Source organism: Clarias gariepinus, chromosome 16, assembly GCF_024256425.1.
Source record: "Clarias gariepinus isolate MV-2021 ecotype Netherlands chromosome 16, CGAR_prim_01v2, whole genome shotgun sequence".
In the NCBI taxonomy this organism is placed as follows: domain Eukaryota; kingdom Metazoa; phylum Chordata; class Actinopteri; order Siluriformes; family Clariidae; genus Clarias; species Clarias gariepinus.
In genome coordinates this window covers 10,749,489-10,865,619 of record NC_071115.1, presented here as the reverse complement: position 1 = coordinate 10,865,619, position 116,131 = coordinate 10,749,489, and the positions used below count along the sequence as shown (strand labels likewise).

General features: G+C 37.1%; 2 protein-coding genes across 2 annotated transcripts; both read right to left on the bottom strand.

Moving 5' to 3' along the window:
* Positions 1–1,790: 1,790 nt before the first annotated feature.
* fam171a2a (family with sequence similarity 171 member A2a) lies at positions 1,791–47,770 on the bottom strand. Its single transcript, XM_053515161.1, has 8 exons — positions 47,410–47,770; positions 32,571–32,798; positions 26,477–26,569; positions 14,707–14,865; positions 10,969–11,148; positions 6,480–6,593; positions 6,088–6,214; positions 1,791–5,518 (listed from the first exon to the last, which is right to left on the bottom strand). Exons 1-8 carry the CDS (start codon positions 47,498–47,500, stop codon positions 4,033–4,035), a joined length of 2,478 nt encoding a protein of 825 aa, XP_053371136.1. The 5' UTR covers positions 47,501–47,770; the 3' UTR covers positions 1,791–4,032.
* A 1,577-nt stretch (positions 47,771–49,347) lies between these two features.
* On the bottom strand, positions 49,348–72,504 carry itga2b (integrin, alpha 2b). Its single transcript, XM_053514717.1, has 30 exons — positions 72,272–72,504; positions 70,713–70,834; positions 67,043–67,140; positions 66,572–66,737; positions 66,319–66,368; positions 66,071–66,116; positions 65,734–65,850; positions 63,818–63,862; positions 63,654–63,697; positions 63,478–63,543; positions 62,304–62,356; positions 61,937–62,148; positions 61,025–61,204; positions 60,434–60,479; positions 60,047–60,148; positions 59,078–59,133; positions 58,570–58,721; positions 55,304–55,408; positions 55,136–55,203; positions 54,898–55,045; positions 54,031–54,123; positions 53,841–53,920; positions 53,597–53,677; positions 53,246–53,351; positions 51,983–52,135; positions 51,601–51,738; positions 50,329–50,442; positions 49,947–50,048; positions 49,691–49,813; positions 49,348–49,555 (listed from the first exon to the last, which is right to left on the bottom strand). The coding sequence occupies exons 1-30, from the start codon at positions 72,439–72,441 to the stop codon at positions 49,442–49,444; spliced, it is 3,150 nt and encodes a 1,049-aa protein (XP_053370692.1). The 5' UTR covers positions 72,442–72,504; the 3' UTR covers positions 49,348–49,441.
* Positions 72,505–116,131: the final 43,627 nt, after the last annotated feature.

Here is a 116,131-nt window from a genome sequence, read left to right as displayed (position 1 = left end):
CTCACTGGCCTGGGCATGCCTCAGGATCCCCCAGTCAGAATTGGTTGTGGTGGCCAGGGAATGGAAAGTTTGGGGTACCCTGTTGGAACTGCTACCTTCCATGACCTGATTTCAGATAAGTGTTTGAAGATGAATGGCTATATTTAATTACCAATTAAAAAGTTATCTGTAGAGTTGCTCATGTATATTAACAGGAAACATACAGAGATTGAAGGACACTTTTAGAAATAACAAAAATCTAATTTGTACCATTTACTATTTAAGGAAAATATTTCAGGACCAGACCCAGGAAGCACATTTGTCCACTATAATCCACTGCTGCACTAACACATTCATCCAATTGTTTCATTAGTGCTTGGACGCCATCAAGGTAGAAAGCTTTCATGATCGGACTGACGATTGTACATCTGACCACCCAGGAACTTCTTTAATGGCCTAAACATGTAGAAATAGCTTGGAGCGAGGTCAGTATGTACGCTTGATGTGGCAATAATTCCCAATTGACTTCCTGTAATGTGCAAGTGGTGTTCGTAAATGATTGTGTGTACAGTTGTCATGTATGGAGAAGAGGCAGGATGCAAGTGCAGATAGTGGTTTATTAATGTGGACCTTGAACACATTAAAACAAATCAAACATGAGGTATAAATATGGCTAGATGACTATATGGATGTGGCTAGAAACTAGGACAAATGCTAATGACAAACAAAACAAGCACTATACAGTATATAGACAAGTTAATCAACAAGATTTGAGTGAATGACATTATGATGATGTGGATGTTGTAGTGTGTGCTAGAACATAGAGTCAGAAATAAGCAATATCATGATAACAGTTTCCACAGACAGATTTGTCTCTTCGACAAGTAGGTTGTTGATTTTCGAGGAGCAGTTGAATGTTCATGGGAACAACTGCAGTGGGCTTCGTGTTACCTCAGCCAAGCTCGTCATTTATGGACATTCTTTTTACAATGCTTGCACCATTCAAATGTTTTACTGCAGCTACAAGTCTCATCGCTATACTGTAAAGACCGTAATGTTAATGTATGTATTGTAAATATTAATCATTTTTACGCATCCATATATGAGAAATTTCACCACAAGTCCCGGCTTGACTTGAACACGCCTCCTATTACATACCTTACCGGCCATATTATGTTATTTTTGGTAATGGCTGGAAAAAATATGGACTTTTTAACAAAAAAATCAGGGAAATGTGACTAAAACATGATTTCAGTACATCTTTTCGTTTCAAAAACATACTTACAGCACATTTACCGCGTTCCTCAGATACTGTTATCCAGAGAAGCTTCCAGAAGTGCAATAAAATCAGTACAGCAGTAAAAAACAAACACCTTATTCTACAAACATGCCGGGATTTAAAGCTAAATTATAAGGCTAAAAGACATGTGAAAGTATTTTTAAAATGAACCTACACTTGGGTGACTACAGTAGATATTAAGATTTGAGTGTTGATTTTTGGCTGGCTTTGGCATATTAAAATAGTTTTTTTTTTCCCTTGTAAATGTAAATGATATTGTAAAGTCTTAAAACTTTGTAATAAAATTCATAAAGATAAATTCTAATGAAATAACCAGTTACAGATTTATGTGTAGACAAATTATCAAAAATTACAGATAAAAAAATCTCTGTAAAGCTGGAGATACTGTACATCTTTATCACGTTTCTCCATAAGTACAAAAAACAAAAGGCCATAAATATGTTCAGTGTCCTACTAAAGGATGCAATTTTTTATACCAGTTATTGATCAGAAATAAACCAAAAGTATAATATAAAATATTTTCAGGCTGGTTTATTGAACACAGGATATGCCTTGCTGAAGCAAAAACAATGACAGTGCAGAAGTCTTGCCTTATTTGTATGCGGAAAACTGGCCTTGTATGCCAGATTGTCATTGAGTCTGGTACAGAAAGGCACTTTAAAGGCAGCAAGAAAGAGTGTGTTACAGGACGGCCGACATTATGCTAGTACATCATTAGTTCTTCATTTAGTATGAACTTTGGCATGCTGTACATAGCATTTACTGATTTATATGTTACAAATAGTGATGTTTAAAAACAAACAAACAAAAAAAAATTAAAATGGTTTATCATCATAACTTCAATTATTTGAAACATGTAAAAGATTAGTACATCTTGCATGTAAGTACTGTATAATGCCATGACCAGGAAACAGACAAAATAACACAAGGTCAAAGTAAAATTCTATGTTTACTAGTGTGCCTTTAAACAAGTGGTTCACAAAGTTTTGTAAGCACGCTTCACTGAGCAATACTTAAATATGTTAAAATAATACCTGATAACCGTCCTCAAAATTAATTTATTTATCACCTTTCTAAATTCAATAACTCAAAAAACACTTCTTGACAAATAAAGAAACCTTGTTGTGCAGTACATGTGTCTTCTGGTGCCAAGTGCAAGAACTACAGCCAGGAACAAGCTGGTATACAGTTGATTTAGAAAAACTTTACACCATACCAGGAAGGGAATTTTAAGGGGAAAAGAAGAGGTACATAATTAAAATGACTTTTATGCTATGCTTTTAGACTTTATCCTGCTATATCAACTTTGTGAATAAATGTTACATATCCACTGCAAGAATAAACTGCATTTAAATTATAATAATTTACCAGGTTGTTGTGGATATGTAGTCAATTGCCTGTGTGTGTGTGTGTGTGTGTGTCCTGCCTGGAGCTTTCTAGAAAACCCCCAGCTAATTAGTTAAAATGACTATGGAGACATTTTATACATTTGAGGAAAAATGTAAAAGTCTGCCAACTAAACTGGATACCAAGGTTCCATCTAGCATGATTGATTTTGATTTGTCCCTTCGTGGAACTGTAACAATATGTGTATACATTTTATTATAACATGGCTCTTTCTGTTTGTTGTCAGTATTTCTCTGGCGTTATTCGAATTTGGTTATGGCCAATGAAAGGTTAACCCTCTGGTTGGCCAAATACAACATGTTTTTTCGCAGTTACTTCCATAAAGTTCAGCTTTATTTAACTTTTTATTCAACCAAACCATCCTTTTGCCATACAGTACCAATATAGCAGCGCCATTGGCCAAAATTGACTAAATGCATTGTGACAATGCTACAAGTTGGCAGATATTGTCAAAATAATAATGAGACCATTTTAGGGAGCTAAAATTGTTAATCATTCAAAGAAATTGTGAAACTTTTTTTTTTCTATGAGGCTCAGAAAAATTTGTTGAATTGGATATCATAGAATATCACAATCAGCGAAGCTGCAAAAATTGAAAGCCTTCCAGAATGGTGAAAATGATTAGGAAAAATTCTAAAGGGGCAAATTAATATGAACCCAGCAATGTTCTACTCCCTTTTGTGATGTTTGCTTCAGACACAGATACACACATCTCTATTCCATTGCCAAATATGTAAATCCAAACTTTCTTGAAAGCCTGAATAATAAAGAAAAAAAAAAACAAACAGACATTTTAAAATTTAGTTCATATGTTTTTAAACATTTTTAGGGCATTCATACTCTTAAGAAATTCTTTAGAGCCAATTAATTACAGTATGTCTCAAAGTCAGTTAAAAAATGGCTCATAGTCATTCCCAAAACAATGGCGAAGTCTCTGGTACAAAGAAGATACAGGGTAATGACATTTAGAATTACCTACAGCAAATTATTCCAAGAAATTAACTAGACTTAAAAAATACATAATCTGGTTTAGTGGTGTTCACATCCTAGAAAATACTCTACCTGCAGGACACCCAAAAAAATATGAGCCTTAAGTACTAGCTGGCAAGTAGAGGCGAGCCACTATTATAATCATATTGTCTCTACTCTTGGTGATCCACCTCTGTCTACTTCTTCTATAATCTGCTTCATAGAAAATTACCTGCTTGTTTTTGTCCTCAAGTGGGTCAGGAGATTCACATTAAGGTACCATGACAATCTCTGAATCCAATGTTATGTTACTCTACTTTTAGATGTGGCCTACAGGGAACCCAACCAAGTCCATGACAATTCTACGCTTATAAGAACTACTTGACATTAAACACCATGAGCGGTCTCTCTTCCCGCTTCTGCCACGGGCTCTTCTTATTTTCACCTTCATCATCCTTGTCATCTCCATCATTGTCATCATCATACAGGCTGATCTCCAAATCTCTGTGGTCTTCTGGGATACTGCTGTGGGCACTGTAGCCTTGGCTGCGTCCTTTACGTGGAAAAGTTCCACACCGAGACTCTGGAGTGTCATCAAGTAGTGGTGCCATGGAGCCATCCTCTGGTGAGCAGGGGGTTGTGCGGGTCTCACTGCTGGTGCTGGGGTTTGTAGTGTTAATGACTGGGAGCTTAGAGTAAACTTTGCCGTGAGCCTTTCGCTCACCTGCTTCCTTTGCCTTTCTTTCCTCTTTGCTTTTTCTCTGTGAAGACCTTCCTGAGTTTCCAGGGTATGTCTCTGCATGGTGTTCCTGCGGTATCCGTAGAGGCTCGTTGCCAAGCTCGATGTAGGAATGTCGGACAAGTGAATTGGCACGACCATCAAGGGATACAAACCAGGCCAAAGGATGAGGCTTTACACCCAGTTCTAGAAGCTTCTTCTCAGTGAGAGCCTTCAGTTCTCCATTCATCTGTGTCATGCCGGACTCGTTGAACAACACTGGGATGTGGACTGGGCCAGAGGAGGCATCCGAACTCCAGTTCTGATCCTGTGACTCCTCTCCATGCTGTCTGGCTTTTTCTGTTTCATTTTGCAGCTTGGCTTCCTGCTGCTGCTGACTCTGCTGGTGAGGCAATGACATGCTCACCTGAATGGCCTCCATATCATGCTGCAGCTGCTGTTGCCTTTCCACAGCTTGTTCCACAGATGACAAATCTGTGGACAGGCGCACGTAATGTGCCGGGATGACTAAGGTGGGAACAACACTGTGGTACATGCTGTCCTTCATTTGCTCCATAGAGTGGCATAAGATCAGCTGGCCAGGCTGTCCATTCATGGAGACAGGTCTTGTCAAGTTATCCACAGCCTGAGAAGTGGAGTACTCTGGGGGCTTGCTGTCTCGTCTTTGCTCCTGGTAGTGACCAGCAAATGGGAGCAACCGTAGGGGAGATGAAGGATCAGATGTATAACCTTGGTTGTCCTTTGCATTATAGGTATGACGATGGTTCCTACGATCATCAGAATCATCTGTTGAACTATAACTCCTGCCATGGTCATCGTGCAGAAGCAGGTTGTTGGTATTAGTGGAACAGGTGACATGTAGTGGAAAGCTCTCGCCTTGCTTGCTGTTACCTTTAGGATGGCGATGCTTGCCCCTGAAAAAGTCTTCCCGTGAGCTGTGCAAATCCCTTGTAGAGGACAGGTCTGATTTCACACCATCTCCAGTGGAGGAAGCTGTCTCCAACCGTCCACCACTGATGAGGTTAAGGTGAGAGGTGGATGTGCCCTGGTCCCTTCTGGAGCTCTCCAGAGTAGACGATATATACATTTTATGGCGATGTTGCCTGGGCTTTAGACATCTCCTCCTGACAAATAAGATGAACATAAGACTAAATACTACTGAATTTGAATGGACAAAATACATCAAAGTACACAAAGTACACTACATGGCTAAAAGTATGTGGACACTTGACTATCACACCTATATTTTCTTGTTGCACATTCCATTCTAAAACTCTGCCCTCCTCCCGATGTTTCTAATAGCCCTTACTATTGGCAAGGAACATGGCTGTGGTGGGTTATGCCAAACTATAAGGCTTCATACACAGTCAATAGTCTAATTCACCCTGAAGGTGTACTTATAAATGCAAGTATGCATCTAGTTTCTAGCCAATCATTTGCTTCCATCCTTGAGGCAACAGATTGGGGACGTTCAGAAATTTGACAGTCAGTTGTCTGCATATTTTTGCCCTCATGTTGTACAGTATAGAGAAAAGGTTGAACTAGTATTACTGCATTCACTACAGTCCCACAGCTAAGCTTCTGTACAGGTGGCATCACAGCTAGGTAAAGACCACCCCTAGTAAAAAGAGCCATTAATCTGTTTGGTTTTGTGGTTCAATCTGTTCAGTATGGACAGCTGGAGCCCAGATACCTGCAGTAGTACAGCAACAAGCAGAGCAAGATAAGAACCAGTAGGGCCATAAAACCCAGAATTGTCAGAAGGAAGATGGTATGGTAAGTAGTGATGTCTCTCAGGCCAGAGTTGTTCAGCACTGCCCCTGGAACAGAAATATAGAAAAACTATAAGCGTGTTTAACTTTAGATTAAAGATATTAGGATATAATAGCATGACTCTCCTCTTCAGCTTAGTGGGAATCTCAAGGTTACTGACTTACTGTACTGACTGCCATATAAATATTATAGGCTAATTTATCAAATGCTGGCAGCATTCCACGAAAACTCACATTTTATACTTTTAAAACGAAACAAAGAAGGGCTTTGGCTGCTAGTGTATTTCAATGCCGGGGGCAAAGCAGAACTCACCTCCTGCTGATGGAAAGGCTGCAAGCCAGTATCCTAAATGTGAAGCCACAAAACTCCACGTCACATGAGACCCATCCTTTTTAATGTAGCCTGCACCACTTCTTATCCACAGACCTGTAGGGTAACCACAGATGGATAAACACAGTGAGATCCCATACAGAAGTCCAAACCAAAGACTGAACAAGCCATCTAGTTAGTCAGTCAGTCAGTCAGTCACTCATTGTCTCTACCGCTTAATCCTGTATTCAGGGTTGGGGAGACTTAGGGCACGAGGCAGGGTACACCCTGGACAGGGTGCCAATCCATCGCAGGGCACACACATACACACACTCACTCACACACTACAGGCAATTTTAAGAACACCAATTAGCCTAACCTGCATGTCTTTGGACTGTGGGAGGAAACCGGAAAACCCGGGGGAAACCCACCAAGCACAGGGAGAACATGCAAACTCCATGCACTCCATGAGGTGCAAGGCGACAGTGCTACACCACCATGTCGCCTTTACCTAGTTACTATGTGACTATAAAGGTATTAAGTGCCACAGTACAGTATGTGAAGGTAATTTAAATAATTACATTAATTTAGGATTTTAGCCTTTTTAAAATGGTGTCAGTCTTTGTGGAGGCTTTTCTGACGCAAGGAAAGAAGGGGGCACTTACTGTATAATTATTTCTTTTTGATTTAGTGCTCAACTTTTACCACTGCAGGGTTCATCTGGATTTACCCTATTCCCCATAGGTCCTAACCACTGCAGACAATGCCAGTCCTAAGCCCTGTTAGAAAATGTGAGGGGAAAACCTGTGCCAGATCTTACGACCCCTATGATAAAAGTGACAAAGCCCAAGACATTAAAAAGTGTGATGCAATTAAAATAATTACCAATAGGTGCAAAGATGCTAATGATCCCTAAATAATCATTACAATTTCAAACAAAACACCACTACATTTCTGTAGAACCATTTTTAGCATTCAGACAGAAATCTAAATTCCAAACAAGGCTAAATTTCAACATGTGACAATGGAAACATTGCTTGCTCTTTTTATTCAAGGACACTATTTACCCTACACACACACACACACACACACACTCTCTCTCTCCACTCTGTTAACCTGACAAAACGGCATAATATATCGATCACTCTAATATCTGGCTGTATACACTATATAAATACGCATATTCATCTAAGCAGTTTGTATTGTTAGCATTCAGCTAGCATGTGCATCATGAACAGAATTATAACTATATTAGCTAACTTTTGTTAAAATGTTTTTAATTAAATGTTATATAATTAAAGGTATTTCTTCTAAGAATTAGACAAAGATTTCACATTTTCCTTGATTCTTTGGTGAGAAAAGCACCAATTTATTTATCAGGACAAACTAAAATCTGTTCTTTTGTAAAATGTTTTTGTACTTTTACTCGAGCTAATTTAAAGCATACAAGACAGTACAGGAAATGTAGCATTTTAGTGACAAAACCCAAATAAGGTAAACTAATAAAGACATTACAGTTTTTTTTCCGGGTTCTTTCTCAATACACAATGCTAAATCAATCATTTTAAAATCTCTGGTAGCATTCAAAGCTACATTCAAAGCTAAACTGTCATTGTATAAAACTCCCTTTAAGCAGGGCCAAGTTCTTAGCTAGGCACATTTATTTTCTTGTCATAGTTATTTAAATCCATCTAATTTTCAAACTACATGCTGTGCATGAAATTATACAGGGAATGCTCAAATCCATAGAGGCAGATTTACAGATCCAATATAGCTGTCATGTCTGAGTTTGTCCACTAGGGTGAGATGTATGTCCTTAAATCATGCAATCCTTAGTGAGTCCCTGAAATTGGGGGCTTTCCCAGAACAGGTCATGCAACCAGCCTTCCTCACACTAGAGGCTAAGCTCTTCACTGTCTGTAAAACAAATAGGCTTCAAAGGAAGACTGTTCTCTTAAACTCATGCTTATACACACACCCACATCACATGTCTGCGGCGATCCATTTATTCATGTTTTTTTTTCTTTCTTCTAAATTCCAGTACATTCTGCCCACCCACACATGCTGCATATTCATATCCATTCTTCCCCAGCTTGCTTTACTAAGCTGTTGCTTAACAGCCAGATGGACTGAGATCTCCATTTTACATGATGTGTGATCTAATCCAGTGTAATCTATCTTATAATCAAGGTTCTGAAAAGTCAAAGCTGTTTATAGATGTAGAATATTGCTGCTTCTATTGTTCTATATTTCTTCATACATTCTTCAAATATTTTCTATATTGTGTATTTTTGTTGTACAGTTATTTATTTTTTCTTTTTTAACTTTAGTATTTATATTTAATTTTATTCTTTTCTAGTTTTATTTACCCTATATTTTAATTTTCATATTTATTTCCTATTACTATTCATAGTCTTCTATTTTAGGTCACGAGCAGTTGTCTAAGCATTTCACTGCATATCGTACTGTGTATGACTGTGTATGTGACAAATAAAATTTAAATTTAAAATTTATAGGAAAGCAAGTTAAATTATATTTAACTAACAACTAAGACAAAAATTTATTCCTCGAGTTATGTTATAGAAAATATACAGGAACTTGATGAGCAGCCCATGGTTGTTCTTTTCCAGCAAAAAATTCCTTTTACAAAAAATCTTGACTATACGGGAAAGACACTTTTTTGCCGTAAATTTTAAGACTATTACTGTACTGTACCCCCCCCCCCCCCATTATTCTAGAACAACAGTGGAGACTCCAAAAAATATGATAACATTCATGGAATTAAATTATAAAGTAACAACAACATCAGTTGTTACTTTAAGACATGGAGGTCAGCCTTGGGTCTTGCAAGGACAAAATTGTCAAGTCAACCACCCATTTATACTGACTCTTATGAAGACCATCCCAGGAAATCAAGACCAAGTTAATTTATAGTTACCAGCCTCAAAAGTCACCAAGGTTAAGGCTGTGACCTTAGGTTTAAGCTGGTATGAAGGTTTTACAGAGCATAAGTACAGTATCTGACACATCTCAATATCAACTATTCAAAGAAGTTTATTGCATATTTTGGATGTCTTCATAATTTTTTTACATTGTAGAACGAAATAAAAATTTGAAAAGACCTTTGCATTAGCAGGTGCATCCAAACTTTTGACAGTTTTGGGACAAAACTCCCTGTGAAAATAAAGACGAAGAAAATGCAAAGAGAAGTGCACTGTAAGCATGCCAACTTAATCTGGTGTTCACAAAAGGAATCGGGGAGACCTGACTCTTCAAATAAGTTATTTGCATCCATGTAAGGAGCCTGACTCATAAGGATAGCTAAGTGAGTTAACATTAGATTACAGCTGGTTTGTCCAGGTTACCACTACATGCAAAACAAACCTTATCGTTAAATACATGTTTAATCGGTTACGTTCTTAATGACAATTAATCAACTAACGATTAATCATTAACATCTCTACTAAATAGATGTTAAACACAGCCCTAGCCAATATGTCTCTACTCTGCTTCCTAGCACACATCAGGTACAGTAGCTACTGTAAATTATGAAGGCTTTCCTGAATGACTCTTGCACATGTGCTTTTCAGAAGTTTTATTTTTTAATATTCTTCCTTAATTCTTTAGTTGTTTAGGAAGAATTTATTCCATATAAATGTATTGTTTTTTTTTTAACGTAAGAAATTCATTTATAAAAATACAACCAGATGAATCTGGTTTGGTGAAAATGCTGTGTGTACTATGTCTCAAAATACTGTACGTTCCCCCAGCAACCAGCACAAACTGTGCAGTCCTTGTCCTCTGTGCTTTAGAAGCATGCCTGCTCCAAGGTTGCAAATGGCCGTTTTACTCTCTCTCTCTCTCTCTCTCTCACTCTCTCTCTCTCTCTCTCTCTCTCTCGCTCGCTTTCTCACTCTCTCTGTCTGTGATTTTCTCTCTCAACCCTGTTGTGTAACAGTCCCTGTGAAGTAGCATTGCCACCAGGACCTTAGATCTTCTAACCTCAAGCAGCTGCTGCAGACGAATTCTTTATTTTACTGAAGCACACTAAACCAGACACGTTCCCATGGTGACTGTAGTGTGTGTGTTTATCATCAAGGTAAGGGTAAATTATAGGGGTAAAAATAAAGATTTTGATAATATTGAGGTTGATAAGGAACACTTGGGGTGATGCCGACATGATGGCGGTATAATGCTGGCTGACAAGTTTAGTAAGAAAGCACTGACACTGACGACTCCTTCTATAAATGATGAAAAAAACTTTTCTTAAATTTTTTTTTTACTATATTAGCAATTATACATCTACAATAAATATGGATTATAGATTACAATATGACTATAGATTACTCTCACTACTGTGAGATCTATGTAATATCATTAAAATACAACGTTCTAGTCTCTCCACATTGGTCCAAAAACTGATGTGATGTCAAGTGTGTATCCTAATTTCAGCTGTAATTATAAAAACATAGGCTGTCACCTCAGTGCTTACCTGTTCTGTCCTCAAACCTCCAGATGGGGACACTGGTGGCAGATGTGAGTGGTGAATCTGAGGGAAGAGGGACGGAAACAAGGATAGGTTCTGAGACCTGCATCTCGGTGCCATTGGGTCCAGTGAGTGTGGCGCAAACTGCAGCCACTGCGGTCAGCTCTACCCAGCTACTGTTCAAGCCTGAGGGGAGACAGACAGATAGAGAAAGAGAAATGAAGTCTAGGTCCTCTAGAAGTAACCCTCACTTTGTTTAACCACACTGCCTCAGTATGGTTTTTCTCCATATTTATTTATAAGAAATTAACAGTATTTTTTGGGAAGACAAATCTGACAGTCCATGTTACAGTAAGTTTCTATAATAGTGGCTCTGACAGTAGTTTCTGCTATAATTATGTAAATTTATTTTTTATTTCCATAGTAAGAGCTTAAGCATAGAGACTTTACAGTGGGACTTTATAGGGAGGTTACATAAGTCTAACTTTGCTATGTGTTACAAATGATAATTAATACTCAACCAGTTTCAATGCATGGTACAGTATGGTCAGAGCTCGCACTGTCTCTGTATTAACAAATCATTCACCCTGTGGACTTGAACCGTTTGTGTTTTTGCATTGCAAATGAATTGTGAAGAGTGCCATAAATTCTGAAGTTCATTGTAAATACACTGCCAGGCCAAAAAAAATCCACATACTAATATTTTATTGGTGTGCTTTAAGCTTTGATTATGGAGCACTTTCACCACGGCGCTATTTCATAAACCTTATGTCGCAACATTTATTTCCACCCAGTTAATTTTTGGCCAAGATATTATATTTATGACAGGAGGGTCAAACCCCTTTATAAAGTCTTCTCATTTTGTCGCCACATATCATTGCTGAGTCTAGACCTGACCAACTGAAGCAACCCCATATCACAACACTGCCTCCAGAGGCTTGTACAGTGGCCACTATGAATGATGCATAAATCGCTTTATTCGTTTCTTGTTCTACCATCACTCGAATCTGGACTCGTCAGACCACATGGCCTTTTTCCATTGCTCCAAAGTCTTATCTTTAGCAAATTAAAGCCTTTTTTTCTGATTAGCCCTCACTAACAAGTGGTTTTCTAAACACCACACAGCAGTTTAGTTCCAATCCTGTGAGTTCTCATCATACAGTATTGTGCATGAGAAAAGCCTATTAAGCATATGTACTGGTAATTTTTTATGATTCAACCAAGCATCTCCAAAACACATGTTATCTCCAAACATGGTCATAAACCTTTTTTTTTGTCCAAAAACACTTCTTGATAGCTCACCACTACTGAATGTATGTATGGACGCACGGACGGACAGATGGACAGGCAGACAGACAGACAGACAGACAGACAGACAGACAGACAGATAGATAGATAGATAGATAGATAGATTCCCTTTGGGAAAAGAAAAATATTAAAACCACGTGAAAATTCGAAAATCATAATGAGAAAATGGTAAAGTAAAAAAATAAAATAAATCCTATGATACACTAGATCAAATTAAAGGCTTTTAAGTATTTGCTCATTTAAATCCCACAGTCTGCATTTTTCTCGATCAGACAGTGCCTAGCCTAACTAAACTTAATTCAGCCTGTGGCTTTAACCAGAGAGAATGAAGCAGTGAAAAAAGAAAAACATGTCCGCATGTGGAGACACAACAAAGAACATAGTGTAACCTAACATTAAGTGTTTATACTAAGACGGGCTGGCTTATGCTGGAACATTGGCACTAAAGGTGGGGGAGAAGACAGATGACTCTGTAAATGCAAAGCACTGGACACAAAAATACCCAAGGGGTTTGGACAGTGTGCATAATGCATGACCAAATAAAGGGGTAGATTTTCCAGCAATGCAGAGACTGGGAGGGGGGTGTGTGTTTCATGTACAGTATAATGTAGTAATCTACTGTTCACCACAGATTTTTGATATTTGATACTTCTACCAATTTAGACCAATTTAACATTGACTGAAACCAGGACAGTAGTTATACAGTATCGTCATCATTTTTTGGTCTATAATTTTATGGTCCTCATTTATACTTTGTTATTGTTAAAGTTGTCGTGTTTATTGTTATTTGACGCTTAGCTATAAGTACTGTATATTTCTTCTAGGCTCAGCATTGCCTATTCTGTTTGTTAGCTGTCATGAATAGAAAAATCTTAGGAATAAAGACATTTTAGGAATGAAGGCAGAGATAGCAATGTAACATATTTAGTTACAAATTAGGATCAGATTTAGGCCCGATTATACTTGCCTTTCACTATGCAGGGCTCCAGATGACGACTGATATGGTCACCGATGTGCCTAATGTCTTTATTTTCCGACTACTTACAGACCGTCACTTGTGGTGACCTTCCCCCACAAAACATTTACCCATCTTTAATCCTGTTATAGACTCTCTCCTCTGCTGCGTCTGCCTTCTCAGCACAAGGGTACAGGAGCGAGACAGCTCCTGTGTCATCAAACCGTCCAACTGCCATGTGCTTGAGAACATTTGATAAGTGCTCTTGTGATTCTGTCACTCTCGCTCCTGTACTCTCATGCTCTGTTTACGGTAATTAAACTTGGATGCAAGCGCTGACAGTTGGTGAAGTAAATTGCAAAACAACAGAATTATAATTTTATTTTAATAATATTTAGAAATATCTTTTTTCTCCTTTTTTATCCTCAGTATCATACACTTCTAACAGTTCTAACACTGTTTTCTCCCAATATGGTTAGTTTTTGAAATTTTAAAAAGCCATTCTTTAAGTCTTTAAACCTGCTAAAAGCGCAATTTTTATTACCAGTTATCTGGATTTTTAAATCTACCCAGGGCTTTCGATTTAAGACAATCATCATGAAAACAATGAACCAAAAGTTTCAAAGAGCTCATCGCTTGGTTTAACACTGCTGTGCATGAAATCACTAACGGTACTGTTCGAGTTTGGAATCCAGATGGTACGGAGTGTTTGGGCTCTGACTTGACATCTAGTGTATGCTTTATTTAATCTCCCTTTATTTTATGTAAATAAAAAAAATGCAAGCCATTATATGAATAATGCTGCGTAAATTGCCACTGCTTTGACATACAGTACTGTATGCATGTAAGATCCTGCAGAAAGTAAACCAGGCTTTACACTGCTCAAAGGTTTTCAATACAGTTACGTGAAGAAACTAAGTACTAGATGTAATATGATTTAGATGCAAAGCTCCAGAGGGGTTTGATAAATTAACCTACACAAAAAGAATGAGAAACACTATCGTGAGGTGAAATCTAATCTTATATTTATGTTACGCACTAACTGTGAAACAATAAAACCAGGATACTAATATAGTTTAAATTGATTGTAGATTTTATTTCACATTAATAAAGTCAATACATTTTCTGTTTACCTGTCCAGAGCACCACATCAAATTGGGAATAAAATTGAGACGAGTGCACCAGTCGAATGAGGCGCAGCTTGTAATGCATGTCAGTTAATATTAAGTGCAAATTACCTACACGGCTGCCAATCATTCCTGATTCGAATGTTGCTCTCTAGGTATATTTTTTTAAACGATGACCCAGTGTACCAGCATACTCGTATAATAAAATGACTGACACCGTAAACAAAATGCATAAGGTCATCAGCTCTGTTGTGATTAGAAATAAAAAGTTATTCAATTTGATTTAAAAAAGTTGGACTGAATTACAGTATGTGGATTATGTGAAGGTATTACTTTCAATATTTGTGAAATCACCTGTGCTGTTGTTCTCCAGGCCAAAGGGATAAGGGAATCCACCGAGCTCATACTGGCTCCTACTGGAGGTGAGCATGGCTGAGAGAGTGACTTGGGAGGCGTTGACTGTGGATCGAATGGTTTTTCTTTGGAGCTGTACCCATGGATATCTTCTGGAACCTACAAAACAATACAAAAAAAAAAAAAAAAAGCATATCAGACATGTTATATTTTATTTGTATTCCTTCAACACTATTCTGTGTGACTGGGGCAACCGGGGGCGATTCTTGTCTTTTTAGAGAGAGAAAGAGAGATTTAAGAGTATAGTGATTTTGATATGCTTTACTATAAAGCTACTTTAGGAAGACATAAAACAAAATGAATATCCCACAATACCCCTGTGTCTGAAGAATTTGAGATGCCTGTTTTGATTAGCGTTGAGATAGCTGGTCACTGATAGGTTCAGACAGGCCGATCCACTGTTACAAGATACCACCCTCTCTGTCCCTCTCTTTTTTATAAAATTCTTTTCTGTCCAGCCATGCACACAAATCTCTGCTCCAGTCCTACTGCATTCCTTAGACATCAACTACAGTTAAAATTGTACCTAATCCAATAATAAATGTGTGAAATCTTTTTGAGTCATGCTGCATGCATTTCTAATTTTTGTGCAAAACTCCCTACTGTGTGAAGACCTGCTCACCCTAAAACTTAAAGGCCAGTTTTAATTTTGCTAAAAAGCTATTTAGCATAACACACAGTACTGTGCAAAGGTCTTAAGCCACCACCTTCTTTAAAAATTTCAAATAATATTCAAAAACTTTAATCGACATAATCTTGGCTATGCCAAACTTTTTTTTTCTGTTAATACTGTCCTTTTAAAGACATTATCTAGTGTATGCAGTCACATGACACCTCATCCAGTCTGTGACATTTTTTGTGAGGATATTTTCAGTATAAAGAACAAACAAACACAAAAACAAACAGTCAATTATCATAATCAAGGTATTATCAAGGTAATCCAAATATTCACTTGGTTATTATACTTATTTGAGGACATATCGCCAGGTATTATTCTAACCAGCTTTTACATCAATAGAGAAGTGGTGGCTCAGTTGGTTAAGGCTCTGGGTTACCAAGCAGAAGGTGTGGGTTCAAACTCTTAATCCAATTTGCTTGAGGGACGCCATCTAACATCTGCCTTCTACTGTACATGGGAGTTGCGAAAAACTTATTTAATTATGCTGTAAGGTACACGGGACAAATCATCTTAATCTTAATATGGTATGACCACAGTTATTCTTCAACACAGCCTGAACTTTTGTAGGCAAGCTTTCTTGTACAGTAATTCCTTAGTATTTGTAGTGGTCGCCTTCAGGAATAGATCTCCAGGTTTCCTGAAGAACATTCCGCAGCTCTTTTTTGGACGTTGCCTGTCTTTTTATTCTGTTCTCCATCAACGTGATTCCATACTGCTTCAATAATGTTGAGATCCAGGCTTTGCTGAGGCCAATCCATGATTGAAAGTATTCCATCATGTATTTTCGTCTGTTGAGGAATGCTTTAACTGCATTGTCAGTGTGTGTGTGTGTGTGTGTGTTGGGGTGGGGGGTGGTGGGATACTGTACTTGCACAGTACTGTTAATATATACATACATTCATTAAATTTCTATACAGTTTATCGTGTGTACAGAGTCGTGGGGCTTGGAGCCTATCCCAGAAGACATAGGGCACAAGGCGTGGTCCACCCTAAACAGGGTGCCAACCCATAGCAGGGCACAAACACACACACACACACACAAAACGGACACTAGTTTTTGTGATCACCAGTTAACCTAATCTGCTTGTTTGTGGATCGAGGGAGGAAACCGGAGGTCCTGGAAGAAACCCACCAAAGCACATGGAGAACATGTAAACTCCACACACATGTGCGCAGACCCGAGGCGGGAATCATGATACATGCTGTTTATCTTAGAAATTCCGGTCTGATATATTACCCACTCCTACTTTCAGTATGGCCAATCAAACTCTTTGTTATTTATAATCAGTATTGTTATTCAGGGTTTAAAATTCACGATTGAACGTCCTGTTCTGAAGAATGACATGAAACGCCACACCTCTCAAATGGATGCATTTTTCCTTGGTACCTAACACTAGGTACCCAAAATAAGCTGACAGATTTAACTCTTAACAATCAAAACAGTCACTGTTTTGTCTTTACATCTATCCACATACCTCACTATGCACTTTCATTTCAATCAACTTTGCACAAATGGAATCTAATAACTGTCTATGAACTGAGACATAACAACCAGGTCCAACAGCTGATTCAAGAAAAAGGTGTCAAATTTCATTAGGCTATTAAAAAACCCTGAAAAGAATTCAGGTCTCTATCACTAATGTAATTATTCAACAGTGATTCACAGAAGGAAAACAGACTCGGTCACAGGTGGGTCGAGCCCAGGAAGGAAGCCACAGAAAAGTGTGATTATGCGAGGAAAGAACAAAAAAGTCTGTCTGTGACTGGTAGTCTGCCAAGCTGGCTAGGTTCCTAAAGAGCTTGACTATTTCGCGCACAGCAGCACAGAATCCACTTCTCACTGAGGAACCACGTGGCTTAATTCCAGAGCCAGGGATGTCTGCCGTCTAAAATGGCACAGATGCTCTGCTGGTTCCTTCCATATGGGTAAACACTAAACACTGCCACTTAATATGTCACAAAAATGACATCAAACACAGAATTATATCTAAACATTTTTTTAAAAAACATTCAGTTTTTACTCTTCTTGGAAGGCTGTCCACAAGGCTGTTTGGAGTGTTTCTCCGGGAATTCCTGCGCATTCATAATTCTTTAGAGCATTTATGAGGTCAGGCACTGATGTTGGATGAGAAGGCCTGGCTCACAATCTCCGTTCCAGTTCATCCCTAAGGTGCTCGATGGGGTTGATGTCAGGGCTCTGTGTTAGGGCCAGTCAAGTTCTTCTACACCGAACTCATCAAACCATGTCCACATAGACACAACTTATATAATCTGGTTAAAATTTATATACATTTTGGAATGGTCTAAGTAGTAGTATTCAAATTTAAGGTGTGTTTATTGACTCACAGCTTTAACGTATGCTCTGAGTAACATGCAAGAAAACAGTCCACCTTAAAAGTTGCTAGTAGCCTTTCAGCACCACAGCAAATATAGCTTTCTTGCTAACTAAGTTTATGTAATAAAAATAAAAAGGCAGCAAAACTTTTTTTTCATTTTTCGAAACATAATTTATTTAACTGCATAAGATATTTTCTTGCGGCCCTAATAACATGGCACTTTAGAACAATGATGTTAATGATAGCTGATTATATACAGTATGTAAACTTGTTACCATAAAACCAGTTTATACAAAGCCCTCGACACAAGCCAACACTTAACCGTACGCATGCACGCATACTGTACATGTCATAGGTGCGCTCCTGTACTTAGATTATAACACTACACCTCTGCTCATGAATACATTTGGACATCATTATTTAAAAATTCTTTATAAATATTGGTCAAAAGGTTTCTACTTTTGCAATTTTTTTATTTTGTCATCCATTCTCAAGTACCAGCTAATACACACGGTTTGCAAGGTACACCTCCATGTATTAGGCCTGAATAATTGTGTTATTTAACGAAGAAAAGAAGAGGATAATTCAATGAGTCTCCAGTGTTAGGGCATTGTCACACTCAGAGGTAAAGATGTTTCTTTAAGGTTTTCACTACTAGATAGCCTGCAGACAGATAATCTTGTTTTGGGAGTAGAGCTGTACGATTTAATCGATTATGCAATTCAAGCGATCCTTAGTTGGTTGATTCAATTACTGTAACTGAATCATTGGGTACGTTTTTTTTTAGCAGTTGCTTGCATTTTTTTGCAAATACTTATGTTTTGTGAAAGTATCGCTTCTTTTTCTTTTAAGGTTATGGGCGACTGGTGATACTTATTGGATGGGAGTGTGGAGCATATATATATATATATATTAGCGCGTTGCATGGGACATACCAATTAAAAAAAAATATTACACAATGGCATTTTAGGGCTTATAAAATACATTAAGTAGTTTTAAATACTACTATAATAAATATAGCTGCTTGAAACAAATCAGACAATAAAAATTTGTGCTACTGAATTAAATCAAAAACTTGAGTTGGAATCAAATCAAAGGTGTTGTTTTTTCAGTAAACAATTGCAACCACTTATTTGCTTTGGGGAAAAAATACAGACAAAACACTTTAAGGCAATTGATTATTTTCCTGTATCAGCGGGCCCTTTTATTTTTTATAATTACTTCATATGTCTGAGTCACGGTGGTGACAGTAAAGACAACAGCAACAAAATGTAACACCAACTGAAAGCAGCTTCTCTGATTGTTTGCCAATCTTATGCTTTACACTCCCATCCCTTAAGGTTACCCTGAAATCTCAACAATTATTATGTGATCTAAAAGTCTCTGACAGCATGGAAAAACAGTTAATATTCACCAACATGTCACCCCAGCCGTCCACATTCCCTGCCTCAGCTGTGCTAAACTCTGCCTGTGTGCCTATGCTCAACAATGCAGAAAACAAGCTGATTGGGGTTAAGGGGTTTCTCAGGGCCTAGTTCTCATGCCTCCGCTTTCTCAGCCATTGAACAGACCTAGTCTGTCTGCAACGACAGCAGTGCCATGTTGAGCTGGTCCTGGCAGGTCAGGGCACAATGCATCAAAAACATTTGCCCTGAACACTTTTAGTGCTTTATTATAGTTCGTTTTTTATCTTCTGAGATTTATTACATGTCTGTGGAAAATAATAGGAACAACTGTGAATAATTGAATAATTTTCAAGTGTGAGTCATTTTTTACTAGAAATTATAATGGCATGATGGAATGATGAAAAAAATAAAAACAGAAAAAGCCCTTTATGACAGTGCAATATCAGTCTCCCAAATGTTAATTAGTGCATGCCAGGAAATCACAGCACTCACATTAATCACAGAAGTGCACTCTGCTCAATACAACCAGCCAATTTGTCATCATTTCAATCATGACAATCATTATTAGCATTAACAGTGCCTCGGTAGCAGAAAAGAATGGTAAGGATCATTACTTGATGTACACTGCTGGTGTGGGAGCCATGCTGTTGGAGGAGATGGATGACTGGAAGTGCTCTGTGTTTAGTCTAATGCAGCTGAGGGACGCTCTCGAGGGAAAGGCCAGCTTTGGGTCAAAGGGGAATGGAAGCATCCCATCTGTTGTTCAAATGGCAGTACAATTGAGTGCATGTCCAAACCGTGAAATTAAGAGATTGAGAATGGAGGTGGACACAAGATTTATTTCCATGGTCGCAAAACAGTTGGATGAATTGGTAGGAGCCTTTGCTTGGATTCAAAGCTTTCGGAAAGTAAGTGATATCCAACCCAGAGGTGTTCTGTAAATTTACAAGGTCCTAGGCTTGTGTGAATTAAATGATTGGGTTAATTTGTGCATAACTTTGCAACATTGTTGAGTGACATTTTATGCAGGGTATTTTCTTATTTAACATTAACAGTAGACCAGTATATACTGTACTAACCATCATTTAACCACAGTCCTGAGCAAAAGTCTTGAACCACCCCTCATTGCTTCATATTTCCCTTCCAAAGACCCAGACTCTTTGTATATTTGTGTCTTTAGGAATAGTTCTCTCATTTTTAGTCCAGTCCCCGTACCTGCCCAGTTTCAGAGGAATGTTTTTTGCTTCTTAAGCTAAATATCGACCTATCGATCATTCAAGCATTAGAAAAAAAAAGATTCTACCCAGTAGTAAACAGATGCAGATGATCTGCTGAATGCTGAGTAGTCAGAACAGATGAGAGGGGAAATGAGAGCTGCTGTTATATTATATCTTTTGGTACATTGCATACTGTCGCAGATAAACATTTGTTCCCACTTCTTTGATTTAATCTACGTAATTTCATTTAATATAAAAAAACAAGGGGTGGCTCAAGACTTTTCATGAAAATAAAAAGTGCAGTTTTTTTAAAATGTTTTTTTTCAGTAGTATTAGCCGAAAACGTTTTAAAAGTACACTTTCTATTTTCATCCCAAGGAGAAGAAAAGGCAAAGACTTTTGACATAAGTAAGGACTTGTGCCCACAATGCATTTAAACACTTTTAGCAACAGCACAATAGTGAAAATGTCAGCCATGTGAACAACTTATTTATAAAAGGGTTATACCAAAATGTACAGTTTTTTTATATAGCATGGTTAAACAGTTGTTGTTCTCAGTCTTCCAGCTGCTCCCGTTGAGGGGTCGCCACAACAAACCAACTGATCCGCACAACAACTCGGCATGGGTTTTGCGCTGGGTGCCCTTCCTGTTGCAACCCTCCCATTTTATCTGGGTTTGGGACCGGCACTGCATCATGGGGTCTCTGGAATCGGCTGGGAATCGAACCCTGGGCCTTCCGCTTGGCAGCTGAGAGACCTACCACTGAGCCGCCAATGTGCAGCATGGTTGAACCAGGGACCACCCAGGTGCCAATTCAATTTGTTTCGAGATTCCAGTATAGATTTCAGTATAGACTGTCTGCAATATTAATAGCTCTTGCACAGGACACATGCTTATCTTTTATACATGCTGTCTGTGATAAGAAAACACTCTATTTCAAAATTATTTAAATACTATTCACCTAATATTAATTGAGTCTTTTTTAATGTATTTAATGTAGTTTCCAAGGAACAGGATATTCTTTTTTTGTGTCAAAGTCTTGGCTTACCCTGGTTAAGATAAACCATGCTTTTCTGTGCTAATGTGTGGGGCTGCTGCCAAGTTACCTCCATTGAATAAACCCTCCTGGAATTAAACCAAATGCACAAGTCAAAAGTTTTAGTGTCAGAAGGTCAGTGAGGGGGTTTATGTTCTTTCGGGGGTTTGTGTACCTTATCCCGGTGCATTGCACAGATCAGTGAGGCATATGCTTGGCATCTGACCAGGTTTAGCAAGCTGGATACCTTCAGTCTCTTTCACAATACTTTTATAAATGTCGTATCTCTTTATTTTTTCTGTTAGAATCATGCCTTATCTACCATCCTCCTTGCTATGGGTGAAGCAAAGCTACAGATACAGAAAAACGACTCTGGCTTGGTGTCAGATAGAGCCAGGTACAACCTGTTCCTTAATGCTGGATCTGAGAGAAAAGCCAGGTGGTTTCCCTTGAAGCAACAAGGAGTCAGGAGCATTTCACAGACATACCAATGTACTCATTCAAGAAGTAATGTAACACATTAATGGTCACATTACAAGGTAGTTACTTTAACCACAGTTTCCTTTTTTCATGAAACAGATCTGCAAGTATTTGCAGCTATAAGTGATTAGTGATATAAAATGATTGAATGTAGAACAAAGGTAATATTATGGATTCATGGATGCATAATTAATCCAACTGCTAGAACTAGAGATTTGTAAAAATGCATTATAGTTTCTAAGTTATTAATGTTCGTTTTGGAAACAACAACGTGTGGCTTTTCAGTACTGCTTAGCCAAAATTTATATTCTGATCAGGGAAGCCTGGAGCAAAGAGAAAGCGAGTACACAAGGGTAAGTTTGGCGACATTCACATTACCAGCCTGAAATTTGTCAAATCTGATTTTTCTACCATAATGTGAGACAGATCTGATTTTTCGGACTGGCTGGATGCACAAATTACTTTAGATGGTTTTAGATATCGGACCCGAGACATTTTCATATGTGGTCATAGATTGTGTCTCGATTGAGATCGGGCAAATCAGAATTCATGTGACTTTTTTGCCTCTAAACACGCACAGGGCGCTGACATTAATATGAACTGTCATGACATGCAAATCCAATTTGACCATAAAAAATATATATATATTTGTCCAGAGTGCCTAAGCTACTTATTTGCATAGTATATGAGTCAGGTAAGCTACAAGCTTGATCTGTATGTATGTACATTTAGACATAGCTTGTATGAGAACTGCATCTTACTGTTCTAATCACATCTGCAACCCGAACCAAAAAACAAAACTGCCACTCTCATTCAGCAGGCTAAAAGCCAGCTATTGTCTGTTTGCATCCACATCTTTTCTTGTATGACAGGGTCAGGTGTGTCTGTTATTAATAACCTACAATTATTACAAAAATAAAAAAAGAGCCAAAAATGTCACGAGTGCACGAGTTCAGGCTGTTCCAACATCGCAGAAGCCAACATCCGCCCCCACAGTGGAGATGTACTGCATTTTAACAGGCCTCTCTTCAGTCTCACTCGTCTCTCAACATACAGTTTTCTGTGCCAAAGTTGCCATGGAAATGGATTTCAATGTGAGAATAGTTAGAGCAGGCTCCAATCTCGCTCCATTCAATCTAAAATCTGGATCATCCAGGGAATTCCAGCACACAACCTATTACACTCTCGCCCTACAGCTGTATACATACAGTACACAAGGCAACTTACATCTCTCTCTATATAGAGAGATTTTTAGTGTCACAACCATGATTTAATCATGAAGACACTGCCTTTTTTAAACGAAGGAAATAGAACACTAATATTTAATTCAACTGCATTAAGCTTTTATTACAGCATGCAATGTAGTGGTGTGTTATGTGTGAAAATGATTCCGCATGCTCCCAAAACACATTGTCAGAGCCCTGCCATAATAAAAGGAAAAAAATGCATGGATGTGATAACCTGGGCGACGGCACATTTGCTTAGGGGTTAGCACTGTGGTCTTGCACCTCCAGGGCCCGGGTTTGATTCCCACCTCGGTGGGTTTCCTCGGGGTAGTCCGGTTTCCTCCCACAGTTCAAAGACATACAGATTAGGTTAAGTTGCCTGTAGAGTGTGAATAAGTGTGTGAGTGTGTGTATGTGCGATGGGTTGGCCAGGGTGTACCCTGCCTCATTCCCAAAGTCTCCTGGGATAGGCTTCAGGTCCCCGTATTTCTGTATGGGATACAGCAGTATAGACAATGAGTGAGTGAGTGAGTGAGTGGTGACCTGGTCATTCAGTACATTCAGGTCGTCGGCTGACTTCATTTTGCCACATAATGTTGCTGAGTCATCAAACCACATTACCTTTTCCATTGCTCCAAAGCACAAACAAACCGAAGTCCTTTTTACTCCAGTTAGTCTCAGTAACAAGTGTTTTTTTAGAGACACATAACTGTTTATTCCCAGTCGTGTGAGTTCTGGTCAGATTGTGTGTGTACTGGTAAATATGGCTGTGATTTCTACTGTTTTTTTTTTTTTTTTTACATTGCGACTTTTAATGTGATTTATTGCAGATTTTTACATTTGACAAAGAGATCTTAATACAATTCCAGTAATTTTAATGTTGTCATTTGTTAATATATGTCAATAATTTGACCCTTCTGAAATATACATTTTTTTGTCAATCAAAAATCTGGGGGAATCAATCATACTTACTATAGATGTGCTCCAGCAACATCACTTAACAAGCAAATGTCCAGAAATTTAACCATATCCAAACAGTACTTATTGAGCTTGCTAGTGTTCTGAGATACAGAGAAGCAAATACCGGTCTACCGCATATCAAGATGTATTCAAGGTGCCGTATAATCCTGACAAACACACTCACTTTTTTCCCTTTAGGAAAAAAAAAATTAGGACCATGCCTGTCTTGTGTTATTCCTCTGTCCTGCCTGGAAGTGAGGCTTAATTTCTGTCCCCGGAAAAAAAAAAGCAGCAAACAAAAGGCCTGTGTTCAAGAAATTATCCAGATCCATTACATCGCAATGCTAAGTAGAATTTCTCTTACGGTTACTTTCAAAATGATTTAATTAGCTATTACAAATGTAAAAAGACATTTAAACATTACGAATGGCATCTTTACAGCACTCCCTGACGGGCATTAGTCATTCCCAACCGGCAGACCCTCTTAAAAGAAGAGCGGCGAGCTGTCAGTCAGAATAAAGAGTGAGCACAGTGCTCTCTTTTAAACGAGTGCGTCTATAATCAATGAACAGCAGTCAGTGCAATCAGGCAAAACAGTCTCGATTATTCAGGCCACAGAGCTCCAGCAGCTATTCAGCAGCATATGGATAGAGGCTTGTTAAACAGATACGGATCTGACAAAAAGAGCTGTGTCAGGAGGAAGAGACAGAGGATGAGGTAACTGCAAGAAATATTTCACTTTCTTTGCAAAGTAATGACATCATTTTTGATAATGGGCTTATAACAAGCATTAATCTCATAAATCCAAGCTGTGATTGATAACTCTTATAATACTTAAATTTCAACATAAGAAGTGTATTTTCTGCCCTGCGATGTATTGGCACCCTGTGCAGGGTGTACAGTACCCCATCTCGTGCCCTAAGTGTCCTGGGATAGGCTCCAGGCCCCCCGCGACCCTGAATACAAAATAAAGCGGTATAGAAGATGAGTGAGTGAGTGAGTGAGTGAGTGAGTGAGTGAAATGTATTTTCTTGTTTCCTGCCTCGGGGTCTGTGTGCATGGAGTTTGCATGTCCTCCCCATGCGTGGTGAGTTTCCCAGAGACAAAAGACATGAAGATTAGGTAAGTCTCCTGAGATAGGCTCCTAGACCCCCTCCAACCCTGTATACAGGATTTTCCAAGGCATTACTGACCTCCTGCCTAATAAAAACACCACTGAAAAAAACCCAAGCATTATCGCACACCCATAATTCCCTCCATAACTCCATTCACCAAGCAGCAGCCTAGCCATGGGTTAAAACCATCAAAGCCACTCGGGCTGTTTTATTAGTGCGAAACCCACAGGAAAAAACGCCATTAGTCATTTTTTACACCCCACAACTGCATGCTAACCTATGCGAAACCTGAGGCAGTTTGATAATGAGTGTAAATTTAACAGAACATTCATTGCGCTTACAAGCCTGGAAAGGCTTTCCAGATTGGCTGATTCACACCACCTAATTGCACGCCTCAGTTTTTCCTGCATTCAGCCATGAGCGCTTCTGAAGATATAAGAGCCAAGTGTTCATTGCATCAAAGGGACTCATCAGCGATGCTCACACAGCGGCCGCATAAATTTTTAGAGAGCTCTCTGCTCGCTAATCGACTGGAAACGCTCAGTTCACTGCCTTTGCTGAGAATCTGCGGCACAACACGCCTTAATATTTACAGTGTTATCGTCACTAACCTCTTATTCCAGTAGGGAGACAACTGCTTAGGTGGACATCATTTTCTGTGCAGTACAGTATGTGTTCGCCTGATAAGCTTGTGACATTTGGGAGGCAGCATAGACTACATACTGTAAATGTCGAAGAGTTTGAGAAACTCATTGGAAAAAAAATCATGTGCATCAAAAAAAAAATAATCATCCCTTCCAAAAATGGCCCAAAAATCACCGAACAAAAAATTAAATAGACTTTGATGAGGTTTGTAAAGTGGACTTTGATCTGGGATTTTCTTCCCCCATCAAAAACAGGCAGCAGGGGTAGCTCTGTGGTTTAAGGTGTTGGACTGCTGATCAGCCCGATGCACCAGCCTGCCGCTGGTGAACATTTTACCCCCTCAGTGCTCAGATAAAATCGGACTTCGAGCTGGCAACCCAACCAGGTAAGCAACTGCCACAGAAACGATGGACATATATCCAAGAAGGGTAGAATCCGTCACCCGATGGCACGCAGACGGACCCTATCCCTACCCATCCCCCCCATCAAAAATGAAGCATTTCCACAGACACAAATGCCTTGTTGATGTAAGATTTCAAAGAGAATGGCAGTCCGGAATATTGAAACATCATAAGATAACAACACAACATCAGATAGGGTTTTACTCACCTGGAGAACCAAGTAGGAGCTGCACTACATCATCATAGAGAAGCAATGTAGCTGGTCTTTGGGGAAGCAAGTACAGGCTCACTGAAGCATACACTAGCAGAGACAAGGAACAAATGGTCAATATTATTATTTATATTTTTATTATTATTACTACAACAACGGGCGTTTAAGTCAAACTGGGACTTTGATTGTATAGAATAACACAACACATTGTTATAATCCCCTACTACATTAATAACACAATTATCCCATTGTTTCACTATGGCTTTCACCAGCAAGGTGGAAAGCTTTTCTCAGTATGCTGAAGCCATGATCAGACCTATGAAACGCTGGCCTCCCAGGAACTCCTTTAAAAGCCCAAGCATGTGGAAAAATGTCCTGCCAACAATTAATAAATTGTTGTAGGAAATTGATTAATGTTGCTGAGTTGCTTTGGTAATTTTAAGCAGTTTATTATATATAATGGCATTATCCAAAGCTGAGACGCGGGCGATTGATTCTTTTTACCCCAAAGCAGGCATTTTAGTTTTTCATGCAAATTGACAGGATACAGAGAATAAATACTGATTAGATAAAGCTTAGCTAAAACTCTATCAAAATGCTAGCGTGTCTGTAAAACCTCTGAGTAATCAGAGACAATGGAGCCATACAGGAAACACACTTATCTTTAAAGAGCTTATTGTTTAGCGTTACACAATACACAGGGAAACTCGATCTTACCCCTGAGCTTCTGTACATACAGCGACATGCCATGTTGCTTCACGACACCACTCGGCCATTTATTTCAACAGACCACTGCTTAGATCAGTGATGTCCATTAATGATGGAATTGAATTAAAATCTATATCTGGCCTCGCATTTGCTTGCCTCCATTTTCTTTGATTTAATAAGCTCCAGCTGAGTGTGAACAGCAATGATAATGATCTGCCGCAGCATAATGAGATTTAGTACTTAGAATAGTGATAGAAGCAAGATAAATAAATAAATAATGGAGCAAATCTCATTTCATATAATGGTATTTTTGTATTAATGGTGGATTTCTTAAGAGAAAAAAGTCTGATGAAAATGGTCGATTAGCCATATTAATAAAACCCAAAATATTGAGCTTAATATGCTGTAGGTTCCACTTGTGCTGCCAGGGACTCCGCAAGAGCTCCGCGGGTATGGTGTGGTGTCTGGAACCGGGATGTGAACGCCGGATACTTTAAAGGTTGAGGTTTCATCATGGATCAGGCGTTTTTGTCGTTTACTGGATTTCATGGGTGCTCAATCAGATCCAACATTTGGGGAGTCTGAAGGCCGGATCAACAACTGTGGATTATTTGCATGGTAGACCCCATACGTGGCAGGCTGTGGTGTACTGAGTGTCCTGGTGCCTTTCCATCGTGGCCGGCAATGACTTCTTTTTAGCAATTTGTACTACATTGACTTCTCTGTGGGATTGGACCAGACGGGTTAGCCTTAAACCCGTAAACGCCCCTTGGGTGCCCAAGATCCTCTTACCAGTTTACTGGTACATATATAATTCTTATTAAATTCACCTGTCGGCCGTGTTATTTGTGTGTAATATAAACCTAATGGTACCTAATTTAATAAAATTTAATAAAGCATGTGCTTGGTCAGTAGATTGTAAAAATGAAATGCCTCCAAAAAGTACATTTTAAGCACTTTTTTAATGAGCCTAGTGTTGAATAATTGTGAACTTATGTGGCAGGACATGGGTTATGGAGGCACACACACATACACACTCACATACAAACACACAGGGCACAGATGGTACTATCAGGAGGGCATATGTCATTTTTAATAACATGCTCAGTGGGTACATAGAGACAACAAGATTGTTATATAAATGCAGGAAAGCTGATCTGAGACTGGTTACGTCTGGACTGATATTTTGGAGACAAACTGAGTAAGCTGAGAGTTTTATAGGGACAGGGCACTTGTACAGTAGATGTGCGAAGACAAAGTTTCCTCAAAGACTGCCAGGAAGTGAAAATGGACCCATGACACACAGGGCCTCAATCTGAGGAGGAGAGAGATGCTATTGTTGAAACATGTCTTAAAGCTCTCAGGATCAGATCATGGCTGAACAGTGAGATCTGTGAGCAAAGCCTCGATTCTGAGCGTGACTCACTCCCTGGGTTTGCGTGGCAAGCACAGATTTGCGGCGGCAAACGGCAGGAGAACCTTCCAGACGTCAGGACACTGGGGCATTTCATGACTCCTCCTCTTCCTCTATTATTAATAAAAGGCTGAGAAGGAGGGCAGGTGGCAAACGTCTGAAAAGGCTGCCCTCCAAATAGCTGACTCACAGTCCCATTTTTTGACTTGGAGCAACACTGGCTCTCATTATTCTTCTTACCATGGAAACAGCGGCTTTAACTGCTAAATATTCTTCCAAATGATAATGCACTGTAATAAAGAAACAGCATTGCTATTCAATGAAACAATCAAGCAGACAGACACCAACATGTGGCCTGCAGATGAATAATAAAAAGTCTCCCCTCTAAAAACGGGACTGGCTTTGATTTAATTGTACAGCAAACGTCCCAGTCTTGAATTAACACGTTATGTTCCATTGTGTCTAGATGGATTTAAATACAGTTTGCCAAGTGGTGCAACAGAAGCATTTGGTTGATCATCTGGAGTTTGAATCCCAGTGATGCCTCAATCATTCATGGCTAACAGCTGGTAAGATGTATTGCGTTACTCGTTCTCTTTCTCTTATCATAGCCAAACTATCCAATCATGGGCATGTGAAAGAGGGTAGATAGCTTATATGTAATTCTGTTACACTGACTTGGGAAGCAGCTTGTCTTGTTTATTTCAACCTTCTTTCTTTCTAACTATCCTATGGTAAGGCAATTCGATGGCAATTAGCAGGTGCACGTACAGTACATTGGTACCTCGGCAAACGAATTTAATCCAAAATGCATTTTCCCATAGGAAAAAAAAAATGCAGATGATCCATTCCAGCCACCCAAAAATATTATCAATATTACCAATTTCCAACACTATAATCACGGATTGGATCCTGCTCAATTTCAGTGCTTAAGGTAAAAATTATTTTCAAAATCATATGTCGTGGGGACTGTACAGGGAAAAGGCCAACTGTATTGGCCAGCATGATATAACATTAAAGTTATTAAAATTGTTATGTCTTTTTTAGTTTAATTTTATTTATTTAATCCAAACTGACTGAAGCAGCTGATGATTATGGGACATAAAAATGTGTACTCTTTAAAATCCTTACCCTTATTATATAATTAATTTCCAGTGCAAATGTTAAAATATCTGGTTTATTAATTTTAATATATCAGTGTGTGAACCAATGATATCATGATACATGATACATGATACATGCATAAGACAGTGGAACACAGTCTTAATAATCAATTCTTAGAAGCACAGATGTTCAATTTAAAGATCATTAGACCACAAGAGGGGAATGATGTGCTCAGTTTGAGACACTAAAAGACTTTGCCAGATGTGCATCTATAAGAACTAATAAAAAAACTATAGGAAATCAGAAATAAGCAAGAATACAATGAGAAGAAGGTAGAAAAACATTGGCAATCACTTGCAAAAGAATGTCTTTAAATGAGCAAACACTTTAAGTAGACAATGTGATTTAAAAAAACAAAAACAAGAAGCAAGTGTGCAGGAAGTCAGCTGACTGAGCGTTGTTATGCCTGGGCCGGATTCAAATTGGAAGAGAAGTCTTGGCTCCTGGATTGGCAGTGCATCTGGATGTGCCATACAGACTAAGTATAAAAACAGCCTGAATGTTCTAAGGCAGTGGTTTTCAACTCTTGCCTTGGAGGAGTCTGTGATTTGAATATTTAAGGTGTGGGACTGCATTCCTTGAAAGCTGATTACGTCATAGCATCGCAACTATGGCTGTCCTATTTTGAAGACACCCTCTAATGCGGCCAACAAATGACACAGATTATTTACAGCCCAAAATATTTCAAGACTCTTTGTGACCTGAGGAAGAGGTCAGACTAGACTATGATGCGATCAGGACTAGAGGATATTACATAAATACAAACAAAAAAATTTCACTTTCTAAAAAAGGGTTATCATTGAAACAGCTTGGGAGCAAGTACCAAATCCTTCATAGACCAGACTGTCTCATTTGGTTTAGGGTCTACACACACAGTTCAAATAAATGAAAAGCCGATTTGTTAAATCAGAAGTGCTGGAAGCTGACCAAACACTAAAATGCGTCCTCCAGGACCATAGTTGAGAACCAGACGTCTAAGAGTTGATTTACTCATTGAAAATGTCAAAAGTTACATAGGTGTAGTGTTCAAGTTGGATACTGCTCCATTTTGCGCGTACTAACATCAGCAGATATTTATATAAATAATATATATCGGCATTACTAACCATAAAGTATCATCTAATCGAAGCGAATCATGAGGTTAGACCATTTTTCAGCAATATATTTACAGTAGGTGGGCATCTGTGAGTAGTCTCCATACAGTATATCACAGATGGGACAGAGTAGTAGTCACAGTTCCCCTCGAAAAAATCTTGTTCTTGTGTCCACCTGTGGTCATTAGGTCCATTTCATGCCATCGCTGTCTAACGCGGCACGACTTAAGTGGAAAATAGAGTTGGGAATGTGTGCAATTTTCCCACAGGGAAAACAGCCATAGTGGAAATGCATGTACATAGCAGCCGGGTTACACCAACACCGACTTGTAAGGGTGGCCTGCATTTGTTTTGCTGCAGCTAAAAGTGGAGTGTGTACAGCTAAATGGCCTCCAGCTGGTGGTGTAGACAGCTCTGAAGCCAAGCCTAATTTAGCTGCCTAAGAGGATATGAACACAGCATGGGTGGAATCAGGGCAGGATGGACATGTAGTAATGTTGACAACTCAACATGCCAGTATTCAAACAATGGCATGACATGTTTATATTGCACAGAATATTTACCGTAGGGTTGTTTCAATATACGGTAAAATGCCTTCCTCTATACCTAAATAAGTATTCCTAAATAGCTTTGGGCGATAAATTAAACTCACTTTAGCACCTTAATAAAATTGATATTGATGATATGCTTGGGACATTATTTCTCGATATGGATAAATCAGCCAATCAGTTTGCAGTTTTTGGTATGCACCATTGAATTTTGGTTTGTACAGATCCATTACACAAAGTACACATACCAATTGTAACTCAATTTCGAAATGAGCTCACTAAGAGATGTCATTGTCATTAATGATGCCAGAAAATTTAAAGCTGAGTTCCCCAAACATTTGAATCCAGTGATATACACCCAGAACATTAACAAGATATGATGCTTACACAACTGTCAGTCAAATTCTTCAGGAATAGTTTGAAGAGTATGACCAAGAGTTTAAGTTCTTGAAATTTCCAAGATCTCAATGGCGAATCCGAGCTATTCTGATGGCACAAGGGGGATCTACACACTTTTAGGCTGGTGGTTTTAATGTTAATGTTATGATCGGTATACAGTATAAAACCAAAATGTTGTCTTTCCAATGGAAACCAGTGTGAATAAAAAAAAAAGTGTGGACATCCAGACAGCCATTGAATGGAGTCCATGAGCTTAAACCTAGTGATTAGCAATCAACACAGCAGCTGGTATGGTTCAACAACATTGGAACAAGAGCACCGTTTAACAAGCCCATTTATGTACAAAGCTCAGATTCCATTAACTTGTGTGGGTTGTAGGTCTTAACTGGGAACTTGTAATGTCTAAACAGAAAGACATGGATACAGTAAGAGGTCATTCCAAGTGCATGCAGTACAATGGGTTCCTGAGCTATATTAAATTACACAATAATAAAACCCTGGTTCAGCTTAAGTGCCCCAAGGCCATCACGTGTAGATGATTCATGTAACAGAAGCATGGTTCTTACAGAGGAGCCTCACTGCATCATACTTAAGCTATAACCTGTTTTTAAGGGACTGTTTAGGTCTTTTCCTCACTTGTAAGTGAAATCATTCAGTACTAACAACTTTCTTTTAAATCGTTCTCTGGTTAAGTGATAGATGTTGGTAATGATAAGCTAAATTTGTAACCTGAAAAGAGTTTAACGAGAAGAGATGCCACTTACAGGGGATGCGGTTGGCATGCCAAGGTGCAGAGTTCGTAACAAATCCATGCTTGGAGGCTGAAACAATGACCCATGTTCCTGGGCGGTACATGAAGGTAACTGTGACAATGCCGTCCTCCCCGGTGAGGTCAGATGCCAAGATGGATTGGTTCCCATGCACCTGAACTGTAGCTTCTTTCAGAGGTGAAAGGTCGCTGTTGTCAAAGATCTGGACTTTAATCAATACTTCTGTGGGATGGAGAAAAAAATGGAAAACTATTAGTGCACTAAACATGATATACTGATTATATAACTTAAAATTGCAAAGGGTGTGTCATAGGCTACCGTATGTGCACCACACATGAACAGTATTAGCTGTGTGCTTCTGATATGTATTTCTAACTGCTAAACCACTACTACCAATTCCATCCATCATACCCACCCAGCAATTCAACCATCCACTGATCCACATTCATGCACAACCTTTTAAACAGTAGTCTACAGCTAAGCCACCACTATCCCATGCATTAACCCATTCATCCCCTGTCCACCCATCCCAATATTTGTTCACCCATAAATCAACCCATCAAACTATCCATATATCTTTCAGATACCCATCCATCCATGACCTATCCATCTATGCATGATCTATCTTCCCATGTACTGTATCCATCCATCCATCCATCCATCCATTCAACCACCTATTTATCAGTCCATCTATCCTTCCACCAAGCCACTTACTCATTCACACACTGTCCATTTATCCCCCTTTGTCCAGACCACCAATTCGTTTCAAAGGAGATGACTATTCATCCATGTACCAACATTTACATTTATTCACTTATCACAACCTACTACTAAGCCACAACTACATCTAACCATCCATCCATGCATCCATTTACCTACTCACTGTCCATCCATTCAGTTATCCATCCATCCATCCATCCGATATTACATACTGTACTCTGCCTGTCAATTTGCCTTGCATCAAACAAATTTGTAAGTGATATTGTGAACCACCCCAATAATAATATTATACATATTAACTATCATATTTTTTCCCTTCTAGTACACACATGGTACATATATCTACTATTTACAAATAAAAGGTAATCGTCATAGAATTTAGAAGCAGGTTAACTACCAGAGCATAATAGCAATCATGACATTTCTCAGTAGTGACGCTAATACACATCTCTCTTGCACCTCTCAAACATTTTCTCACTGCACAGAATATTTAAGAATCTGTCTCGAAGGGAACACAGTGTGTTTTTGCTAATCTGAAATTTTCTGAAGGCTTTTAAGTTTAAACAGTCCAAACTGGTGTCCCCGGAGTTGTGAAGCAGCAACAATACCATTCAGAGGTAGGAATATTTTGCCTCCAGGGGGGTAGCCAGATTTAACAGTTCTGCCTCAGAGAGAGACTTACCTAAATCCTCATACTCCCATCTGAATTACCTTTCGAATGGAAACAAAAAACAAGTCTCTACTGAAGTAGCATGCAGAGACACAAGTGCACCGATGTACATTCCCAATCAATAATGCAAATAAAGAAAATGTCAGTTTTTTTGGCAACAGAGTTAATATCGATTCTAAACCCAAAGTGAAAAAAATGAACTTAGCAGACATGCTGCTTGTATAAATCCAAATACAATACTTGTATAAAGAAAATACAAATGGTGCATGATCACTGCTGAAGATTTCGTTACCCCTGGCCATTCTGAAGAAGTTATTGATTTATACAGGCATGGATTTTAGGTCAAAATGCTTTTGTAAAAATAGTCTACAAGCATGTGTTAATACCCTGCACTGTATGATTCCAGAGACAAGGGCATGGTCTTTTTCCCTGTTACAAAAAACACAAATAAATAAATCATCTCTTAAGATCTACTTGTGGGCTTTAGTCAGAATTCTACCATCATACAAGATGATGTGTACACTGATTTTTGTTTTGCTTCCAGAGAAAGAGGAAGGATTTCAGGGGCCTCGGAATGTACCAGTATTCAAAGAATGTTCATTGTAATGCTGTTGTTCACAGCCAGAGTTTCCTGTATATAAATCCACTTCCCATCCCTACAAGAATCACTCACTGTCAGGGTATTCTCAAGAACTTTCTGTTGTCTGATCGGCTCGGTGTATCTCCTGTAATAGTACAAGCATGGTGGGCTGCCATCCCAACAGGACCCCCTGTTTTTTAAAATCTAATATTGTCCTGTAACAGTCAGAAGTTTAATAATGTAATTATTACTGTAATACCAAATAACGGCACTACGCTATTGGTGTGGTGGACTGGATACAGTAGAAGATGCTCAATGACGCTCTGATTACTCATGATGCCGCAACCTCAATGAACTTATTCTCATGAGTAATCAGTGGTGCATGGTACAGTATGATTGGTACATTCTACAGTTCATGTACAAAAAATAAATGGTGCGTCATGACTACACTGCACATGTATTTGTATGGCTCTCCTATTTTATTGAAATGCTTTTAAGCTACAGTAAGTCTTTTAAGTGACAAAAAATGATTTATAATGATATGTTGGTTGGCCACTTCTCTAACCGATCTGTAAAAATTAAGTGAATATTGATCGTTTCCAATCAGCAGCTATTCGATCGGGGCATGCCTATTAAATACTACTCTTACAAGAAAAACAAAACAAAATGAAATCAAAAGATACCAAAGCACACACATTTTCCATCTCATCCCAGCAACACTTTGGTAGTCATTCTTATTTCTGATGCGTCCATTATTCACCTCTTCATCAACCCATTAAAGCATCTACTGTATCCACACACAAGCTACCCATCCCATCATGCATCTATCCTATCTATTTAGCCATCTTTGTCTATCCATCTATGCTAATCTTCTCCCTCACTCATCCACCCATTCATCAGTCCGTCCATCCACCAAGCCACTTATTTAACCATTAAACCACCTACTGACCATCCATCCATTCAGGAAGCCCCTGTCCATTCATTCATCCACCCATCCGTCCATACCGCAACCCACTGTACATCCATTCATCCACCCATCCGTCCAAACAGCAACCCACTGTACATCCATTCATTCACTCAACCATCCATCCATCCACTCCATTCATCCATTTAACAACCCACTGTCCATCCACGCCATCCATCCAGCAATGCACTGTCCATCCACTCATACATCTACCCATCACATGCGCCCATAATCCATCTATCTATCCATCCAATCACCCATTGTCCATCTATCCATCCAACTTATTTTGGATGCTTCCAATCGACTGGTGTGATGTATCAAATCCCCTGAGAAAACTAACAATTAAACTCACTATTATATTAGGATGAAAGAAGCCAGACTTTTTAAATAGTCATAAAAGTTAAACCGATTCAACAGAAAACTTTCCTTTTTATGCCAAACTATCACACAACCTGTTAAGCAATGTCCATCTTAGCTCAAATGTCCTCCAAGTAAGCATGTAATGCATCTGTTACTGTTATTCCTCATGAAGCCTTTTTCTTTCCAGCAAATGTCTCTTCTTTGGGAGAGTCTGGAGGAGTGCATGGAGCAGATAAAACCCCCGACTGCCTTCTCGTGGCATTTTCGCTCCAGCTGGAAGCCATCAGCTCCAGTTCGGCAACACTCACTAATCCAGCTTTCACTAAGGACGTGAACTGCACTCAAGGAAGGGATTTTTGGGACCATCTTTTTACCACATGTGGAAAATAGAGCAGCACCTGGACATGATTTCAAAGAACTAAGCTTCAAATACAAGTCAGCAATTTACTCCAGTAAAAAGAATGATCAGAGTCTTACTGCTGGAGTCTTCCATGAAACTATACTAGAAGCCTATGCAGAATTCAGGTGGAACAAGTTTGGAATAAAACATTATTGTGGAAAAAAAAAAACAATCAAGTGGTTCAAAACAGAGTTCCAGAATGTTTCTTATTCCCCTCATACAACATCAATTTATGAATAAACTGATAAGCATCCAATACAACTTTTAATCCTTTTAGGCTCAGATTTCATCCTGTGGAACATCCAAGTAACAAGTTAATTTGATCCATAATATAAGCTATAAACTATCATCCAGCCACTCCTTTCTCTCAGCAGACCCTAGAAGACTTGACCTTTTGACCACATGACCTTCTTCCAAGTCCAATATTTATACTCCTTAGCAAACTGAAGCTGTGTTTCATTAAGTCTCACAGTCATCTTCCTGTCATATTGTGAAATTCAACTTTGTCAAGAGTGATTTGTTATTTTGTCTGACAACATTTCCTCATCAAAGTTGCATTTGATTATTTATTTTGTGGCATAGAATATCTTTACCTTTCGTGAAAAAATGCACAATCTAAAACACTTTTACACAAGTAATGTTCTTGGCCTACAGCTCTTAGGTCTGTTTATTATAATCATGATCACATAATGAAAATGTCTCATATACACTCTCTCACTCTTGCGATTCATTCAGAAGGTGCGGATTCGGGGTCACTGAGTGGAGAGATTTCCAGGCTTCATAAAAGGGTTTACATTTCCTCTGGGAGGAAATGAGTCCCACCAGCAGGTTGAGTCAGCATTGCCTGCCTCGAGGTTTAAGACATCTGCACAGCGCACCAGTAGGACATGGGAACACGGGGTGAAATGAGGCTGTGCCATTTTCTTACTGCTCATTCTTTCTACTTTTGGTTTGCATTAAATGGTCCATAGCCTATATTTGTAATTTAATAATTAATAAATGTCACCTAAATTAATTCTTTGAGTTCTTGTTCCTATATTACATGTAAGTGTCACAACCTTATATTTAACAATAATTAAATGACAAGGGTCCCATTATTTCTAGTCAGTCCCTGAGTTGACAAGAAACCACCACTTTTTGGTACACTCTGTATTTACTGAGATGGGCAGGTACATGGATTACTCAATAGTTAAGGCTTCTGATTGGTCGTTCATAAGTTTGAATCCCTAGGCTGTCCTTACTGAGCCCAACAAACTTTGGACTTGAACTTTCCAAGCAAGGTGAACATTTCTTAAAGACAATAATTACTGGTGATGAGACATGGATTCATCGTTACAAGCTTGAGATAAACTTCAGAGTATGGAACGGAGATCGCCGACCAAGAAAAAGTTCAAAAATCAACCATCACCTGGAAAATTGATGCTTGCACCTTTCTGGGATTCTCAAGGGCCAGTATTGGAACAATATTAGGAAAAGCATTCAACAGTCAACAGTGCTCGTTACAGTGAGATGCTTATTGAAGAACTGAACAGTAAACTTCGGAATAAACGCAGAGGACTGCGATCCAAGGGTGTTGTGATCTTGCATGACGATGCACATCTGCCCACACTGTCGACACTCTGCAAAAACTTCATTTAGAGGTGGTAAAGCATCCTCCCTATAGTCCTCATCTTGCGCCATTGGACAGCGGTGCATCCGTGGAACGCAGCTCAGCCTTTTTATATATTAGAAATATGAAAGCTTGTTGACAGATGGACAAAGCAAGGGTATAATGTTGAAAAATATTTTTTTTTATCTATTCTGAAAACTAATTTACATAAATTCTACAGCCAGAGTGCAGATAATTTTTGACTCATGCTTTTAATTCTAAACAAACTGTCCTTTTTTTCCTTTATTGATTTGATTTGAACATTTTCCCCAAATAGCAATCAAATAATCGCAAATATGCAGTAAATTAACTGTAAAATATACGACCAACTTTACCACATCTTAAAACAGCAAGAGGATGCAGCGCTGTTGTGTTTAGTGGATCACCCGTTTCTTTTAAACTACATATCTTTCAATTTCACACCCTTGTGCTGTGGCCTTATGTAGTCTCTGAACAAAACAAAAAAAGTGCTTGTGATTCATTTAATGCTCCCTGTGGCTGGGTTTTTTTCCACACACACACACACTCACACACACACACACACACACACACACACAAACACATCACAACTGTCACTGTTCTTAAAGAGACAGATTCCTCTTAGCAAGATCAAAAAGACATTCACATAGACATAGTAGTGATTATTTCAGAATGCTAGTATAATACTGTTTTTTTAAATGTTGTACTTTCACACTTTTCAGTATTTGTATACACTAGCCACTTTTTGAATGAATGATCACAATATCACAATGTGCAATTATTTAATCACAAAAAGCTACAATTTATGCAAAGGTAATATATGCAAAGTCATGAATTTGTGTAGAGTTTGTCAATAATTTAGGTTTTTTAAAAATATATAATTATAAAGTAATAAATATTGCCAAACTTCATCATGATTACTTGAAATAACTGCATTGTCATTTTTTTGAGCAAATTGCGCCCTTTAGCTAACCTCTGTGTCGGGCGCTCAGGTCAGCATCCCTGATTCGTTCTCTTGTTGGAGTTATTGTTTACATTTAGTGAAAACATAAAAAAATAAAAAAAAATAAAAGCTCAGAAGTAAAATGCCTCCAATAAATAAACAAAATATTAGGGACAGAAATCACGTGGGACCACCCAATACAATATCATCATGAGACGTACAGTAGGTGCCAATTCAATGTGTATTGTGATTCTGTAAATATCTGGTTTCTATAAAAATCAATCAATTCTAAACAAACATGGCCAAAACATGGTATTGGTGCTAAAGTGTCTCACCTAGACGAAAAAGTGCATTTTCAGAAAGGATCATATAACACCATTACTTAGTGCTCCTTATCTCACGATCCATGCTTCGTTTTTTATCACATAAAAAGAAACACATTTGCCAAAATTAAAAAGTCATTCCGATAAAAAACTTGGCCAATTTAGATTTCACATGAAAAGACACAAACCTGAAAAAGTATATAATTATTCTAAAATGCAAAATTTATATGAAGATATTGCAACATGAATTGCTTTTTATTGGGCAGATTGCAAAAAGCTATTTTAACTGAATAAGCTATAGTTTTATATGTTTTGTGCCCACATAACCTAAGGTGTGTGTCTAATTTGGAGCATTTAAACAAAACCACTGTACCTAATTTTGTAATTAACTTTGTACATAATGCTTTCATTTAAGCAACAATTTTCAAAGATTATATGATTTTTAATATCAATAACCAAAAGATATATGAATAATCTGCATTGTAAATTATTATTATTAATATTACAGTATAACACTGAAAAATGGCCATTTTTGGGACAGATGTAAAATCATCTTTTTAAAATATTACTGTACAAATCTGTGCCAGATCTCCAGCATTTAATTTGGATTATGTACATAACATATTTAAATCTGCAGGGCCCCATAGGAAGAAATTAAGCACTTTGTGACATGAAGTAGACTGAGAAAAAAACAAAAAAAAAAAACAAGGACCAGATATCTTATATGAAAATAAGCCCTTTGACTAATAAGTAACTTTTTAGTTGTGTACTCGGAGCAGATTTCTGTGGGTTTCTTTGCCCACATTATCTCACAAATGGAAATCATTTTGGTCAAACCAATGCACGGTAATTACGCTCATGACAGCACAGGATGCAGCAGTCAATTTTGACATATATGCATAATGCAGCTGAACTTACTGTAGTGATGTAAATAGGATTCCTCTTAATGTCAGAAGCAGTTGGGTAACCACGATGATCATTATCCCTCTTCTATTTCAAATTTCATGACATAACATGAAATAACACTTCCAGTGGTCACTTTATAACATACGGTTCGGTCCAACCTGTCATTCTGAGGTCTGTGTACATTGTGCCACGGTCAGTGGTATAGCCTTGTGGATGGATGGTTTATGGTCATGTTTTCCAGGCTGTTAGTGGTAAAACTCTGTCCCAGTTTACAGCAGTGCTGAAAATCACACTGAGCAGAAGGCCACCAACACATTTTCTGAACACAAGCTACCATACACCATAATATCCAACAAACATTTCAGTGTCACCATGGACACGGGGGAGGCAGTAGTTTTAGCTAGTTATTATTCATACTGTACATGCATGATAAAAACTGTTCAGTTTTCTACTGTAGATCATATTTTTACCCTCATGAAAAGGCCAAACTGTATGTAATCTTTTTAAATGGAAAAAAAAACACGTTCATTTCTTTCCTCTATAATTCCTGATGCTGGATGTGGGAATAACACTCTCTACCCCTATTTAGACTTAGAAATCACAATGCAGCTGTAACGTTTCTAAATTTAGAAACAAATATAAACACAGTACAGTACCTGTATGAAATTTGCCTCTGTGTACAAAGCATTTTCAGTGTATGACCCAGTCGAACCGAGCCGAATAGATCCCGTTCAAAACTTGTGTCAGTGAAAAGCCAAGCCAAGCGAGTTTACATATTTTTTGTTATTTAATTTTTTCTTTTTTTGTCTTTTCTTACATGCTAATATAGTATAGTGTTGAAATTTGGTGATATTGGAAATTTTTTTGAAATGAATGTATAAAATGTCTTAAGTCAGGTTTTTGGACACATGATGGGGACAGATTTAGTCAAGTGGATTGCTATGTATTGGTATTGTATATTCGTATCAATGGCTTATGAACAAATTGGACTTATGAACGTGCTCCTGAAACAGGACTTGTTCGTAAGTCGGAGACTACCTGTATCATACCGCAGCAATGTTTAATTTATAATTCTAAATAGTCAAAAGGTGTTGATTAATATTTGAAAACAGGAGTTCTAACAGTTGTCAAAAATCATAGGTTTTAATTAATGCACTACTTCTAATAGGATAGTTTCCATAGTAACAGCAAACTCATGGACAGTTTAATGCCTGATGTTGGACTTAATTGCTTCTCTTGGATTCGGAATCAATAGAGGAGACATGGGTGTCCTCTGACCACCTTTATGGATCAGCAAGGCACAATCAATGCCCAGAAGCAAATCTGATGGAGACATATAAAATCACCTCTTTATGCTGGTGGGAACTGAAACACACTAAATGGCTATGATGGACTTTTCCTAATGCACCAGAACATCAAGGCAAAACTCCCTCAGACAAGTTTATATGTGTCTATAAGTGTGTTATATGCAAGGTTAACCACAATTCCTTCATCCAGTGGATGCCAGTACCCTAATAATCCCTCCCTTTTGAAAAAAAAAAAAAAAGCCATTGTCTACCTATGAGTGATCTAAATTCAACAGAAATAAAAACCGAAACGTGTGCACTCCTAATGTGAACTCTGGGATGCTTAATTAAAATGAATTACAAAACTGTAATCGGAACAATGATTAAAAGACAAAAGACACAGTTGACCCGGCCCGAGGCACTGAAAGACAAGCTGAAATCCACAGCAGTCGGTTTGCATTAGTCCAAAATTGTCTTTTCCTGTGCGAGTTTTCGATTTAACACAAAACACAGAGGAGGCTACGACGAGTGTCAGCTCGATTAGGACGGTCATGTGCTTGCTGCGCAACAACAAAAAGCCAAGAATAACTCAGTTTCACGCTTTGGCAGATGACTCAGGCAGCATCTGCACACAACTACAAGATCATAGCAAAAAAAAAAAAAAAACACCTAAAATAACACACACACAAAAAAACACCTAACAAAGCTTTTATTCAGGCCACAGCTAAAGAATAAGATAAAACATTGGTCTTGATATTTTTACCTTATATTCCCTTGCTAGTGATAATAGACAGCACAGAGGGTACTGATGAGGTACAGTACCCTCATCCTCCCAAATGCTCCCAACTTTGTGGTAATAGTTTGGGGACGGCCCCTTCCTGTTCCAACATGACTGTGTATCAGTACTTCTGGCAAAATAGTGTATGTATGTATGTATAAATATATGTATCTATGTATGTATGACAATTACAGGTTTATAAACCACATGTATTTATGCATGTATGCATGAATTGAATGAATTTTTTATTTATACAAGTTTGCATCTTTGTAAAATATTGCTGTTCCTCCACGATCCTACAAGTGGTGCACACTGAACTATTCACATACTTCCAGACTCGCAATACAAATTGAATCAACAGCTAGGTATTGTAATAATATTAGATTGACTGGTCCCTGGTGATGGCCATCCCGAGAAAATAGGATGTGCTGTAACTAAGCTTAGAATAAAGTGTAAGCAGCAGTAACCAATAATTATGTAAGCTGACCTTCACTTTAATTGCCTAATAAAATGTCTAAGTACGCAATATTTGTTTTTACAAAGCACATTCATTTCCACAAAGCATCATTTCCTACATCCAGTTATAACATTAATTAGTTCAACATATGCAAAAATACTGAAACTTTTCTTTTTTAAAAAAAATCATATAAAAACCAGCCCTGGTTCGAATAAAACGACGAGCTTTTCTGCTGATTAATACTAAATTAATATAGTAAGGTTCCCTCACTACCCCTGCTCCACTCACAGCATGCTTCCTGGGCAAATTGCACAGGACATCATGTCATTAGTGCCGCAGAAGGCATGTACCCATGACTAAATATGCACCAGTTGGGCTCCTGGGAGCTGACATGACAACGCTTATCGGTAATTGGTTTGCACAAACTGCTGTCACACTAATGCAGCTAGAAATTGTGTGAATTCAAACCTTTCACCCGTGATTCAGACCATTAGGGCACTGCTGCTTTGTTCAATAAACCTCTTTATTTTTCTCCAAAGAATTAAAAAGGAAATTTTAAGAAAATAGCTAGACTTAAAGTTGACAAAGTATCGACTTTTAAATGGTGCAGGATTTTAATGACCACAGTAAAACATTAACATTATAAAAAAAGAGGTGGTGCGCTGAAATTATAATTCGTACCGAAAAAATGAAACCATAATTAGGGTTGGGTACCGAAACCGGTTGACAATATGATAAGTACTAAAATCAAATCAGAGTGTAAATTTCGTGTGTCTGACTTCAGTGTCACCGCACTTTATTTAGATCGACTTATCTTTGATTATAATCTTTTCAAAGCGCTACAAATGGCATGGCTGTGTGCCATCTTTTTATCTTTTTTTATCCGTCAAAAACATTTTTCTTCACATTTTTTGTTCAAGTTCAGTTCAAGCCAACAAAGTAACAATTACAGGTTTATAACATGAAAATAATGCAATGCCTGAAAAACTGAAAGGATTACAAAAGATTGGGCAATATATCTGAGGCTGAGAATCCAAAGTTCAGTATAAGCCGGTGGTTAGATCGCGAGCAAGCAAGTGAATCACAGAAGCATCGCCTGCTATAAGCTCATAGAGAGAGAAAATGAGAGCGGAGGCAGAGAAAAGGCTCACGGATCACATTAATATTCCCCTAATGTCCCCGCACAAGTACAGAGTTCCTGCAAAGAGTTTACACAAACAACTCTTAACAAACTTGGGAGCTAGCCCCTCGAAAAAAGATTCCCTAAACTAAGTGTTTAAAGATTACAGCAGCAAGCATGCTGGAAGCTTTTACTAGGATAAATATTAAATATTAGCCTTCTCATGATGAGTATTCATATGAAACATAACAGGATCAGCTTGGCAGCCCTGCTGATATTTAATCACAATTTAATATACTGTAATGGATATAATCATCCAAATTGTTTAAAACCACAATAATATTTGTAACATAATGTTTTAACACGTTACATTACTTAGTAAAAAAGTGAAATTTTGGAATGTAGTGCACACTTTCCAAAACAAAACCTTTTGGGTCCATGGGCGAAGCAAAATTTTCTATAACAGCAGCTCTGGCAGTAGTTCCAACATGAAGACTGGACAAAAAACAAAACAAAAAACTGTTGTTATTTCAGACGTATAGCTTGGATGTGTCTTTGGAAGTTCAACTTTAAAAAGACGCTGAATGCAAGTAAAGTGGCATTTAAATGGACCCTAATATTCCACCATCAATCAGAATAATAGTCTAATAGGAGAAGTGTTGGCTCAGACGGTTAAGGATCTAGGTTGTTGATTTGGGCATCAGAGCATCCAGTTTGAGCCCAATTGTTGGTGTGTTGCTACTCAGCCACTGCATGTAGTGCCAGTCTTAAGCCCAGTTATAATGGCAGGGTTGCATCAGGATGGGCATCTGGAGAAAAAACCTGTGCCAAGTGGCGTGCGGACCAGATGGTCTTGACTGAAGTAGCCAAAAAAACTCATAATAAGACAAAAATCATAATAAGTTAAACATTTAATCACACCAATCAGAACACCCTGAACTGATCTGGTCCAATCGGGAAGGAATTTCCAATCCTTTTATAATCCGTTCAACAGATAAAAATTAGCCACACTTGATCCAATCATTCCTCTCTCGTTGGAATAAATATATTCTTCCTGCAAAGCTCCCAGGAAGGAAATCTTGCTCCCATTCCTGATCGGTAAACACAGTGACGACAACTGTCTCCCACCTGACTTTTATCTGCTTGGTCTTTGGGCGAAGAAGGGCCATTGATTTATGAAGTGGGATTAATGAGCCAAACAAGAAGGCCTAACCCAACCTCAAAGTTGAAGAAAAATACTTTTTCTGATATTCCTGCCAGATTTAACACTTCACAGTGGGCAGGATCACTGCACATTAAAAACCTTACATTCTGATTAAATACTTTCAGAATATGAACACAAATCTAATCAGACCAGACTCTATGCAACATTTAAGATAAAATCTGTAATCAAAATGATTTCAAACAGTTTGAAAAAATATTGCTCCTGTAAACATAGCTAGTATTTATCAGAAACTGAATCGAACATGATAGACTGATGGACGTAATAAGAGGAGGGGGATGTTCAAGTCAAACCAGGACATGTGATGAATTTTTTTGTGAATGAAAGTATAAAACCGATTGACAATCATAAAAGACAACTTGATGATTGACAAGCACAGCTTGACGATGAGACTCTTAGCTGCAGTAAAACATTTAAATGGTGCAAATGTTTTAAAGAAGGCTGTACATCCATGAACAATGACCTCGGCTGAGGTGGCTCGTATCCCACTGCAGTCATTCCCATGAACACTGAGCAAGTGAAATGCCTGAGTCTTGAAAATCTACAGATAACTTGCAGAAAAGATATGTCCGTCTGTGGGAACTGTACAAACAATCTTTCACCAGCACGACTTGCAGATTTCTAGAGATGGGCTGGAAGTTGTTGTTGCATCCCTCGCAAATCCCTGACCTTGCTCCAAGTGATATCCACATGTTTGGGCCATTAAAGGAGTTCCTGGAAGGCCAGCGTTTTAGATGTAAAGCGGGCAGTCCTACAAAAAACTTTCTACCTTGATGGTATCCAAGCAGTAGTGAACACTGGGATGAGCGCATTAGTGTACCAGGGGATTATATACTGTAGAGAAATAAAAACAGTGTTTTCCTCCGCACAATCAAAAGTCCCAGTCATACTGTGTTTTAGGCAGATTGAAGTTAATTTAAAGATGTCTTTAAATTAATCCAGAGTCCAGTTCGTTATTGGAGCCTCAGGTAGACTGTAGGAAATTCCAGTCTTTAACATATTAATTGCTGAGAAGAATTAAACAGATTGAAAATAAATTAACCGATAAGGTTTGTTTTTGCATTATATTTCTCCGCTGCTCGCAACTTGTACACCTTGCGATGAAGCACATTCAGTTCATGCAGTTCACAGTATTGAACATTGTTTTTTTCAGTCTTTATTTATGAGGACTGTAATTATTCATTTGTCTTACATAACGTATTTGGTGGGATATTGCAGCTATAACGGTTTACAAAAAACTTAAACAGATTATATCATGATAAATTTATCGCACTTTGGTTGTGTTCTGTTCTGTATGTGACACCTTCCCAATCCAGCTATGGGAATGCCTGGAAGACATTTTGATAAAATAAAAGTGTTAATTAGCACTATGTATGGAAAATTTGGCCCACACTGTACAAGTTAGTGGTGACATCAATTATTGTGCCTAACTGGACATAACTGTGAAACAAGCATCATAAAGTAATTATTTTACTCATGCATCTTCTTAAACAGTTTCATAGTTATAACCATTGTTGTGTGTTATTTATTCGCTTACTCATTTTACTATACCGATTTATCCTATGCACAGGGGGCCTAGACTTAGGGCACTAGGCAGAGTACACGCGGGATGGGATGGCAATCCATCGCATGACACACAAACACAGGCTCATTCACACACTACAGGCAATTTGGGAACGCCACTTAGTCTAATCTGAATGTCTTTGGACTGTGCAAGGAAACCGACTTGTACCCGGAGGAAACCTGCCAAGCACGGGGAGAACATGCAAACTCCATGCAGACAGGGAATCAAGTCCGGAACCTGGTGCTGCAAGACAATAGTGCTAACCACTTTATTTATTGATATTTTCTGTATTGATATTTTTTACATAATACACACTACAAAAATGTTTCAGTGATTCACCGGCCACTGGGGCATCACAAGGAGCTCAACTAGCCTGAATGCAATCCTGTAATGCAAGTGTTTATGCGTTAATGCGTTCTAACTGAGTTAGTTGTGTTGCCTCAGTTAGAAAGTTACAAAGCAGAAGGTCATGTGCTCAAATCCCAACAAGGCCCTTAACCTTCAACTTGGTTGTATGCTGCATTAAAAAAGTATCCGATCTTAAAGTACATTGGTGTTAATACATTGTTTACTGTACATGTTGCAGTGCATGCTTGTGAAGTTCTTTGAAAGTAAAAGTTTAACTTCTAGATTTGTATACGGATCGAATCACTGCATCGTTACTGCTGATCCGAAAATGTGAGAAGCTCGGAAGGTGAACATAGTGAATGTAACTCCTGTTTACGTCCAAATCAGAAGAGAGAGAGAGAGCGAGAGAGAGAAAGAGAGAGAGAGAGCGATTTTGTGTATCCAACTTTCTCCCAAGTCCGATTCATTCCCGAGTTGATGTTCAGTTAAGATCAAACATGGCTCGCACACAAACCGCGCTATCAAACCCTAAAAAAAGCCCCCGAAGTGCCGCTCAGCAACTCACCAGCTGCCCCTCTGTGCGCTGCGGATCCCAGCCAAGCGCCGCACAACGCAAGAGAAAACACGAAAAATCGGGAAATCCGCGGCGGCGGCATTCTTACAGCAACATCACAGAAGTGCCCGAGGCAGCCAGTCGTCCATGTTTACCGCTCAGGATGAATCAGGGTACAGTGCTGATCCGGAGATGCCTCCTCGCTCTGCCCCTTCTCTTCTCCTCCCTTCCCTTCCTCGCGCCTCTATTGTCCTGTGCTGGGAGGGAGGATGTGTGCGCGCAGGCATGCACGGGGCAAGCGCGCTCCCCGTGGTGGTGAGAGGCCCGCGCGCGCCCTCTGCTGTTACAAGCTACAGTAGCGTAAGGTCTATGTTTTGATGATTAAAAAAAACTTTGAAATGGAACATTCGAGATGTAATTGAAGGGTAGACTCACTCACTCACTCACTCACTGTCTTCAAGTCTATCCCAGGAGACTTAGGGCACAAGATGGGGTACACTTTGAATGGGGTGCCAATCTATCACAGGGCACACTACAGGCAATTTGGGAACGCCAGTTATCTGCTTGTCTTTGGACTGAGGGAGGAAAATTCACCGAGCACAGTTCAAACATGCAACCTTCATGTAAACAGACCCGAGGTGGGCATCAAACCCAGACCCTGGAGGTGCACGGCGACAGTGCTAACCACGAAGCCACCATGCTCCCTGAAGTGTATAAGTGAAGTTTTTAAAACTGGTTTTAAACTTTTATAAAATGAGTTTTATAAAAGAATTTTAAGTGCATCAATTCAATACCCCCTGAACTATAAGGGACTTCCAATTCAAACCAGAACTTATGATAAAAGAATGAAGGTTTAAAACCAATTAAAACCAAAGCAAAAAAGGAAATTATACTGTAGACACTTCCCTTGTACAGACCTGATCTTTCCACATGCTTGAGGCATAAAGGGTGGCCAGCGTTTCAGTATCAATGATGATGACGTGAAGCAGATAGTCCGATCATGGCTCTGGTGTACTGAGAAATCTTTCTACCTTGATGGTATCCCAGCACTAGTGAAACACTGGGATAAGTGTCTTAGTGTAGCAGGGGATTATATAGAAAAACAAAGGTAGTTTTTATTCTCATAACTGTGCTCTGTTATTCTGCACAATTAAGTCTCAATTTGACTTTTGATTTGAACACCTCTCAGAGCTAGGAACTGTGACCCAGGAAGGAATATAACTATAACTGTAAGAATTTTAAAGCATACTGTTTCTTAGTTTAAAATTTGGAGGTCTCCTTGGTTTCAATAATGCACTTTTAATGTTTTAAGACCTGACAGTTAAGACCTAATTAGTTTAAACCTTTATTAATTTATTAATCTTATGATAAACTATTTTAACATAAAACCAATATTAATTATTTAGTTGCTAGAGTGAATTTCATATATTTTCTTTAAATAATGAAAATGTTGATTGCAGCTCTGGGTCAGCTGACAGGTTGTTTTAAGGATTATTATGTCTTTAAATATAAAGACGGAAAGTTTGTTTAATGTTGTATTATTTATTCGGCAATCTAAGAAGAATTACAGTTACTGTCCTAAAGTTGAACATTTTCCACTAACTGCACATCCTGATGTGTATCATACATTATACCACATCAGTTTTCCCACACTAACTAGTTTTGTCTGTAAACTAAATTGTTACAAACGCTGACAAGCTTCTCCTCACAGGCTACTTCTACAGTACATATCAACAATTGCATAACAGTTATTTATGTGGCATATCCACCATACAAGTCCATGTAAAAGCTGCTACTTAGAAACATTTAAGAATGAGAGCATTGATAACATTGATATAAATCTGTAATTTTTCTTTGCATCCAGGTCTACTGTCAGAGTTATAGAAAATGTATTAACATAATTAGAAAAATCACATTAAAGACTTTAACAACAATGTGGTAAATTAATAAAATCATTAAACACACAAGCTTTTGAATGGCAGGATACCCATTTACACAATAAAATGTACCATTTGATATATGCTTTGAATTTGCAGTAATCATTTTACGACTGGTCTAGCAAGACATCAGCATACTCTGACTGCTCTGCTTTCGGCTCATGAGCGGTATCATCACTGTCATTATCAGTTGGTGGGCGGTTGCGCTTGAAAAATCCCATCTGTAAAACAGATACATGCTTTTAAGACACTAACTTGAGCTGCTGGAATTTTGTAACCTTAAGAAGGGAAATGCCATTACTAGACGACATCAAAGCAATCGCAAGATGCCCTCTAGTGTTGATAGCATTATGTACCTTCCAGAAAATGAAGCTTAGCAAAGCCAGGAGTAGGAGGCCAGCAATTATGGACACCACAATCCACCACACTGGCACGTTTTCCGGCCCGTCAGGATTCCTCCACACCACAGAGGTGTTCGTCTAACACAGAGCACAGGTCTTTTTTTTATTTAGTCTTTTTAATATATATATATATATATATATAAATTCATCCAATGATCGGGAAGTCGGTTTGTTTTAACTGAAAATACAAGTAGGAACTTTAAATGCTTACTTCAGCTTGTCCACTAGGCAAGATGCTTGGCTGGATCTTGGACATCATGCTTACTACCTCATAACGTGCAGTAGACCAGAGGACATAGTTCACATAAGGCGACTAAAAAAAAGGGAAAAGGGGAAAGTTGAGCTTAATCAATAATCGATTTTCTGTATTTTAATAATAAAAATATATTATTTAATAATAATATAATAAAGTAAGGAAGCATTACATTAAACATTTGATTTGTAATACAGCTGATGCTATTATCAGAGCAGCATCAATCAATCAATCAATCAATCAATCAATCAATCAAACATCTTCTGACTCTAAAGAATTTATCTGCCCTAAATTGAAACTGAACCTGAAGATGACATGAAATTGCATGTCATTTTCTTACCTGTAAGAAATGAGAAACCGACAAGCGTGCTGTCACTCTCACTATGGCTCTGGCATTCCTTTGCAGTGCTGGAGCCTCACAGGTGAACACCACACATGTCTCAGTGGAGCAATTCTAAACAAAGACAAAAATACAACTTCTTAGTAGACATAAAAAAGGGGGAAAAAAATCACATTCACGATTAACGTTTATACGTTTAAGGTATACAGTTTTAACAGAATCGTCTTCATTATTATAATCATACAGGTAATCATACAAGTAATACATTAAAGATTTGATGACTCTTTGTCCTTAATTTCATAATTATATCCAATTTGCACCCATCAGCAAACTGTGCCTATTGTGAGGCTGCTTCCCAAGCAGGGGCTTTTGAGCTTTGGTCTTTGAGCGCTGATCAGCAGCACACCCAATTATCCCTTGAGATCAACATGGGATTTTGGCAAACAGGGGCTTGCACACAACATGTGGCCATGCCCAACAAGGGGCTTCTGTGCCACTTAGAACTTTAACCAGCAGGAAGCTCCACATTGGTCTTCACCCAGAAGCAGGTTTTGACCACAGATGGGACTTGAGCATGCAAGATGATCGTAAGCATGCAAAAATTCATCATGGAACTTTGCCCAATAGGAGGCATTTGCAGTTGCCCATAATGGGATCCTGCCAAACAAGAGCCTCCATCTCACAAGTCTTTTCCCAGAAGCAGGTGCTTGGAGCGCTGCCTGATTGTAAGCTTTACTCCACCCATGTGAGTTGACAAACCAGGGGTTTCTTTTCTACCAGGCTGTATGCTCACACAAGGGCTTTGCTTAGTAGGAGACTTTGACAATAATGTGTACCTATTGTGTACTTCTTCCACACTATATCCACTCTTTTGACATTAAACCAGTAGTTTTTTGTATTTAATTAGACTACTTATGAGCAACAGAAATATTTTTATATTATTTTTATATAATAGATTATAACCACTAAATATGATTTCAAAATTAAATACAGGCATCCACAAGTTTAATCCACAATGTTTTAAATGTTAGCCCCCTCTGATGGTCTGGATTCGTACTACAGTCAATTTTAAAACTCAGTAACTCAAAAGTTGTTAGACTTGCAAGCAGTTCAGGGTTAAGGTACCTGGTTTTCTAGATAATACTGACTTTCTGATTTTGTCATCTACTGTTCAATATTTAAATTCATGCTAAGTTCATGCACTTATCTGGAAAATATCTTAATCCACCCTTTAGTTCCCCATATGGATGATGAATACTTATAAGTCCGTACCACATGCACAGGTCCGCTGTGGTGCTGCTCAGGCTGCGCCTGTTCTTTCTGTTCATTCTGGCCCTCCTGCTCCACTTCCCGCTTGTTAAAATGGTGAACAGGCATCAGAGTAATATTATCGAACTCTGGTGTTGCAAGCTAAAAGACCAAGAAGAGGACAGACAGGTGTAAGCAACAGCGTTTCTGTGCAGATGTTACAGATGTTCTAGAATACAGGAAAACTAGAAACTGCTTTTCACTATGAATGACAGTCATATAATTGTAAGATCAACAAACTCTGACAATATCACTTAAGATATTCAAATAAGAACTCAAATGACAAAAATGTAAAACAGAAATCTATGATGAGTCATATAATATAGCCAGCAGGAGGCACTCTCACCCCAAATGGATCGATTTGCGAAGGGTCTGTGCTGCACGCCAGGAGCTCCTCTGAAGCATTCGCATACACATAGAGTATATAGGAGCCATTCTGCAGTATAGGGAACTGGATCTCCAGTTTAGCGTTGACTGTACTTGGCCCTTTATTACTTAACTGACAGCACAAAAATACTTATAAGACATATACTGTAGTATAGAGACAGATATCACACACTCATTCACACCCATTCAGTCCACCTTCTATTCGATTAAACAATAAGAGTAAACAATACACTGCCTGGCCAAATAAAATGCTGTTTTAAATTTAAACGAGCTAAAAATTAAGAGTGTTTAATTGAATAGTTAATTGCAGGGATTAATGCATCTTTTAACCAAATAATGCAGTGGGTAGTATCTCATTTCTTCCCGGAAGATAAAGCACATGGTCGTGAAAAAGACATTATGGTATTTGAGAAGGGTCAAATTATTGGCCTGCATCAAACAAAGAAAACAACTAATTTGATTAGTAAAATTACTGATTAGATTAATAATTAGCCAAGACATAAAAAAATATGCAGATTTGTGGGGAAAAAAAATCTTGACTTGACATCATTAAAAAATTGGACAGTAGAAATAACAGCTATGTTTAATAGTGAAGGTAAGAGCATTTCCACACACACAATGTGATAAGAACTCACATAATTAAACTAAGACTAAACTGTTGTGTGCCACAAGAAAGCCACTTCTCAAAATAAAAGCTGACATTGCATTTTTTTTAAATAACTTGGCAGTATTGAACCCAGAGAAAACCTAAAATATTCTTAAAATCATTACACAGACAATAGCTCATACTCATGATTGACACACAACTATGGTACACGATTGCTAATCATATACTATACTATATAGACAAATGTATTTGGCCAGATTTGATTAAGGTAGGTCAATCAATTTTATGTTATGGTCATGGACAATATTATGGTTCCAACTGTGTGGCAAATAAATGCAATTAATTCCAATAGAAACGCTCCACAATCTTGTGGACAACCTTCCAAGAAGAATAGAACCTGTTATAGCTACAAAAAAGGGGAACAACTCCATATTAAACTATATGTATTTGGATATAATGTTATTGCAAGTTTGGCCAAACACTTTTGTCCATATAGTGTACCTTATTTTATATGTTATGATTGTATGAAGTTCTTCGAGTTAAAAATTTACATGCATACAAGATTTAGCATGATAAGATTGACTGAAGTACTAAAAAGAAGAAACTTTGTGACACCTCATAAACATGTTCTACAATGGGGCCGAGATCATCCAAATTTACTGGAACAATCTTTGGTTCCCAGTTGGCAATTGGCAGGACGCACTCGGAAGGAGAGGAGGCTCTGCAATTAGGGTGAAAAATGACAATGCTTCATACTTAACTACATGCATTCATATGTCAGATTCTTAACGATTAATATTTTAATTAATTAATATTAACAATTAATAATAGCAATCACATTAATTAATGTACTTAAACATACGTAGAACAGCAATATTAGAAATACTTGTGACTATACCATATAAGAAAAAACAACATCAAGCCTTCTTACTTGATGAACAACATGTTTAAACTAAATTCACTCACCCCCGCATCTCCAGCAGAGCCACAGCCTGAACATTGATCCTCACTTCCACTGTATTGCTGTCTGGGTTCTGACTGTTCTTGCTAACCATTAATGAAGGCAAACAAGAACAAACATTTGGGCAACGCTGCTATAATCTTCAAAAGAAATTCATTAGCAACTTAACGTCATGATAACAGACTTCTGAGAAATATAATAATTAATATGAAAGATCTTCGAAGCTACACGGAAATAAAGGATGCTTGCCTTTTAATTTGTAAATGGAATAACGCATGGGTCTCGACCTCCTCTAGACCACCCATGCTGAAATACAGACCTGCCATAATCTAAAAAAATATTTCAAACGCAAAGGATTTCAAAGTATTCAAATGATTTAGGGGGGGAAAGGCATAGAAATACAGAATGTCTTAAGAATAATTCAGAACTCTGTTTTTACCTTCTGCTTAGCTTTCATTGGGTTGCCCAGTTCACACACCACAATGACAGTACCATTATCTTTTTTCGGACCACAAAGAAGAGGACTAAAGCCCTAAAATATAAACCAACATATCAGAATATAATTATACTTGCTTTTGTTTTTTATAAGCTTTTGGCATAAATAGACATTAACAGGTGATTGTGGAACATTTTGGCTTGACTTATTGTGTAACTGTAGCCACTTAATATATACTGGATATTTATAGAAAGAATATCAAATGATTTGTACGAGTCAGATGTAAGGGGTTTTCTGCAAGTATCAGTAAAATGATCACTTAAAGGGGGGGGTGTATTTTACAAAGAGGACGGTGGAATTGTAACCAACCCAGTAATCAAAATTGGCTAGTACAACCTCCCAAATACCATCATAATGATGAATTATACTGTTATAAAACATGATAAAGTAGTAAACTTTCTTGATTTAACGAAATTTGCTGAAAAATATTAACATTCCCTCTGCCCCTAAATGAGTCTTGGTTGCGTTCAACTCATCCTCCACATGCACCAACGCAGGTGCATACTGTATGCAATGAAAAGGGAATAGTAAAAGACCAAAGAAAAGTTTTTTTTTTTTTTGGTTGTTGTTTGGTCAGCAGAAATAAAGGAACAAGTGGCTGGGGTTTGGGTATTGGGTGGGAAAAAATTTGGTATGTCTCTTTCTCTTAAATTTAATATCCTCAGACAACCCTATACAGATAAAGATCTCAACCCACTCAATGTTGAACCTAAGCTTTAATATATCATTTTTATATAACTTTACTTTTTTTTCACTGATCATTGGTGTACATTAAGCATGCAAGTTTAGGGTGAAAGAAACCTCCCTCACCTCCTCATCACTTAATACACCCTGGTAGTGTGTTTGAGGTGGAAGACGGACATACAGTTCGGTCTCATATGCTCCTTCACCACGATTCTCAGCAGTGATGATCAGGAGAGCTGGGTTCTCATCACCAATCAGAAGAGGATCTGTGCGACTGTAGAATAACAGGAAAAAATTTACATCCATCAACATAAATTTTGTTTATTTTTTTTTTTAAATATAAAAAACAGGCTCTAATACTTACGCCATGGCTGAAAGAATCAATTCAGGGATGCAGATGTTATCATCACCGCAGTCAAGAACAATCTGTGTCTGCATGTAGTAAAAGGTAGTTATAACGTTTTGGCTTGTAACTAAAGCAAGAAAAAACAAGAAGGTTTCTCCGCTATTAGAGTTTATTCTTATTTCCCACCTGTTCGACTACAACATTTAGTCCATGTAACATTGCTTCATGGGGGTTGGCCAGGCTGTAGTTCAGTGAGATAAGGATGGGGCTCAGCTTGTCCTTGAACTCGGACTTAAGTTGTTGAAAGCATAGACACAAAAACAGATTTTATGCAAGTGTGAAATTATCAGGTTTAAGTAGTAAGGTTAGAAATGTATTCATTAGTTCAATATGAATGTATTATTAATTTACAAGACTTCTATTACATTTCCATTGTATACCAAATTTTTGTCTTATACCAAATACAATCAAACAATGACTTAAGGTATACAACAGGAAAGTTGATAGCCTATCTTCAGGAGTATACAACCTAGATGAGCCATCTAAGGATATTTCTGTTCTGACTTTTTAGGATACAGCATGTGACCTCTGGCAGTTGATACGTACCCTGTTTTTAGCAACAGTTGCCACACAGACATTATTACTGTGCACCTCAAACCTGTGTCCTTAGTACTTACCTATATCACTATGAGAATGTAACAGTCACAGGAAAGAAAATTTAATGTGTACATGAATATGTATAAATGTACAGTATGTATGCACTATATGTACTGTATGTATATACACTACTGTATATAGACAAAGGTATTTGGCCAAACCTGCAATGACATTGTATCCAAATATACTTATATATCATTAGAAGGCATGGGATTAGTTTCCATTGTTATGCTGATGATACCCAATTATACATCTCAACAAAACCAGATGAAATACCCAAGTTGTCTAGATTAACCGAGTGTGTCCAGGACATAAAAGATTGGATGACCAATAACTTTCTTTTACTAAATTCAGATAAGACAGAGATATTGCTCATCGGCCCAAAAACCAGCACACAACAGCTTTCACAATTCAGCCTGCGTTTAGAAGGATGTACTGTTACTACTAGCTCAACAGTAAAAGACCTGGGCGTAATATTAGACAGTAACTTGTCTTTTGAAAATCATATTTCCAATATCACAAAAACAGCCTTTTTCCATCTTAGAAATATTGCCAAACTTAGGAGTATCCTATCCGTATCTGATGCAGAAAAGCTAGTTCACGCATTCATGACCTCCAGACTGGACTATTGTAATGCATTACTAGGTGGTTGTCCTGCATCCTCAATAAACAAGCTACAGTTAGTCCAAAATGCAGCCGCCAGGGTTCTCACTAGATCCAGAAAATATGATCATATAACACCTATATTATCATCCCTGCACTGGCTACCTGTTCAATTTAGAATTAATTACAAAATAGTACTACTTACATACAAGGCTTTAAATGGTTTAGCTCCCTCATACCTAACCAGTCTTTTAATACGCTATAATCCACCATGTCCCTTAAGATCACAAAACTCCGGACTTCTGGTAATTCCCAGAATTTTTAAATCTACAAAAGGGGGCAGGGCATTTTCATATTTGGCTCCAAAGCTTTGGAATAGCCTTCCAGACACTGTTCGGGGAGCAGACACGGTTTCCCAATTCAAAAGTAGGCTCAAGACGCATCTCTTTAATCTGGCATACGCGTAACTCATCCCATAACCTCATACTCCAGTACACCTATCCTGAATGGCAACTACGCTAATTCTCTCCATCTGTTCTGTACTTTTCTACCCATCCCGAGGCATCTGGAGATTGTGCCAGCTTCAGTAGACAAAGGCCAACCCTGCGAGGTTTCTAAAGCATCTTGAGAAGGACCAGCTCCAGCTAGATTCTGCTTTATGATGGCTGGAGCTACACATCCTGCTCCTGTGCTTCCAGTGATCTGACCCCATCTGCCCTCTGCACCTACTGCTGAACTGAATCTACACAACTTCTGATATATTGAACTTTCACCTGCACAACACACTTGATGTTATTTCTATCGGTTATCACCCAGATGAGGATGGGTTCCCTGTTGAGTCTGGTTCCTCTCAAGGTTTCTTCCTATTGCCATCTCAGGGAGTTTTTCCTTGCCACTGTCGCCGTCACCCTTGGCTTGCTCATCAGAGACATTTCATTCATCATTCATTCATTTAATTATTATCTAGACACATTTTTCTCACACATACACACTTCCAAATATTTTCTTTCCTTTTCTTTTCTAAAAAAAAAAAAAATCTTTAATTTTTTTTTGTGAAGCTGCTTTGGGACAATGACCATTGTTAAAAGCGCTATATAAATAAAATTGAAATTGAAATTGAAAATATATACTCGTATACTTTGGTATGGAGTTGGTCCCCCTTTTTTGCAGCTATACCTGCATTCACTCTTCTTTTAAGGCTGTCCACAAGATTTTGGAGTGTTTCTGTGGAAATTCCTGCCCATTCATTCTACAGAGTGTTTATGTGGCCAGGGACTGATGTTGGACGAGAAGACCTGGCTCGCAATCTCCATTCCACTTCATCCCAAAGGTGCTTGATGGGGTTGATGTCAGGGCTCTGTGTTAGGGCCAGTCAAGTTTTTCCACACTAAACTCATCAAACCCTGTTTAAATAATCCTCTTCTTGCTTTGTGCACTGGCGCACAGTCATGTTGGAATAAAAAAAGGGCATTCCCCAAACTGCTGCTCCAAAGTTGAAAGCATAGCATTGTCCAAGATGTCTTGGTACTGTATGCTGGGGATAGCGGGCCTACAGTAATTGAAAAACCTGAATTCAATAATTAACAGGATTGGCTAATAACTTTTGTCCATATAGTGTATGTATATACTGTATTTATGTACAACATATTGTTAAAAAGGTCCTTTTAATTTTTCCATATTTTGTTATGTTCAACACTCATCTTAAAATAGATTAAAATCTTTTTTTCCATCTATTATTCTACACACAGTTATCCACAATAACAAAGTAAAACAGGTGTTTGGACTGCAAGATCACATTTACAGAAGCATTCAAATGCCTCGATATGACACTTGAAATTGAGCTCTGGTGCATCCTACTGTACTACTATCAATAATCCTTGAGATGCTTCTAAAGACATGGATAAGGATACAAGAAACTTTTTTTTTAACATTAACACTGCAGAAGAGCAAAGCAATTTTTAAATGAAAGAGATTTAGATCAACCAACATCCTTCCCAAACCCGGCCTCTTAGCCAAATTGGTCAGACAGGTTACCAATAAACCAAGGGTCACTATAAATGAGATCCTGAATTCCCTTGTGGAGCTGGGAGAGACTTACAAAAACTATCACTACAGCGCTCCACAAATTCTTTTTTACTGCAGCAAGATGTAGTCACTAGTTTATATAAAAGAACCAGGAACTGATAACATACCAGTAAGTATGCAGTGAAGTTTCTACAAGATTTTCCTATGTCTCTCCTAATAGTGAGCTGAAAGTTGCTGTATGGCTGCTGAGAGTCCAGAAGGAAGGTCCGTCTCGCCACATTTGGCTTCATTTTATCCAGCTGGAGCTCTGCATTCAACACTGGGAAAAGGGTATTTACAGTGAAATTTAATCGGACCTAAATGCAGTTGTGAAATGTATTTATTTAAATACCTTGTTTATAATTAAGCAAGGCTCGTCCAGGTAGAGCAAATTATATTTAAGTATTATAATGCTTCACAAAGAGCATTATTATTAAATCTGATACTATTATAAGCAGTACTACTGTAATACTGCTTTCAGTAAATATATTACAAATAAAAACATGAACATGAATATGATAAGCTTTATCAGGGCTGTAACTAGGCATGAACTAGTTCATTTCATCCCTAATGGTATTAAATGTTTTCAGGAAGCTGCCTTTACAGGCACAGTATCACACAAAATGACAGTCTTACCAATTTCCTCTAGTATTCTGTACCCAGATACACTAATGCACATCGTGATATTAAAGCTGAAAGAAAAAAAAGGAGACAAAATGACAGTGGGGAGGCTTACTTAATTAATTTCTATAACTTTTACTATGCAAATGTGCCTAACAAAAATCTCAGTTATATACAATTTTTATTTATTGTCAGATAAAGATGTATAGAGTGCATTGTCAAGGACAATCTTTAAATACAGGACAGTGCTCAGGCTTGGCATTAACGGAAAAATGTGCGAATGTTGTGAGCCTTCTACATCAATTTTAACAAACTTTATAATTGGGGTATCAACATTAATACATTAACGCATGTGATTAATCTAGAATTTCTATCACATTCCTTTTTTTTATTTTATTTTTTTACAAAAATGTATCATACAAAAAAGCTTGACCCCTTTGGCTTTCTATAATCTCAGCACGGTTCCCCTGGCTGAGAGTGATAATTTCAAGGTTTATATCTGAAAAAGATGACTGAGAAAACATAAGGGGTCCTGAACGGCAAGTTTCATTGTAAAACGCCTTTTACAAAAAAAGTAAAAGTACAAGAATACACTAAACAAAAGACTTGGGAGTGGTGGCTCAGATGGCTAAGGCTCTGCGTTATTGAATTCCGGATCTGAGGATCCAGGTTCGAACCCTGCCGTTGGTGGGTTCTACACCCCATACTGCTTAGCCACTGCATGCTGTGCTGGTCCAGTTTGAGAGATTTTAATTTAACATATCTAAATGTTTGAGATATTATAAAACTAAATAATCCGTTTCCTCTAACCAGTTTGTCATGCATTTCTTTATTCCAACATTGCACATTGCAAGTAAATCTGAGTATATTAAAATTGTGACTAATTAATGACTGTAACTATAAATAACTAGATTAAAAATGTTAATCTATTGACAGCACTACTGTACACAAATGCTCACTTAAGTATTATGTGTAAATCCTTACCAGGAGATGGGACTGTCATGCAGTTGACATAATTTTTCATCAGGCTGTAGAAAATCAGGTTGAAAGGAAAGCTGGGCTTTTGTCATCACTACAGCTTTTGATCTGGTAAAGAAAACACAAACACTTTCACTTTCTTTTTCAGACTATTTGATTCATTTATTTATATAGTAACCACTTGGTCCTGGTCAGGGTAATGGTGGTTTACACATGTTGAGGTGGTAATTCATGGACATCAAAAACAAACTCAAACGAAGCGTAAATGGACATGAAGAGAATGTGTACAGAATGTGATGACAGTTATTATTATGTGGTTAATTAATGCCTGTCCTTAAATAAACATAGTCTCAAAATTACAGCTTTTTTTTTTTAAAGCTATTTTCTCCTTACCTGTACACAGCAACCTTATCTGCTCCCCATGAACCAACAATAACATCTGTGGAGCAAAGAAAGCTAAAGTGAAAATCTTGAAAAAACATATAAATCTTAAAACAACAACAACAACAACAACAGATATCTGCTATCGCTAAGGGATAGCATTTTGGCAACAAAGACACCGTCGGTCAGAAAGCATTCTCGTGTCCATTGCCAGTTCAAAAGTCATTGCTGAGCATCATGGTCTACAAGTTGCTCAAACTGCTTTTAGTCTCTCCCATGAGACAGATGGAAACAAGGTGCATTCATGAAAGTTGCATTTACAGTATCTGTGATTTTGAACTTGTGCAACTTCTGAATCAGTTCACCTAAAGTGTAGTAGAAGAGGACCGAAGTGTAGTGACTGGTTCTATGTGTAATGCTCAAGCTTGATGCTTGAACAGCAATGGAAAATAAAACAAGGTGAAAAAAACTGGACAAGCTTAAGACAAAACTTTCCTTATGAAAGCATAACTAAAAGTATTACAGTAGCATGTAAAGTCCAGCCAAAAGAAGCAAATGTAGTTATGATTTCAAGTTGACTAGAGCAATAAAACGCTCAGAAACCTGGATATCCGTTGTTGTCAATGTCGGTGCCTCCTCTTATACTAAAACCGAATGTTGGTGTAGGAGACTGGAAGGGGCTCTTGATGACTTGGGCATACTGCGGGTTCAAACCATCACTCTGTCCCATATATATGAACACCAAACCCCCTTCACCAGAACCCGGTGCCCCGACAGCCACATCTGCAAATACAATTTCAGTTATCCAGTGATATAGAGCAAATCTTTTAGTTGTGACATCTTTAAAATAAATTTAACAATTTCATATGCACACTTATGGACAGTCTATATACAGTACTGGTGTTTTAATTTTTTTCCATCCAACTAGGAACATCTGTCGTCCAACTATGGACCGTAGAGGCCAAAGGTGACCATTGTATTTATTTCCATTTTTTTTACTGTAGTTTTTATCTTTTGATCATGTTACATTTGGTAGTTTTATCTAGTGTAAAGTTGCTGCATCCTTTTTTATTCTTGAGGATGAGGATGAGGAAAGCATGCAGTTTCTGAATTGCTCTTGCTGGTGGAACATCTGAACCCACTTGAAGCCGTAGTTACAGTACAAGTAAGTGAGAAATATTTGTTTGTTCAAGGAGTCTTGCTTGTCTAATCAACATGATAAAAATGCTTAAAGAGAAAAAATGAGCAGCAGGAATGCCAAATTTTAAAGGGCGTTTAAAGGCCATAGGATGTTTGTACAGAGTAAACCAATTTTTTTGCCTAAAATCTGCCCAATTAACCATTGTAATAAGTGAATCATGTAAAAAACACAAGCTTATAGGAGTCAGTGTGCTAAGTATGAGAGCCTCCCTATTTTATTTGTATTAAAATTAGTACTCCCCCACTCAGTGCTTTGGTCACAAGCCACTACTGTGCATGTTTCTTTGAGCTGCACAGTCGGCAGTAACTCCTTACCATTGTAGCCGTCATGGTTGATGTCTCCTAAAGGAGCAATAGTTAGGCCAAAACGTCCATAAGTGTGGGTGCCTGTTAAAGTCTGGTCAGGCTTTGGGGAAAAGCGATGGACTTCATTCTGCAGGTAAACGTACACTTGCCCGACCTCACGCAGCTTATGTGTAGACAAGTGCTCCATAAAGAGAGGAGCGCCGACCAAGATATCATCCCTCCTGAATTGACACAAGATTATGCAAGTACAGAAGGAATATTACTACCTGATGTCTAAATGATGTCTTTTTATTATCTTTAGAAATTAATACTATTTTATTGCTTATCATTAATTCATTATATACCAATAATTCCTGTGAATATAAATGCCACTTACCCATCACTGTTTATATCAGTCACAGCAACACTGTGGCCATAATAGGAAGCTACCTGTGGAGGACAAGCATACACAGTCACTCATTCTCTATACCACTTATCCGGTAAAGGATAACAAGAATCCTGGAGCCTATTTCAGGAAACTTGGGGCATTATGCAAGGTACAGTACAATCGATCGCAGGGCACACAAACACACGCACTTACAATGTGCATGTCTTTGGCCTGTGAGAGGAAACTGGACTTAGTCTACACAATCTTTAGATTTTGTAAATTATCAAATAATTATTTATTTTCCATTTCCCCACTGTATGTATATATTACATGTATATATTTTCTTTGTGTATATACTATTAATAAATGCATTCAATTATGTATTAAATAATATACAGGTAGTCCCCGACTTACAAATGAGTTCTGTTCCGGGAACATGTTCGTAAGTCTGATCTGTTTTTAAGTCCGACAAACTGTCTTATATGCCTTTGACACGAATACAATGTAAGCATGCCGATCACTTGACCAAACTTTCTGACCCCTCTTCCAACACTGCCATTATACGGCCATAAAAAAAAAAAAAAAAACATCTTCGTACATATTTAATCAATTATTATTATTACTCAATAGATTATTTACAAGTTATACACTTTTCAATGGTATGTTTTATAATGGTATCAGTTTTTGTTTTAATAAATATTCAATATTTAATGTCTGTAGTGTAAAATTCCCACAGTGACAGGCATCTGAGGTGTTTATGTTACCATGGTAACGCACAGAGGAGGTGATGTCTGTACTGGTGACTTTGGGGGACTTTCCAGGACAGCTTTCCAGGTTGGCCATTTTTTTATTATCGTTCTCCCGGACTGAATTATTGAAACCGGTGAGGCCAGCTCATTTCTCCCGCACCCTCACAGTCACACACACACAGTACAGTATACTGGAAATTTTATACATTCACTTGCACACTACAATATTGTATATAATTGTAAACATTAGCATATGGTGCACTGCGGTGTCTATTTTTGTACAATTGATTGAATTGGGAGTAGAACCATGGTCTGTTCGTATCTGCGGAAATTCGTGACTTTGTTGTTTGTAAGTCAGGAACTACCTGTACTTTAAATGTATACATTTAATATACATTAAAATTAATAATAATACAATGACATAAGATGCTTACTTGAGTGCCGGTTAGAGACATCATGAATTTAAGGTAGAATTTAGGAGCTCCATCATAGATTTTGACCTCCAAAAAATAAAGTTAGCATCATCATTGCAATGCACACAATTAGCCATTGTATTTATAAGAATTATTGGAAGAAAATAAGAAACCTGAACTAAGAGAAGTGTACATACAGAACCAACTGAGTTTAGGTCAAGTGGGAGGCTGGCTACAAAGTCTGGTGGCAAAACAAAACATTAGGAAACAACTTCTTGGATGTCATAGAAACTGCGAATGGACATGTAAGTGTGAAATAAGTGATGGTCTCCAAAGCACATTTTTTGATACTATTTCTTACCTGTGATTTTGTCAGCATTGAAATGACCTACTGCCACCGAGTACCCTGGAAAGTAATCAGAGGTACTGTTACATTTACTCTGTTACATTGATAAGTAACTTTTTGAAATAAAAAAAAGTACTTCCATGAGTAGCTTTACTACGCCATAATTTTTTACTTTCACTTGAGTAGATTAGTGAAGAAGAAATGCTACTTCGCTACATTTGGCTACACTCGACTCGTTACTTTTCTACCATTTATACTCCACATTAGATATTCCAATATGGGGCCAAAAATGATTTAGTCAGCCACCAATTGTGCAAGTTCTCCCACTTAAAAGGTGAGAGAGGCCTGTAATTTTCATCATAGGTATACTGTACAGTACCTCAACTACAGTATGAGAGACTGAATAAGAAAAAAAAATCCAGAAAATCACATTTTTAAAGAATTTTTTTGCAAATTATGATGAAAATTAATATTTGGTCAATAACAAAATTTCATCTCAGTACTTCGTTATATACCCTTTGTTGGCAATGATGGAGGTCAAATGTTTTCTGTAAGTCTTCACAAGGTTTTCACACACTGTTGCTGGTATTTTGGCCCATTCCTCCATGCAGATCTTCTCTAGAGCAGTGATGTTTCGGGCTGTCGCTGGGCAACACAGACTTTCAACTCCCTCCGAAGATTTTTTTATGGGGTTGAGATCTGGAGACTGGCTAGGCCACTCCAGGACCTTGAAATGCTTCTTACGAAGCCACTCATCATTGGTGGTGTGTTTCGGAATCTTTGTCATGCTGAAAGACCCAGCCACGTTTCATCTTCACGTGCTTCTTGTTCATCCTTGCTGATGAAAGGAGGTTTTCACGATACATGGCCCCATTCATTCTTTCCTTTACACGGATCAGTCGTCCTGGTCCCTTTGCAGAAAAACAGCCCCAAAGCATGATGTTTCCACCCCCATGCTTCACAGTAAGTACAGTATGGTGTTCTTTGGATGTAACTCAGTCTTCCTCCAAACACAAAGTTCTATTTTGGTTTCATCTGACCACATGACATTCTCCCAATCCTCTTCTGGATCATCCAAATGCTCTCTAGGAAACTTCAGATGGGCCTGGACATGTAATGGCTTAAGCAGGGGGACACGTCTGGCACTGCAGGATTTGAGTCTCTGGCGGCGCAGTGTGTTACTGATGGTAGCCTTTGATACTTTGGTCCCAGCTCTCTGCAGGTCATTCACTACAGTAGGTCCCCATGTGTGCTTCTGGGATTTTTGCTCACAGTTCTTGTAAAAATTTTGAGATCTTGCGTGGAGTCCCAGATTGAGGGAGATTATCAGTGGTCTTGTATGTCTTTCATTTTCTAATAATTGCTCCCACAGTTGATTTCTTCACATAAGCTGCTTACCAATTGCAGATTCAGTCTTCCCAGCCTGGTGCAGGTCTACAATTTTGTTTCTGGTATCCTTTAACAGCTCTTTGGTCTTGGCCATAGTGGAGTTTGGAGTGTGACTGTTTGAGGTTGTGGACAGGTGTCTTTTATCCTAATAACAGATGCCATTAATACAGGTAATGAGTGGAAGACAGAGGATCCTCCTAAAGAATAAGTTACAAGTCTGTGAGAGGCAGAAATCTTGCTTGTTTATAGGTGACCAAATACTTATTTTCCACCATAATTTGCAAAAAAAAATTCTTTAAAAATCAACCATAGTTGAGGTATACCTATGATGAAAATACATACATTTTTACTCTCATTTGAGTAATATTTTGGATGACTACTCTTTACTTCTCCTTGAGTAATATTATATTACAGCTACTCTTACTTAAGTACTATCTTTGACTACTCTACCCACCTCAGAAAATAATTAGGGAAACAAGTAAGTGCAGCCAAAGAAGAAAAAGAAAAAAAAACTAATGTAGCAAAAATGTTTGATGTCTTACCCAGATAAAGGTCATACTGGTTGTACATCTCACTGGATTGTGTCTCACTTTCAAGGCTTGGAATGTACGTCCTGCCAAGGGACATAATGTTTTGGAGAGATGCCGAAATGATCTGACCTGAAACACAATCTGGTTCTTATAGCACACAGTATCAATTGGTACGACTAGTAATTTTTTTTATTTATTCTGTCAATTCAAAAGTAGGAAGAATTTATGTTTATAGAGGCTACAATGGAGCTGGTACAACCAGCACAAATTAGTCTTTCACATTATCTGATATACATGTCTTTTTTTTCTTTCTTTTTTCTTTTTATAAAATGAAATAAAATGTTTTTACCTTGAAAGTAAAAGCCACCAGGAGCACCAAGAAGCACATTACCATCCTAAAGCAACAACAAACAGAAGGTAAACCTGTATTAAAATTTTGACTTTTACACTTTTAAAAAACCTTGAAACTTGAAAAGGATTAGAACTGTTCAACCAAGCTAAAGATTTCAAGGACCATGAAGCCATCACAGATTTATGAAATAATTAACATGCAATCTTCTTCTAGAAATTAAATGTATTCTTAAACGGGATTGGTACCTTAGTGATGTCCGAGCTAAATCCTGCTTCACAGTAGCGTCTGTCTTGAACTGAAAAAAGTGGAATAATTTAGTTTTTCTTGCAAATGCAGAACGGAGCATTTTGTATATCGTTTTGTTTTTGTTGTTACTGTTGCTTAATGTAATAATTGCTATGCACTTAAGGGATTGAGCTGTTATTATTTGGATCCATGGCATCAAAGGGGACAGAATGTTAACCCAGTAATACCAGTCTGATCTAAACATGTCCTTACCTCCTCTTTTACTTTGGTAATTATGCTCCACTTCAAAACCCCTACAGGGGGCGTAGTTTGCTATATTTCCAGTTAACATATCCAGTAACTGACAGTTTCCCACTGGCGTGTTCATGGCCTCATCTTTGTCCTGAATCACATTCCAGTGGAATAATGGAGCACAAGCCTGTTTGGAGGAAAAACACAATATTGATACTTTGTATGTTTTTCAGTGCATTTATATTATCTGAAATGTGAGTCATTTTATATTGGTAAATGTTTATTGTTAAATCTGGCTTCATTTTACAGAAAGCTACTTTATTTTTAGGATTTATTATTTAAAAAGCTGGTCTCTCACAGAAATAAAAATTAAATTAACTAAAATGTTTAGCATATTGATGCGCTAGCCTTGGGATAGGAAAATGTCATTAGGAGAAAATAAGAGAAAGTTTATTTTAAAAGGCAAATTAATGGCTACAATTTTTGACTCACCAAGACATAGCTATCATAGGTCCGTACTGTGGCTCCCAACCACTGGTTTGATTTATGGGCTTTAAGGATCATAATATCAAGTGTGATATTTACATCACCTGTAAAAAAATAAATCGTTAAACATTGCACAAAAACTAGTATTTTACAGTGTGCATTGCTTATCAGAAATGTTTCATGAACAGATTAAGACAAGTCTAAATTATGTACTGTATAAACTAAATAAAAAAAAGTTTGCATGGACAATACATAGGAAGGAATGTAGGAACATTATACACACATACAATGAGATATGGAATCGCTGTGTTTTTTTGTTTTTTTTTACTTAAATTTGATTATGGCCTCATGTAGCAATCGTTTTGTAAGATTCAGTGTAAATGAATAACACTAGATTTTTAGTTTAGGAAGCAATAGTTTCCTTTATACTGAGTGTATCCTGTATGTTGATAAATGCCAATTGCCTGTAAAATACCAGCCATCCCAACCAATAATGGACGAATTCAGACAATGCTATTTGGGTGCATCTTGGTCAGTTAGCTGTGCAGCTATAACCTGACTGACAGCAACCTCAAACCCAGTACAGTTGATTCTTATTACAACTAACCTATTTTCCAGTGAACACCGGGATACAACACACTGATCTCCTGAATTTCACCTATTTATTTTTTTGTTGAACATCAAGCATTATTTTGAAGCAATGTTGCTCTAATGTTTTTTTTTTTTTTTTTAGGGTGGGGCACAATTTTAAGAAAATAAAGGACCATCATGACCCAATTCATAGCAGGCTTTATTTGTAAATTATAAGAAAAGTTTATAAAGTATGTGCATAAAAATGTTACTGATAATTTTTATTTCCATTTACACACCACAAGGCAAAACTAGGTATTTCTGAGATGAGGTACATAGGACCAAATGCAACTTCCTATATCGGACCATAAAAAGTTTACTGCAGACAGAAATAGCAACAATGGCAACCCAAATAAAATCTCCTGCAATCCACCAATTGGTGTTTTAAAAGGAACAGAATACTGTGTTATACAGCTTCAGCATCAACTGGACCATTTAAGAGCTTCAGTATTTCTACCATAATGTCGAAATCAAATGTTGTATGAGTGCCACTGCACGACCAAACAAGGTTAAAGTGGAAACAAGTACTGAATTTCTGAAGTTCTGAATTTTCATAGGATTTTTTTTTTGTGGTTGTGTAATTGTGGAAGTTATCTTTTATTATCAGTTGAACAGTGAACAGAGAAGAAAATGCTGCTGATACAGATAATGCAGATTTCTATACAGTCTATCACAATTTTTTTTTAAATCCCTAGCCATGATTTTATGTATGTTCTTCCAGCAATCATCCACTTAAATAATTTACTATTTTTATATATTTATTTTTATAGTATATATATATATATTTTTTTTTTTTATAGTATATATTTTACATAAATCTTAATTGTTCATTTAAATAGATCTTGTGTTTCAGATTGACTCTTGAGAAGGGTGTTAGCTAAAACAAACCAAGATTGCAAATTATTATACAAGTTCCGGTAGGTTTGATGTAACAAGATTGGACATCGTTATGAACAACGTTAATTGCTGTTTGGCCATTAAATCAATATTGTTATCAATAATTGCCAGAAGTCACCATATGTTTGATGTGAAATCTCCATCATTGTGTCAGCACAAGAAGTTGCAGGATTTTTATGGCCAACAGCCACTATCAAACATGTGCTATCTTCTTTAATTAGTTTTAATATATGATTTGATCAATATTTGATCATAGTTTAATTTGCATTTTATTTAAGTCAAAATGTGTCCATGTACATATCAGGCTTGTTGGAAAAAGTATATTGTACCACTGATCCAATGAAGAACCTCAAGTTCCATGTTTTTTTTTTTTTTTTTTTTCCAGTTGCTCTCAGAAATAATGAAATGTTGTATTATTAAGTTTGGGAGGAAATATTCCTGCAAGGTTTAAAAGCAATAATGTGTTATTCTGACTTAAATACAACATTGGTTTGCCAACATTGTTCTGAATTACACACAACCACATACAAATGGTCATGCACTGTTACAGACAACTAAAATAGCCTGCTGTGATGCGCATGGGACATTCGCATCTGATCACCCCCACGAAACTAAATCCTATAGCTGAAACGACTAATGAAAGGCAAAAAAAAAAAATGTAACAATACATAATATATGTAACAGGATATAAGTAACTAAAGAACTTAAATCTGGAGCCAAATTGTAGTAAACTTAAATCAAAGTTAAATGTGAGTAAAATTAAAAAACAAAACATATCTACTGTACCCAAGTGATCAAGGACACCAAGTACATAAAAAATACACAGAATAGCTATTATTATTATTATTATTATTATTATTATTATTATTATTATTGTTATTGTTATTATTGTTATTATTCAAAGCAAAGCATCTCAGGCATTTTCTGCTACAAATTACTCAAGCCCATGCCATGTTACAAAAGAACAAGAAATGTTCTTGCAGGAAGTGAACTGCAACACACTAGGGAGTATACAGTGTAGTGCAGATTGAGACAAGATAGCAAAGATACAGTAGGTCATTTACTGGTCAATTAGAGCTGTCTCTAAATGTTGCACAGTATTAAAATATAAAATTACTAGATTTAACAAAAATGTTGTTTTCCTTATGTACAGTGCTTTGCAAAAGTATTCATGCCCTTGAGCTTTTCCTCATTTTTTTAAATATAAATGTATTTTATTGAGATTTTATGTGAAAGACCAACACAAAGTTCAATTCAAATAAATTCAATTAAATTTTATTTGTATAGTTCTTTTAACAATTGTCATTGTCGCAAAACAGCTTTACACAATTAAAAGAATTATTTAAATTGGTATGGAATGTAAATGTGTATGAATTAAAATGGTCAGATAGTCCCTGATGAGCAAGCCGAGGGCGACAGTGCCAAGGAAAAACTCCCTGAGATTGCAATAGGAAGAAATGTGGTAAATATTAAAGTGGTACATATTATATCTGATTAATGCTCTCCTTGGCCGACCTGCCAATTTAGGTGGACGGCCATGTATTGGTAGGTTTGCAGCTGATGTTGGATTAAACAGTGCTTAATGAGATGTTCGAAACGATTTGTTTCTAGGGCTTCATGATGCTGTTTGTTCACTAATGTTCTCTAATAAACCTCTTCGGGCTTTACAGAACAGTATATATACTGAAATTAAATTACACACAGGTGGACTCTATCTATAAATTAGGTGACTTCCAAGTACAATTGGTTCCACTGGATTTTAGTTAGGGGAATCAGAGTAATGGGGGATGAATACAAATGCACAACTTTCAGACTTTTATTTGTAAAAACATTTTTGAAAAACTTTTGTGCCACTTTGTTTTGGTCTGTCATATAAAATCCTGATAAAAAACCTTTACATTTGTGGTTGTAACAAAATGTCTAAACGTTTAAGGGGTACGAATACTTTTGCTCTGTATGTGATATAAAAAAAAACTATTTAAACAGTGTCATTTGAAGAGGAAAGTGCACAAAAACCTGTGTGATTTCTTTCACACAGCAATATAAAAGACTATGGAAGTTTTAAGAGGTTTTACAAGCCATAAAAAATAATATTATGAGCAAATATTTAAACAATGTTATTGTAATGTTAAAGAAAGCCAAAGATTACCTGTTTCATCGAACTTCAGTTTTTGACATGCTCGTTTAGTTGAATCCCAAGGACAGGAAAATACAGAGCCACCGCGTTCTGTCCCAACATCGTCTCTTGGTGCACCCACTATAACACTTACACTACAAACAAATCACATAAAGATGCAAAAGGGGACAAGGAATGACTTAGTTTGGAGATCTTTTTTGTGAATGTGTGGAGCCACAGTCTTATGCAAATAGGATAATAAGAATTATAATAAGAATTATATGGTCTTAAGCAAAAGTTTAGGCACCCCTTGATAAATAACAGATTTTGGTGATTTTTTTTAAATTGGAAAGATGTTACCCCGGCTCTCTTGGAAATGGATAGTTACTTTTTATGTCATAAATTGATCAAAGATAAAAATTTAAAACATTATTGTGGCACTGTGCAAAAGTTTGGGCACCCTACATGATCAGTACTTAGTATCCCCTCCTCTGGCAGATATCATAGCTTTTAAACGCTTTTTATAGCCAGCTAAAAATCTTTCAAATCATGTACTTGGGATTTTCTCTCATTCTTCCATGCAAAAGTCTTCTAGTTCTGCAATATTCTTTGGTCGTCTTGCCTGCACAGCTCTTTTAAGATCTACCCCAAATTTTCAATGATGTTCAAATCAGGGGACTGTGATGGCCATTCCAAAACCTTCAGCTTATGTCTCTTGAGGTATTCCATAGTGGATCGCCTTTGCTGATTGTGGCCAAAGAGTTCTTCATCAGTTCACAGCACTTGTTTCCTTCATCAGGCTTCTGTACTGTAGATGTTCTGTTGCATATTTCGGACATTGGATTTTATGATGGGGACACAGGTAGGGTTTTCTTCTGCTGACTCATCCATGAAGGTCTTGTCTGTGCAAGCATTGCTGCTAAATCTTCCTGCAGGTTTTTTGCAGTCAAATGGGGATTTTGATTTGTCTTTCTAACCAGCATTCGAGCAGTTCTCTCCAAGAGTTTTCTTGGTCTTCCAGATTTCATCTTGGCCTTCACAGTTTCCCTGAATGGCCATCTCTTAATTACATTTCTCACTGTGGAAACTGGAAGCTGACAATGCTGTGCTATCATCTTGTAGCATTCTCCTGCATTGTGGGCATCAATTCCTTTCATTTTCAGAGTCTTACACAGCTGCTTAGAGGAACCCATGGCTATTGAGTGTCCGCAAGTGTGTGCACAATTTAAAGAGTTAAAGTATTTGTAAATCTTTAAAGTTGACATTTAATAATGACAGTAGTTGCCATGCATCAGATCTAATGAGCTGAAACCTTGTAATAAGAATCTGAGACGCTGGAACTTTTAGAGTGCCCAAACTTTTGCACAGTGCCATAATAATGTTTTTTTTTCCAATTTCCAAGAGAGAATGTTAACATCTTTTCAATCAAAAAATCTGTTATTTATCAAGGAGTGCCTTAACTTTTGCACAAGACTGTATAATTACATTTTTATATCAATGGGTTTACATATATCATAAAAGTATATCATATAAGGTTACGATTTACAATAACAGCACAAGGAAGGCTGTATGCATTTTGACCATATACTTACTTTTGGTTCTGTGCTTGCAAAAAGTCCACAGAAAATCCAAAGTAACTTCCTTCTGGCCCAGAAAGTTCTACATAATTAGTCAAATCCAGGTTAAAGCTACAGCCCTGATGTAGGAAAACACTTGCTGTCAAAAATATAGCGAAGACAAAAAGATTCTTTAGTCTCTCCATTACAAATTCTCATTATAGGAGGATTGGGCTTAGGGGCTTCCTCAACGTGATATGTTCTGTATGTGCTTAAGTAATATACTGTACATGCTGCTTCATCACGATAAAGCTTTGTTGAACGCAATGATAAATATGTTTGTAATGTTCGGCAGTAAAACGGTTTCCTCTATGTGTCAATCTGTTTCCTGTAGTTAAAAAAAGGGCTAAGAAAAAAAAAAAGGCTTTATTAGGATGACTATGACCAGACTGAATACAATATTAAACTACATTTAAAAAAAAATTAATGATGACATAGAGACTAAGAGGGAGAGTAAATAGAAAAATATATATTATTGTGCACATTCGCTTATGTAGAAGCATTCAAGAACCTGGTGCAAATTAAGACTTTATTATAATGCACATCTTTTTCCATAATGTTAAATGCAGTAATTGTTGAATAACACCTACTGTATTTGTTGTAGGTTGCCATATCATTTTGTATACAGTGTTTAAATAAATACACTATATGTTCAAAGAATTGCATGACCATAGCACCCTTTTGTAAGCCCTCCACAACGTGCCACAAGATTGTATAAACACTATTGTTTGGAATATCTATGTACATTTTAATATTAGGATTATGTTTCAATGGAGTTAAACAGCCCAAACCTTTTCCAGTAGGCCATGAAGTCAAATCTTCCAACCATATCAAGACTGATGTTGAAAAACTTGTAGAAGGGACAAATTGGAACTCAGACTTCTGCACCTGACATCAGCACCTGATCTAACTAACGCTCTTGTACTGGACTAGTAGAATGCCTTCTTATTAGGGTAGCATACAGGGTGGGTGAAAAATTATCTAGGCAATATTTCATGACTATACAGCTATAACTAGAGCACCACTCCATGGTGCACCACCCCATTTTGCTCTTGCATGGTTAGAATAGCATTTTTCAGGATGTTGGCTGGGCTGAAATGAACCTCATGAATGATGATGACAATGATTTTAGCTATAATGGTTTATGACTACTATCACTCTAGGACTGAAATTGCCATTGTATGAAGTCTCCATCAGTCATCGGTTGGTAACCTAAACAAAGTGACCTTCATGTGAACTAATAATAATTTTGGATTATAGATTTGCACTTTTCATGCAGCACTTGTTTATAGAAAGGATTTATTTATGGGTGCACTTTCTCTATCATCACACAGACTATTATATCAGGCTACGTAACTAAGTCTTATCAGTTGAGGGCAAATAAGCTTAATCATGCTGATAACCAAATATGTCTACAGTACATTGCAAGCAAGATGCCAGAGATCATTAAACATCAGTACAGTGGAACAGGTTTCCACCAGAGCAATGAAATCTCAATTTAGTTCATGCTATAAAAATAAAAACCCTTAATGCCTACCATACAAGCCCAAAGGGTCAGTGTTAAGATCTGGGGTTGCTTCTGTTGGTCAGGTCTACTGTACGTTCACCAATCGTATGTGCCCCCCAAAAATGAGGTCAGTTGGCTATCTGAATGTACTTAATCAACATGATGACATCGGCGTATTTTAAGATGACAATGCAAGGATTCATCAGGTTCAAATTGTGAACAAGTGGCTAGCTCATGCAAACTCCACAGTGCAAGGTGCAAGGTGATAGTGTTAGCTACTATACTACCATTTTTTGCCAGGCAGTGTATATCAAAATATCTTAAGAATCAGCATGATGTGCTATTCTTCTACTTGTAAAATACAGTGGAAAGTTGAATATGGTCTTGCTTAGATAAGCAGTAGTAACTTACTCTACTAAGAGTTGCTGAGTATTAAGTTTCCAAAGATAGCCCATAATTACGCAATAAAGAAAAAAAAACATCCGATGATTAGTATTTCTACAGACTACATTAACTTATACTTTTGTTAGCAGATGGTAGGGTTAGAATTTAACACCAACAGCATGAATCCATGGACACAACCTGCCTTGTGTAAACAATCCAGGCTGGTGGAGGTTGTGTAATGGTGTGGGGAATGTGTTAATTCCAGTGCAATAACGCACCATGTCAAATGCGAAAAATCATCTTACTACAGTATGGTTTCATGCCTAAGACAATGAGTTCATTGTTCTTCAGTGGCCTTCCTGGACAACGAGTCTTAATCCATTAGACCACCTTTGGGATGTGGTTGAACGGGAGATGCACAGCATGGAAGTGCATGTGAAAAATCTGCAATGAATGTGTGATGCATTTTTGTCAACATGGACCAGAGACTCATATCTTGTGGAAATCATTCCATGAGGTATTGTTGCTGTTTTGAGACAAAAAAATATAATAGTGTTCCTAATAAAGTGTTCAGTCAGTGTATGTGAAATGAGCAAAATGACAGAAAATTTCTAGCTGTTGTTCTAGGACACAAAATGTATTTAAAGCTCAAACATCACCCCTCACTATGACAAGGTATACAACAGTGCGAGACAGTCCCAGTGTGCCTGGAGCAGAAAGCAGATTTTGATTGTGTGAGAGAAGGGATGCAGAGGACGAGCTAAAAAGTCACTGCCATGTTGAGTGAAAATGCCTTGAAGAGGTGTACTCCGGAGGAAATGAACGAGTATGTGAGTGCTGCTTAATCTTTCATCAAGAGACTTAGGAATCACTTTAATCTCTTCAGCTTACTTTTCCTGAACTTTCCTATTCATTTACTGAACTGCTCCATTTCTTTTTGCTCCCTTTAGGATCTTAGTCTTACTGGTGTAATGACAAGCTCATTCTTCCCCCAGGTTTTTGGATTAAAGGGTCTTCTTGAACTTTCTCTCTCTCTCTCTTTGGCAGGATCTCATTTCCTCTAGTAATTTGACAGTCTGCGGTTTTCATTTCTGACTTGTCACTATCTGTTATTTCTCTCACTCCATGTGTTCACCTGCTGTTGTTGGCTACTGGCACATGTCATTTTTCTTTTCTGATCCTTTGCTGTACTCTTTTTGCAATAATTCAACAATCGATTGGTTGTAAACAAAGCATCGTAAGAAATCTAAAAGCTTTCCTTTTTTCTTCTTTTTTCTTTTTTTTTTTTTACTTTAACATGTTTGTTGCTGGCTGCTCAGAAGATTATTGCCTATTTTGTATGATACAGTACCTGCATGCCTCTGACAGTAGTTTGGCTGCAAGACAAATGATGTTAAGATGGAATAAAATTGTATTTGTCACATACATAACCATAAAAAGCTATCATGTGGCAGTAGGGCCTTGCAAAACAAATCATGCAGATACAGGTCTCCAGGCCCTGAAGATTATGTTCCGTAATAAATCCAGGGAGGTTTGTGAGTAAAAGCCCCAGGATATCTATATCTATCTATCTATAGCTTTTTACCATAGTTGTATTTAAAGGTGAACTGAAGCTCTGAAATGTGTACAGTGCTGCATGATTTTATACACTGTGCTTCTGCCACACGATTGGATGATTACAGAACTGCATGGATACAGTATGAATGCCACTGTCACCTTGCCACCTCCAGGGTTGGGTATCAATTCCCGCCTCGGATTTGTGTGGATGGACTTTGGATGTGTTTACATACTGTACAGTACATCTCCCTGTAGGTTTCCTCCGGGTACTCCAGGTTTCACCCACACTCCAAAGACACACAGGTTTGACCTATTGGAGTTCCTGAATTACCCATAATGTGTGATGGACAATCGGACATCGAGCTGGAAACGCGACCCCTTAAGTAACCGTCAAAGAAATTACAGATATACAGTATCTCCAGGATGGGGGGGTATCCATTGCTTAATGTCTCTGATTGCATGTGAATGGACCAAAATACCAAATAAATAAATTAATACATAAAAAAGAACATGGAGGTGTAGTTCTGTTCCTAAAAGAAAAAATATACAGTGAGTATTCACTTTATTAGTGTCCACAGTGTATATAGGTCAATAGTACAATGCTAAAAAAATATAGAAAAGTACAACAATGAAGAATAATATTTACCAATACACAGGTTTGTTATAATGCACTCTTCATCAAATTAAATTTTTATCATTATTAATACGTTAAACTTTGTTTAATTCATAATATGTTTATGTAAAGTTTACAATATGCGCATTACACATCAGGCCTTGTATGAATAACAATAGGTTCTCCACCACCGGAAAGTCCCCAGGACTGTTTACTCACCAAGATAAGCTCTTTTTTTTCTTGTTAGTTTGAGTCTGGTTGGGGAGATAACTGTTTCTAACTGCTATAAGAAAATGGAAGCAACTGGTTTCACTTATGTTTCACAAAATTGAACATAACAAATCATGGATAAAAATATTGTCTAATATAACAGGCGTTCTAATCAAACCGGGACTTTTGATTGTACAGACTAACAGAACACCATTACGAGAGTAAAAACTATTTCCAAATAAAACAGGCTTTATTTTACATGGCTTTTACTGAATGCTTTTTTTTAAAAGTAAAAACTCATACTATAAAATCATACAGAAATAATATTACATATGTGTATAAAGGTCAAAACCTTTATTTTAGGTGAAGAGAAAGTTCTTGCTTTCACTAGCAGAACACATTTACAGTATGTAAGTAAAAACTTCCTTTATTCCTCAATATAATCCCCTGTTACACTGATGCATTTCACTAGTGCTTGAATACTATCAAGGTAAAAATGGTTTCTCAGTACTCCAGAGCCATAATCGGACTGCCTGCTTCATGTCTGGAACACTGGCCTCCCAGGAACTCGTTTAATAACCCAAACATAGAAATGGCTTGGAGCGAGGCCAGGACTGTACAGGGGACGTAGCAGTGACTCCCAGCCAAGCTCTTGTAATGGAGACGTGGACAAAGTGCATTTGAAGATCAGAACAAGCACTGTTCATGAATATTTGTGCAAACATGTACCAAAAACAGATGCATCCCAACTTTCAACTTTCAAGGATCAGATGTTCCACTCGCAGAATGTTCACGAAGAACTACTGCAGTGGGTTTAAAGCCACCTTGGTTGGTATCAGGCTCACAGACATACAGCCTTTGTTAAAATGTCTGTACCATTCAAATGTTTTACTGCAACAAAAAGTCCCAGCATCAATTAAGTCTTCTGTAAACTTGCATTTGCAAGAAATTTCATTACGTCACGGTTTGACTTGAACGTTTCTTAATATTATCACCACTTTATCCTGTATTCAGGGTCAAGGAAAGCCTGAAGCCTATCCCAGGAGACTTAGGGCACGAGGCAGGGTACACCCTAGACAGGGTGCCAAACCATCGCAGAGATCAGCAGTTTGTGCTTTCAGCTATAGAGGTCTTAAATGTGGCCACAAGAACACAAAGCAAGGCTGATAAACAAGAAAAGGACATTACAGACAAATTCAAAGCAAAAGAAATAAATACAAAGTAATGTGATGAGATCAGTTTTCTTGTAGACTCTTGTTTTGTGTCTGTTCTTGCTCTCTTGTTCCAAAAACCCAATTAGGATTTAGGCATCGAGTGGAATCGTGCCAAAAGTCTGGCACAATTGCTCTTTCTCAAACTGAGCTTGCTCCTATATAGTAAGAATGAAAAGGGCTCAAGGATTGTCAAACAGCTAATGTTTTAGAGTCTTAAACTGTGAAAGCCAAGATTGTCAGAAAAGATTGTCGAGAAAGTCATTTCCACCTGATTAAGGAAGCCTTGAAACATGATCAGGCTGAAAAAGGTCCTCACATAGATGAGTGGGTTTGCTACAAAATGGCCCTTTTTTACAGCACAATCTAGAGAATAATGGCGGTAACGGTCGTACAGTTAAGAGTCTGCAAGAAAATGTACATTATATGCTGATAGCAAGGTCACACGATAATGTAAGCCAGTGATGATTGGGAAGCTATTCTATTCTATTACCCCATTCTGCTATATGAGCCAGTAACGACAGGAGACGTTGACGAAGTTAATTTGAAGATTGAAGATTAGAACACACGGAGTGTGGGAATGGCAGTTCTGAAAAGAAGACTCATGTACTGTAAGTGAATATACTTCAAGAATCAAATGATATTGTATAGAAAATGCCAGAAATGTTCTTAATTTTAATCAAGTCAAACCTGTACAGTGGGGTGTCTTATTTTAACTGTTACACCTTATGAACTGTACCACAATAAACTTTATAACTATTGTTTTTAGCTGTGTTAACTGCATATTAATTTTATGTAGATCAGTTTTTATCCTTATACACCTGGATCTGTCATTTAGTCATAAATAACAACAGAAAACAGAAATAAATAACAACACATTATCACCATTGTTTAGCTGACATCATGGAAATCTATTTAGATATAGTTCATAATAATAGAACATACACTTTCAGTAATGTTGTTAAAAGTCTTTTGAAGGCATACAAAGTGTTTGTGTTCAACACATGCTAAACCTATCTACAGTAATATCAACTTCTCTTACGCCACACCAATGGGCCAATGTTGACCCAACATACAGTATGAACTGCCGTTGGACCAACGTTGGCTTGACACTGGAGCACTGACAAAAGGTTACCAAAATTTTGCAGACTTTGGGCCAACAGAGTAGTGCTATCCAAAATGCACATAATCATGCAGATACAGGTCAAGAGCTTCAGTTAATGTACCTTTAAATATCAGGATGAAACAGAAAAGTGTGTTCTCTGTGACCTTAACCATGATATGGTTGTTCATAAAAGATGGTCTAATTTACATAAATCTAATACTGAATTTCACACACAGAGAGCCAAATTTCCAAATATTAATCTGATAATGTCTAAATCTTTTTTTTTTTTGTCTTTCTCTTAGAACCAAATAATCCAATTTACCATATAACATTTTTCTTTTCTAGTCTGTAAAATAAAGCTAAAGGCCAGAAAGCACAATCCTTAAGACAAGAGCCACAGTGATGATCGAAAGTGATGACAGGTCAGTTTTTACACTTCAGCTCTCTGACCATCACTTCCTGTGAAGCACGATAATGAACTTTCAGATATTTGTCATTTGTTGACCTTGAGGGTTTTTCGCACTCTGGCTAAAATACTTAAAGCCTCAAAATCTGCTTGTTTAAAAAAAATACACAATACTGTTTGCAAATGGTCAGTGACTTAGCTGATACCATATGAATGATTTATTAAAATGTTACATCACAGCTACGTGTTATATACATTTCTTACTCCGACATATAAGAAAGATTTGTCATTATCAAAACAAAATATTTAGATTCACATATGCTGTTTCAATCAACATTCACAAGATGGCAATGTTGCAGCATTACACACACTCCACTGAAACAAGATAGAATAGAGAATATGCATGGCCATAAGCAAAAAAATAAAATCACGAAGAACGAACAGCTGCCAGCACTTGGAGCACTAAAACATGACACACATACCGGAGGAGGAATTCATCAACGGTTTCTTTTTAGATCTTGTGAACTTTCCAGGAGTGCACAATCAAGATGGTGAATGCAGTTTGTCTGTCTGAGCTCCAGAGCTTTAGACCCTGATCTCCCATCATCGATGATTTATTTAATCAAAAAAAGAAAATAATAATAATAGGATTAAAATGGTGTCTCTCCAACGATCATTTAAAAAATCTATACTCTAGTGTGTAGATTTTTAACTGGTAAAGCTCATGCTGCCTCTGAACATCTGTAGTCATTATCACATGAGAAGTTTCGCCATCTGCTGAGAGGCAACTTGAGAGAAGACGGTTGAGATCCTTTAATATGATATAACATAAAGAGACAGGATAAAGTGGCAGTCTCCACTTACACATGCTGCCTATGTTTCCAGCTCTTGCACGCTTCGCACTGATGGACTGAATTTACCAGGGGATTTGAGGGGGGAAAGTAAATCTAGAGACTTTCATGTACTGGAAAGTGATTTGTGCCTCATGGGCAAACCCCTGCTCTACACAAATCATTGCAAGTGCCAACAAAATGCCCTCAGCACAGTATTTTCGAAATTATTCTACCATCCTAAAGACAACTGGTGTCTACAAACAGAAAAAACACACATGCGCACAAACATACAGAAGACTGGATTGATTGAATGGAGGCTTATCTACTGGTGAACATGTTGCTCCTGGAATGCTCATGCACCTGGAAATGAAGTCCAGAAGCCAGACCAAATCTCTGAATGGCCAACGCTACTGCACTCGACTATCAGGCAGCTCCATGTTAACATTTTGGAGAGAAGATAAAAATGTCATAAGGGCATTTATCTCATGGCAATAAAACAAACGGGAAGAAAAGCATGACAAAATAATTTTGTATTAATGCTGATCAGATGGTTACGAGCTATGTACGTATAAGGAGTGGTCTGTTTTAAATTATTTTAGTTAATCTAATATGGCTAGACATAATGAGGGTGATTTAATGATTATGGTGCCTTTGTTTTCTTAATGATATTATACAGTATGTCTGAATAAAATATTAATCTCCTTCAACAATCTAGGGGCATGTTTCAGATATCTACAGAAAGCAGCATTATAGTCTGTCCAACCCCACAACCCTGAGTACAGGATAAAGCATTTTAGAAGGTGAGTGAGTGAGTGATTCATGGGTCATAGAGTGGCTTTACAAACAGAAGACATTCCTTTAAAACTGGTCAAAAAGTTAAAAAGTGTTTCAGGAAGCCAAAAAACTAATTATATTTATTATATATCATTATTTATTATATATCATTATTTATTATACTATCATTATATAACAAACGAAAAATCATTGTAGTCCCACCGGAATCAATCAAGCCTGTTACCGGACTACATTCACATAGCAATAAAAGCCCTAGTTACTTTTAATTCTATATTAATATGAGAGCAGAATGCATCAATTACTGGCTTGAGTGCTTAAGATGAAAAATGTATGTGTTGTGATTTTTTTCATAATGCTGAAAAAGTATGAACTTTGAATGACATTTTTAGAAATGCAAATTTAAGTGAACTTTTAATTGCATTTACTCTCACTCACTCATCTTCTATACCGCTTTATCCTGTATTCAGAGTCGCAGGGACCTGGAGCCTATCCCAGGAGGCTTACTGTAGGGCACAAGGTAGGGTACAACCTGAATAGGGTGCCAATCCATCGCAGGGCACACACATACATACACTACGGGCAATTTGGGAAGGTCAATTACCTACATGTCTTTGGAATTTGGGAGAAAACCAGAGTACCCAGAGGAAACCCACCAAGTACGGGGAGAACATGTAAACTCCATGCACACAGAAACGGGAATCGAGCCTGGCCAGGAATCGAACCCGGACCCTGGAGGTGCAAGGCGACAGCGCTAACCACTACACCATGCCGCCCCTTTTTATTACAGTTTAAGAAAATTAAATTTATTCAATTCATTTAACTGGCTTATAAAGTCTGTAAATAAATAAAATAAATTAAAGGAATTGGAATTGTGCTTTCTTTAGATTTAAATGCAAATACTCACCAGCACTTTAGTTGATTCAATATAAGTCCTTTTAAACCCATGCTTCTTAAAGAAGAAGTCAATGCAAATGTCAACTGTGATTGGATTTAGCAATTTGTTCTATTTTATGGTAATAATTAAGGCATGATAAGTATAATATTTGGTCACATGTGGAATCGATTCCCAGCCAATGCCCAAACCCAAGGAACTGCAGTGCTGATCCCAAGCCCGAATGGAATGGTTGCGTCAGGAAGAGCATCCAGAGTAAAACCTGTGCCAAGTTGTGTGCAGATCAGATGTTCTGCTGTACCAACCCCTTGCCCAACAACAACATCTTCTTATCAGACTTTTCTTTAAGTTTCCAAATAACCCAGGCTTTACGTTACTTCACATGCCTTCTAGTGTAAGTTTTTGATTGTTTTTTTTTTTACGGAGAACAATGGTAAAAACTCATTACAAAAAGAAACAATATTACATAAATAAATAATATTAATAAAGGTTAAAACTTTTCTTTGTTTGAAAGTACTATTATTGTATTTGAAGAGATACTACTTTCACCATGTAGAAATATAGATGTATGTATTGATGAATAGATGAACTAATGGATGGATGGATGGATGCATGAAAATACAGATAAATAGAAACTCTATTGATCCTGAAAAATATTCCAGATATCCAGAAGCAATAGAGACAGTAACACATTGACAGGGTTTATAGCCTACATATAGTCAGTACACACAGGGTAACGTGAGAACAGACCAGAAGTTGCTTAGTGCAATGATAAGAACAAAAACTACAAGATTTATGAGAAGCATAAAATATATATACATGTACATATATATATTATGTACAGTAAAATATATATAGAGCAGACGAGCTTAGCTTAGATCTCCTAGTCCACATTAGCATGTCCCTGCTGTAGAGAGATGTTGAAGTGCGAATGGCTTTGGGGACAAAAGATTTCCTACAGTAATTCTGTCAGTTGAAGATGCTCAACTCAAACACCAAACCAAACACACCGAAAGCTATTTATAATATCTCCAAATGCCTTAAAGGCCTGCAAAACAACGGGTTTGCTACTCCAAATGTTCACCATGCTTAAATGTCTATGTCATCCTACTGTACAAGTCTATGGCTTATAATAATACCAATGACATTTGACACATCATGCACTACACGTTTTTGTTTTCTTCTACAGCTCTCTATAAAGCCAGTAGCTAGAACTATTTAACCAAATCACAGTGCACAAAAAGAAAAAGGTTCTCAGCGCTACTAAGCGTTATTGAAGTGGAAATCCTTGTATATTCCCTATCCATAAATCAAACCGTGCTTGAAAAAGAAAAATTACAATGTACATTTATTATTACCACAGCAACAACATTACAGGCCCTGAAGGATCAGTTTTTTTGACACACATCCCCCTTGTGCATCACCACATAAGTTGTTTACTGTTTCTCTTTTGGTAGATATTTAATCAGCTGTAGACTCGTTTCATTAAGCACTTTTATATCATTAAGATGAACTATTTCTTCTTGTGATACACATCAACAGTGACAGACATGACATCCATGACATTTCTATTTGCATTGCTACAATGGGTGTTGCAAAAGGAAATGAAGTGAGGGCACATACGGTAAAGCCTGCTCGTAACTTCCCTCCATCAGAGGATTCATACTTTCTAGGTTGACATTTATGATATCAACCTGTATACAAAAGATCAGATTGTCTAATCTCATGCCTTCTATTAAAGAAGAGTAGATGCTCAAATGACATGCCAGTAGAGTTGATCTAGCTTGGATTTTAAGGTTTTGTGGAATCTGTGTCAGCTCTCTGTCATTTCACACTGTCATTAAAGCAATAAAAGTGGAAGGACTCAAATTGCTGTGGATAATATTATTTCTAATGACTAACATCTGTTATAATTTAAAAAAGAATTACAAGCGGAAGCTTTTCCATTAGAGCTCTCAGACTACTGGACCCCACTGTATAAGCAATAAATTTACATATAAATTTGCTCTTTATAAATGTTCCTAGACTGCCCCTCATGCTCAGAAGCATTTAGTAATCTCTATGTTGTATCTGCACTCATCTGGTTCTGATCCCTTTTTCTCTTCAAGTCACTAATTTGCATTTTTTTTTTACTATGAGGTTTCTAAAGTTAATAAGTACACAATCTTTATTTTAATAACCATGTCTGAAGTTGTAATTCCATTGCATTCTCCAAAGATTAAAATATCTAAAAGATCTCTAGTTAGAGTTTTGCAATCCTTATATATAATTATTAAAAAAATAAAATAAATAAAAGTCAAGAGCCGTAATTTGGGTTTGGTGGAAAATGGCAAATGGTGCACACGATTCAACTTCTTAGCATGATTACTGATAAAAAAAAAGGATGGTTGCAATTATTGTAGCTGCTTCATATAATTATAAATGCTTAACTTGAATCAAGGGGTGAGAATTGCTTTATTTTGACTTTTGAAAATGCAAAACAGCATACTAGAATAGCACTTGTCAAGGATGACTGTGGCGAATTACTACAATGAAACACGGCGCAATACAAACATTTCATTGCTCTTGATTTTTTCTCAAGTGCACAATTTTGAACACGTACACCTTAAAAACTGGTACACAATTTTCGTTCATTATTAGTGGATGAAGTCAGAGTGGCTTCTGAAGACCAGAGCAGAATTTACCTTCGTGCAAGAGAGCAGTGCTCTTGACCACATACTGTAATAATTTCCATCTTTCTGCTGCTTACCAATCCCAAGATGCCAGTAAACCCCTGTTAATACACTACTGTTCCTGGAAGGTGTTTGCCCTGTCGTTAAAATATATATTACCAACAATTTTTCCCTCATTAAAGTGACACTTTCTCATAAAGTCCACCCTGTTTGTATAAATTTCTGATTAATTTCAAAATCAATCATTTTATTTAATACAGACCAAGCATATTGCGGTGTGTGTGTGTGTGTGGTTGCTTTTATTTGTGTTTGTGTTTTTATGTATTTTATGTATATAAGTCCAGTTATAATACTAAGACTTTTCCAATCATCGACAGATGTCGTTTTCCCAAATGATGTAATTACCAATCATTTGATGGCATTAACTGAATGGTTCCCCCTTTGTGACAGGAATGGCTCTTTGTTTACATGATGCCAACACACACAAATATGTACATCTATGGCATTTTGGCAGATGCCCTTGGGGTCAGTGGTAGGTCAGTCATTGCTCAGTGGTTAAGGCATTGGACAATGGTTTGAACGTTTGCAGGTTTAAACCCCACATTTACCGAGTTGCCACTGTAACCCTTAACAGCTAAGATGTTATATGACTGCTCAAGGCAACACGGTGGGGTTTGAACCTGGGACCTTCTGATCAGAAGAGGAATTCCTTAACCACTGATCTACCCCTGGATTGTTGGACCAATAAGGTACCCCCTACAAACTAAGCCCCTCCCATGTTTGCTCAATCAGAGCATTTTCCAGTTGGAGCCTGTTGAGGTGTTCTGGTGCCTTTCTACTACAGTCTGCATTGACTTTTCTCTTGGATGAAGTATAGTTGGTGATCACTATTATTCCTTTCATACACATTCACATTTCATACAAACTTAAATAATTCTTTTGACCGTGTAAAGCTGCTTTGCGACAATGTCAATTGTTAAAGGCACTATACAAATAAATAAATAAATGGAATATACAAGGCACAAGAAGCCAACAGCTACAGTAACATTACACTTACACTGGCCTCTTAATTCTCCACAGTGTGGACTTGCCCCTGCTGTGTTACTGATAGTTAAAATAACATATATGTTTAAGCATGCAGTAACTCTCCTCTGGAGAAAAATAACAGAACAGAAAACGATAAAGGAACTTCTGATATCTAACAGACATAGATCATTTCCTTATGTGGAAACTTTTAAGCTTGGGTGTACTCCAGCTGAGGTTTGTGTATCAGCCGAGTTAAATACTTTCCCACATACAGTACTTGATTAGTTTGTGAGTAATGTTGGTGCCAATTATTCTAGTGTTATATATTTTATATAGAGCAGGAAAGTTATAATGAAAGGTTAATGCAATAGTGCCACTGCACATGTTTTAAATGTAAATGTAATTAAGTGTTTTTATGTCTTATATATCAGGGACATTATGTAAACTGACAAAAATGTGACACATACTGTTTTCACGATTGAGGTGACCCAAAGGATCCAGCTTAACACATTAGACAAATAAAGAACCATATACTGTAAATGTCATGGAAAGTAAAAAATGGTCTGTCAGAAGGCAGCTACACAAACAAATTGGCATATTACTGTGTGTTTTTACCCTCTACAGATATTCAGTTGTTAGGTGTTACTCTTTTCCCTAACTCAATTTTTTAGTCATTTCCTCTTATACTGCTATGTGCTGCCTGATCAAGCTGACATTAAGCCATTTCCAACCCTCGAGGGAAGAAACATCCTGTCTGAGGGGCAAGACCTCAAGAGTCACTTCATTATGGTCAAATCGAACACACTGGGAGTTCTCAGGAGGGTTCAAATGAAGAAGAACGCTCTTGAGATTGGGTATTTTAAATACTCCATATACTGTACAATTGCATACAATTTTATAGCACCAGAACTCACAGGAGACAACCGGGTGAAAGGTCCTCAATCATTGTACTAAACCATGTTTAAAACCGACAGGATGGCATAATATACTGGCACTGTTTGTACTTTGAACTTCTCATAAAACAGAATTGTCAGCAGTCATAAGACAAGGGTACACAATGCACACATTTTCTGTACGTACGAGAGGCACTTAAGTCAAACTGGGACTCGTGATGAAATTTCTAGTGAGTGAAGCTACAAACCAGTTGATAAGGTACACAATACGGTGATGAACGGCCATACGTCTACGAATGATGGCACCAGAGCAGGTGTTTGAGGTGTTGCCCCACTGTACAAGAGTGGTTCCTATAAATATTTAGGAAAATGGAACATCCTACAGTATACTTGAAAATCCACAGATAACTTGGACATTACTGGGACTTGTCTCAGAGTTATTGCCACATTGCCAAACCCTGCAAAGTCCTGACCTTACTCCAATCCTTTTCCACATGTTTAGGCCATTAAAGGAGTTCCTGGGAGGCCAGCGTTTTTGGATGAAAAGCAGGCGATCTAATCATGGCTCCAGGGTACTGAGAAAACTTTCTACCTTAAACGTATCCAAGCACTAGTGAAAATCTGGGGTAAGTGCATTAGTATAACTGGGGATTATATAGAGAAATAAATTCAGGTTTTACCCTCATAACTGTGTTCTGTTATTCTGCAAGGTTTGACTTGAATGCCTTTAACATATCCTACAGTATATCAAAGAATCACTTTCAAAGTTGCATTGTCAAGCTATTGATGGTTATTAAATTTAACTTTCAATCTAATGCCAGAACAATGCATGTACGGTATGGGTATAATCATGATATGATCCTTCAGTAAATCCAGCCTGTCATGCGTACACAAGCAGTGTGGTCTCATTTCCCAGCTGGAACTCGGTCGTCTTCCTGATTCATTCCATACATTATTTTTCAACAGAGTTTATACAAAAGGTCATCGACTCCAGCGCCTTAAAGACAATTTATCCACTGACGGTTTTCATTATAGAAAACCCATTAAGTACCCTTTAAAGAGGGCCATTGAACATACAGTATATGTGTGAAGGGATCAGGGGATCTGGCCTTAATCCAAGGAACACTTCATAACATAAGCACACAGCTCTAATCCAAAAGGACAAGAATGGCAAGCTTCAAAGGGATGTTCACATTCAAAAGCTATACCTAGTACTATTAAAGCCAGCTGTATAGAATGACATGATTACATAACGTCAAAAAAACATAACTCGGCTTACATTATTATGAAACTATTAAGTTACATACACAAATCTGAAATGATGAAAACATGAGGACACAAGTGCAATGTACAATACATTACTGTATATTGCACAAAATAGATTTTATGTATTTTGGACAGATAAAATGTATTGTTAGAATTACATATGCAACTTTTGAAGGAAATAGTGTGATGGTGGAATTAAAGCAAAATTTAATTTTAAATTCATGCTGCTGAGACACGTACAAGAGGACAGCAGCTTGTGGTCTCCATTTTATTATGGATGAGGAGGGCCTATGTACTGTACTGTAGGTGCACCTACTCAGAGAATGAATGCACTAGACCTCTGGGGGCCCGCAGTGATATCTGGCACTAGGAAGTTGGCATTAGGTGCTTTGGGTACTGTGAGATGGGGGTGGGGCCTCTGTAGATCAGACTTGTTTATCTGATGTATCCCATGGGTGATATATCAAACTGGAATTTGGGAGTTACCTCTGCTGCAAAGGATAAGTTCATTAAAATGACCAGCTTTAGAAATTACAGATTTACAGCATCTCAGATTAAAGATTAGTTAAAGTTGCAGACATATTTCAACATCCTCTGAACAGAAATACTGAAATATGTCTGTCACTTGATCTCTAAGAAGCATTTACAGTCCAAATAGTCAGAAAAATGAAATTCTTGTGAATAAAAGTGTAAATGCATGCAATTAAGATACTTTTTGTTTTCTTTAATTATTTTCTAAACAACCAGGGAATATCCTATTTGTAAGTAACACGGTTTGGCATTTCCAGTGCTCTTTTCACTCCTGGCTCTACTCTATGCTGTCTAGTCTGCATGCTTGTAAATTATACAGCACAATCAGCAGCGTTAATAAACACCTGCAGCATGCAATGGAGACTAATGATGGTCATCAAAAACAGGTTTAATGAGGGGGAAAAAATTCCCATTTAGTGAAAGGTACAGAATTTATGCAGAAAAATGTCCAAATTTCTTTTTCCTTTCTTTTTTTCTTTTTCTTTTTTTTTTTACAATTGAAGACTACAGTCAGAAATGTGACAATAGATGATTGCTAGTTTACTATGCCCGTCTGCTAATCCTAGTTAGAAGGTGCTAAATTATTCCCTATAACATCACTTCTGCAAATTACAGGTTTGGGAATTTGCTTTTTTTTTTTTTTTTTTTTAAATCATCTGATTGTAGTGGGTCTTAGTAATAGGCAAATACAACCTCAGACAAACAACAGCAACTAATTTTTTTTATAACAACATATAAGCATCATGGCTTTCGCATGGCCTAGTCACTGGTCAGACCTTAACCCAAATGAAATGCTGTGGTAGAACCTAAAGTTAGCTGTTTATAAGTAAATGCCCAAAAACCTCAATGCTAAAAACAAAAGCATACAGAAAAAGAATGCTGTAGTAAAGAAGAATACTAAGAAAACTTATAGAATTAAAAAACTAAAATAATAAAGGAGAGAAAAAAAAGAACCCTGTCAAGTTTATGCAGCTAAAAGGTTAAACTTAAAATTACTGTATATGTTGTTTGGCCAAGGTTTTATTTAAGATCCTCTGTGATCAGATGGTTATGTTTTTATGCATTAGAATGTGAAAAAAGTTGTTATCTTGACATGGATATACACAATAAAATTTACCATATCAATGCACTGGAACTTTCAAGCACACTAATGTCAAAGAAACTGTTTTTAATTAATGCTCTGTATCTTTGGCACTATTAAGTGCTTGTGTTATCTCCGGACACGCTCTGTTTAAATTTCCATTCTTCAGAGTTACTCCCATTTATATATTTCCCTAGCCAGATAAGCAAGACACACAAACACTTTACTTCTAGTTTCTTAAAATGTTTCCTCTGCCTTAACCTTCACGTTCAATAGCTAGGGGAAAATAATGCAGTCTTTGTCGTTAAAATGATTTAGATTTGTCTACAATTATCTACCTTTTGAGCTAACTTATACCCTTCTCCTAATGTCAGCTGTTTATCTTGCTAACAGATATATTATGGGACGCCTTTGCTTTTTCTCAGCTCCTAGGATATGTTTAATGCCTAATCGGATGCAAAGGAGTGGAAAAGGCAGGCAGAATATAACGCAATTAGAAAAGCATTGCCTCCAGCCTGTTACTGTCAGTGTTTTTAGAAGTATTAGAAGTGCTGTCTAATATTAAGCATTTTTTTGTCTACCAACCACTGAGGTCACATCTTGAGATCCAAGCAAGAAAAAAGGATAGATTTGTAGCAAAGTTAGAAACTGTTGGATGTCACAGCATCAAATGTGGCAATCAGTTTTTGTAATCAGACCCTGGCTGTCACAAACGTCCATTTTCTTTCACAGTGCCACAATCAGAATAAAACCTTTAATATTTTTAAGTTTTACGTTACGCAGAAATGTGTGCAGAGCTAAATATAAAATGGCAAGGCCAGCACACATGAAAGGTGAAGTAAATCAGAGAAAACAATCTTTCACAATAAGGTGGATGCTAATTCATACCCTTGGAAAATTATTAATTATGACAATCCAAATAAACAGTTGTATAATGTAGATAGGCAGGGTATTATCAATTAATTAGCTAACACAGCAACATGAGTTAGTCAAAATCTGTACCCCTTCATGCCAATACAGTATGCAATCAGCCAATCTTGTGGCAGCAGTGCAATGGAGAGTCATGGAGATAAGGGCCAGCAGCTTTCATCAACCATCAAAAGGAGGGAAAAGTGTAATATCTGTGATTTTGTTCATGGCTTGCTTAAATAGTCCAGGCTGATGGAGGTGGTGTAATTGTGTGGCAGATTTTAGCCAGGTTAATACTAACAATTCATTTCTTGAAAGTCTACCCAGCCACTGCATGTGTGTCCCAAACCAGAATAAAATGTAAGGGTTGCGTCAGAAAGAATGCAACCACAGGGGGGCACAAGTTCCTAACTACAGAGGAATAAAGTTAACAAGACATACAATGAAGCTTTGGGAAAGTGTAGTAGAAGCTAGGTTAAGGGCAGAAATGAGCATTTGTTAGCAGGGATATGGTTTCAGGCCTAGAAAGAGAACAACGGATGCAGTATTTTGTTGCTTTGAGGATGCTGATGGAGAAGTACAGAGAAGGTAACAGGGAGTTGCATTGTGCTTTTGTACTGTAGATTTAGAGAAAGCATATGACAGGGTGCCAAGAGAGGAGCTGTGGTATTGTATGAGGAAGTCTGGAGTGGCAAAGAAGTAAGTTAGAGTGGTGCAGGACTAGTATGGGAGCTGTAAGACAGGTGTGAGATGAGCTGTACAGTAGGTGTGACAGAAGAGTTCAAGGTGGAGGTGGGTTTGCATCAAGGATCGGCTCTGAGCCCCTTCTTGTTTGCTATAGTGATGGACAGGATGACAGATGAGGTTAGACAGAAGTCTCTATGGACAATGATGTTTGCAGATGACATTGTGCTTTAGTAGTGAGAGAAGGGAACAAGTGGAGAATTATCTAGAGAAATGGAGGTATGCGCTGGAAAGCAAAGGAATGAAGGTTAGCCGTAGCAAGACAGAATACATGTGTGTAAATGAGAGGAATCTTAGTGGAACTGTTTAATAAATTAAGTGGATGCAGTAAGAAAGGACATAAAGTAAGTTGGGATGAGAGAACAGGAAATAGAGGATAGGGTTAGGTGGAGGCAGTTGATTCGCTGTGGCAACCCCTGAAAGGGATTAGCAGAAAGACGAAGAAAGAAGAAGGTTGCATCAGGATGGGCATCCAAGAAATTAATGATTAGTATTAACCTGGGCCAAGTTGTATGTTCAGCATGAACTCTTCATTGCACATGATCAGCTACAAAATACAACGCACATTACCCTTCTTCTAATGACTATTTTCAGCCTGATAATGAACACTGTCAGGAAGAAAAAGTCATCAGTAGTCTTCAGTGATCTTCCTAGTCACCGAGTCTGAATTCATTTGAACATCACCAGGATGTGGAAGCTCAGGAGATTCCCAGCATAAGGGTCTGTTTAAAAAAATCTCGGTGACAACAAAAATGTGTTTGCTCTATCATCCTATGATTGCCGCCATCATCGTCATCATCATCATCATCATCTTCATCATCATCTTTCGATGATGTTGGTTATTGCCATACAGAGGTACGTAGAAGGTAACTGACTTGAGTTACTTTGTTACTTTCCTTGAGTAGTTGTTTTAGATGGGTGATTTAATTTATTTTTTACTCCACTACGACCTGAAACTGATTTCTGTACTCCTACTGAACTACATTTGTCCATGGCATTGTGTTACATAACCACAGTGGTGTGTAGTATTTAAAGCAGGAATTTCGCCACCTGATGACTATTATGCTTGACTTGCATTTCCTTCGAGACATGCCTAATAACACAACAGTTGTTTGAAATCAGAAGCAGAGCTGGTTGCAGGCAGTGACTAAAACAGCAGATATACAATTTGGGAGAGTGGGAAAGAGATTGAGAGAGAGAGAGTTTTCCTATGAAAAGGGCAACTGTGAGCTACTGTAATACGATATATGCCCTGTACTTTTCATACTTGAGTAAATTTGAAGGTGAGTACTTTTGCACTTTTATGTGTAAATAAAAAATTTCAACTTTTACTTGAGTAAGATTTGCCCTAGGGAACCACTACTTTTACGCAAATACTGGATTTGTATACTTTGCCCACTTCTGGTGGCATACCTGCACTCTCACATCAATCATAACCATATTAGACAATAATGGGTACCTGTTTTTTTTTTTTTAACCTACTCAAGTGGAAGGGGCGGATAGCACTTTCCTCCAAGTGTGTCATGCCACCCCCAGTGTTGCGTGACCAGCAGTTTAAAAAGATGTGGTCCGCTGGCATCATGCGTCTCAGAGGAAGTATTTTTCTGCCCTCTCCCTTTTAAGTAGCTGTTACTATGATGGGAGAGTTCCATAAAGAGTGATGGGCGGGAATCTCTCCCCAGAAATAAATAGATGCTGAAAAAACCCAACTCGAGAAGAATAAAGAATTGGCTGAAGAGGTGTGGGTGAGTGATGTGTCATTTACAGTAATCAATGTCTAATCAACAGAGATGGAGAACAGATGTGTAAAATCAATAGTAAGGTAAATGGGAATGTGGTAAAGTCCGGAATAGAGGTTGAGAATCTGGAGTGGTGGTGGATCTGGGTGTGACACAATGGGCCTTATGAAATCATAGATTGTTTATAGAAGCATTTACAAAAAAATTTTTTTGTATTTATAGGTTTGGGGAAAATTTTTTTGTCCTACTTATTTTTTCTGGGTGTCTGTAAATGTACATGTAAGAAGTCTAAAAAATAATGTAAACCTTGAACGATTGACTTCAAATCAGGTAATTTACATAAATTGCTGTATTGTATCTGTGGAATATACTGACAGGTTTAAATTGTGCACTTATTTACTTTTACAGCATTTAGCAAACAACCTTCTTCAGAGCGTCCTAGAGAAGTGCTTTGCAGTCTCTATCAAGAACACATTCCCATGCTAGTTCACTGGAATACAGATGAACTTTACCATTAAGGAAATTTCTGAAACCCAGTTGTTTTATAGTATTGCCTTTAATTAAAGAATGTGAAAAACTAAAGAAAACGATCCAACACAAACCCATAAACGATAATAAATAAAACTCGGCAATGAATTATGACGAAAGAAATGGTAATGTATAAACAGAGGATGGGCTGGTCTGTCTGCACAAAACTATAAATCATAAACAAATGCTTCAGGTGATGGATGATTTAGCAAGAGATATGAGAACGATTTAGCGAGAGACATGAGAATTATTTAGCAAGAGACTGTTTTTTTTTTTAAAGAGGATGAATGTTGCCTCATAAATTGATTCCATTTGCCACAGCATCTTAACATTTCATATCCGTTATTTGGGATATATTCGATAGAATTCAAAATGAGCAGGTTACATGTGCAACTTGCTTGATGCACATAAATTCTCCTTTATTTTCATATCATATTTAATGTTCAGGCGTTCACTGTTACACTATAAAAAATTTTTTTTCGTACTACCATTTTTTACCAGGTCACTGTGCACCTTTATGGGCAGAAAAACGTTACTGAAAGATGACGAGCGACTAGAAAGACCTTCAACGAGCTCAACCACCGAAAATGTCAAAACCATTTGGCCACTTGTGCATGTTGATTGTCAGAGAACAATCCAAAACATTGCTGCCATTGTTAGAGCGTCTTACATTGTCAGTGCAAGCAATCCTCACGTTTGATTTGAACATGCGCCATGTTGCTGCTAAGTTTATCCCCAGGCTGCTGACCCAGGGGCACAAAAAACATTATGTCGAATTTAACCAAGAACTCCTGTAAATGACTCGGCCTTCATGTCGAGGATCATTACTGATGATGAAACATTTGTGCATGGGTACGACCCTGAGACAAAGCAACAGTGTCCACCATGGATGAGCCCATCATCTCCACGACCAAAAAAGTCAACCAATGCATGCATGTTGTCTTTTTCAACATTTGTGGAATTGTGCATTGAGAATTCGTCCCCAGTAGCCAAATCGTCAATAGCTAATTCTACTGTCATGTATCTGAGGGAGGATGTGTAACCAGATCTGTGGCGTGCACTTCTGGAAACTTTATGATTCCCCTCATATTAATGCGCATGTGACAAGGTGTTGAAATATCTAAATAACCTTAACAACCTTAATGAAAGCATTACCCACATCTGCCTGACAAACAATCATAATATCAGACTTACAAGTAAAACTCCCAGAATGCAGTTGTATAATTTGCACATAATTTATATAAAATAAAATAAAAATTACCGCCCATGTTGTTTGAATAGAACCTGATTGAGAGCAGGTACAGTATTGATTGATTTGCTCAGTGTGAGGCAAAAAGCCCGTCACTCTAAGTCTACCTTTGAATGGTATCAAGCGATTTCAGGTCAAGCAGCTTCTATTTATCTAATAACAACAATATGTTGAATTACAAGCATATAGATAAAAGTTACAGTACATAATTAGACATAACCATAATTCCTTTTTCACATGTATTCATTAAACAAGCAAATGACTGCTTCAAGTAGCCTGCATCTTTAAATAGATAAAAACAAAGAAATGTTAAACAATATGAATTTAAATAATTGTTTGTTTCAATTAGACTTGCTTTTATCCTTAAATTCCTGCATTTTCTCTGATAAAGCCAGAGTTGTTTTAATTAAAAAAGAAAAAAATGAGAAAATAGATCCATAGACAAAGAAAGTGAAGGGCTTTTCTATTCAGTTTACATTAAAATATGATTTACCACAGTGATGTTGAATTCTCAAATCTAACTATATATATATACATACATATACAGTATATATATATATATATATATATATATATATATATATATATACAATATATACAACCTCATTGTGTACAGATATACTAGGGACTGATTCATACTATCTGATATTACCCAAATGTGGATAGGTTTTCTGTTGTGTCTAGCTCTTTGGAAGATTTCTTCCTCTTGTCTTCTAAGGGAGGGTTTTTTTTTTTTTTTTTATGCCACCATTACCCTCAGTTTTCTTACCAGGAATAAACTGAAAGTTATAGTCTTATTCTATTTTATTACTGTTAATTCCTTTCTGTATTTATTATTCTGTAAAGCTTTGGGACAATAACCATTGTTAGAATGTTACAGCTACAAATTAAATAACATTTAATTTAATTTAATTGAAACAGTACCATTCAAAAGTCTTAAGCACCCAGTGTTTTTTGTACAAACCTTGTTATACAGGATGTCCCAAAAAATAGACATAATTTCATAGTCTAACAACATAGACGTTTCTCGCTCTAAAAATCTCAAATTTCAACAAGATGTGTACTGTAAAAGCTAAGTTTAATGTTTAACTTTTATTTTTAACTTTTTCATAATGACAATGTGCAGTTGAAATGACCACCTTGTTCATCTGACTTGAAACCTTGTGATTATTGTTCTATGGAGCTATGTGAAAGGACATACCCCCCCTCTTCCTACAAGTCTAGAGGAACTAAAGCAGAGAATCATTGATGCGCTGGAGAATGTAACGCAAAATATTGTGTTTGTCAGGAGTTGGACTATCGACTTGATGTGTGTTGTGTCACAGGCGTTGTGCATATTTAGGATTTGTGAAACTTGTGAAATCGGTTATAAAATATATATCTATTTGAATATCCTGTTCGAATTTTAAATCATATAGTTTTTTTTTTTTTTTTTTAAACATGGAGCCAGTTTAATTCTGTTTGCCTAGGACTATTTGCAATAGTGCCCTTAGAAGAACTGTAGCTGGTTCTGCTGGATGATCAGTAAAACTAAGCAGCTAATTTTCTTATAAAAGTTGCACAAATTGTACCTGAAACCGTATTTTAAGCAAAAGGTCATTACATCAATTATTGACTTTGTTTTATAATTATTTTACATTAATAATAATAATAATAATAATAATAATAATAATAATAATAATAATAATGTTTTACCAGCTTCTATTTTTATGACTATTTTATTCAGTTAAAGTTTATTTGTTAATCGCTGTTATCAGCATTTGTTGAAACTGGTATCTAATCTTCTACACCAAAATTAATTTTATATTTAGCAGTCTGGGATCCTTTTAATTTTAGACTCTTTCAGTACACTTACAGCAGACACCCTTATCCAGAGCAATTTTTATCTCATTATACATCTGAGCAGTCAATGGCCTTACTCAATGGGGGCAACTTGGTTTTGGTGGCGTTCAAACCTGAGACCTTGTGGAGCATAGGTTAATGCCTTAACCACTGAGCTACCCCTTTTACAGGAATAGTGTTTCCAGGCATACAATAGTATTTCAGCTATTTATTAGAGCTGTTTTTTTATTTCTAAACTTCCACAGCCCCTATTTTCTCACACTTCTTGTTAAATTCCTGTTGATTTTACTTAAAGCCTTAATGAGCTTGATGGGCTGTGATTTCCACTTTCTTAACACAATTATGGACCTTCTGGCTATGTTTCATGGACCCACTCAAAAAAAAGGAGGTTAAATTGAGTTCATTGCTGTTCACTCTTAGTCTTCCTGACAACACATAGGGAAATCTCAAGATCAAATCCTGATGCCTCAGTCATGTTTGGTCAGGAGAATGGCCAGAGAAAGCAATTGGTCATGCTCTCTAGATGTGAGGGATTGTGTTATGATGTCCCTTTTCAATCAAAGCATGGCTAACCAATTGATGTACCTTAAGCAGCAGTTTAAAAGATGTGGTGACTGACTGTGTGTGTCACAGAAATCCTGTGCTAGTGTTCAACCACCCTGGTGGGTGAGAATTGGTGAATTTGTCTTGGAAAGAAAAAAAAATAGCTGGAAAATAAGATGAAAGCTTTTTATCGGAATCTCTGGAAAATTGTGCCATCATGCTCAGCATTACCGAGAACCAAGAAACTGTGAAGCGTGAGTACCTGTTAGAAATCTAAACTAGACGAAATTGACTGCCGTAAACTACAAAAGTGCACCTATTTTCCACAATGTGCTCTCAAGACCTCAGATCAATGTTGGATTACATCCTACATGCTTGGCTAACCCTCATGAATGCCAGGGCGCAAGATGACAGCGTATGTTTTTCTTCTTCTTGACGAAAAGTGTTTGAAGCATGCTGGAATGGTGTTTGATTTATAGAAGATGTGGAACCAGTTTTAAGAAACACTGGAAGAGAGATGTGTGTACCTTGAGTTCATGGGTTGATGCGTCAGAGGTACAGTAAATCCACTGTACTGTATGGAACTGCAGAGATCCAGCCACAGAAAAGAAAAAAGAAGGAACAGATTCTGTTTATTATTCTATTCATGCATCCATGATAATGTCCTCACAAAGGCAATAGAGCATGTAGCTCTGTCTGCTCCTTTTGTCGTTCTTGGGATCAGTTCAAAAACAAACATATTAGTCATTACGCATTCTGCGCAAATGAAAATGAAGGAACATACCACCACATTTTTAACACTGTCAAATCATGAACTGATTTAGAGCAGATTTTTTTCCCCAAACAAATCAAGCTCACAATATACCAATGACCCATTTTATGTCCTCCTGTGCCTCAAACTTGGCGCATGGGTTGTCTGGTGAATATGGCAGATAAACAGTGCTAAAGAACTGTAACAATGATGTTTTGGTAATATTAATACTATACAGTATATGATGCAATGTGCAGGAGAAGTGCATTAAGGCTTTAAGGGCACAACATATTTGCAGGATTTGTTCATGCATGCTCAGAACATGTCCCAAACCAACGCAGAAATAAAAGCCTGAACAATGGAAGAGTATATCAAATGTCAAATCTGTAATAAACCTCATACCTCACAAAACAAAGACCCCTTTCAACCCTGTGCTGCAAATCATAGCAAATAACATTAGATGCCAACAATGTAATAATATTTTCTAAGGCTTAGCATTTTCTTTTCCTTGTGGGCCGCATTTTTGGGTCTATTCATAAAACAATTTCACAGAAAGTGGATGGATAATCATAATCCCATAAGGTCCCAGGTTTCTAATTTCATTTTTCACCCAAAAGGTCACTTTATCCACACGAGACGTGCATACACAATACAAAGTTCCCACTTTTTAAAATATAATCCCTTAAATTAATAACATAATCCATTTAATTACTAATGACTTATAAGCTGACCATGTGGGAGAGTGAAATAAAATCATACAGGTTGTGATCTTCGGTACTAATAGTATTATTACAATAAAAAATAGTATCTTCCTGCTTGGGGTCATGGTGGTTAAGAATTGATAATGTAATATGCATGATTAGAGTCTGCATTGTGCTATTAAAACCTTGGTTAAGATTTAAAATAAACAAACAAACACTGTCACCTTGCACCTTCAGGGTGTGGGTTCAATTCCCTTCTCAGGTTTGTAGCCATGTTCTCCCCATGCTTGGTGACTTGCCTACAGGTGACCCGGCTTCCTCCCACAGTCCAAAGGACTGTCCTGTGATGGATTGGCACCTTGTCTAGGTTGTACCCAACCTTGTGCCCTAAGTCTGCTGATAGGCTCCAGGACCTCGAAAAGTGACTGGTAAGATAAGTCATAAAATAAAACCAGGAAAAATATACAAATGTCAGACAAGGTGTAGCTTACTTGAATATGTATCATACAAATACCATCTAGCACCCTCAAGGATTCAACAACAAAAGGAGAGAATAAGTTGAAGGTAAGGAATGTTATTTTGTGTAGAATTTATAAGTCCTTAAAAAGGTTAAGCATCAAGAGAAACAGTTTCATAAAACTTACAATCCACTATCATAAAATACTGTATATATTTAAAAAAAAAAAAAAAAAAAAAAGGGAAAACAAGATCCACTGTCTTGCTGAAAAGCTGGAAGCAGATAATGCTATTTCTTTAGAAACAAACACAGAAATAAAAGATGGTAAAAAGGAAAGCCTTTAAACTATAACACAGCACCCCCCAATTCTGCACTCCTCTATTGCACACCTCAGGTTATGCTAGACTATACGGTGCTTCTCCACATCTGAAAATAGAAAATATTGCTGTAAGACCCAGCTGTGCAGTACACTTCTTCATGCTTTTCGAAACATGCAGCTTTTGGTGCAGCCATACTGTACATATTCTCACAGGGACCTTGTGTAAACGTTTTAACACCGCGCTGCCAAATTTTACTCTCCCTCATCTTGATAAATGCTTGAAACTATGAACACACTGTATGTGCAGGTGCGTCTCCAGCAGTGCTGATTCAGAGAGGCTGTGGGAAAAAATCGGAAGGTCAAAACATGTTAAGTTTTTATCACTTGAATGAATCCTCAGTCTTTTACTATATATTATAAGTGGCATTCGAATTGAAACTTTTGATTGTGCAAAATAAAACACGTTATGATAGTAAAAACTGCCTTAATTTCTCTATATAATCCCGTGCAACACTAGCACGCTTATCCAAGTGTTTTCCTATAGTGCTTGGATACAGTACCATCAAGGGAGAAAGTTCTCTCAGTACACCAGGGGCATGATCCGACTGTTTTCTTCGCGTTTGGAACACTGGCCCGCCAGGAACCGCTTCAATGGCCCAAACATGTCGAAATGATGCGCCACAAGTTCAGGACTGTATAAGGGATGTGGAAATAACTCCCTGCCGAGTTAGTGTAATGTGCAAGTGGTATTTGTCAATAATTGTGTGTACAGTTCCCACAAATACATTTGTCCCTTTCACAAGTTGGCGACAAGTTTTCTATAGATTTTTTAAGGATTAGGGATTCCACTTGCTAAAGGTTTATAGGAACGACTGCAGTAAGCTCCAGAACACCTTAACCAGGATCGTTATTGCAATCTTTTATTGCAGCTATAGTTCTCATCACCTCGACTGTGCTTAAAGGCTTACTGTATGTTTTAGCCACAATAAGTCCCGGTTTGACTTGAACACCCATAGTAATATAATCTGTGCATTAACATCTGCTTCTGTGCCCACCGTGGAGTCACAGTAGCATACAATGCATCATTCCTTATGCAAAATAGTATATTCTGTGAAAATAACATAAATTATGAATATTTCGAGGATGTTAAAGACAACCCAAGTCTGCCTGCAAACAAAGTATGCAACAAAAGATTAATGAATTGTATTCAGATTCATATTTACTTATAAAATAGCTATGTGTTTCTTAAATAACTATGTCAGCCTAGATTACATAATCCAAAATTTACCTTTAATTCACTAATATGGACATATGGATTACCAGGGCTTTAGACTTAACATCCACTATGTTATTTGTCATTAGAAAAATAACATTCTAAAAATGACAAAACACTTAAGGGTAAACTTAAAGAGTACCACCTCAGCAACAAGAGAATGCATATGAGGGTGGTTTTTTTCTGCTTCTTCTGCTCCTGTTTTGCTGTGGTGCCACAGGTCTGACTGATCTACATATAAAGTATAAACCTTTTGTTGGTCTACTGTTTTTTCATCGGTTCTGCTCTACGTCTGCGCCTCAACCACAGTCCTTGATCATTCTGTGCATGTGTATCCAATTTCTTCTCAGCTGTACCTTATTTTGTTTCTATTCCAGTCAGTGTGTGTGTTTGTGTGTATATATATATATATATATATATATATATATATATATATATATATATATATATATATATGTGTGTGTGTGTGTGTGTGTGTGTGTGTGTGTGTATATTTCATCATATTCCCTTAGTGTTATTGATCAGGCTTCCTTGACTTCTATTACCCCGATTAAAGACAAGTGCAAAGACTTAACTGCATTTAGATCAATAGAATTGTCAACAAAGTTTATAAAGTATACTGTAAAAAGCATGGTCCTTAAAGTGATTGATTGATTGATTGATTGATTGATTGATTGATTGATTGATTGAATATTTGCTGTGATTCCCAGGAAGCCTATCCCAGAAAACTCAGGACATGAGGCGGGATACACCCTGCACAGCCAAGCAGGGCACACATATACACACCCTCATTTACACACTATAAGCAATTTAGGAATGCCAATTAGCCTAATCTGCATGCCTCAACCCAGGAAGTGTCAGCGACAGTATATGGTGGCAAAAAATTTCAAACGAACATGTGCCATGTACAGTATGCATCAAAATATACAGTACTAAAATGAAAATCTACATATATAATATTTTTAGCAATGAGTTTGTGTCTTTTAGCTGCTCCAGTTGAGGGGTTGCCCGCAGCAGACCAACTGATCCGCACGACAATTTAGCAAAGGGTTTTTATGCTGGATGCTCTAGCTAACGCAACCCTCTGATTTTATCTGGGTTTGGGACCGGCACTGCATCCAGTGGTTGAGGTTTGAACATTGGCTGAGAATTGAACCCAGGTCTTTCACATGGTAGGTTAGAAACCTACCACTGAGCCACCATTTTTTTTAGCAATGGTATTAGATAACCATATCATATAGAGGGAGTTGTTGATCTATTATCAACAGATTATGGATAATTTCTGTATGTAAGCTGTTATTTTGCCAACCATATGACATATGGTTAGTGACCGGCAGTTAAAGTAATAGTAGTGTAATCAGTGTGAAAGTAATTAAAAAAATTTACCTGCACTGTGTAGCCAAAAGATGAAAAGAGTAAAACATGGAGGTTATTGACAGTCCTGTGAATCTCCTGTAAAAAGTATTGTAAATGATTTCCACTGATTCCACTTTAGAATATCAGTAGTGGCCCTGATTAGGGGTCGGAAAGGGGATTTGAGATTTAGCCTCAAGTTAGAACCTAGTTAGCTTTGTAGCTATATTCCTATATAGGAATATAACAAATTCTCTGTTCCATTAAAGGCACAGTTGAATAATCTATTCAAAAGTGACTGATTTCTTTCTTTTTTCTTTAGTGCACAACAATTTCCAACTATCATTTTAAACAAAAATAAATGCACGGATACGCATCTCATCTTATGAGATTTATGTGGTCATATGATTGAAAAAGCAAAGTAGATGTGAGGGCAAATGTGTCATCCATCTGTATGTCATGTATCATCATCTCATGACAAACAAATTTCTCTGCTTCCAACCTCAAATTAGTGCTTGCGGCTTTGGTTAAGAAATCCTCAGCGCCAGCATCGAGACTATTGAGACCATCAGACCATCACATAACTCTAATGTCCTTATTACACTTTCAGGAAATGCTGATTTTATACATGCATTGATGAAACTGCAGATAAAAAGAAAGCAAATGCACCGAATATGATCGGCTACCAAAGAGGTTACACATTTGACTTATGCTACATATCATTAAATATCATATACAGCATTTAATATAAAGCATATAAAGCATTTTGTCTATTTTTTTTTATAAAAATGTCTGTTAAGTTCTTTGAAATTTTGTTCCAATTCTATCCACATGCTGTAAAAAAGAAAATCTAAGAATAGAATAATAATTACTGTAGCTTCACACTTACAGGATGGGGAAAAAAATTGCACAAGCTAAAATTTCATTCCAACACCTTTAACATTGATTAAAGTAGGCAATGTGGTGGCCAGTTCATGTGTAAACCTTTTTACCAGTTTAAGTCCTGAAATATGCATATGCCTTCAGGAAAGAATAAATTTTTTGCTTTATACTGTAACATTGTTGAGCCGAGATCTGACGAAGTAACCCCAGATCATAACACTGCCTCTAGAGGCTTATACAGTATATAAAGCAGTATAGACGATGCGTGAGTAGGGCACTGGTGGCTCAGTGGTAGGTATTTCGCCTGCCATGCGGAAGGCCGGGGTTCCATTCCCAGATAGTGCTCCAACCCCAGCCACTGGACGCAGTGCCGGTCCCAAGCCCGGATAAAATGGGAGGGTTGCGTCAGAAAGGGCATTCAAGTTGTGTCAAGTTGTAGTGCGGACTGGGTATTCCGCTGTAGTGACCCCTTGCCGGGAGCAGCCGAAAGATCAACAACATAGACAATGAGTGAGTGATCTAACATGATTTCTCGTGGATTCATTATAAATTTATTTATAAAGCAGTTATTAGCAGTTTGCTAACTGTAGCATGGGAGATGGGTGGTCTCGTAGGGTGTCTTGCATTGAAATCTGCTGCAATGACCCGGTTACTGAATTCACCAGACATCAACACACAATTTCTATCCGCTCCTCACGTGTCATTAGTATGTAAACTGCTAATAACTGCTTTATAAGTGGTCGAAAACTTGTAAAACTCATGAAAGAATAAAGTTACGTTAAAACACGCACACCATTGTTTTTCTTGTGAAATGACACATACTGTATGTGTCACATGACCCTCTTCCTATTGAAAAAACAAAAGTTGGATCCAAAATGGCCGACTTCAAAATGGCCACCATGGTCACCACCCATCTTGAAAAGTTTTCCCCCTCACATATACTAATGTGCCACAAACAGGAAGTTAATATCACCAATCATTCGCATTTTATTAAGGTGTATCCATATAAATGGCCCGACCTGTATAAACCTGTTATTTTAACTGGGTTGCATTGGCCCTTTATATATTTACACTAAACAGCAATGATTACTGCCCAAAAATAGAAATAAATTGCCTTCATTGGTGGATAAATGGATCAATTTTCATATGTTTCCTGTATACTATCTAAATCAAGGGACACAGTCTGAAGCAGAGAATCATACGACACAACCGATAAACATGGGGGAGACGGTTTGCACTGAAAGTAAGCCTTTGGGTTATACATGGACAATTATGGGTCCCCGCAGAGATCTAAAGCTCATTTGTACATCTGAGACTCTGCATTTATTTACCATGAAGGTTGTGAACACTTAACAACAGTAAATGATCACAGGCTTTTTTATTTTGTGTGGAACTGTTTTTCTTTAAACATGAGGACGTGCTATGAAATAATCTGTTATTTTATCAAAAGTGGTCCAAAATATGATGTTGTTCTCAGCATCTCCAGTATCATAAAATAAGCTTACTTAACCTCCAAAGTGTCCTAAATGTGTTGAATCTGGCAACGTTAGCAGAGTGCTGACTTTGAAATAAAAAAATTGAAAAAATTTACCCAATCACAATCAAACGTATTGAGACTAAATAGAAAAGACAGTGACAAGTAAGTGAAAAATGTAATTTTTTAAAATTAATATTAAAGACAGGTTCATTGTACCTGCTACAGTACATTTATGCACTCATTCCAGCATTTTACTAGTGCTTGGATACTGTCAAGATAGAACGTTTTCTCACTACACCAGAGCCATGATCGGACTACCTGCTTCATGTCTGAAATGCTGGCCTTCGTCCCAAACATGTAAAAATGTCTTGGAGTGAGGTCAGGACTCTACAGTGGCAGTAACTCCCAGCTGACTTCCCATAATATGCAAGTGGCGTTCATAAATGATTGGGTAAACAGGTTCCAAAAAACAGATGCATCCCCAAAAGTTGGCATCAAGTTATCTGTTAAGTTTTAAGTTACAATTAATTGCAAGAACGACTGTAGTGGGCTGTGGGGGGCCTGGGGACACCAGGCCTACTTTAAAACCTGTTCGGTACTGTGATTGAAGTCTTCTGTAAATGTCAATGTGTTTTAAGCCTTTATTCTTAAGGAATTTCATCACAAGTCCCGGTTTGTCTTGAACAGCCATTTTACTTCACTGTGATGCAGATTAAAACCAGTATTGTGTATGTTATTTAAATAAATAAACTAATGCAGTTTTTCTTTACAAGTTTAACTTCAAAACTGTATAGCTTAATCATGCTTATAATTCTTACTTATTGACATAAAACAGCAAGAACGGCAGTTAGTGGTTCCCATAGGGAATTTATATATTTAGTTTTCAATACATGTGGATCAAAGCTTGCACAGAGAGTGGGAATGTACGGTGCTATTGCCTAATTCATTTATCCTTTCTAAAATAAGTACTTGCTCATTTTTTAATATTTGTGTAATATTTAACATGTGTAACATTACATATTCATTCATGGCTGCACTAAGTGGTAACTTAATGCGGGACAGTGGTGTAGTGGTTAGCACTGTCGCCTTGCACTTCCAGGGTCTGGGTTTAATTCCCAGCCAGGCTTGATTCCCGTCTCTGTGTGCATGGAGTTTGCATGTTCTCCCCGTGCTTGGTGGGTTTCCTCCAGGTACTCCGGTTTCCTCCTACAGTACAAAGACCGGCATATTAGGCTAATTGGCATTCCCAAGTTGCTCGTAATGTGTTAGTGAGTATGTGTGTGCCCAGCGATGGATTGGCACTCTGTCCAGGGTGTACCCTGCTTTGTGCCCTAAGACTCCTGGGATAGGTTCCTGGCCCCCCACGACCCTGAATACAAGGTAAATAGGTATAGATAATGAGTGCGTGAGAGTCATTGTCCTGACAGTGGACAACAGTGTTACAACTTTGTTACAACCATACCAATGGTTATCCAATGTTAGTTTTCATGCTGGGTTAGGACTTTTGTTTCCAACTTAAACAACTGAATAAACATTAAATCTTAAAAAAAAGAAAAAGAAAAGAAAACTCAACAGAGGCAGAAGCTTGGTTTAATGCTTGCACATGGAGACTGTTTCTCATAGAAAAGACTGAATTCCTATAAAACAACAAATATGATATAGTGAAAAAGAATGACAGGTGGGATTTGATGTAATTCAACATCCCATAAGCATTGAGTAGAAAGATGACTCTAACCATGTTCAACAGCAGCATGGCTTCCCTAATTTAGGGTCTCCAAGAGGATGTCTCATGACATTTTAAACCAGCAAAATTGATATGTATAAAATAAAGTTATCTCAAATGTCTCACACAGACATCACCTGGAAGATGTCAGTAATAGTTTTCCAGCAGGTGGTCCTATAATTGGTTTTATATCCAGCTTGTCCATGTTGATTAGAGACTGTCAGCATGCAGTTCTGCAGCATCTAAATGCATATTCTGAACTGTGCTGAAGAACAAAAAAAAAAGCCCATCACTGTCAGCATACCACAAATATGATTCATCGACACAGCTTGGTTCAGCAGCTGAAGTCACTTTTTAAGCAGAACTGTGTTCCTTAGCTTGCATTTTGGCAGGACGTGATCTATCTGTAATGATGCTGAATTGTAGGTTTTCACATTATGTTGGTAGGATGATGAAGGGAAAAGAAAGATAATTACTCCTGGGGCTAAATGAACTGGCAGATATCTGCTAATTACAGAAAATTGACTGATCTTCATAATGCTTAATTGAGATACACACTGGCTCTATAGAACACAGACTCTTCCCACCTTCAAATGGTGTGAATGTTTTTTTTTTCTTCTACTAATTGCACTAATATATTATTATCAATAATATTAGTAATTATAGCAATCCACTAATAGTGATTCTATCGGTGCATACTGTATGTTTTATTTAAATTCACACGGTGAAATTAATGCGAATTATGCAAAGCTCTAATTATGGCTAAGAAATGAACTCCCTGATGTGCTTTCAAGAAAGCTGCCACACACCTAGTTTATGCTTTAAAATAAGAATTATCATCCTTTTTTGTTGAAAGTCATTTGCCAGTATTTGTTAATTTCATAAGCAAATAAGGTCAGTTATGTTTAAGTGATCAATAAATAGGTAACAGGCATTAACAGCTAACAGTGCAAGAGTTACTCAGAGCTCATTCACAATTTGGCCTTTGGTAGTAACTATGACAATTAAGCATGCAAGCAAATAAATAAATAAATAAATAAATAAATAAAATACGAGGGGTGGTCAAGTCAAACTGGGACATTTGATTGTGCAAGATAACCGGAACACAGTTATTAAAGTAAAAACTTTATTTATTTCTCTATATAATCACCTGCCACTCTAATTTCACTAGTGTTTGGACACCACCAAGATAAAAAGTCCTCTCAGTATTTTAGAGCCATCATGGACTGCCTGCTTCATGTCTGATTCCCTGGCCTCCCAGAAACACCTTTAATTGCCCGAACATTTGAGTGAGGTCAGGACTGTACAGTGGATGTGGCGAAATCTGTGAAGGATGGTGTGCATGGTTCCCACAGATAGATACATCTGTTCTGCAAGATGGCTACAGGTTATCTGGTGATTTTCGAGGTTCAAACGTTCCACTTGCCGAATGCTCCCGGAAACAACTGCAGTGGGCGCCTAGCCACCTCGGCCAGAATAGTCAAATCATTTCAACTATTCAAATTTTTTACTGCGGATGTTGGAATCTTCTGTAAATTTCAGTTTTATACTGAAATTTTATTTTTATACATTATTATAATATATTTTTATATATTATATTATTCAGTTTCATACTGAAATTTTATCACAATTTAATTTCAATCCCACTTAAACACTTTGTATCTAATATACAATAAATGTGGTATCTTGTTGTCCTTACATATTTTATTCAGGATTATTCAAGGCGTCTTAAAACACTTTATTCAACTCTTAACAGTGGAAACAGCATTTTTACCTCGCTTATTTTCTGTTACTGTACATCTATTTAAAAATGAAATATATTGCTGGATCACATCAAAGACAAACTAATTATTAATTACAAATATGTTTCTTAATCCAGCATTATAATAGTAATTCATATTGAATGTTCATTTCAATGCTTGACAATTTTACGTCTTGTTTTATTCATTCATTTTAAAATGTTAAAATCTACAGCAGGTTTTATAATGCCATTTTATTGTTAATGACAATGTTTGCTGCTTCAATCTGCATATCACTGATTTATTTATTTATTTATTTACCTATTTATTTATTTTTGCTTGTGCTTAACAATGGGGTTAAGTGTTAGAAACTTTTTATAAAAGAAAAAAACAACAAGAACTACCCATTTTACCTACAGTACAAAAAAATCAACTAACAGACATATCTTAACACGTCACAAACACGTCTTAATACATAAAGACAGATAAAAACTAAACCATAATAATGTGTTTAAACATCAGATAGAACTGTGCTTTTTACTAAATTATAAGGGACATAGCATTATTTCTTATTCTGATATAAATATTTTTCACAAATGCATACGTGGCTTCCAACAATCTGAAACAAATGCTCTTCAAGCAGAAAAGCCGTGCTCTGATTCATTACACCCTTCGAATAATGACGGCGATAATACATCTTTTACTATATAAATTACATATTTCAATTGTTTGTAATGGGATTTCTGTAATTAATCTGAAGGTTCCACTTGGAAAGACACACATTTAGGAAAAATACTGTCCTGTAACACACTAATATTCCATCCGACTTGATAGTAATTTAAAGGAGCACAAAGAATATCAAACTCCTACATTAGTATTCAGGAAGCATGCAGAGCTGACTTCACATTAACTGTGAGTCAAATACATAACTCCTGTTCTCTGGGTACATTACATGTTTTCCAACAGTGCAGCATTTGTATCAATTTGTTTGACAAGACCACCAGCATATTTGCCTTTGCATTGAAATTCTGTCACCTGTATTGAATTAGATTTGAATCCTGTGAAACAAAATGAACTATAAAAATAAAGTTTGACCATATGATGAATGTTTCTCCTTACAACGAAATTTAAATAATGTATAAATATATATTGTGCAGCACAGCGGCATAAATTGTAAGCACTGCGGCCTCGTGACAAAGAGATCTGTATCACATTAGGGTGAAAAAAATCTAAATTGAGTAACATCAGGCTGGTAATTTGAATATAGCTATATTCCTACATACAACAGACAATACTTGAGATGAAGTGTGTGCTATAAAAACAAGCATTTTTGATAATTACCTCAATATAACATTATTTAATGGTGGTGATTGACCCTCTGATTCTGGCACACAACACAACAAGACAATATTTTCAGTAGCTAATTAGCCAGGAAGATTTGTGGTTGTCTTTCAACTTACCACTGTTTTGCTTTGAGCTAACTATGATGTAGACTCTAATAGGTCTATTGATTAAATCCCATAGCTAACAATGTTCGGTGTAACAGTCGATATTGCAGGTCACCATAGCAAACACCATAGTGTCATGCATTATTATACAACGTTGGCCATACAAATCATATTTTAAATATTTACAGTATCCAAGTACTGGGTGAGTCAAAAATTATCCGCACTTTACCTTGTTTTATCAGTGCTTTCTGCCCCAGTGGGGACAAAAAAAAAATACACTTTAGTGTATTACAAATATATTGAAATCCTCGATAGTACATTGCAAATATACTAACAAAATTTTTTACCATCAGTTAATATATAAAAAGTATACTAACATTATGCTTTTACCAAATTTTGGAATTAAATTTTTAATATACTTAAAATTAATTGTATTATAGTACACTTTTCAAAAATATATTATTGGAAAATATACTTTAAGTGGAAGGTTGGTCTAATTTCCAAAGTATACTTATTTTAACTTGTTTTTCAATGTATTTTTGGTATATTTTTTAAAAATATGCTCGAAATAATCATTGTACAAACGTACAGAAAGTATACATTAGAAAACAATTTTTTTAATATTCGGTAGTCTCAGTATATTATCAGTTAAATTTAAATGTACTTATATTTAGTGCACTACTCTCTCGTGCTTTTAGACTCGTTTCTTCACGCTGAATCTCTCTCGCGCGCGCGATGTTAAACTCGTTTTTGTGCGCTGAAAATCATTTTTTCCTATTCAAGATAATTTATGTTTGCACTCTCTCACTCTTCTGTGCGCTCACAGAATAAAGTGACACTGCAGCAGTGTGATATCTTTGTATCTATTCCAGCAACCCATAGACTAGTATTCGGCGCCCCACCAGCCAATTGTTTGTAGGCGGGCAGATTCGGAAAGTCCGCTCTCTGATTGGCTCCCCAGTCCTCCACTTCTAGTTTGAATTAACGGCTGGAAGCTGCAACATCGCGTGCGTTAGTTCGTATCGTTATTATTTTATTTTCATCGACATAAGGTAAATTTAACGGTTTTTGTTAGGTAATTTGTAATTAAGTACATACTTTAAACTATAGAATGTATTGTCTAATGTGTTGTTGCTAAATCTCATGTACTTTGCTTGTGGTATAATGCTCCGTAGCGCTCGGCCTGTTTTCAGTCTCTGTGTAACAGAATCAACACACCAGGTTTAAACTAATACTGTACCTGTATATTCTAATACTAATGTCTGTCTGTGTCCACACACCAGGTTTAAACTAATACTGTACCTGTATACTCTAATACTGATGTCTGTCTGTGTCCACACACCAGGTTTAAACTGATACTGTACCTGTATACTCTAATACTGATGTCTGTCTGTGTCCACACACCAGGTTTAAACTAATACTGTACCTGTATACTCTAATACTGATGTCTGTGTTCAGACTACAGTTTAAATTTTAGTTTGTGTGTTTGTTAAATACAAATAAACTATAGGACAGTTTTTTGTAACCTTGTGCAAATTAAATCTGTTGAACTCATGAATAAAATCTCCCTCATAACTACTGTACTAATGTAATGTGTTTCAAAAACATGTTATAGTGTAGAAAATACATTAAGCATTTGTAAATTATCCCAAACACCTTTAGTGTACTGGTAATACATTTGCAATACTGTAGTATAGAAGGTTTTATGTACTGTATGATACAATAAAGTATATTTGTATTAACCACAAAGTGTACTTTTTTAGTATTTGTAATTGACAAGAAGTATAACAGCTACTGCTGTAATAAAAATATATACTCATAGTATATTAATCATGTATTTGTAACACAGTAGAAATAGCTGTAATGTGCTTATAATATATTAAATATATACTTAAATTGTATTAATTACTGTCAGGTATGTATATTAGTACACACACAGCCATATACTTTAAGTGTACTAAGTATACTTAAAGTTGTTCCACTTTAGCACACAAAAGTATACTTAATACACTTAAAATTGTACTTTTGTACAATTTAATTACAACTTAAATACACTTAGTACAAAATTAGTTGTTCCAAAATAGCAAACTTCAAGTATACTAGTCATTAGTCTGGCTGCAAGTACATTTAAGTATGCTTTGGCATGCTAGGATTTAATATACTTAGTTTACTTTTTTTTTACTAGGGTAGCCAATCATCTGTTTCCTGATTGGCTCCCCAGTCCTCCGCTTCTAGTTTGAATTCACGGCTGAAAGCTGTATCGTTGCGTGCGTTAGTTTGTATTGTTATTATTTTATTTTCATCGGCATGAGGTAAATTTCATGGTTTTTGTTAGGTAATTTTTAATTAAGTGCATATTTTAAGCTATAGAATGTATTGTCTAAAGTGTTGTTTCTAAATCTTATGTACTTTGCTTGTGGTATAATGGCTCCGTAGCTCTCGGCCTGTTTTCAGTCACTGTGTAACAGCTAGAATCAACACACCAGGTTTAAACTAATACTGTACCTGTATACTCTAATACTAATGTCTGTCTGTGTTCAGACTACAGTTTATATTTTAGTTTGTGTGTTTGTGAACACGTTTTTGTTAAACACAAATAAACTATAGTAGTGCTTTTTTGTGACCTTGTGCAAATTAAATCTGTTAAACCATGAATAAAATCTGCCTCATAATAACTGATGTAATGTGTTTCAAAAACATGTTATAGTGTAGAAAATGCATCTAACATTTGTAAATGATCCTAAACACCTTTAGTGTACTGGTAATACATTTGCAGTACTGTAGTAGAGAAGGTTGTGTGTACTGCATGATATAATAAAGTATATTTGTATTAACCACAAAGTGTACTTTTTAGTATTTGTGATTGGCTAGAAATATAACAGCATGCTACTGCTGCAATAAGAATATACTCATAGTATATTAACAATGTATTTGTAATGCAGTAAAAATAGCTTAAATTTTATTAAATACTGTCAGGTATGTACATTAGTACACACACACAACCATATACTTTAAGTGTACTAAGTATACCCAAAGTTGTTTTACTTAAGCACACAAAAGTATACTTAATACACTTAAAATTGTGCTTTTGTACAATCTAATTACAACTCAATAACACTTAGTACAAACTTAGTTGTTCTAAAATAGCAAACTTCATACTAGTCATTAGTCAGGAGCAAATACACTTACATGTGCTTTGGCACGCTAGGATTTAATATACTTTTTTTTACTTGGGTGTTTAAGGTCACTGTCTCCCCAGTTGCTTCTGTACAGGTGTGAACGTTACAAATAAACTGATGTTACATCAGTTTGTTTGTAACTGCGGTACGAGCAAAAATGGATTTTGTGTACATGGTGCCGTTATTTATCAAGGATGCAACTGAGAAGAGTATGAAGAAACTGTTTTGGATATCTGCAAACAAAATTTGAGCTGATAGTCTAAGGTAGGTAAAAGTTCTTTAAGAGAATCATCACTGGTGACAAGACAGAAATTCATCCCTACGAGCCTAAGAGTAAACGACAAATATGGAACAAATACATTCTTAGTTGGCAACCAAGAAAAAGTTTAAAAGTCAACCATCAGCTGGAAAATTGATGCTTACAGTTTTTTGAGATTCTCAAGGGCCAGTATTGAAAAATTATCAGAAAAAATGTCCAACAATCAACAAGGCTCGTTACAGTGAGATGTTTATTGAAGATCTGAAGTCTAAACACCCAAGACTGCTTTCTAAGCATAGGCAGACAGACGAAACTATATTGAAAAGCAAGGAGAGTATGTTGAATACTACAAAGTAATACTCATTATTTTATTAATTAAAAATAATTATTTATTTTAAAAGATAATTAAGATAAAATTTGAGTATGGGTAATATTTTCACTCAACCTCATAGATATTATTCCATCGAACATCACAAATCCTCATCCAGTTCTTTTTTTTTTTTTTTTAAGATTATTATCCTTCAGCAAGTACAGACAGTAGTACTGAAATTACTGAATTACTGAAAAAAAAGTTGACCATGAAAAGCTTTGGATATGTCATTGGAAAAGATGACTCCATGCTAACGGCATGAATAAACAGCACAAATGATAAACAGCACGTTCGTCCATGTGTTTTCACTGAACAGAGGCCACAGACAGGCCACCCTCATGTTTTCTACTGAAGCACAAAACTGAGGTTCACAAATTCACGAGTCAAATTTAAGTGCTACCAGAAGCACGTCCCCATCAGTAAATCACCTTCTTAGGGAATTTTTCTTTTCTTTTTTTTTTGTAGTTAATATGTCTACAACAGAGGTCAAAACACAGACAGGAAACAATTTTCATGGACAATCAATAACTTTAAATCTGAAAAAAAGCAGGTTTTAAAAATGAGTATAAAAACAAAGAAACAAGGTGGTCTGAAAAACAATGCTTAAAGCTAAAGCATGATAAGAAGACGCTTTTACACAAAAGGATATAACCAGACAAACTAATCAAGAAGTAACATGAAACACGTGGACACAGTCAGATAAGAAACCAATGACAGGACGGGGCGTGAGCTACAACAAAACCCGTATTAAATCATAAGCATACGATTCATGTCGTCGAAAACTAGGCAGGGCAGAAAAATATAAAAATAAGAAATAATTTCAGGTTGCTCTTATTGACAAAACATGGTATTGGAGCTAAAAAGTGTCTCACCTACGGTAGGTGGAAAAGTGAATTTTCAGATAAGATTATATAGCGTTTTTCATAATACTTAATGTTTCTTATCTCTCGGTCCATGCTTCGTTTTTTGTAAATATGCATACACATTTATATTTTGTAACAAAATATTTTGGAGTTTAAATCTTTCAATTATCTTAATTAATTTTGATTTTAAATTCAAATCCTTCAATTATCTAAAAAAAAATTAATTAATTTAGATTTCACATTAAAGGCAAATGCTGAAATTGTTTAGATATTGCAAAAGTAATTTGACTTGGTTACAGACACTACAGATTTTTTGCATATTAAGCTTTTACCAATTTTTACAGATTATATGCTTCTAGAAATTGACATAAATTTTAGTATCAATACTTATAAAGAAATAAAAATTATTTGCCATTTAAATGATTATTGTAAGCAAGACAGTATACTGTAACACTGAAAATAGTAATTTTGGGGGGGGGGGGGGCACATATAAAATCATCTCTCTATAACGGCTAAAGTTAAAATTTTGGATTGGTCACTTCCATATTGCATAAACGTCAGAAGTAGCTTATTTGGCGCACATATTTTCTATATTATATGTATAACATAAAAAAATAATATATTCACCACCAATACTGTGTTTTGGCTGACTGCAAATTTTATGAATTACATGGCTAAAGCATGAAGTATTAATATTGTTATTATTGGATGTGTGTGATTTTAAGTTAGGAATATGTTCATCTTCTCACACCAGGCCAGATTAAAGCAGCTTTGTGTTTGGCTCTTAGTTAGGAGAAGGTAAGCCTTGTGGCTCGGAAACACAAAATGGTGGCCTTTCACCCTCTGCCATTGTTAACATGACATCATAAATAATGCAAGATGAAAAGGTTTTCTCTACGTGTTTATTCTTTTCCTTAGCAGAAAGCTTAACCATTACAAAGGCAGTTGCAGTAGCTGAGAGGTCAGTTTTTTTATGCATGCATATGTCCTTCATCAAATCACTCTAACCTTCTAATACATCAAAAATCCTTAGTTCATAAGTATCTAGCGAGCCCTCTCTGCCGTTCATGGTGACATGTTGAGAAATGTAAAGAACGGTGACAGATTAGCGTGCTGTGGGGGAATCCTGCAGTTAGAAGACATTGATGGATGTACATGGCCAAGAGCAGATTTAAATTGACATGAGAAATGAGCTAATCTAAGTCTGTGTGTGCGTGCGTGTGTGTTATGCCTCCCCTATTGTCACGGAACTGTCATGATTTGATGACACGCATTAGTAGTGCTTATACACCCCGAGTATGAATGTCCCTGGCGGTGCTGAGAATGTGTAGGTGTGGCTGTTGAGAGGAATTAGCTGAAAGGTTGTCTTCTGATTGCCATGTACTATAATCATCATAATTAGCGAGAATTCTGGCCTTTCTCTCCAGCCTGCAGGTCCATTCTTTAAATAACACATATAAAGCTTACTAAGGGTGCAAGGAACATTAATCATTAAATATATTTGATAAAACGTGAGCAACAGGCCAAACGTTTGTGGAAAAATATTGAATAACTATTTAATTATGGACAAAAATAAAATGTGGACAAAAATACAGTATGACTAGAGTGTTTATTATCGATCAGTTGAAAAATGTATGGGTAGTGGCTATAAATGTATGGCAGATGAGAAACCCCCACTGAGCCACCAAAGGTGTTTTTTTTTTTTTAATTATCAATCATAAGGCAGAAGGTGAAATTTATTGGAAAACTTAACCATGGTCCAGGAGGATCCCTGCCATTGCACAATTTTGTGTATTCTTTGCTTAATTACACCCACTTGTATTTGGAAAAGTCTGTTTAATAGCTAATTAGTTAAATGATGTATGTTGGGAGCTGAGAAAACATTAAAATGTATAGGGTAATCTTGGTCCAGGCCAGGGTTAGGAACCTGTAGTGTATGTTAGTGTCTTCTCACATCTTACTTTTTTTTTTTTTGTTGCCTTATATGATTTCTTGTAGGTCCCTAAATAATACTCCATTTTAGTTTATTATTTTTTTTTAAGGAAAACTTGGTAAATAGATAATTTTGAGAATGGTTGTTAAAAAAAAATAGTAATAATGGTGTAAAGGTTGAGTTATGTCAACGGGTTTGATCCAGGTGTTGCTTTGCCTCTGGGAAATGTCAGTGATAACTCACTGTTTAAGAGAGAGATCTAACTTATAAATTGCTGATTGTTGACAGATGTTGGCTCCTTAACACCATGACTCTCTGCTGTCAGCTGTATTTCTTTGGACTGAGTAAAAAGTACCAAGTAAAAATAGAGGTGAAAACGTTGAACACAACCAGAGGACAGCCAGGAAGCACAGATGATTTTATCATCAATTTTGTGCCTAAAACCTCCTTCGGTACTGAGACCTTCAGGCATACACATATTTTGGTTGATTCATGGATGAAACCATGTCAGTAAAAACAAGCAAACTAGCAAAGTCTTGTTTGCCCTCAGCCTATGTCTCAGTAGACTGCACC

Coding starts and splice junctions, on each gene's coding strand:
- fam171a2a (XM_053515161.1), bottom strand. CDS start 47,500: ATGCCGCCGCCGCGGATTTCCCGATTTTTCGTGTTTTCTCTTGCGTTG. Junction 32,799..47,409: donor AGCGCACAGAGGGGCAGCTG/GTGAGTTGCTGA, acceptor TCCATCCCACAG/AAGTATTGATTAAAGTCCAG. Junction 11,149..14,706: donor CCTGGAGAACAACAGCACAG/GTGATTTCACAA, acceptor GTCTCCCCTCAG/GCTTGAACAGTAGCTGGGTA.
- itga2b (XM_053514717.1), bottom strand. CDS start 72,441: ATGGAGAGACTAAAGAATCTTTTTGTCTTCGCTATATTTTTGACAGCA. Junction 66,117..66,318: donor TTAGCTCGGACATCACTAAG/GTACCAATCCCG, acceptor TTGTTGCTTTAG/GATGGTAATGTGCTTCTTGG. Junction 60,480..61,024: donor TGACAACAACGGATATCCAG/GTTTCTGAGCGT, acceptor TTTGCTCCACAG/ATGTTATTGTTGGTTCATGG.